The following is a 123,515-nucleotide window of genomic DNA, read 5'->3' as shown; positions in this document are numbered from 1 at the left end:
TTGGTCATTTTTGCACATTTGGTCATTTTTTACATCTGGGGGTCCCCCAGGGACCTGGGGGTCCCTGGAGCTCCGGGGGTCCTTGGAGGTTGTAGTTTGGCAGGCAAGGAACGTGTGTGCAAAATTTGGCATGGATCGGGGCAACGGTTGCGGAGATATGAGCAGGGCAAGAGTGTGACGTGTGAGGTGTGACAGACAGACGGAGGGACGGAGTTACTTACACTTTGTGGTGGTTTTGATAGTAAGTGCGACCTGACGGTCGCAATACCTGCAAAGTAACTAGTTACTAAAGTTTTCAAATAATTGTAGTGGAGTAAAAGTACAATATTTGGATCCAGGATGTAGTGGAGTAGAAGTAAAAGTATTGGAAATTGGAAATACTCAAGTAAAGTACAAATACCTAAAGAATTACAATACAGTACTTAAGTAAATCTACTTAGTTGCTTTACACAACTGGTTCCCACAAAGTTAGCAGTACAACACACATGCAGGCAGGAACACATGCATGCATGCACACACACATCCATACATTATGTTTTGAAGCCTTTTAAAGAGAAATGCATCTGATTATGTGTGACTAATGACATGTACTGTGTGTGTTATGTTGTTTGTGCAGAAGAATGGAGGCTGTAACACGATGACATGCTCTAATTGTGGAAATAGATTCTGCTGGGTATGTCTCGCCAGACTCACGGCAAACCAAAGTGCATACAATCACCTTCAATAACTGCAAATAATCTACACAGAAATAGCTTGATACTGTGTAAATTATTGTTTATTTAAGTCTCAAATTGTTTATTTATAAAATGCTTTTAACATAGCAGGCGTGTCACACCACACAAATACAAATAGAAACAAATACAGATAAAGAATAATATAATATATTTCAGAAATTTCAAATTTGATGGTAGGCCCTATTTGTGTAAAAATAAAAGGGAAAGGGGAGCACTTGGTTATAGAAGTCATTGGTACTGTACATTGACTCTAGTCCATTGGTTCTCAAACTGGGGTCCGGGGACCCCCAGTGGTCCTTGGGGGAGTTCCAGGGGTTCCACAACCAAATGATAGTTAGAAACCAAATGGACCCTTATGGGTCTGTAACATAGAGATTGTACAAATGTTATGGTCCGTTTGGTTCCATTCATTTTTACAATATAAATTGGGGTCTCAGTGATAGAAATGTCATTTAATGTCTTTAAATGACATTAAAATGGTTGAGAATTACCCCTAGAGCAGTAAAAATCCTCTCTTATGGTGTCCCCTGCCATATCTTTTAAAATGCGGGTCCACAGACTTGTAAGTGTCATTTGGGGGGTCTTTGACAAGAAAAAGTTTGAGAAGCACTGGTCTAGCCCAGTGTTTCTCAACCTTTTTTCTGCATAGGCACACTTTTCATGTCCCAAGAATCCATGGGCACACCAACATAATACGGGGGTGTGTAAATATCGTCACTGTCGGGAAGAAACCTTATATCTCCAAGTTTCAAATTTGTATGTTTCTTCGCAAAGTAAAGCCCTGCTTCATCATACAAGGCTGTCGCACAACAGTAGTGAAAACAGCAGATCTACAAGCACACAACGCCTCGCACCGCGAGGCATTGTGTGCTTGTAGATCGTCTGTTTTCACTAGTTTAAATCATTTTTAAAATGATAAATACAATACTGGCTTTCAAGCAGTTTCAAGGGGCACACTTGACCCTTCTCAGGGGCACACCAAAGGTCCCCAGGCACAGTGGTTGAGAAACACTGGTCTAGCCTACAGTGTCTGATATTCGATTAGCCTACTGGCGATTCTTACTGTTGCATCCATCTTCCATAGGTTTAGCATACCTTGTTGGAGGACGAGGATCGGATGCCACTTGCTGCGATGGATAGGCCTACTGACACATGGGCTGAACGTAGAGGATGTGTGGTGGTGGTGACAGACTGGTAGTTGAATAAAATCATGTGGTTAATATTAACTGATTTTGTAGATGGAATTTAATTCATTGCTATTAAAGTGCCAAAAAAGTGCCACAAAAACAATGTGAAATTTGAATCTATAATTGGCTAAATCTTGTCTGATTAATCACTTGAGCCCTGTTTTATGCTTTGTTGTACAACGGTGTCACACAAACATGGCACACTTAATTGTAAAGTTTCTGAGACTCTTTGGTGTGATAATGCATATGAAATAAATCATCTCCGTTGGGTGGAAACCTCATTATGTCCAAAACCGGTTTCAGGATTCATAAAAACATCAAAAGTAACAAAGCACGCCGCATTTCGAGCTTGCAGATCTCCTACTTTTGATCCTTTTGTGTGATGCTGATGTATGATCAAGTAGGGTGTTAGTTAACAAGAGGTTTCTGCCTGACAGCGACGAAATACATTACTTGTCTCATTCACATTATACATCTATATAAATATATACTTTATATATATCATGCATCATCACATCTCCTGTCATGCTGTCATTTGACCACTAGGGGAAGATAGATAACCAGGTGGAGATAAAAACAGCTCACATGATAGGCCCTGACTGTCCTGCAAGGTTTCCTGTTTAACATTCTCCTTCATATGAGTCCATGCCTCCCACCATTACACCAACAAAGAGCTCTTGTAGATCTTTAAGCCATCTGAGGCTTGTGAATTGAATACTACAGCTGTCTCTTATATTAAGCCAAGACATTCTGGGCTACCTCCATGGGCTCTCTCCCTCCCTGTGTGTGAGACAGTGTGCGTGCGCGTAGCGTAGCCTACTGTATGCGCGAGCGCTTCACCCTTAGGGAAATGAAATCCCAGTTTCATTACTGGGGTCATCACTTCCTTATGAATGTCTAAACATCTGTTCTCTTCCATGACCTAAGACTCTTGGCCTGTGGCCAAAAACAGAGGTTGTCAACCTTTTATGTGCCGCTGCCAACTTTGGCATAATAACATGCGATGACAAATATTTAGCATTTGAAAGCTCACGGAACACATAATATCATTCATAACACATTTGATCTATCTCTTTAACTCTTGCATCTGTCTGTCTGTCCATCTAGTTAAGTTTCGATAAATTGGTGTGAAAATCAAATCACTCAGTCAAGCCTCTTTACCATGACCACTTTCATCATTTGAACATAATGCTGTAACATAGATGACAAATAATCATCTGTTGATCTGGTGCAAGTGTGAGGAGGTGTAAATGGAGTGCTGTGCATAATGAGGTTGGCTAGCTAATGATGCCTGGAAATCTCTGTGTTCCAATAAGAGCATCTGCTAACAGAATGGTTATTTACCCTGGAGCGTTGGGTGTAGTAGAACATGCAACGACACACACAAGAATCATAAACTCAACACAGTTAATATCATGTGTTTATATTTAGCTGTCGGAAAACACACACAGCCTTGAAGTCAAGTCAGCCAATCAGTCAGCCAGGCATCCATTCAGTCAGTCAATATGGAGTATTGGCAACATTGTTCAGAGGCACTGCATATGTGGTTTTCACAGAGAAAACACAGGGGCACAACAAGGAATTTTGGGGGCCCCTCGCGATGTGGCATGGGTCTTGCTAGCTCTGGTCCATACCGTTCTCCTAACGCTATGTGGACCAGAGCTAGGGTCTGCCAGCCATCAGTGTACAAGGCAAATGATACATGGACATAATCTGAGGCAAGCAGAGTCTACTACAATGGTTTCCAAAGAGTCCAGGCGTACCTTTGGATTTTGTGATAACTACATCGCATCTCGCATCACAAATTATTATTGCAAATATATGCAGTACAACTAGTGCTTTGTGTGCACCCATTTCCCAATACAGAGGTATTAAATTTATACTTGGAACCTGCAAGTGGCAGTGTGCGGGTGTATTTTCTTCATTGAAGATTCATTCATTCCAATACAGAGGTAAATTCTATCCCCAAGAAAACAATATTTGAACTAGTACTTTCAACCTGGTTTCTCCCTGTTTTGGATATAGGATAAAGTTTTATTACAATTTCTCATTATCCTCACACATTTTCAAAAATAGTGAGAAAAGCCGATCTACAAGCTCACAACACGTCACATAGCAACTTCTCAGCTTGTATATATGGCATTTCAGCTATGCATGTACAGTTGTGCCGTGTGATTTTGACTTTGGACACAAGTTTGAAAACCACTGCATGGTCTACAGTACATAGATTTGCATTTAGATATTTAAATGCAGGTGAATGTCAGATACTGTAAGGTAGGCTACATTTCATTTCATGGTGAAATGGCAGGTAAATAAATGAAACTGCACATCTGTCACATCTGTGGTTTCAACAGAGGCAGATGGACAGAACCTGCTTTCATGCTACAGCTGTTTCTCAGTGTCTGGTGCTGGTCTTGCACTACTGTGCCTCAGTGAGATCCATGTATCATGTCCTGATTCATCCACAGGTAAATACACACAGCATTACCAGTGTGAGTCGTATCCCCTCGCTTTCTGTAAACATTTGATACGGTTTGTTGAGAGGCAAATACTGTACAATTGTGAGAAAGTTTCCTTTTTGATTAAATTATATTGTGCAATCTCTTTTGATATTCAGTGCAAAAAATACAATATACCACCATTCTCACACCCACAGTGTAGACTTGGGTTATACTGTAGAACTTTTGGATAGCTGAATCAGGATATTGACAACAGGCCCTGTTGTCAAAATGTCTGACCACAGTACTACAGCTGCAAACCTTATTATAATATGATATTACTCATCATGCAAACACAAATAAATCAGATACAATGATTTGTTGCAATAAAAATAAAAAAGAATCTTTTTCATCATCAACAATGAAATGTCGAAGCATGTTGGACTGGACTGGATACCACGCTATGCCGAACACATCATCTTATAACGGCTTTGATAACAGTATAGGAAACAAATTAGTAGTAGAACAAAACATGTAACAGTAATAGTATCTGAACAAATACCGGTATACTAGATAGAAAACAAGCAGAAACAGGCCGGGGCATTTAACCTTTCAAAATGTCCAGGCTGAACACAAAAACAGTGTTACATAACCATTAATGCATTAAATCCATTTCATAAAAGAAAAACCAGCCAAACAGTGGCCAGTAATGAAATGCCAAGCTTTTAATGCCTTCATGTTAGGGAGTGAAGATGCCATTATTCAGAAGAGTAGTTATCAGCCTTGTTGGCCTGAAACCCTTTAAATTAAAATGCCACTACAGATTCCCTGATACATAATGGTGAATTTTAACGGCAACAAACTTCCTTTTTTTATCTTATTTCTTTTTCTGGCCTATTCCAGGCTCTTTCACATGGCCAATAAGAGCAAGCATAGAAGTTATAAATATTCAGGATTAACAAGTCATTTGTCACAAAAAGTCTATTTCTATATCAGAAATATATACGAATTTATTTCTATAAATCATCTCATGAACCCTGGGAGGTCATAGATTTAGAACCACATTTTTCTCTAATAAATACACACCTGATATGTTGGCCATCACAGAAATGCCAGACTAAGAATGTTTATTTCTAGTCAATGTTTTGATGTAGACACTAGACAGTCATAATTCTTGAGTTAAGCTTGAGTTCTGATATAATTATTCTATTTAAAAGGAACATCTCCATGGGCTTTGTTGATCCCTTCTTTTGCAATTAATTAATCTATACTGTTGATGTTATTCACAGATGACTACTATTAGAGGCACACTCTCCCCTTTCAGCATAATGCATAATGGATTACTATGCTACTGATTGAGATAATTCAATCCACACTTACAATGTAGACAAACGATAGAAGTTCTACTTTAGGGGTGATAACTTCATCTTCATCAACTCTATTATTGTGTCTACAATAAGAAGGTCTTCCTCAAGGTCTTCACCTCCTACAGCTTTGGTTACAGCAGCTCTGCTTTCATCAGTCCGTCTTTGTTCTTTTCTGATTAAACTGCATGGCACAGTTGGCTTATGTAACAGCCTAGCCTTTTTCCTCTACTCTCCCTGTCGCGATCTCTCCCTGTCGCGCTCTCTCTCTCTCTCTCTCTCTCTCTCTCTCTCTCTCTCTCTCTCTCTCTCTCTCTATCGTTTAGTTGTTCTTTCTCTCAGTACTACTCTCTAGAGTTTCACTGTGAGACTGTTCATGTGTTGGTGCTCTAGAGCGAGGTGAAGCTGAGTTCTGAACAGCTGCCTCTCACCAGTCACCACAGCTAGTTAACACAACCAGAAACAGCTATGATGCCACCTTCAATTCGCAAACAAGCCGCAATTAACTACAGTACTGTACATACTCTTCAAGAACAGTCGTTGCCTGTTTTGATTTGATTGCTTGTGTGAGTGTGTTTGCTAGAGATATATATTAGGGGTAGCTGAATGACTTGAGAACTTGTACTCTTATTTTTCATAATGGGAAAACACAAGATATTATTGTAACAAATCAAGTGCTTCCCTTTTCCTTTTTTTTTTAAATATCAAATATTTCATGAAGTTTTCAGTTAATGATTTATCCAAGTCTGACCAGTGAATAGAACACTGTAGCAACATGGGAACTGTAAAATACTTGTTTTGGTATAATAATTCACAATGAAAGATTGTGGAGATTTTAGGTTCCACCTTTTCTTTTTCTAACTGCACAGTGTTTTTATGTGCCCCATGAGGATCTTTGTTTGGAAAACAAACACACAAAAAATAATTTTCTGTTGTCTGTTAAGAGGCTCAATAATTGAATCAGCAAGACCTTAATTATGTTACTGTACAGTATCTTCTTTGTACAGTATGTGTGGTAGGCAGCAATTGACCTACGTAAATAGTTTAAATCAGACTGTCGGGCAGAAATCTTCAACTTGTTGCATCCTGACCCCTGGAACCCCCCCTCAAGGACCCCTGGGGGTCCCTGGCTTATACTGTACCCGTCTGAAAAGGCTCTGTACATCTAATTTCAGGTGTAAACACTTTATGCAGCGTGGTGTTTCCTTAGAAGAACATGCATATTCAAGAGACACATCTGCTAAGGTCAGAGTGGTTGTGTTTGGAGGACAGCTATTGTGATACAAAAGGTTCAATAATATGAGGAGGAAAACGTTAGAACAAGTTTGAGAGGTCCAGTCACCTCCTGGATGTTGACAGTTGTTTCTTTTCTTTTTCTATAAATAAATATCTCAAAGTGATAGAGAAACCAGCATAATACCTTTTGTTCTGTACTGTCAAACCACCTCTAATTTGTCCAGGTTGGAGGATTTAGTGACAAAGAAAGGGTATCAAATACAGATGGAGACTCACCACACAAACATACAGTGCTTCTAGGTGGTTCATTCACATGGGGAAGACTGATTTTAAAAATCAAACAAATTATTAATAATTACATTATCATCTAACACGACCCAAATATTCAGTAGCATACTGCATATAATACTGACTGTACTTAAATTGATTTGAGGATATTTATATAGTATTATTATTGATATGGTAATTAACCCACCTATTAACCTGCGCTCTGTGAAAGGGCCAAATAGGGCTTGCCAGGGTTAATGTTTTATTAGGGTTCCCACTACAGTTCCAAGCCAGGTTAGCCAGTGCTTACGTGTTATCCTGTTTCCCACCACAGGGCCAAACGGAACACTTAAAGCTTTCTATTTACGTCGCCCTATTTCATGATAACTTGGTTGAGTTGGATTTTCAAATAAACATATGGTCTTTTCATTTTCATTATCTGTGTTACATCATGGGCATGCTGCTGGCTCTGGGTCTACTTGGCAGTGTGCTGGGTGGCTATTCACTCCCCATGCAATGCCTTTTTAAAACAGCTGTGAGTGTCTGCGGCATTTCTGCACTGCAGCTGTGGTCTCTTCCCACTTATCTCCACTCCATTCAATCAATTAGCTTCCTTTCTTCACCTGCCAGTCTCCCTCCATCGCTTACCAGAGCCTTAAGGTGCATTCACACCAGACCAAATAAATAAAAATATTCACGTCGCTAGAAATGCGGGAAATGCGCCGCTCTGTTGTGTGTACATAACCTTTTCGCTTGAAGTGATTATCCCCCCCACCCACACTCTGCTCTGAGCAAAAAAAAAGTGGTATTTCCTGAGTCGCGTCACTCCAACAATATTTGTGTCCTTTGTGAACGCACATTTAAGGCCTTTTCACATGGGAAGTGACCGACACACCTAGCAATTCATTTTCAACGAGAGGCGAGCGTTCAGGTACGGGGGGCGCGGGCAACCTGATAGGCTGTAAAATTGTTGCGTTTGTGCTCGTCTCACACGTGTGTCAAGAGTTGAATTTGATTGACTTTTCCACCCCCCACGCAATGTGTAAAGACGCATTCATCATATGAGGAGACCTGTGGGACCCAGATAACCCGAGCTGGTACATGGCCATATGTCATTCCCCTTATGAAAAGACCTTTAGAGTGTTCTCATCGAGTCATCGCTCCCAATGTCATCCACATACCAACCATGCAGGTTCCACAGCCTCTTTTCGGTTTTTGTTTTAAATACCGGTATATGTACCCACGGTAATCCAGGTCATTGTAGGGTGGTAGCCCTATGTACTGCCGGCCCACCCTTCTCTCTCCAACATCAGTTCCCTCTTGCCTCAAATTCTCATCTCTCTCATCTCTCTGAATACACCCCAGCTTCTCCACCACAGTGCAGTATTTGAACTCTTAATACTTTGGCCTTGTGCTATTCGCTTTCTGCCATGTCCTTCAGTAGCTGTTCTCTATTCATCCTCCACCGCTCTCTCTCTCTCTCTCTCTCTCTCTCTCTCTCTCTCTCTCTCTCTCTCTCTCTCTCTCTCTCTCTCTCCCCACTCCCACTCCACCATCACTCTCCTAACTGTAGCCCAGGTTCTCCATCTCGCTCCGGTATCTTAACTCTGACACTTTAGCTTTGTGCTGCTTGCTCTCCAGGTGCAATCTGAAGTCAGTCTCCTGTTCAGCTCCACAGTTGCACATGGAGCAATAGAATTGCCCGCTAGGCGTCACGCACATGGCCAGGTCCCTGGGGATCCGCTGCCTTGGTCTGGGGTTGTAGTAAGGCCCTAAGGGGAGAGGGGATGGAAGGGAGATGGGGGAGGGTGGGGTGAGAGAGAGAGAGAGAGAGGGAGAGAGAGAGAGAGAGAGAGAGAGAGAGAGAGAGAGAGAGAGAGAAATAAGAGAATAATGAGAGTCAGCAATGTTCTCAATAATGCCAGGTCAGTCTAAAAGCACCTCTAGCAGCCCCTAGAGGCTGTGCTGCCTCTTACAGGCCATGGGGTCAACAAAACCAGTAGGGTTCATCCTGCCACCTGCAGTAGTGCTTTCGAGGCCGGACTTGACCGGACGTCAGGCCAATATATTTCCCACATGCACGTGCAGGAACGTCACGGAACAGTGCATGCTAGAACCATAGAGTTATAGGCTATACGAGTGACGACGCGCCATAGCCTATCTAATCAAATGGCTATTTGCATAACAACTTAACCAGGTTTACCAGTGAGTGGTGGGCTTGCGCATCCCCCAGATTCACAAGCCCAAGAAGGCCACCCTATTCATATGGTTAGGCTACTTTAACACCTACTGTAGGTTTCCAGCAGTGACTGTATGTGCGTGCGTCCTCATAGGCTACATGGCTCCATTAGTGTGGTAGGTCCTGTTTGAGATTCGTTCAAAGCAAACTTTTAGTTTCTCTACTGCAGCACAGTATTTTCTATTTGCTCCATGCGCACATGTAGGCACACGACACACACACACATCTAAAGGCGCGCATGAACGTGACGTCAATAAATGACCCCCCTGAAAAGAAAACACCAAAGCACCACTGGCCACCTGTTTAATAAATTATGAGATATCTTGTTGCAATTTTAACCAGAGGGTGGCGCTAGATGAATAAGGTCATGGGGTCACTCAAAGGGTCAGGGGTCATCCTTCAGGGAGCATGAATGCACTCAGCTAAATCCATTGGCAATCCAGCCAGTAATTCTGAAAATAACTTGCTTGGGACCAGACAGCTGGACGAACTGACCCTGCTTCTAAAAATAAACACAATGAGAGAGGCAGGACTCTGATTTAGTGTTTTAATGTTGATGCAATAAGGAAATACCTTGCAGAATGTGTGTGTGTGTGTGTGTGTGTGTGTGTGTGTGTGTGTGTGTGTGTGTGTGTGTGTGTGTGTGTGTGTGTGTGTGTGTGTGTGTGTGTGTGTGTGTGTGTGTGTGTGTGTGTGACAGACAGACAGACAGATAGACAGACAGACAGAGATGTCATGGACGACGTACGTGACAGGCTGGTCACATGAAGTCCGAGATCAATATTGGAGCCAAGACCGCCACTAGTCATGGTCAGAATGATGATGGCTTCATACCTGGAGTCTCTGACCACCCACAGGCAGTGGTGTAAAGTAACTAAGTACATTTACTGTTCTTAAGTATGATTTTGAGGTATTTATACTTTACTTGAGTATTTTTACTTTTGGTACTTTAAGTACATTTTGATACCAATACTTTTGTAGCCTACTTTTACTCAAGTAAATTTTTAATTTCAGACTTTTACTTGTAACAGAGTATTTCTACATTGCAGTTTTGATATTTTTACTTAAAGGGAAGAACCACCTTTTTTCAACAATGTCATTAATATACCTTGGAGTTGTGTGTGTGTGTGTGTGTGTGTGGGGGGGGGGGGGGGTGCCTGACACCAATCTATGATCTCAGGCATTTATGATGTCATCTCCATAAATATTTTGGCAAATTTTAGCCCAATCCGATCAATACTGATTTCTAGTCTTGTTTGAGACTTAAATCCAACTCACTGGCGGTCAATCATGGAGGTTGAATGCACCTTGACTTTGACCTACAGTGATGGGCCCAAAGACATCATCTTGGCTCTGAACCCAGAATCTTGTTTGATTTCAGCAGAGCTCTTGTTTGATAATATTTGACGAGGCATGACATGCCCAACTTGGCCCAGCTAGAGAAGAGCGTTCCCCTCTGGTTGTTGTGCAGGTGATGATGGATTTGAATGTTGCTAGCATTAGCCTAATGAAGTGAGAGTGAAACATTAGACGAGGGCAAGGCTAGCATTAACTCTGAGCTTTTGTTTGTGTGCAGGGCTAGCCAAACTTTGTGCCACAACTTTGTCTGACTTCTGGGATTTACTCGTCATTACATGCACAAATGGTTCTGCAATGTGTAGGCAACCAAGTTATGCCACCAGAATATCATAATGCGTCCTATTGAAATGAACTACTCTACCAGGTGAAAACCATAAAGTCCACTTAATCCAGCTAGGGACGGGACGATAAGCGATATTATCGTTTATCGTGATAAAAAACACTCATGATAATCGTATCGTGGAGATTTTATTTTATTTGCCGAGCTGCATATCCGGTACCACTTAAACCCTCTATAATTGGTAAAAAGTTACTTATAATATACATACTTGATACAGGTTTTCTTTTCACTCTATCAAATGTCTTGTAGATCTGCACATTTTTAGCAAATGTTCCACCCCAGGATAATGGATCGTAAATCACGATTTCTTTGGTCACAATAATCATGATATGAAATTATCATATCGTCCCATCCCTAAATCCAGCAGGCCAAAACTTTTAAGAATGCTTAGGTGTGTGGGTGTGTGTGTGTGTGTGTGTGTGTGTGTGTGTGTGTGTGTGTGTGTGTGTGTGTGTGTGTGCGTGCGTGCGCTCGTGTGCGTGCGTGTGTGTGCGCGCGTGTGTGCGCAGGCATGTTAATTGATATAGTAACGTAGGATCTTATCCTACTGACAAGCATGCAAACGGACACACACACACACACACACACACACACACACACACACACACACACACACACACACACACACAGTACAAATTCAATGTATCAGAAAGTTGCAGAGGTGTCCATCAGTGTCTCTCTGCCCCGTTGATTCTGCGGGTCTCTCTCTCCTCAAGTGACTCTTTCTGTCTCTCGTTCCCTCAGGGATGTAGAGGTGTTGAAAGAGGAGCCAGCGCGCCTGTCTGTCAGTCTGCCTGTTACTGATGTTTCCACTGTCGTGCCACCATAGAACACAACATAGCACACAGCTGCTGTCAGAGTGGCTAAACACCTGGTTACATTACCAATGGAGACAGCGTGGCTGTGTGCCTGACTCACTGATTGGCTGGCTGAACAGCCTCCCTCTACTGTCATTGATATTGGAATCCCGCGCTACAGTAAACACCATAAGATTATGTAAAACCAATATGTACAAAGTAATTTCAGGATCAAAGGATCTTTAATTCAGACTTAAATGCTTCCGTGTGGTTAAGATACAGAATAGGAGCTTTTGGAGGGATTTAAACACAATTAATTATTAATATATATTTTTAAGGGTTACTTTTGGCAGTTTTTGCTTTAGTTGGATTCCCGTACAAACTGGCTGCGCACCCAGCACCTGTTGAGTTATTATTTTATTTCACTTTATTGCAGCTGTAATCCATAACTTAGTTTAATGAATACAACTTTATTTGAACCAACTTGTATGAGTATGTTAATACATTATAACTAGTACGTCTGCAGTGGCTGGAGGTGGTCTCCCTACTCTTACATTTTGACTCCTCATTGACAACTACTGTAGTACTGCCCAAAGTTCATGAAGAAATATCTTCCCTGAATAAGCGGGGAAACCTTATTGGTAGAGTGGTCGAACCTGGGTTTGAATCTCGGAGAGGACATGGAAGTTAAGATTTGCACCTTTAAATTGAATGCATTTCAGTTATTGCTTACCTGGCATAGCCACAGGCACCTGTGGGCTGCGGCGGTTTTTCACTAGCCTGTACTCACTGCCATCCTTCCTATTTCTTCGCTGGTTCGTCTCGCTGCCTTCCCTGAAACACGGACATGGCTCAATATTGATATACATGGTGTTTTCTTTTTTGTAATTTTTAGAAGAATATGCGAAAAACTAAAATATTTCTGAATCCAAGTACCCCCTTTAACCAACAAAAACATCAACTGTAAGAGAAAACCTCTAGTATGATGTCATGAATGAATGATAACCCACCTTGAAGAGTCTAAAGAAATGTAGTGAGAGATTTGCAATTAGTGCTTCCTGTGCAGATTTGTTTGAAACTGTGACCATATTATTTTAATAAATCCAGTCAATGAGTTCCAAATAGACCGTTGTGCAGTGCTTGTTAGACTTTTTTTACGCTTTACAGAACAGCTCGTTCACAAAGTATGTGTTTATCATTAAACATAACAGTATATTTTTTCTACTTCCCCATGTAGTGCATGTGCGTACCCTATACATACTCCTACCGTATTTGAGAAACACTGCCCTATTCAGCCATTATTGCAATGTTGTTTTATCCCACCTGAAAACATGTCCTTCTAATGCATGGCAGTATGAGAGGAGGGCTTTACAAACTGCAATTCAGCTTCTTTCCCCAAACTTACGTGTTATTAGTGTTGTGCTGAGCCTCGGCCAACCGTAACCTCTTAGCGTGGTTTTTGCCCTGGTAATGGGCCTGTGCTACTGCTGGCGAACTAAAGGAGGCATCACACAGCTTGCAGTAGTCATTCTCTGTGGCCAAAATAACTCTGGCAGCCCCTTTATAATGTGCCTACATGGAGAGAGAAAGAGAGAGAGGGGGGGGGGGAGATAGAGAGGTGTTAGGGAGGAGGCGATGAGAGGGAGTGGGGGAGAAGGGGATCAAATGTAATGAATGGAAGAGGGATCATTCTGGTGTTCCTTGAACTATGGTGTTCCTTGGATTATGGATCAGCTCACCCTTTCCTAAATAGCTGATCCACCATGTCCCAGGAATCATGCAATTACCTCTGCTTGGATGCAATGCCATCCTCCTTTTTTTGTGCAATTTCTTTGCCCCACTGTAGTGGAGTCAGTAAGCCCAAAATAGCCCACCTGAAAACATGTGCTTCTAATGTATGGCTCTATGTTGTAGGCTGTTAACTTCAAGTCATGATTCAAAGGTCTCTTTTGGTATGGAAGTACCTTTGGGCCATAGGAAACAATTTATCCAAAGAGACAAGCTAGATCACCCTTCATTTCTGAAATATACACATTTTAAAAAATGGACGCCACAATTCACAACAATACAGCATTAACTCTAAGCCTGGCCTTTCATCTCTGTGATTTTCTGAGTGGGTGTAACAGAATGGTTCTCTACTGAAAGGCTCCTCCTGGATGATGTCATCCAGGGGAGCTTGCTATTGGCTAGTTCAGACAGAGCCATCTGCGTTAGTTGCTTCTGCTTCCTCAAAGGGACGAGAGGCGGGCCGGGCCATATTCTAACGAGACTATGAGGTGGGCAGGGTAAAGTGGTGAGGGGGGTGGGGGAGGTGATGATTGACAGACAAACTCCTCTCAAGAGCGCCCCTGAACCAAAAAATTTTGGTATTGCAACTGAAAAGCCTTGGAATGAAAGAACAACTGACCATGAAAATTTATTATCTGAGTGGTTGTTGAGGCTTAAACCTGTCTAAGAGTGTATTTTGAGACAATATTTTTACAAAAAAATATAGTTTTATATGCATGGTGTGGCCCCTTTAAAGCTATAATAACAAGAAATGGTATAATCTTTTTATACCGGCTTGCGCCTTGTGGACTAGCCTTGTGGAGCAGTTTAGTGGCTTTGTGGTTAATGTTGAACAAATGATAAGTTGTCTGTAAATGGAAATGGCAACAATTCCAAGCAACTGCACAGAAATGTCATTTACAGGTTGGATTGCAATTAAGAAAATAGGTGCATCTGTGTCTGTCTTTTATCTGACACGAGTCGTGAGGAATCTACTGGGAATACTGAATTCCGTCGTACCATTTATATTATAACTAGAAAAGAGGTTCCTGCTGAAACGGCATGGGCTCGCTGAAGACAGTCACAATGTATGTACAGTAGAAAATGTACATATGCCTCCTCAGACAGACTTTTGATTCAGCTCAAGCCGAAGCAGTAAAATAAATGGTAAGACAGAATTAATTTCCCAGAGGAATCCATTGGGAAACTGTTTTGTTTTTCAAAAATCTCAAAACTTGTAATAATTTGTAAATAAAAAAGTATAATCAATAATAACTGCGTAAAGCTAAACTAGTTGAAGTTAAAGCAGAATAAAGAAGATACATATAAATTGGGGACAACTCGTGTGTGCTTGCTAAAGCGGCTATACTGGAATTGATGAATCCAGTATATCCAAGGATCGCCTAGAATAGCCGAAAACATCTAGCGCCCAAACCGTGTAAACACGTCCTGGACACTGAAAGTGTTAACAGGGTAATTTTCAAATTTCTCCCCTCTTTAAAGCGATATTCCACTTTAAAAAAAACGTTGGGTAATTTTATCGTCTAATCAGGCTTTTGTGAACACCCTGGACAGATTGTAATTTGCTTTAATATTTAGATATTTGATATTCATTTTACAGTTACAATGGGTTTGTATAGGAATGGGCCCTGGATGGGGAGTGTCTGATAAAATGAATATCAAATATCTAAATATTGAATCAAGCAAATTAAAAACTGTCCAGGGTGTTCACAAAAGCCTGATTAGATGAAAAAATGACCAAAAGCTTTTTTGAAAGTGGAATATATCTTTAATTTAGTTTTCCCTTTGGCATTGAAGTACCTTAAGGCTATAGGAAAGAAATTATCGAAAGACACTAAAATTTGACACCAATATTATTATTATGGCTCTAACTGAAACAAAGATATGGGGTCTGGTGTAATAGTGGTTTATTGACCTATCCACCGCAAATTTGAGGTGGAAAGCTTTCCACCTCAAGTCAGAAAATAAGTGCAGGCCATCATAGTCACGGCCCACGGTGAAGTCCTTTACCCCGTCTAGACCGGTTCAGGTCGACCAATCAGTGAACGGGGTGTAGAGCCTGCCTGTCTGATAGTAAAAACGAAGAGATGTGTTGGGACTCACGGTGGAAAGCTCTCCACCGTGAGGAATGATGTAACGTTGTAGTTTCATGACTCAAAAAGACTCGAAAAGACTACACCGCGGTGTAAAGCCTTCCACCGCGGACCCGACTATGATACGGGCTTTAGGGACCTCTAGTAGAAGAGCAGTGGAGGACCTAGGCGTTCTTGGTGGAACATAAAACTCGATAGAATCGCTAATATAAGAGGGTGCCAAGTTATTTAGTGCTTTGATGACCTGAAGTCAAATGTTGCTTACCGACTCCACTACTGCTCTGAGTTCTGGCCTCACCAGTCTGCTTGTGTCACTGTCATTGGGCCCTGCACTGAGGGCTGTCTGGCTGACTGTCTCCAGGACCTCTGGGATCCTGATGGCTGGTGGCTGCTGACTGCCTGCATAGAAATTTCTCAGCTTCTTACTGTGGTTCTTTCCCTAAAAAGAGAGTGAGAAAGACAGACAGACAGACAAGGAGAGGGGAGAAGAGCAGAGGAGAGAGGGAAGGACAGACGAGGAGAAGGGATGTGACTAGAGCAGGGGTCTTCAACAGGGGGTCCGGGACCCCTAGGGGGTCCTCAGAGTTACTACAGGGGGTCCTCCAAATCTTTGTGAGATAGAAACAATTTTTTCCTCCTTTTTTATATTAACCACTTTAGCCAAAAATAGCCGATCTACAAGCTCGATCGGCTATTTTTGGCAAATAGCTTTGGTGTAGAGGGGAAAAAGAGCAGCCAGACTAAGTACAGAGTGAAAGGTTTAAGTATTGACGGTTCAAGTGGTTAAATATCTGAAAACACAAATTGACATGAATCCAAAATACACTGATGATTGTGCTGTCAAACGATGAAACTACAGTATAATCTTTGATAAGGTTGTGGGGGTCCCTGCTTCATCTCTCTCTCAACTAAGGGGTCCTTGGCCTGAAAACATTGAAGACCCCTGGACTAGAGGAATAAAGAAAGCATGTGGCGAACCTTGCAGGTCACACATTGGCCTGCAAAGTCACATGCAATGGCACAAACAGAACCCTCCTCAATAACCCATTGTTGGAGCAAAGAAGAAAAGAAAAGAAAATGTAGGGAAGAGGGGAGTGAAGACGAAAAGTGACATAGTTAAAGAGGACTTTCTGTATTACATACAGTATGCACGGTTTCCTTCCATTTTAAAGGGGATATAATTTCAAAATAACCTTTCGTGTCATGGAAGCATCCTCTCAATATTACCAGAATTGCAATATTACTGAAACAATCATAACAATGAATATCCTCATAGCAATAGCATATGTACGGTAAATACCCTGTGCACTGTTGTGCTCCTTAGATGATAGTATTGGACTTTTATAAGTGAAGAATGCATTTTGCTACAAATAAAAGTCAATATAGTATAATCTGGTGTGTACTAGATAATTCACCTATCAACATATTTCATGACATTCAAAAAGTATTATGTTTGTTTGCATGCATGCAAAAATGTGCATGCTTGTGATGTGCTTGGCTGCTTACATGCGTGTGCGCGCGCGTGTGTGCGTGCTTATGTGCTTATATGTGCGTGTGTGTGCATGTGTGTTTCATCAGACCTGGTAGTGAGCTTGGGCCTGCTGAGCAGAGTTGAGGGTAACGTTGCAGAGTTTACAGTAGAGAGGTTTACACAGTTCTTCTAGCCCCAGAGAGCCTTCCTGCTCCTCCATGCCCAGGTTTGAGCCCTCATCCTGGGGCTGCTCACTAGATGGGGCCGCCTGAGCTGGTAGTGGACCAGCGAGAGGACCGGGCATGGGGCCAGAAATCAGGGCTTGGATGGAGGCTGGGATTGGTGGTCTCGGGGGCAGCTGTGAGAGGTCTGGGGTCGGGGGTGGGGGGGAGGACAGGGGGCTGGGAGGATGGGAGAATCGTCCGGGGACCGGGGCCAATACAGCTGGGGGCCCCAACGCTTGTGTGGGGTTCAGGGGTGGAGGAAGTCCCAGTGGTTGTGCAAGGTCCATGGACGGGCGTCCTAATGCCTGTGTGGGGTCTAGAGGTGGAGGCCCCAAGGTGTGTCCCATCGGTGGAGGTCCTAATGGCTGTGCAGGGGCCATTGGCGGGGGCCCTAAGCTATGTGCAGTGTTAATGGTTGGGGGCCCTAAGCTATGTGCAGTGTTAATGGTTGGGGGCCCTAAGCTATGTGCAGGGTTAATAGTTGGGGGTCCTAAGCTATGTGCTGGGTTAATGTTTGGGTGCCCTAAGTTATGTGCTGGACTAATGGGTGGAGGCCCTACACAATGTGCTGGGTTAATGGCTCGTGGCCCTAAGCTAGGAGCTGGGTTAATGGTTGGAGGCCCTAAAGTGTGTGAGGTAGGGATGTGAGGGGGCCCTAGAGACGGTGTTGTAGCCAGGGTTGGGGGTCCAATTCTCTGAGCAGGCGCCATGGCTGGGGGGCCGAGGGGCGGCTGTGTAGGGGCCATGGACAAGTGTCCCAGCTGATGCAGGGAGTCCATGTGTTGGAAGGGCTGATGAGGGTGACTGAACAAACTGAAGGTGGGCTTCAACATGGCCTCTGGACCTGGGAAGAGGAGAGGGCACCGATCAGGGCAAGAAACAATGCATACAATACATTCAAATACTGAAGGGCGACACGCAACAAAAGACCTAAAGGGCGAGGTCACACCATGTCTTGGCCATCTGGCCAGTGATGTATATCGGACCAGTTACCCATATATGGAGATTGGAGACCCATGGTACCCATATATGGACATCCATGTACTATATATGGAGATATGCTGTGAGACCCCAAACATGCTTACTCAGTTATTGAAAGTCCTATGACGTCTGTGACATCTGACATCATGCATAAATCCTTTTTATGCCCATACATGGAGATCCCTGTATGTAGAACCAGCCACACAGATATGGGCTGTCTTGGCCATATATGGATTCTGTTAGAGTGGTATGTGGCCAATGTGGCCTTATATGGGCATTCCCATATGAAGACCTGTTAGATATGGGCTTAATATTGATGACATCAGGGATCTCCATATTAGGGCATTCACCGAATATTCAAATATCAAAGTAACTCACTATTCGACATTGTTCACCGAAGTCGAATATTCGGTTATTTTTTTATCATAATTGTTTCTCTCTCTCTTTTTTTTAAATAAATATGATTTCTTCATGGTTTATACAGCTTGGCTAGATAGGAAGTCATAAGAACGAGTTGTCAATGCCCCTGGTGGATGAATTTGTTAATGCTCTATACTGATGTCATGCGCCACGTTTCGTCTCCCGGAACTAATTACCAGTGGGAAAAACAGCGGCCAGCCGGCAAAGCGCACACGGACAGACAGAGACATGATGTGCTGTTTCTCATACTAAACTACGACCTTTGGTCGCAACAAGTTTGCCTTAATGGGACCAGCGCGGACCCCAGTGTCTCCTCCCTGCCTCTGATAAGTACAAGTCTCAATAAGTGGTCCATTGCCACAATAAACAGGTATCACCCGATCCCTTACCCAGGGGCGTCACAAGGGGTAGGAAAGTGGGACTGAGTTACCAGGGCCCAAGGTGGAGGGGCCCTAGTAACTTTAGCTATTGAAAAATAGCAGATATACAAGCTCACAGAGCTTGTAGATCTGCTATTTTTGAAAAGTCGTGAAAATGTGCGCACATCTTTGAATATATGTACACAAATTTGTAACACAAATTTTGCTTCTGGGGGGATCCCTGGAACTAAATATTTTGAGATGGGGGGTCCTTCACATGAAAAAGTTTGAGCATCACTGACATGGAAACATAGGTTTCTTGGCACACATTTTCACGGTTTTTCAAAAATAGCAGATCTACAAGCTCGCAGCGCGGCACTCGGTGCCGCGCTGTGAGCTTGTATATCTGCTATTTTTCAATAGTTAAAATTCATGGGGGGCCCGCAGTGAATCCTTGTACCCAGGGCCCAGAATTTGGTGTGGCGCCCCTGCCCTTACCCGCCAGAATCTAGTAGTCTCACCATCGTGAGTCTGAACCTTGTCTCCAGTCTGACTAAACCTTCCTGCTAGCATCTGCACCATCTTCTCAGGAACACCATTGGCCCGGAAAATGTCCATGATTTTTCCACAGCATATGGTGTCAAAAGCTTTTTTTTTCAGGTCAGTTAAGGTGATTACTGATGACAGTTTCCACTGCTTAATGACACGTTGACAATGGTATTGTCTCGTTGGTTTCTATATAATTTAAAGAATACCAATAAAAACACTACGGGTTAACCCTTAACAAAGGAGAAAGAAAAGAAAAGATTATGAAATCTTCAAAATATGTGACCTGAATGAATCACTTTTGTATTGTGCTTTATATGGAATCTCTCTTGACAGGAACCTTCATTATTCTGAAATGACATTAAAAATAATATGAGTGAAAGAAACAAACAAAAATGCGCAAATGCTAGCAGAAAGCAGCACATTAGGGCCTGAGGCAGGAGGACAGACGAATGGAACACATCCAGAGACGCGCGGAGCTACACACTCCAATAGACATCTAAAAGATTAGGTCAGACAAGCCTGCAGCCATGCATACGGAGCACCACGCAACACACACACACACACACACACACACACACACACACACACCGAGCTTCTCTGATCAGAACGGATCGCTTTCTGAAGTCTGTCCGCTTGGCTTGTCTGATTTTAGTTACACATGGTGTGTGCGTAATGCTGTGTGTGTGTGTGTGTGTGTGTGTGTGTGTGTGTGTGTGTGTGTGTGTGTGTGTGTGTGTGTGTGTGTGTGTGTGTGTGTGTGTGTGTGTGTGTGAGAGAGAGAGAGAGAGAGAGAGAGAGAGAGAGAGAGAGAGAGAGAGAGAGAGAGAGTAAATTATCAAAATAGAGATAATTGTTATAAAAAATTGAGTAAAATACATTTCTCCATTATGAGACAAAAGGAATATCACCATATACTGTAGGTGTTCAGAGCTACTTCATACAAGTATTCTTGGGCCAGGACTATAGTAGTACAGCAGCTGTGGAACTCACTGTGCCGGAAGCTTCCATTGCATTGGGCATCTAATTGGACACCCTGCAGTAATGATTCATGGACCTAAAATAACACCCTTGGATGTTTGTGTTTCCGACTGCTGCTTGCTGTCAGTCAGTCTTCCACCTATGCCTGCCTGCCTGTGTTCTCTATTTGCCTATCTATCCTACCATACACATGCTTGTCTGTTTGCCCCGCTGTCCTTCTGTCTGCCTTATCAGCTGGTCTGGGTGACTTTAGACCGGTGGTTCTTTAGACCAGTGGTTCTTAAAGTGGTGTCAAGGGACCCTTAGTGGTCCTTGGGGTCAAATGGACCCTAATGGGTCCGTAAAGAGTCGTGGGGGTACTTGAAATTAAAGTACAGGGTAAACTGTTGCGCCCTTCTTTGTCCATTGTTCAGGGTTGACTGCAGGTGCAGTGCTTTCAAAAACATAAAGGAAAACTGGCAGAACAAGACTCGCTCTCTGCATAAACTATTAACATGCTTTTTAACGTGCTCATAAAGTGCTCTGTGCTCAAAGTGGGTTGCAATAAAGTAGCAAACATTTTGTCAGTGTTATATGAGTTGATCACAGACAGGTGCTGAGGATACTCAAGGACATCACCATGGCAATGGTGGGGCATGCCGTGGACACTGGAAAATACTTGAAATGAAAAAGTTTGTGAACCACTGATTTTGAATATACTGGTAAGTATGCTAAGTATGCTGAAGGCACTGACCTTACTACAGTAGGCAATCCCACTCCAATACAGAAATATAGAAGCCTATTCCAGCCATCTTCTTACAATAATTGCAGGGACTCTCTGTACGTACGCATGTCTGTAATCCATATATCTTCAAATTCGCTACACACGCCGCAGACGACCTGATGTAATGCAGTGCCCAGTGTTGAGTTGGGAGGATAGGCGGTTGTCCAGAACTCTCAGAAAAGGCTCTGGCCATAGCCCAAGACAGCCCATGGAACACCAGCCTAAGCTTGATTTGGAAAGTTCCCCACACCTGCCCTTTGATTACTTAATCAGTCCACAGTGAGTTTGCACTCTTCAGTAGCATCAAAACGTCAGTCTTGTATACTTTGCAGTTTGCACCTTAATAAAAGAGGCTACAATTGTCTGTGCTGTTCTTACACAGTATAAGCACAGCCACCTGAGAAGAAGGCACAGAGGGCATGGGGTCATCTCCTAGCTGATTTCTGTGCTTGGATGGTAACATATAATAAATCTAGTAATAAAGTAATAGTAATGATAAACAGTAATAAATCTGATCTTAGATGTATCTAGTTTGTACAGTATATTGTATTTCTCAGTAGGCCTACTGTACTTACATCCTATACTTGAAAAGCACTACAATTTCTTTTAGAATTATTATAATAAACTTGAACAAGTGTCTTGCCACATCTTCACATTCTAGCAATGCACTTTCAAATGTCTGTTTGTCTCTTTTCAAGTACAGTATACAGTATGTGTGCCGTACTGTATTATTGAAAACTGGGAAGTGGCGTGCTCACTGCTCAACTCAAAAGTATTCACAGTAGGATGAGTGTTGTGAACCCTCACACCCCCACATCATACTGTATTTCTCAGAAAATGCTGAGAAATGCATAGGGCTGAAATACATCTGTTTCCTTCTGCTGCTGCAATATTAAAAGTGTTACATACTTATTTGCGAGTGCTGAAGACTTAATTTGCTATTACAGAATATTACATACTATTATTACAAGTTTGCTGGTGACCAAAGCCTTCATGATTCCACAACTACATGCACTAGCCCTATATCTTTTTGGGCTCAATTTCCATGCAGCCACTATTGTTGCATCTCTAGAATTACATTAAAGTTGAAATCAAGCCCAGTCTTAAAGGGGAGAACCACCCATTTTCAAGGATTGATTGTGGGGTTTGGCTTGCAAAGTACACTGTGATGATGTCATCATGGTGTACTTTGCAAGCCAAACCCCAAAATCAATCCTCCAGTTCTAGGCAACACAAAAGGGGGGGAACCTTTTCTTATTTCCACATAACAACTCAAAGGTATATTAATTACATAGTTCAATGTTGAAAATGGATGGTTCTCCCCTTTAACCTCTGCACATTAACAAAATAAGTGTCAGCCCTGAGATAGGGAGGTCAGGGTTCAATACCCAACTGGATCTTACCAAAGACTCAATGGGACTCAATGCCTCCCTGCTTGGCACTCAGAATGAAGAGTGAGATTGAGGGTAAGTCCCTGCAACATACTAGCGTCCAGGGGAAGTAGTTGTATCATCAAGCTGTCTCACGCTACAGAAACAGTAGCTAGACACCTGCCCTATGGGCCTCATGGCTCGGCAAGGCTTATCTATCTATAAATGCGAGAAGTCTCTGCGTGTCTGTCTGTCTGTCTGTGTGTCTGTCTGTAATCCGCGTATCTCGAGAACCGTTCGTCCCACCGGCTTCAGATTCGGCACGCGCGTTCCCCGCCGCGGCACGGAGTGCAGTGCCGGGTCTCGACCCGACCCGACGCGCGGTTTTCCCGAACCGGCGCGAAACGTTCGGAATCTCCTTATGCGGGGTTGATTGTTGACATCAGGCTGTTCCGGAGGAAATCGGCGAAAGCTCTGACTCATTGTGACATCACTTCATAAAAGTCTCTGACATCACGTACGCCACATGAGTCAACAAAAAATCTCTGTGAGTGTGTATGTATGTATGTAATCCGCGTATCTCGAGAACCGTTCGTCCCACGGGCACGCGCGTTCTCCATATATGGGCATAAAATGAATGCCCCCATATATGGGCATAAAATGGATTGCAGACAGACAGATACAGATATCTCCATATATGGACATAAATGGACAGAGGCAAACAGATGGTCAAAGATCTCCATATATGGGCATAAAATGGACGCAGACAGACAGATACAGATATCTCCATATATGGGCATAAATGGACACAGGCAAACAGATGTTCAAAACGGGTCCTATGACAACAGGTATACTCCATATATGGGCATAAAATGGACGCAGATAGACAGATATCTCCATATATGGGCATAAAATGGACCCAGAACTATAATTGCAGTGATCTCCATATATGGACATAAAATGGACGCCGACAGACAGACAGACAGACAGATACAGATATCTCCATATATGGGCATAAATGGACACAGGCAGACAGATGGTCAAAACGGGTCCTATGAAAACAGGTATAATGGGGTTTGCATTAAAGGGCGGGGCATTCATTCCCTATTTACATTGTTCCGAGTTGGCCAGGTCGCCGACTATAAATGCGAGAAGTCTCTGCGTGTCTGTAATCCGCGTATCTCGAGAACCGTTCGTCCCACCGGCTTCAGATTCGGCACGCGCGTTCCCCGCCGCGACACGGAGTGCAGTGCCAGGCCTCGACCCGACCCGACGTGCGGTTTTCCCGAACCGGCGCGAAACGTTCGGAATCTCCTTATGCGGGCTGATTGTTGACATCAGGCTGTTCCGGAGGAAATCGGCGCAAGCGCTGACTCATTGTGACATCACTTCATAAAAGGCTCTGACATCACGTACGCCACATGAGTCAACAAAAAATCTCTGTGAGTGAGTGTGTATGTATGTAACCCGCGTATCTCGAGAACCGTTCGTCCCACCGGCACGCGTGTTTTCCATATATGGGAATAAAATGAATGCCTGTATGCGGAGCTGATGTCTGACATCAGAGTTTTCCGCAACCGGTACTGTGTGTGCAGAGATCTTCATATATGGGCATAAGTGGACAAAGACAAACAGATGGTCAAAACGGGTCCTATGACAACAGGTATATTGGGGTTTGCATTAAAGGGTGGGGCATTCATGGGGTTTGCATTAAAGGGTGGGGCATTCATTCCCTATTTCAAATTCGGCACGCGCGTTCCCCACCGCAGCAGGTAGTGCAGTGCTCGGCCTCGACCCGACCAGATAACGATTTTCTGGAACCAGCACGAAAGGTTCGGATTCTGATTCTGACATCAGGATTTTCCGGAACTGGCACTGTGTCTGCATAGATCCCCATATATGGGCATAAAATGGATGCAGACAGATAGATACAGATATCTCCATATATGGGCATAAATGGACACAGGCAAACAGATGGTCAAAGATCTCCATATATGGGCATAAAGTGGACGCAGACAGACAGATACAGATATCTCCATATATGGGCATAAATGGACACAGGCAAACAGATGGTCAAAACGGGTTCTATGACAACAGGTATAATGGGGTTTGCATTACGTTTGTCTCCTCCTCCATCTGTTTGTCTGTGTCCCTTTATTCCCATTATGGAGATCTCTGTATATCTGTCTGTGCCTCCGACTGTGTTGCAGACACAGTGCCGGTTCCCCCTTTAATGCAAACCCCATTATACCTGTTGTCATAGGACCCGTTTTGACCATCTGTTTAAAAAAGCGACAGAGATCTCATATATGGGCATAAAATGGACGCAGATAAACAGATATCTCCATATGGCATATATGGGCATACAATGGACGCAGAATCACAAAGATCTCCAAATATGGGCATAAAAGGGACACAGACAGACAGATACACAGATCTCCATATATGGGCATAAAATGGACGCAGATAGACAGATATCTCCATATATGGGCATACAGTATATGGGCATAAAATGGACCCAGAACTATAACTGCAGTGATCTCCATATATGGACATAAAATGGACACCGACAGACAGACAGACAGATACAGATATCTCCATATATGGGCATAAATGCACACAGGCAGACAGATGGTCCAAACGGGTCCCATGAAAACAGGTATAATGGGGTTTGCATTAAAGGGCGGGGCATTCATTCCCTATTTACATTGTTCCGAGTTGGCCAGGTCGCCGACTAGACGCTGGGCCGCCCGAAGGGCGCGGCCCAGCTTCTAGTATTGTAAATGGTAAAATATGTGCTGATAGGCAAATATGGCGCATAGGGTTACCGTTTACATGTGTATAAATGTGCGTTATATTCAGTCATTCACACACCAATAGCAGAGGAAACCACAAAAGCAACTCATGGGGAGCAGTGGAGCCGGCTATCGAACAGAGAACCTTCCAATTCCCGAGCGGCCACTCTCATGAGCCACAGTTGCCATTGTGCTCATGTGATGATGTATGTTATGTTCAAGAAGCCATATCTATCTATTGAGCTACTTTGCCTTGAAAATTCAGACTCCAGAGTGTCCAGTCGCATGCTGGAAGCTCTTGATCTCAGAGAGTTGGAGCAGGAATTATAAGATGTTGGTGGTTGGTTGACTATGGCTAATGCTGCTTACTCCGATCTTGCACTTTGTAAGCCACTCTGGATAAGAACCCTAGTTCTTGATAATCTAAGAACTAGGAAACCTGACCATGAAAGGTAATTGGCAAGCAATTCTTGTTTCTACAGTGCCTGACAGTGACACTGACAGGCATTGCTTTACAAGCAAGACAGTGACCTGCTACCACCTCTCTGGCGTTCAAACTCAATAATTAATGGGGAAAAACTCAAATAGCTTTTACAGTATTCCATGTTCCACTTGGTACAGTAAATGGATAGGTCAATCCAAAGAATTCTCCAGCTGGAGAAACAGCTACAACACTATGGTTATTTATTATTTAATTACCTTAAATTTGTTTCCATTTTTCAGTTGTTCCGTTGTATCAGAAAAACTGCCAAAAACTGCCAGTACTGGTTTCGGCATGCCATTCCGATACCAGGTAATTTATCACATGATGATATTTAATTTACAGTAATATTTGTAATGCTTCAGTTGATGTTGCACCACTGTTTTATACTTTTACAGTATTATTATAATCTTTTTGTTGGCCTTTATTGATAGGACAGTAGACTGACAGGAAATGGGGAGAGAGATGGGGAGTGACATGCAGCAAAGGTTGTCGGGAACGGGATTCGAACCCGCAGCACAAATAATGCTGTATTATTACTTGCGCCAGCAGAGTGCGCAAGTACTGCATTCGGCAGCGTATGTAGGTATGTATGTAGGTGTCTGTGTGTGTTTAAGCCCGTAGCCCTATCAGGGACCAGCATTTCTGGCAACATCATCATTAATAGCCAATGAGGGACCAGCATTCCTGGTGATGACACTGGCATCGCCTGATCACAAGTGGTGATGCCAGTGTTGAGCACACCTCATGGCGCGTTCTGCTGGCGCACAAGTAGGCCATTAATGGCATACATGTAAATCTATTTTTTTCCCCTCCATGCTCTCCCTCTACCTGCCTCCCCACCCTTTCTTTTCTTCTCCCTTTCTGGAAAACAGCAGAATGAAGCTTACGAGAAAAAAAAAGTTTTTTTTACACCTAATTTGACAAACTGAAAATAAAGTTGATTGTGATTCTATGACTTCTACAGTAGCTGCAAGGCATGCTCCCCCTACCCTGTGCATAAGATGATAACTCACCCATAGGCATTTGTTCATGGAGCATGTGTAGTGTAGTTATACATTTTGGTTCCACGCACAATCAACATTTTGTTGCATTGCAGTTAAAAACACAAAAAAGCATTCCCATTGGGATGACGTGTTCTTTAATTGCTTTGGGTGTAGGGGAGAAGCAGACCAATATTCTCCCACCACTGTGGGACTTTGATTCATCCTAGTTGCTCTTTGGTGATAAGCTATAGGACAACACAAGAACTCCATATTCTCACTAGAGAACCCCACAGCTGCTGCCAAATCCATTAATAGTTCTTCAGGGCATCGTATATGGTGGATAGATTCCACATAGGTCAGATAGCATACAGATACAGTTCCATAAACCAGAGTAAAAGAGCATTCACATTGTGTGCTCAGTTAACAGAAAGGCAGAGGTGCTCAATTTAGAACTTGTACACTAAAATGACTCGTATCCAGAAAGCATGAACCTTTGCTCATCCTTTTTTTAGTTACAGCGGAGGACAGAAATGTCAAATATAATTTTTATCTCCCATTTACTTTCTCTCTCTCTCTCTCTCTCTCTCTCTCTCTCTCTCTCTCTCTCTCTCTCTCTCTCTCTCTCTCTCTCTATTTGTTTATGTATATGTATATGTATATGTATATGTATATGTATAATTATGTATAATTATGTATATGTATATGTACAGTATATGTATATGTATATGTATATGTATATGTATATGTGTGTGTGTGTGTGTGTGTGTGTGTGTGTGTGTGTGTGTGTGTGTATATATATGTATATATATATATATATATATATATATATATATATATATATATATATATATATATATCGTCACTGTCCAGCGGAAACCTCGGATCTCCATGTTTCAAATGTGCATGTTTCTTTTTCCACTATTTTCACTAGTTTAAATCATTTTTAAAATGATAAATACAAAAGGAACGGTTTTGGACATACAAGGTTTCCACTCGACAACGACGATATACACATACACACACAGTATATATGGAATCCTGCTAATCCGATGTACTGCAGATAGGACAAGGTCAACACCATGTTCTCCTCCTCCTCCAATAAAACAGAACGTTCTCCTCAGAGACCTGCTCCGCGGGCTGGAGAGAGAGTTTACTCAAATTGGTCCTCATAATAGAGGAGCGAAAAAAAGTTGCATTAGAGGTCTCAGGGGATCCAATCCAATTTCAAATTACAAAGCCAGGCTTCTTCTGTGCTGCTCAGATACACAATGCTCCTTGTTATCAGCAGATTATTAATATCACATTACTTTTATTCACAATTTAAATCAGTGGTTCTCAACTTGTGGGCACATGATTTCGTTTGGTGGGGATGGGGAAGGGAAGGGGGGGAGGTCCCCATATGACAGTAAAGTGACACTTTAAGGACCTTTAAGACCTTTTTAATACCTAAAAGATGTAGATCAGCTTGCAGATCAGCTATTTAGTAGCTTGTAGAGCAGCTATTTTCATAATATTTATCTGTGGAACTGAGTCAAACTAAATGCAGTTCAAATATGATTATTTTGGGGGGTCTAAACTTGATGGACATTATAGGGGAAATATACATTATGGAAAGACTAAGATTCATACTCAGATTATTACAAGAGGACAAGTCACACACATATTGGGAAAAGTAGATTATTTTCCTTCAGCCCATGGTCAAATGTATAATATAAAAATCAAACCTCGGTTCGAAGTGGAGCGGTGAATCTGAGCAGCTATACCGTGTGTGTGTGTGTGTGTGTGTGTGTCTAGTCTGCACAATAGTGCCATAGAAGCTGTGTGTGTGTGTGTGCCTGCACAACAGCGCCCCTCCTTTAACTTGTGTGTTGTGTGTGGCCACTCAAGGTATTGCCAGGCTACAGACATAGCCAGCCACCCACCCACATAGCCAGCCACCCACCCACCCACAGACATACCTGTCTATTGGGAGCGCTTTCACCGCTCCAAAAACAAACTACTAAAGTAATAACTATACTATTGTATAATGCAGGCCTTTTTTGTTGTCTTGTCCTTTTTTGTTTCTATCCTTGTATGTTTGTGTGTCTCTTGAAACTTTCTTTTTTTCCCCATGCAGGGTAGGTTTTTCCCCAATAAGAAATGTGTTAAAAAAAGGGAAAACCGTTGGTACTTGAGTGAAAGCTAGAGACAACGTCCATAATCATGACAATAATTTAGCCTATGTAGTACGACTTTGTCGAAAGTAACTGATTTTAAGCTTGAAGAGGTGTTGTGTGATGGGGTGTAAATTAAGCTCATCTCATAGCGTCAACATCACTTCACTCCAACTAGTTTTTCTAATGCCTCATTGGAGACAGTGCTGTGCGACACATTGCTTTAAATCTTAAATTTAAAGCAATGCTAAATCTTAAATCAGGCTTTAGACCTGACTGCCCTGCAGCCCCGGTCTAGGGCCGAGAACATAAAACGCTCCATGTCCTGGAGTATGATTATTAGACTGCCTCCACTGAGAGCCTCTTCTTTTATTCAGTAAATAGGCCAAGTGTTCATTTTCTCCAGAGTTTCTCTTGGTGCACTACGTTGTGTCACATCAATTATGGAGTGATGAGAAGACTATGCCTCTTTCACCTTCTGCATCTGCTCCACTGGGCATTGGATGGGCCGGGGCAGAGATGGCCAAGATGCACCGCTTCCAGTACATTTAACATCTTCAGAACAGGTTGACGTCTTAGCTGTTCCTGTTCCTGTTTTTGACTTTGGTAGCCAAGTCAGAAATACTGATTGATACAGACTAAGACTATGATACTAATATAATAAGAATAGCATGAACTATAAATTATTCTATGATTTTGTACTTACACAGCAAAGGTATGGTAGCTATTTCATATCTTCTCCTAGTGGTATCTATAGCTACAGTAGTCGTGAACATGTTTTAAGCACTGTAAAACAATCATGGACCGAATCCATTTATTTGTGTCTATACTCGTTATGTTATAGTATTTGCTAGTAATGAACAATGTAAGAATACTTGTAAGTGAATAACAAACACTCTCTCAGTTTTAGCCTATAAGTGAGAAAAGTCAAAATCCTCATCAGGACAGGAGTAGCCTAATCAAACTGAACCATCATCCTCAATTTTCAACACTTGCACTGAATTTAAATAATTGAAATCTATTCAAAGATCACCACATGACTTCTTACAATAGCAGGGTTTCCCCACCCAAAGCTTTTAAGATACATGACAAATATCTTGGTCCCTAAAATCATCATGCATACATAATACTTAATATCAGTGCAGGTGTGAAGAAGACACTATTGCATGATGTCATGATCAGCTGTGAAGACAGTACAGAGCCAAGCAATCCAGATCACAATAGACAAGGACAGACTGGAGCGTACATTGTAATTTATTGTAATTATTATTTTAGTCTTCTATTCTGTAAACTATTTATTTATTTAACATTTAATTTCTTATTGTATTAATTGCTCAAGAGATTCCTGGATTGGTTATTTGTGTCATAAATCTAAGAATCACCCCCCACACCCTCGAGCACTGCCATGCTTATCAATAGAGAGGAGATCCTTTAGCTTCGATTATCGATAACCTCTGCATTTTGCATCTGCACATAAATTATGCTCTATAGCTATACTCTCACGGTCTCACCTGTAATAACTAAGCTATTATGTGGCGAGTGCACCTCTCTGGCTGTCATTATGATGATGACAGCATGAAACAATGCAGCCAGTTTGAACAGCCAGCTACCCCTGAGTAATCAGCATATTTCACTGGTTAGAATTGTCTCCATCCCTCCACACACACACACACACACACAGCGAACAGGACCGCTGACAGTCGGACAGTAGCACACACCCCGACGAGCATCTTCTTACCTGGCAACCGGGCAAGATAATGGCTGCTGTCATTGTAGCTGACAGGCGGCGAAGTGTAATTTCTGCAGTATTGTGCACTTTGGTAGTACGCTGCTCCATCGCCGTTCTTCATCTGCAACGCCATCATCACAGTCGCATCCCTTTCGCCAACTTCTCTCTCTCCCTCTCTCTCCAAAAATCAAGCGGCCAAAGCAGCAGCCTATGGTCCAAACCATTGGCCACGGATCCAAGGGTTTTCATCGCACGACGGGAGGAGGGGGGGGGATCCCCGGTGCAGGAAAAAACATAGGAGAGTCTGAAATAAACGTTACGTTACCGGCTTCTCTCAGACGGAACTTATGAAGGCAACGCCATTGTGTTTGCGCTAATAAAGTTGACGCACATCCCGTACAATGTTGAGCAATTGACGTTCTTATGATCAAGTAAATACAACAAGGCTTTTAGACGTTCTCGTGATGTTGGTACAGTCCAATTTCGATAGCACTGCTGCTTGCATAGGTGGTTGGTAATGCACACTGTACATTGTAGGTCTACAATGTACAAAGCACATTGTAATATGTTACACTTGCTCCTGCCCATAGGCTATAGTTATATCTGGACCAATGATATGCACCTATATTAAAGTCAAATGGAATTGAAATTGTAAATAAATTCAAATGTGGCAAGTGGGCAAATGTGCTCGGCATTTTCAAAAGGGTAATTACACGTGAATATGACAGCATTAGACAGAAGCTGCACTTGCAACAGAAAACTATAATGGATGAAATAAACATTGTGAGCGTCATACAGGTGCCGTGGTGCCTGCAAGGAGGGGGACATTATTATTGCTCTGATAGTCTACCTATTAATAGCACCCAGCATCATCATTGCATTTTGAGGGATCGTCCATCTGTATAAACATCTACAGAAGTATCGCCCCTGCTGCGCCTTCCCTTTCCCTTCCCTACACTGCGTGCGCTTGCGCGCGTGAGCGTGTGCGTGTGTGCGTGTGCGTGTGCGTGTGTGTGTGTGTGTGTGTGTGTGCGTGTGACTGTGTGCGCCAGAGGCGTCAATTGGGTATGGCAAGCTATGGCAGCATACCTTGGCTACAGGGGGAAATAATAAAATGTACTTTTCATCGCGCCTGTTGCTAAGGTATGGCAACATGACTGGTGTCTTGCACGCGCGCGAGGGTGCGCGTGCAAGACACCAGTCATGTTGCCATACCTTAGGTTTTGCTGAACTGACGCCACAGTCGCCACTGTGTGTGTGTGTGTGTGTGTGTGTGTGTGTGTGTGTGTGTGTGTGTGTGTGTGTGTGTGTGTGTGTGTGTGTGCGTGCGGGTTTGCGCGCGTGCGTGCGGGTTTGCGCGCCCGGAGCGCGCAGACAACAGCGTGGCTGCTGCCTATGCCTCTGCATTTGTCGCAAGAGGACAAGTTGTCCAGCCTGTCTGCTCTGCTCCCAGCACTGCCGCTGTCAACACACCCTCCTCCTCCCCGGGACGGACGGACGGACGGCCCGGCCCCCCCGCCGAATGGACGGCACACGCTCTATGGCTCGAGCCTCCGTTCCGTTAATCTGTCATTCATGATGACCATGCACGGGGCAGGAGGGACCGTCGTCGCCATGGAGTAGCGCTTATACACCCGGCACGGATCTATCCGGACAGCACGCAGCAGACACCGATCCGGGGCTGCCTGGCTGGTGCCGGGGGAATCAGCAGCAGCCCAACCGTGTATAGACAGTGTATAGCCGGGCTAGCTGTCGAAACCAACGGGCTTTTCAGACCATCTTGAGCCGTTCCCACTTAGTGGATGCCAGCCTAGAAGGTCAGCGTCTCTGTGAAATGATGATGATGGTGGTTCCCTCACTATAGCGCTGGGCTTGTTTGTTGTGGGTGAGGGAAGTGTGATTCCTTTTAAACGAGGATGGGGATGCCAAGGTAGCCGTTAGCTGTTGAGCTATATAGCAAGCTAGCCCCTATACCTGTTCTATCCGTTATATGTCTAAACATGTAAGCCCAGAAACTGTGGAATTGCAATATGTAAATGGTTGGGTTTCTTCTCTGTCGCTTAAGTTTCACTATAAGATAATTGGGAGTATAGTGTTGGAACCAAACCAGCTAGCTTGCTGCCTATAGTGTGAATAACTCCAAGTAAATATGCACTGTTTGTTTTAAATGTATGCGTTTTAATTTCTCGTCCTTTCTTTCAACATACGTCATTGCAGTGACAGGCTGCGTGGAGATGGATTGAAACATGAAGGGTGGAACTGTCACACCATCAAAGTAGGAGGTACAGTAATCACATACACACAGACAATTCCACTAACCATGCACACTTCCTTTCCCCATCACACAAACAAAACATTGAGTGTCTGCTCAGTGCTTGGCCTGCAAAAGTACTTTTTTTATCAAGCTGTTATTGAAAACGAACATCATTGAACCAATTTTCCTGACCAAGTAAAACAACAGTTTCTCATTTTGTTTAGACAAGATAGTTTTGTTGTTGAGTGTGAAACAACTGACCACATATTATGTGTTTACTTAGCTGAATCTTAGCTTCCTTTTGATGTGACAACTGACAACCTGCCAGCGCTTGCCTAGTTGCATTTCAGCATTGAAAGCGGACTCATGTCTAGGCCAGTGTTTCCTCAACCCCACATCCTGTGTTGTGGGGAAGCTTCCTCTTGGTCCCTTCGGGGTTTGCTGCATCCTGATCAGGGCCACAGATTAGGTCACTGCTCAGTGGGCGATTTGTTCAAACCCAGGGCTTGTTTGTCGCTTTCTATTTTGTTTATGTTCTTAAATACTCATTGATCCTGTTTTCCTGCGTAGTTACCCCTCTTTACTGTACATTTCTCCTCGCTCTTTCATCCTGGTCACAACCTCGCAATATTTAAAACATGGAAATGGGTGTGAGGAGGAATAAAGGAGCTGTTATTGTTTTCTGAGAAGAGTCGTAGATGGCCTATGCTCCACCAGAGATTAATGCTCCACTGGGAGCGATGGGCCTAAGTAAGTAAGTAAGTAGTGTTTTCTGTGCTGGACAACACATTTCAGCACTTGTATTACCAAAGAGATAAAACATCTCCCCCATTACCTCTGCTGTTGCTGTAGCAGCCTTCTTAAGACACTGTGAACCTTAAGTTAATTCATATTCATAATATGTGTTGTGGTTCAGGATTGACTGTTTTGCCAGGCCTGATTATTCTTACTGCCTTTCTCACCCCACTGTTTCCTCATTGTTTGAATGCAAGACAGCCACAGTGTTCACACAATTGGCTTCTGTATAACAAGGCAGCATTATAACACAAGCCCTCTGGAGACCAGTTGGTAAGGGAGCGGCTTAATTAATGGCAGAAACGTTGTGAATTTAGTAGACCCTCAATATGGCCTTAAGTGTTTACCTCTGATAAAGGTTGTTGGTGACGAGCGATGATTCAGTTGAGTAGCAAGCTCAGTGAACAGGTTGACACCATGCAGTAATACAACGAGTTCTGAAGTTTATGAAAGTGCGATTACACTTTGGTACAGGTTTGGGGCGTGTAGTTAGTTACCTGGCATGCAATCTGGGAACCCATCGTAAAAAAAAAAAAAAAGAGAGAAAGGAAAAACAGCGTCCTCTCTGTTTTGTTTCTTTTCTCTGCACAGCACAGAATCTGTCTTGAGAGATTACAGTACCTATGTAACTCCAAGTTGGCAAAATAAATAGGTGCTCCGTTGATTTGAAATTGATAATTTAAAATATTCTCGCACATTACATGATAAGGACTATTTTAATTTGCAACGATCTACTATATCGATATGCAAACAGCAAAATATCGCACAGTTTGGCTTTGTATCGTATCGTTTTATAATGCAAATAATCAGTATCGAATCATTTTGCAATGCAAATTATCAATTGTATGGAGTACTTGGGGGTCTAATTACTTTTCCATTCCATATAGATACTCTTGTTCTATCGATAAATGTGTGTAATTTCTGTGTTCATGTCAAGGTGCGGTTTGTCCATAATTATGTGTTTCACACAGATTTAATTTCTTTGCTAAATAGTTACTAATCACTTGAATCGAATCCTATCGCGCCAATTCTTGGCCATCTGGCCAGTGATGTATATTGGACCAGTTACCCATATAGGGAGACAAGACCCCTGGTACCCATATATGGAGATCCATGTACTGTATATGGAGATATGCTGTATCCTTTTATGCCCATACATGGAGATCCCTGTCTGTAGAACCAGCCGTTAGTGTCGTATATGGCCGTTGTGGCCTCCATATATGGACATTCCCATATGAAGTCCTGTTAGAAATAGGCTTAATATTGATGACATCAGGGAACTCCATATATGGGCATAAAGGGATTCTGTTAGTGTGACATCACAGTGAAGCCAGAGTGTGATGTCAGAGCAGCAAACCCATTCTGTTAAGAGTGGTTCCCCTGACATCACAGTGATGTCAGAGCGACAAACACATAGAACCACAGTGTCAGGCGCTATAGACAGAGATACGTGTACAATACATACGGACAAGCTGTGACCGTTCACATTCTAAACTGCGACCTATGGTCGCAATTATACCGTTATGAGTGGGCTTCTTTACTTATATTCTCTCTTTCATGTCTCGTGTCAGATACTTTGATGAGAAAACAACAGTGGACAATGGACTGGACACACGCTCACACACGCACGCACGCACACACACACACACACACACGTCACTACAGTACAGGGAGTAAGTTTATATTAAGACTATATTATTTGGTACAATGTGACTCACAATACAGTATAAACTAGCCTATTTGTCTGTGTCCAAGTTATGGACACAGGTGCAAAATAAATTGCACTCTGTCGAGGTGCCAACTTGCGCCTTTTAGCACTCGTGGCCATGTATGGTCTACTTGTGCGTCAGCAGAGCGCGCCTTGCTGCTCCTACAGATTTTGCCCTAAAATCACGCAACTTGGATGGCAAATCACAACCTCCGCCCCTGATTTCTCACATGCCCCTCTTCTAGCGCCACCATCAGGACGATTTTTGCAAAACACGTTTTTGAACACTGCTCCTTCATATTTTGGCCTAAAATCACGCAAATTGGATGGAAAATCACAACCTCCGTCCCAGATTTCTCACATTCCCCTCTTCTAGCGCCACCATCAGGACGATTTTTGCAAAACACATTTTTGGACACTGCTCCAACAGATTTTGCCCTAAAATCACACAAAGCGGTACATAGTATCTCTTAAGTTATATCATCAACATGGAACTGTCACATTTCCCATATTCCCTCCTGATTGGCTACGATTGCCTTCTAAAGTTTGTGTATGCGACCTGACGGCCGCTTATCTCCCGATTAGGGAGTCTTACTGGTATATCAAGTCGCACTTGTTGTTGGTGACGTCACCAGGAATGCTGGTCCCTCATTGACTGTTGATGGCAAACAGATACGCGACAGATACATGAAGGTTACACTTTCAAGCAGGCTATATTCAACCTTTGAGTCACTATTCAGCAGCTTGAGTCAGTTAATCCTGGCTAGATAATTCCCTTCCCATCCTTTATCTAGACTGCCTTAGTGGGGGGTTTATTCTATTTCAAATACCATAGTGATTAATAAATCTCTGGGCACAAGATGAGAGCTCCAAGTAAATCAGTGAGAGAATGACTAGATTTGTAATTCTCATTCCTGTGTTCTTCTTAATATTGTGACATTCATCAGCATTGTTTATGGCTGAGATTCAAGTCAAAACATGGTGTTGTAATGTTCTGAGTCAGTTCACTCACACGCTTTGTGTCATGATAATGACTCAAAGCGTGTCATAATCTGTCATTGAGTAACTGTGGTGTTGTTGTGGTCATAGTCAGTGATGAGTCTGAACTGGGTATCTAAAAGAGTTGAACCACTGTCTGATGTCCCCAGACACCCAGATATTTTCCTAGTGCCTGGCAGAAAGTTCAATGACCTTGGTGACCAAAAACAGGGGTAGAATGTTTTTTTGTTTTTCCAGGCAGCATTTCTGGCAAGTGTTGCTTCACAATGATGAACTTGAGATCCAGGAACAAGCACACTGGGTTTCTGAAGGTGTAGAAGTACTCCATCTCATACAATATTGCAATTCATAGATCTAGAAGGCTCTGGGGTGGGTATTTTGGGGGGAGAGTCCTAGTGTGATAGTAGTAGTGTCGTTGCTAAAGTAGGTTCTCATTAGCAAGGTTTGTTTTTGTTTAGTTCTTTCTTAATTTTCTTTTTTGGTCAAATGTAATATCTACTAGTATGTGCCAGATTTGAAGCCACTATTTCCGCTTTAGTATATGTTATATTACATACATTGGATATAGCTCAGTAACTAGCTCAGTGGCTTTGTGGTTTGAGTCACGTGAGATTGGGAGATTAGGGTTCAATCCCCCAGCTGGGTCATACCTAACCAAAAACTATTAAAAAGGTACCTTACGCTTCCCTGGCCTGCTTGGCATCCTACATCAAGAGTTGGATTGGCGTTAACTCCCAGCGACATAGCATCATATCCAGGGGGTGTACTTGTACATCATGGCTAGGGGATGTACTTGTACGGTACATCCAGCCGAGCCACGTCACTCTACAGAAACAGGAGATAGGCTCCTGCTCCGCCTTGTGAGAAAAAAAAAAGACTGCATCAAGTACGTTATTTACAGGTCCGTTTACTAATTATAGAGGGACTAAATGGTAGCGTATATGCAGCTCAGCAAATAAACGGCGAATTGATCCCAGTGCATGGCGCAGGATAATTTCACAATAAATAAAAATAAAAATCTCCAACTGGGGGTCCGTGGCCAAATACATATCATTTTGGAGGTCCTTGACATGAAAAGGGTTGAGCACCACTGACCTTAGAAAGTTTCAGAAGACATTTACAGAATCGGGTCAAAAATACTAAAAATGTTCAAGATTAAAAAAAAGCAGATCTACAAGTTCGCAGCACGGCACTCGGTGCCGCGCTGTGAGCTTGTATATCTGCTATTCACTCACCTCTCAGCTAAGCACTTGTTTCATGCTTGTGCAACAGTTTTTTTGTAAATTACATATTTGTTTTAGTTAATAAGCTGCAAAGCACACAGACAGGTTCATTATGTACTTACAGGATGTGTACAGCCCCTAGTTTCCACTGTGAACCTCAACACACAAACGCTGTGACAGTGTGTCTCTTGTCTATTCAGGTTCTGCTCTGTGTGTGTGAGCTGAGGGACAGACAAAGATGCCTCCCCGGCCATCCTCAGGGGAGCTATGGGGCATCCACCTGATGCCTCCCAGGTAGAGCTCACTACATTCATTGACATGCAAATGTCCTGTGGTGTCCTGTTGCCATGTTGTACCTACCATGCATTTGATTACGAGATTTGTTTGGCTTAATTAGAAGGATCGCCGTCACCTGTGTTTTATAATGACACCATGTGTGATTGTACTGTATATGATCTATGAGAGTCTTATTTTATGGAAGGAAACACCCATCTCCAATGATGATGTGCCACTGTTGAACTACCGTATCTTTCCAAATAGTAGCCCGGGCGCTTAATTCGCAAAATCGGCGTGGGCGGCTATTTGCGCTATACTTATTTGCATCCATTTGAATGGGCAGTTGATGCGTAAAACGGTCTTCGGTGTCTTTTTGCCCCTGGGCGATTATTTGGAAATATACGGTAATTAACTGCCGTTGTATCGCTATAATGGCTCTTAAAACTTGATGAAACGCTAAAAATGGAAATGAGAAATGGCCTTTGTCAAACAAGTTTCTCTTAATTTTGGTGGTAGCAAATACGTTTTTGGACTATTGTTGGAAGGTCGTTGGTGTCTTTAACACTTATGTTGCAATAATTTTTTCTCTTCAATGTCCCGCGATGCCATGATCTCCATAGACCTCCATGTAATTTATAGTGCACGGATCGTGCACGCCCATGCCTAGATGATGCACCACGTGTGTGCACACTGTTCACAGCTTTCAAAAAAAAAATCGGCTTGGAAATCCGTTCAGGCATTCATGATTTAGCAGCCATTATGTTTTCTTCAGATGTAAACAAACATGGCTGCCATGTTTGAAAGAATGGGTTGGTATGGGGGTTAAACATGAAATTTCGCGATCGCGATCATGCCTAATACTTTTCTGGAGGTCCAAAAAAAAAAATTGAAAAAAAAAAAGAAAGAAATCTTCAAAAACGGCCCAAACTCGGGAAACTCAGGGTTGGCACCAGATGTGTTAAGATATATCTTCTTTTTTTGTTCATCATATTATCATAACAACAATAATGTGATGACTGAGAATGAGAAAATAAGATAGTTCGGTGTTCTATGGCCAGCCATTAAAGTTCTTTTCTGCTATGTTGCTTCCCTGTAGGATCCTGGTTGACTGCCTGCTGCCCAACGGCATGATCCTGACACTGGAGTGTCTCCGTGAGGCCACGCTCATAACCATCAAACATGACCTGTTCAAGGAGGCCAGAAAATACCCTCTCCACCACCTCCTCCAGGAGGAGACCTCCTACATCTTTGTCAGTGTTACACAGGTAGGGAGTTTTAGCACTACATTCATTTATTCAGCGGTGGTAAACCACTCCTAAGAGTGGCTGTGCGTGTGTCTTTAGCCACTTTTACTCAGCGTTTTGCCATAGCAATGTGTTTTCCACAGCGTTTTGCCATAGCAATATGTGTGTGTGTGTAGCCATATTACATCATATTACATCACCAATTATCTGTAGCCACTATCTGTAGCCACTTTTCCTCAGCGTTTTGCCATAGTAATGCATTTTCCTCAGCGTTTTGCCATAGCAATGTGTGTGTGTGTGTGTGTGTAGCCATATTACATCACCAATTATCTGTAGCCACTATCTGTAGCCACTTTTCCTCAGTGTTTTGCCATACAGTAGCAATGTGTTTTCCTCAGCGTTTTGCCATAGCAATATGTGTGTGTAGCCATATTACATCACCAATTACATCCTAGACTTATATCCTAGTCTTTTTCCTCAGCGTTTTGCCATAGCAATGTGTTTTCCTCAGCGTTTTGCCATAGCAATGTGTGTGTGTGTGTGTAGCCTGTATTACATCACCAATTACCAATTGAAGACGTTATGCAAGCACGACCACCGCTCACTTCACATTGGGTGTGATTTTTACAATATACATGTCAATTAATCTAGACATTGTTTTGTTTAAAAACGTTCTTGTTTTTCGTTGCTGCAGGAAGCAGAACGAGAGGAGTTCTATGATGAGACCAGAAGGCTGTGTGACCTTCGACTCTTCCAGCCCTTTCTCAAGGTCATCGAACCTGTTGGCAACCGGGAGGAGAAGATCCTCAACAGAGAGATTGGTAAGACGCGTCCCTCTGTTAATATTAAGCCCCATTCTCACATGGAAGCCATTTCAAAGAACAGACACCCGCACACCATCTTCACTAGCTCAATAAAGAAGAAAACGTTTTTAAAAAACGCGACTTTGAGTAGTTTGTCTATTCACGTCACAGTGTCTTTTGTTGTAATGTTTTGTTTCTTGATAGTACGGTATACCGGACTGGTATGTTTATCTCATTGTTTTTAAGAAAGGAAAAAAAAGTATACAATTGCAAAATATGATGAGTTGCCGGATGATTGACAATAATAATGCGACTCCTCAGCCATCCTAGTTCTTGGTACCAAAACGTTGCATTTTTAAATGAAAGTTTCTTCACATTGAGCAAGTGAAGGTGGGTGGTGTGCAGGGTTCTGTTTGCGGCTACTCCACCAACGTCACATGGATTCCATAACTTTGCTGGATAAAAAATATCAGGTCAAGCTTGTGCTGTGCACATCTGACCATGTGGACTTGGTAGAGGTGAATCAGTATTCTCTTTTGTGCGCCTTTGCAGTGACTGGCAGTGGCAACCAGGAACAATATATTTCCCATTGCTTAATTTACTTTTCATTTTATGCTAACTCACTTAAATTCAAGTTGTGTATTGTCTCATGCACACACAATACAGCCAGTAGCAACATTGGGGCAACCATAGCTGAATGGTTAGTGAGCCTGCCTAGGACTTCGGAGGTCCCAGGTATGATTGTGTCCCTGAGCAAGACACGTAAAGCAGTAGTTCACCCCCAAAATGACTTTTTACTTCAATAATATTTTTCGTTTTTTGTCGCATTCCTAAGACAAAAAATGTATTATTGTAAACGTACCCTGACGGTTTCCCCATCCAGTGCCATGCATTTGGGTCCCCATTCAGGGCCATGCATGTGGGTCCCCATCCGGAATCAATGGGGGTACATTTACTATAATCACATTTTTGTCTTAGGAATTTGACAAATACAAAAAAATATTATTGAACTCAAGTCTTTATGGCATGAGAAAGCAATAGAAAAAAGTAAAGTTTGGGGGGTGAACTACTCCTTAAACCCCTAATTGCTCCCCCCTCCTCCCTTCTCTGTGGGCATCACTCAGCAGGGTAAAGCTGAAACTGAAGTTCCCCAGTGGTATAAGCTATGTATGTTAAAAAAACAAAACAAAACATTGACAGTCCAATTATTGCGACCGTAGGTCGCAGTTTAGTATGTGAATGGTCACAGCTTGTCCGTATCTCTGTCTATAACGCCTGACACTGTGGTTCGCCTGACGCCTGATTATGGATCCCACTGGGAAAGATGGATGGAACTGTGGTTCGCCTGACGCCTGATTATGGATCCCACTGGGAAAGATGGATGGAAACGGCATAGAGCGCTCGTTTTCACAGTTATTGTCCACGACATTGCAAGCGGCGCGAAGGCCAGCGGACCTTGGTCCTGCTCTTCGCGCCCGAGCGCTGCAGGCGCGAGTGCCCGCGAAGAGCGCCGCGCGAGTTACGAAGCCGTGGTGAATGCAATCGTTCTATTTAAGCGCACGATAAACGCAATGATAATTGGGTTTTGGTGCACCTTGCGCGGTCCAAGTGACTACAACGGAGCGCTCCCTACGTCCGGTTCAGCCAATCACAAGCTTCAAAAATGAGTCCGGGGCGTGGTTATACATCTTTCCCAGTGGGATCCATAATCACGCTGCCCTGACACATCACTGTGACATCACAGGTGAACTCCAAGGCGGGTTTTTCGTTGACGCATCGATTTCTGCCATTGTCGTCCACGTCATGTTCAGGCGCGATCCCCTCCATATATGGAGATCCCTGATGTCATCGATATACTGTATATCACTGTACACCACACATATATTATATGGGCCATGGCCAAGACATGGTGTGGCTGGTTCAGATAGGGATCTCCATGTATGGGCATAAAAGGTATTGTATGTTGTGATGTCATGGGAACCACAACAGATCCCTTTTATGCCCATATATGGAGATCCCTGATGTCATCAATACTTCATATGGGAATGCCCGTATATGGAGGAAGACAGCCCATATCTGTGTGGCTGGTTCAGACAGGGATCTCCATGTATGGGCATATAAGGGATTGTATGTACCAGTAAGACTCCCTAATCGGGAGATAAGCGCCCGCCACGTCACATACACATACTTTAGAAGGCAATCGTAGCCAATCAGGAGGGAATATGTGAAATGGGACAGATCCATGTTGATGACATGACTTAAGAGATACTGTGTACTGCAATTTTTGCTTGATTTTAGGCCAAAATCCATAGGAGCAGAGTCTAAAGATGTGTTTTGCAAAAATTGGCCTGATGGTGGCGCTAGAAGAGGGGCATGTGAGAAATGAGGGGTGGAGGTTGTGGTTTGGCAGCCAAGGAGTGTGTGTGCAAAACATAACGAATAATTGAGTCATGTTTGGGGTCTCACAGCATATCTCCATGGATCTCCATATATGGGTACCAGGGGTCTCTATATACTGTATGGGTAACTGGTCCGATATACATCACTGGCCAGATGGCCAAGACATGGCGCGCCCTCGCCCTCGCATGTCGCCCTGAGGCGTCTTACTAGTATTACTCCATGCTTACTCCAAGCTTCTCAACAGTGTGAACTCTCTAGTTCTAATGTGGCCTCAAATTCTCTGTTATATTTATCTGGCTCCTAGCAGTAGCTGTAGCTGGGCAGCTTACCAATGATAATGACATTGTAACAGGGTGTAATCCTAAAGGCTTCTAAAACAGGGAGGATTTTCTTGTGCAGCTGAACTGGAAAAATAGCATTAGTAAGAGATTTCACATTTTCAGTGTTTAATATCTTCCAAAAAACAATGTAAAACACAGAAGAATAATCACACCAGTGTGAACTGAGCGGTGGTGTCCATTAATTTCAAGTGTGTGTGTGTGTGTGTGTGTGTGTGTGTGTGTGTGTGTGTGTGTGTGTGTGTGTGTGTGTGTGTGTGTGTGTGTGTGCGTGCGTGCGTGCACGCGCGTGCATTAGGGTTGTTCGATGTGGCCTAAAAATAAAATCTCGATTTATTTCTCAGAAAAGTCGATTTTCGATTACGATTTCGATTTTTTGGTAAAAGAATAATACATTGTTTCAACTATGTTAAAAAATATGTAAAAAATGCAAGGAAATATATTTTTTTTAATTATTGTTTTATTGTTATTATTTTTGTATATAGCCAAATAGCAAAATGTAATAAAACAATAAGGGTAATACTAATAATAATAACTTTAGTTGCGCAACAATCACATACAGAAGTTAACTTAGCGTCCTTAGTGTTTCATTATCAATAGTGAGTGACAAAACAGCCAAAACAAGCCAGCTCTTGGAGGCTGGTGAAACGGGTGAAAAAATAGCTAAGGCCGCCCCTGCACTGCTCATGCACGGAGATGTTGATTGATTGTAAACGGAGGCGAAGCGCTTTGCTTCCTGAGTCTCCCGACGCTAAATTAACACAGTGACAGGGACAGTAGGACTACAGTAGGTGGGTAACACAGAATTAATAAGCTTCTTTCAAACTACAACAACAAGTAGGGTCTAAGTTTACCAGCTCAGCAGCGTTTGTTCTGTTAGCTGCCTGTACCAGCGCGAGTGAGCGCTGTGCTGTGGTGAGCTCTGCCACAGCACACAGTCTGACGTGCGCTGCATGTGCATCAAAGAAATGACACATCAGAGAGAAATTTGTATTAATTTGGTGTCGGACCTTGTCGTCCTGCTTTAGGAGGACCGGGCTGTGTACGTTTTGCCCCTTGCAAGGCTCCAATGAGTAAGAATTACCCTAATTAAAGTGAAACTCGATTTGACGATTTCTTATTTTTTAAATCGTCCAAAGGAAGAAATCCCGATTTCGATTAAAAATCGATTAATCGAAAAACCCTAGCGTGCATGCATGTACATTTCAAGGCTGCTCAACAGCACCTCTCTGGTCACTCAACGGTATTGCAGGCCTGGCTCAGGCTACATACAGACAGACAGACAGACACACACGGACGGATACACACATACGCACACGGCCACGCTATGGAGACGGTGTGACCTCCGCTCAAAAACACATTTTGACCACAATGAATAAGGCCTGAACGTAAGAGCAATTGCGCTGGCCGTGTTCTTACCGAGTGCTCCAAGTTCTTTGGCGAATTCATGTTGACTTTGTTGTTTAGCATTGTTTTTGCTGTACTGCGAACATCACTATTTCTATGCATTTGATGTATTACCTTGTGTTGTCCTTGTTTGCTGCAAATCGCTCTGGATTAAGAGCGTCTGCTAAATGCCTAAATTGAAAATTGAAGACAACTGTAGTACTATTTCAATGAGTTTCATATTATTTAGTTCTATATGTTAAACACACCCTGGCGTGTACTGTGTGTTGTGTAAGGTTTCGCCATTGGAATGCCAGTGTGTGAGTTTGACCTGGTGAAGGACCCTGAGGTTCAGGACTTCAGGAGAAACATCCTAAACGTGTGCAAAGACTCAGTGGAGCTGAGAGATGCCAACGGTCCCCACAGCAGAGCCATCTACGTCTACCCACCCAACATAGAGTCAGGCCAGGAACTGCCCAAACACATCTACAGCAAACTGGACAAAGGTACTGTAGACCAGTTGTTCTCAACCTGTGGGTCGGGATCCCCAAATTATTTTGGGGGGGTCCCCAGATGTTTAGCTAAATGTAAACGTTGTTTTCTCACTCAACAGTAAACAGACCAACATGCAGTATAAGTGTTTACAGGCTTCTAAAGTGACAATTTAAGGACTTTAAATACCTTTTTAGTACCTCTGGTCAAACATTGGTAAAATTGTCAAATATTAGAGGCAGAAATAGCAGATCTACATGCTCACAATGCCTCGCACAATGGAATAGATCGAGTCAAACTAAATGTAATGCCAACAATTCCAAGTGTTTGTGCAGGGTGGGGGGGGTCCCCAGTTAAAATATGATTATTTTGGCGGTCGCAGCCTGAAAAGGTTGAGAACCACTGCTGTAGACCACAGCTGCACTGCCACTCTCTGGTTCTAATGCTGGTACAATGTGAGATCCAAGATTGGCACGTCTTTGATTTGAATGTGTGTCATATTTCTGGTGTTTTTATTAGGTGTATTCTTATGTTGGACATATGGCGCCCACTTATTTCACATAAAAATCCCTGCTCTTACACAATATACTGTAGATGTGGGCCTGCACCAGGGCATACGAGCGGAGTGGAGCGCGAGTGGTGCTGGGAGCGGAGCGAGCCGTTTTTTAGTTGAGCGTGAGCGAGCGACTTTTATAATGTGTCTGTGCACCGACCCTCCTCCGCTCCGAGCCGATCCTGTTGGGGCCATGCGCCGCATGTTTCCAACAAAACAGTGCTGAGTGAACAGCTCTCCAAGTCGCCATCAAAGCCGAGGCTCACGTTACCGCAGGCATTTGTGTTGGGAACACACTGGCAAAGGAGAAAGTGTTTCGGACATGGTAGCAAACTACTTTTTTGACTCTGATTGACGACCCTGAGCGGAGCGTGGAGCGAGCGCGGAGCGAGAGATACGAAAATCAAGTTGAGCTACGGAGCGGCGGGTAGCGGCCCGGTGGCCGACCAGAGTGACGAGCGAGTGGGACAAGAGCCCTCTGGAGCGCGGAGCTCGTGTGCCCTGGCCTGCACCAGTTTCTACCTTTCATGAACCTTGATTGTTACTTAGGAAAAGTACAAGCAAAACAAAGACAAGGAGAGCAGAAGGAAATGTAAACAAGAAGCAGGCACTCCTGGACATTCTTTGAATCAGTTAATCAATGTATTGAGCCACTTGTTATTGTCATTTTAAGACAATACTCCTTAATGAGCTCTGGATGTTAATGGAGTCTGCAGCTGTCATTCCTTTGAAATAGCTGCTCGTTTTGTTTCTTTTTATTTTACGACTTGAAGCGTATTTAGGAAAAGTGTTACAGGTATGCTATTAATCTAATTACTTTTCACCTGTTTTCTCCTCTCCGATGTGTCTGTCTCTGTAGGTCAGATTATAGTAGTGATCTGGGTGATTGTTTCTCCAAACAACGACAAACAGAAGTACACTCTGAAGATCAACCATGACTGTGTGCCTGAACAGGTCTGGAAGAGTTAACACTGATAATAACACGTGTTAGAATGTTTCTAATAATATATAAAATATATTAACGTTATCTGCTTTAACCAGTGAAAAATAGCAGATATACAAGCTCACAGCCGCGCTGCGAGCTTGTAGATCTGCTATTTTTGAAAGATTTTGCTTCTGGGTGGTCCCTGGAATTAAATATTTTGAGATGGGGGCCCGTGGACAAATTCATATCATTTTGGGGGTCCTTCACATGAAAAGGTTTGAGAACCACTGACATAGTAGTCTCTCAAGAACAGACCAACTGAGCTCCAGTTAAGTGAAACGGACCTTGACGATGGCTATAGCCAGATTGCTGACACACAAACATAGGTTTTTCAAAAAGTCTTATAAGGATTCAAAAGACACTTGTAGAATCACTTATAGATCTTTCAAAAATAGCAGATCTACAAGCTCGCAGCGCGGCACTCGGTGCAGCGCTGTGAGCTTGTATATCTGCTATTTTTTAACACATTGACCGCCATTTTAACATACCTCCGTACTCCCACCTGCCATTCGTCTCCATAGACTTCCATGTAATTGGGTGTGCACGGATCATGCACACCCATGCCTAGATAATGCACCACGTGTGTCCACATTGCTCACAGCTTTCAAACAAAAAAATCCGAATGGAAATCCGTTCAGGCATTCATGAGATAACAGCCACTATGTTTAACAAAGATGGCTGCCAAAATGGCTGCCATGCTTGAAAGATGGGGTTGCTATGGGGGTTAAACATGCAATTTCGCGATTGCTATCATGCCTACTCCATTTTTGGTTTGAAATTTTTATTTTATTTTTATTTTTATTTTTTTTAATTCTCGGGACTATCGGGCCTGGCGGGGAAAGACATTGGAATAATCTCGGGACTATCGGGCCTGGCAGGGAATGAGTTAATAGCTAAAGCATAAAATAATAATATTCAGTAATATGTACCCGTTCTGAATCAAATCGTAGTGTTTTTCATATCATGTGGGGGTCCTCGCGGCCCAGAGAGAGAACGCTGTTTCAAGCGGTATGTTATGTGTCCCGTACTGTAGGTGATCGCCGAGGCCATCCGTAAGAAGACACGAAGCATGTTGCTCTCCCCAGAGCAGCTGAAGATGTGTGTTCAGGAGTACCAGGGCAAATACATCCTCAAAGTCTGTGGCTGTGACGAGTACCTGCTGGAGAAATACCCCATCAGCCAGTACAAGGTAGGGTAGGAGGCGCTGACTGACGGGACACCGGTACACACCGACACGTTCCACATCGCCATGCGACCCGTTGTGAGCTTGTAGATCGGCTATCTTTAAAATAGCCAAAGAGCTGAACTGGTTAATTTATGTTTTGTAATAATAATTCAAATAATTTGAAAGTAAAAGCATTACAGATTGCAAACCCAAGTACAGAGCTGTACTTGGGTAAATGCAATTAGTTACTTTCCACCACTGAAAAACCCCCACTTAATCCCTAGATCTAGATAGATAGATAGATACCTTTATTATCCCAAGGGGGAAATTCAGTACTAGCAGCCAGTCCACGGTAAACATACACACGGTATCACTGTTTCCTCTGCATTCATTTCAGTCAGCAGTAGAGACCCCCCCCCCCCACACACACACACACACACACACACACACCATCCATTGTCAGATTGCATTACACACACACACACACACACACACACACACACACACGCACACAGACACTCTCTCTGACACAAACATTGGCACATACACACAGTGCAAAGCTCCAGTATCGCTGATCGACCCCTTTTTCCTAACACTTTGGGTCATTTCACATCCTCCCTGTGTAATAGCTCTTTCTCTGAATTTGTCTCTTCCTCCAGTATAGTAGTTGCATCACATCACAGCACACCACACACACTCCCGTCCCAAAATATATGAAATACAAACAACACATGCACACATTCGCTCTAATTATAAAGTCACTGGCTGCACAGTGTGATCCTCATATGTTGACCACATGCACCCTAGTGTCCGTGTTCTTGGCATGTGATAATAGGCAAACATCAAAGGAACATAGGTGAGCATTCTGCTAAAATAGCAGAGGCAGAAATAGCATCTATTTTCCCTCCAGATTTGGCCTAGAGGCGGAAAAAAAGGGGGGAAAAAATGACCAAGTATAGATTTAGTTAGACAACACGGTGGATCTCAGTCCATGAAGCATTTAGGGTTAATTCTCAATTAACACTCAGGATTGTTCTCACTCACACACGCACACACACACACACACACACACACACACACACACACACACACACACACACACACACACACACACACACACACACACACACACACACTGCTTTCCAAAACCTTTTCGAAACTATCTTTTGTACCCGGCTTCCTTGAATGGCTTCAATCTCTCTCTCCCGACCTCCCTCTGTCTCTCTCTCCCCCCTCCCCAGTATATCCGTAGTTGCATCATGTTGGGCAGGATGCCCAACCTGATGCTAATGGCTAAGGACAGCCTGTACACCCAGTTGCCCATGGACACGTTTGTCATGCCGTCCTACTCCCGTCGCATCTCCACAGCGACGGCCTACATGAACGGCGAGGCCACCGCCAAGTCGCTGTGGACCATCAACGGAACCCTGCGAATACGAGTGCTCTGTGCCACATATGTCAACGTCAACATACGGGACATAGACAAGGTGACAACTAGAGCTGCAACTATCCATCACTTCTTGAGCGGTGCAAACCCCTCCTACGTCTCCCTCTGTCTGTTTTAGTACGAACCGTATTAGTACAAGGTGCTGCTCGTACACATAAAGTAACTGACGTCACGGACAGAAAGGCCCATACAAGGAGATATACACGTGTGTTCGTATTTGCAACGCTCACTTCGCACTGGTGCGATTTTTCAAATAACGAAGCATTTATAAAATATATTTTGTATATGCGAAGATTAGATTTATCAGCATATGGAACTTCACGGTCCATTTATGCTACTGTATTTAAAGACACATACAAACAACGTACTGAAGGATATCTTTTATGTATGTGAATTCTATTAGTCTACATTAGTAGATATCACTAATATTCAAGCCTAGAAATAATCCTTAGTATTAATTCACCAAACCTGTGTTTGTTTGACTGGAAGCAGGCATAACTAAAAAAAAAATAAGGTCTGGTAATTTAAGTACTTTTGAGACCTTTTAATACCTCCCCAAAAAAGGCCATTACGGCATCAAAGGTAATCAACAAACTATACTATAAAAACTGGTCAAACATTGGCCAAATTGTCAAATATTATAAGAAAGAGACTTACGAGCTAGTAGATGAGCTGTTTTCACAATATTTATCTGTGAATCTGAGTCAGACTAAATGTAAGGCCTCAACTCCTCCCAAGTTCAAATACTGTATTGTGAGTGAGTAGGCTAACTAACTAATTAACTAAACTAACTCAATAATTTTGTTTATATGATAAGCTTGCATTTCACATCAAACCATATACAATCCTTTAACTTTAACATTTTTATTTACTAAATCAATTATTTTACTAAAAACTATTATTTCATAATCAATTACATCGGTTAAATTAGTATTAGTATTAGTAGCAGTATTACAGTAGTAGTAGCAGCAGCAGCAGTAGCAATACACATAAAGCAAGTGTTAATACACTGGATTTGACTGTGTAGTAATTCTATTATAGTCCTTCTCATTGTCTCTGTTCTCTGCTTGTAGATCTATGTGAGGACAGGAATCTACCATGGAGGAGAGCAGATGTGTGACAACGTCAACACGCAGCGAGTCCCTTGTTCCAACCCCAGGTAAATCCTTCAGCACAACTGCCATTAGGTCACCGCTTTTATCCACTTAAACCCTATACACGTTCAGGGGTCTATAATGTCTCCCTTCCTTTCTCCCTTTACACCACATCTCTTCACTTTGTTGTGAGCTTGTTGACCTTAGTTATTAGATAGTAGAGCTATTTCTGCTAAATGTTCACACCAGAATAGCGACACTAGGGTTCATGTGGTTAATTTTAGCAGGCAAGCAGTGCTACTGCTACAAGTTGGGAGTTAACAGATTAGTGCTCTGGATTCCCATGCATTTAAGTCACGAGGAACCAGATATCTTTGCTTTGTAATAGTCACATCAATGGCATGTCGGTCCGTGGACAGACACCCAGGGGTCCTCGAGGGGCTTCCAGGGGGGTCCCCCGAGAAATTATTGATAGTTACGAACCAAATGGACCCTTACAGATCTGTAAAGGGCCATTCGCACTGAGCTATAAATATTTAACTAAAACATATCGTTTTAAATTTGTTCTAACTTCTAAGCCAAGTCGATGGCAGTGTTAACACCAACTATAAAAAAAATCACACTCGTGTGAACTGAGCGGTGGTGTGTGTGTGTGTGTGTGTGTGTGTGTGTGTGTGTGTGTGTGTGTGTGTGTGTGTGTGTGTGTGTGTGTGTGTGTGTGTGTGTGTGTGTGTGCAACAGCGCCCCTCCCTTAACATGTGTGGTCAGAAAAGGTTACTGCAGGCTACAGACAGACAGACACGGAGACACGGAGACAGACAGACCCACACACACGGCCACGTATAGGAGCGTTGTGACCACCGCTCAAAAGATATAGTATAGTTATAGTTATCTTAACAGTTATCATGCCCAGTGGGAATGGCGCTTATCTCAGAGAGTGCACAAATAGACCTTATTCACATCGCGGCCATCTTGGATCACATGGGGTGGCAGCCTGCATCACAAACCATTGTAAACAATGGAGCTATGGTCCCAAAATATTCTGTTCTCTTCCACCGATTTCTTTTGACCAAATCGACAAATGGGCAGATGACAAAGTCAGCATCCCCAAAAGGATTAAATAGAATGGTACATGCACAATATTCATGGCAGTTAGGTTGAAATGTTACTCTGTACAAAGACTTGCTACAGTATCTGTGCAGACTAGTGCTTGCTCTGCCATCATATTAACTTACGGTATCGTGATTTTTGCATATTAATCAGGAACAATCTAACAACAAATAGTTAATATGATGGCGGAGCAAGAACTGCACAGATAGCAAGTCTTTGTACACATTAAGGTTGCAACCTAACTTGAATATTGTTACCGTGGATGTAATCAATCCAGTTACTGTAGTGTAGCCCTTCTATTTCATCCTTTTGGAGATGTAGAAGTTTTCATCTGCCCATGTGTCACTTTGGTCAAAAGAAATTGGTTGAACAGAACTCATATTTTGGGACCATCGCTCCATTGTTTACGATGGTTTGTAATGCAGGCTGCCACCCCATGTGGTCATGTGATCCAAGATGGCCGCGGTGTGAATAAGGTCTATGGACCCCTGACCCTTCAGTTCCATTTGCACACTCTCAGAGTTCTATTAACAGTTGAGGCCTCTAATGCATATCAAACTGGGGGTCCTTGAAATTGAGAACCACTGATCCTAGCAATGGTTTCACCTCGTTGTACTCATGTTTATTCTTCTCTCTCTCTGTCTGTGCAGGTGGAATGAGTGGCTGACATATGACATGTATATCCCAGACATCCCCCGCGCTGCCAGACTCTGTCTCTCCATCTGCTCTGTCAAGGGCAGGAAGGGGGCTAAGGAGGTACGATACGTCCAGCAGGAGTCTTAGAACTAGACTGCACTCTGTCCAGGTGTCAACTTGCGCCTTGTGCACTTATGGCCATAGTATATGGCCTACTTGTACGCCAGCAGCAAATGGGCCCACACAGCAATGAAACAATGAGATAGTAGTGTAAATCTAAAACGTATTAAGTTTACTACCGTAATGTGTGAGCACTTTGTGTGCAGAAATTTAGTTTGAGAATTGTTGGCAGTAATTTAGTTTTAAGTAATAATATAATTTTTGTTTGTTTTTTTTAGTTTTTATTTATCCTTTTAGCTTTTGTGTAGCATCGTTTTAGCCACTAACATTTTATTTATAAATACATAGGCACACTTATTTGTGTGCCTACAATGTATTTTAATTTGATCTGAAATCTCATAAGATTGAGGCTCTCGTCTAGTGCTGCCTTCAACATTGACGTAATGACGTAGACAGGCGGTAAAATACTATTGAATGAATGCATAATAGGCTGCAGTCTGGATAACAACGCAAGAACAGCAGTGTTGTTGAGTCTCATCTCTATTAACAAAGAAATCAAAGGCCATAAGAGTCAACAACCATCAATCCAAAAATCACTATGGACAGGAGCCTCGGCCGTGGCTATTCCCCTATTTTACAAAGTAGTGCAGGGGTCTTCAACGTTTTCAGGCCAATGACCCCTTTGTTGAGAGAGAGAGATGAAGCAGGGACCCCCCACAACCTTTTTATACATTCAATATAGTTTAATCGTTTGACAGCACAATCCTCAGTGTATTTTGGATTCATGTCAATTTGTATTTTCAGATATTTAACCACTTGAACCTTCAATACGTAATAAACTTGACCTTTCACTCTGTACTTAGTGTGCTCTTTCCCCCCTCTATACCAAAATAGCCGATTTACAAGCTCACTACACCTCGCAGCGTGAGGCGTTGTGAGCTTGTAGATCTGCTATTTTTGGCTAAAGTTCTCAGAAAATGGACACAGGGTTCAAGTTGTTAATAATTATTAAAAGGATTGGAAGATTTGGAGGACCCCCTGTAGTAACTCTGAGGACCCCCTGTTGAAGACCCCTGAAGTAGTGTGTTTGCCTGTCACTCACAAAGCAAGAGCTTTTAAGCGTCTTGTTCAGGTCCAGCTCATCAATAAACCATTTGTGGTTGTGCAAGAAAAGCAGGTTTAATGATGGTGGGTTGATCACGTTAGCGATTGGCTTTATAATGATGTACGGCCACTTACTGATGAATTTAGGTGAAACCGTCTACAATTGCATAGTCTTTCCCCCAAGTGGTTTAAAGGCTACCCGTGGCCACCTTGACAGTGAGTAATGACATTCAAGCCTAGTGTCAGTTTTGACCACTGAGTCTAGGATGCGTTGTTCATCCTAGATTGCCTCTATTAAGTTAATTATTAGGTACGCTGGTGCGTTGCAAGAGAGAAGGACATGTGCCTGTCTACCAGAGAACAAAGGTGCATTGCATTTAGAATTAGGATATTTAGGCTTCTCACGTCACAGACAGACAAACGGTTGGTATCGTGCGGTTTAACGTGGTGGTAAATGAAGTAAACTAAGACAGCATCAAGTTGCCTCATAACGGATCACCTTCACAGTGCTATTTTAAATTCAACACCGACACGGTAACCCATCCACTGCACCTCGTACTCGCGCACACGCATCCCTGTCTGTGTATGTGTGTGTGTCTGCGTGTGCACATGCGTCTGCATGTGCACGTGTGTCTGTGTCCTTATGTGTCTGGTGTGTCCTTGTAGAATGGGTGCCATGGTATCATCTTTGGTTCTGTTTAATTACTAATCGGTCAGGGGCGCTGGTGTCAGACTGCCTAGAAACACAATCGACAGAAAGGACTTTTTCCATTCAAGTGCGAAGGAACTAAATCCCTTTAACTTGTATAAGACCAGAGCCATGTGACACTGTGTCTATTGGTGTGTATATACGTAGGTGTATATATGTCTATACTCTAGGAATTATTCTCTCTAGCTTTACACCATCACTAGAACAAAAATATCCTGAAAACATTTAAACGTGCTGATAAAGTACAATAACCACATTTTCTTTAAAGCTGTATTTCATAACTCATATCAAGAAAATGTAACCTGTCACATTCCAGGAGGATCTAAGAAACTAACAAAGTGCTTAGTCACACGTTTCACACAGATGGTCACATAATACACAATTATGACTAAGCTTCTCTAGATCACTTATTCTGTGTCTGCAAGAAGGCGTGTGTGTGTGTGTGTGTGTGTGTGTGTGTGTGTGTGTGTGTGTGTGTGTGTGTGTGTGTGTGTGTGTGTGTGTGTGTGTGTGTGTGTGTGTGTGTGTGTGTGTGTGTGTGTGTGTGTGTGTGTGTGTGTGTGTGTGTGTGTGTGTGTGTGTGTGTGTGTGTGTGTGTGTGTGTGTGTGTGTGTGTGTGTGTGTGTACACAGTATTGTATGTTTGTTGTCTCTTTGTCTGCCTTTGTCTTATGTGAGAATGTGTGTGTGCATGCGTGTACAGTACAGTATTTCTGCATGTGGGCCTCTGTGTCTATCGGATACTGTTAGCAGAGATCATGACTGATTGATCTGCCCTCCTCTTTGGCAGGGAAAACCTAGCCAGGGAAGGTGTGTTTATCTGTCTGTGTGTATGTGTTTTATCTATCTATGCTGGACATGGATACTGTAACAGACACCAATCTGGTTTGACCTACTGGGGTGAGCTTGGGTTGGCGGATGATCTTTCATGCCTCACCATAAATTAAAGATAAACACTTCTACCAGCCTTGGTTCCAGTACCTGCTATAAGTAGGTGCTTTTTGACTGGCTGTCGTCATGTAACTCTGTCTCAGTGATTTACACGGCTGCCTCTTAGTGAAGACTCAGCCCAAAGATTTACAGTAGATGTTATCTTAAACGTAAATTAATAGGGGTTGTTCAGTCAGTCAAATTCTACTGTAGGGAAGTGGATTGACACGGTTGGTTTCCTCATTGGGTCTTGTGAGCGGAAGGGGGTATTAAGAGAATGTTCATGTAAACGCAGATCTCCTCCATTCCCCTCTGCCACCCTCTCCTCCCCACAGGAGCATTGTCCCCTGGCCTGGGGGAATGTCAACCTGTTTGACTACACCCACACCCTGGTTGCACACAAGATGGCCCTCAACTTATGGCCGGTTCCCCATGGCCTTGAAGACCTGCTCAATGCCATAGGGGTCACTGGATCAAACCCCAACAAGGTACACATTCACAAGTTCATAATCCCATGTTGCTTTAGAACCTTTTAGTACCATGAGGTTCTTGCATAAGCCCGCCTAGGGTTTCTTACCTCACCGGAACAACAACTAACTGTCAACTTTCCCATGGAAATAACTAACATATTATGCATATTATGTATATACATAACTGTTGTGCAAATCAAATCAATAAATAAAAAATCAGTAGTGAGTTAAATATTCACTGAGTTCAGTTATATTAAATAGATGGTTGTCTCTTCCAAGCACATGATTATATTATATTATTACACGGCTTGTTTGAATGCTTGATTCTGATTGGTCAATCGCTGAAATCAGCTGTGAATTATTTCTGTATAATGCTGCACTACGTGAATTGTATTCCGTATCCAACATGACAGCCATGTAAACAAAGACACAGTGTCATTTACAACTAAATGTTGCTCTTAAGAATTTTTTTAAAAATATTTGAAGCGATAAATAGACAATGCAGTAACAGAAAAGGGATTCTATTTGACCAACACTTCCTTGTTTTCCCAGGCGACTGTGTTGCACTGAGGGGACGCCCAGGGCAATACTTTCATTACTGTAAATAAGGAAATACTTTGTTTTGTTTTTAGTTTTGAATAAAATTATCAATTTTATTGAATAAGCGGGATAACGTCTTGCTGAGCGATCGTTATCGAGAAATACAATTCAGGCTGATAATCCCAGAGGCGAAGCAAACAAACAGACATTTTGAATCAAAATCAGCAAAATATAAATGAGACTCTTTGCCATTTGTTATTTTCATGTTTTCTTTGTGTAGGAAACCCCATGTTTGGAGTTGGAGTTTGACCACTTCAGCAGCCCAGTGAAATACCCAGACATGACCTCTGTGGAGGACCACGCTAACTGGACCATCTCTAGGGAACTGGGATTTAACTACAATCTCTCTGGACAGGTAACTAACCACCACTGAGCACTGTTCAGCCTCTAACTTCTCTACTGGGCAGGTAAGAGGTGCCAAGCGATTGGGCTGCAGATAATGAACTCACTCGCTCACTCATCCCATTACGCCGGCTGGGGCGTAGGGAAGCAGCAAAGTCCCTCCAGCTCTTTCTGTCTGGCCATCCTCTGCACCAGCTCTGATGGTGGTGTTGAAGTTCCTTCTTGATCGTCCTTGACTTGCCCTCTGGGCAAGGAGGTGAACAGAGCACGCTAACTGGGTCAGCTCTGGGGAACTGATCCTTGGCAGCAATGTCTCTTGTCAGGTGACCAGCCACCACTAATCAGTTACTTACAGGCAAAGTGACAGACCCTATGGATTACGTTAGGCAACGAACTGGTAAAATGTTCTAAGGACTTACTGCAGTGTCAATTACCATTTCAAGAGGCCTTCGGGCTCCCTTCTCTGGACAGGTAAATTGCTAGTTGTATAATCACCTATAGTCAACACTTGGTAAGAAACTGTATGGGTTCTGTCAGATAACAACTTAATAACTTGCACCAGGGAGTTCCAAAAGAGCCAGCAGCCGGCTAAATAGCCGACTGTTGCACTGGTATTGGCCGGGTGTTTTTGTATTAAACAAAAAAACAACTATCAGCTCAATATAATACAATACCAGTAAGACTCCCTAATCGGGAGATAAGCGACCGTCAGGTTGATGTATTACAAATTGGTCTGTCCATGTTGATGACATGACTTTAGAGATACTGTGAACCGCTTTGCGTGATTTTAAGGCAAAATCTGTTGGAGCAGTGTCCAAAAATGTGTCTTGCAAGAATCGGCCTCATGGTGGCGCTAGAAGAGGGCCATGAGAGAAATGAGGGGTGACCAACGTCATGTACTTGAGAGGAAGTTGATTTAAACAACTTAGGGTGGCGGTTCTTCCTTGACCTACTGGAGTTTTTATGATTTGACATTTTGTGTAAAACTTCTCGCAAACTTTTAAATAGTAGCCAATCGGAATGGAATCTGAAAAATCCGACAGATACATCTTGATCACGCGGCGGAAAATGTTGTCAGGCAGAAATGGGCATCCAGTATCCAGTTCACACCAGTTGGTCCAGCAGTGCCGGAGATTAGCTCGAGCTGCTCACAGGTAGCCTGGCTCCAGCCCATATAGACCCGCCCACTCTCTGAGCGGACTGCTTCTCTGGTCTGGTGTTGTGTTCAAAATCTGCAGTTTATCCTGTCCGAAATGGCATTGCTCCAATGAGCGCAGGGGTTGGGGGTGGGTTTAACGAACAACCAATCCGCGGCAAGCAATTGAAATGATTACATTTTAAGACACGCACTGATTTCACCTAGCTGATTACATGTTTCTGATCGCAGTTCTGTGTGGAAGCAGTCGCTCACACACACATGCGCACGTGCATGACCGCTCGCACACAGACACACGCACACACACACAAATGCAATGTTTGTTGCCATTGAGTGACCTAATAGCCAAGCAGCCCGGATGAAGGAGACGTTAAAGCGCTGTATCGGGTGAAAAAGACGTTACAAGTTAGTAGGCGGATCCGCTGATCTCTAGTGGTTTTAGGGCAAGTCAAAGTCCCTCCCCCCGTAAATCGCACAGACAGGGGCCAATGTCAGACTCAAGCTTCAGCTGAGTCTGAAATCAAGCTAGCTCACAGGCACAGAGAAACACAGACGGACGGACAGGAGCAGAAACATAGCCTTCGACCCTTGGCCCTTCGGCTGTCCGGCCTGGCGGAGACAAGTACTTTTCCGTTGTCCTAAGCTGACTACTTCAAAACCTAGGCAACTTCTTGCTGAGCTAAACATCAGTTACTGGAGCATTACTGCTTGTAGGATCTCACTTATTCTAGTTAATTCTGAGCTGACCGGTTTGCGGTTTTGACCATTTTTGGGGGTATAAAGGTTAAGCTTATAATAATGTACTTAATGTACAGATCACTATCTGTGCATAAACATCACAATGCATCATTATGTACTTACACCAAATAATTTTGCGTGTTTTTACATAATTAAAGTACTAAATATTTCACTCACCCAAATGACCTTCAAGATGAGTAAGACTTCTCTGTAGAGAATGGACAGCATGAACACCTCGTGTCCACTTTTGAAAAAAGATGGACAATATCTTCCGTTTCCTCTGACAAACCACTTGTTCTTCCACTTGTCCTTGACCGTAAATCCTTCATTGTCAGCATCTTGGGCCCTGTGTCTACCTAGCCACAGTGTAGTCCTATGACTCACTCTCGCTGGGTAAAATGAGACCCAACTAGACAGGGTGACGTGTATTGCGGTGTGTGCAGATTTATAGTCCTTGTAACAAGATGTCTCTTTACATCTCTGTATGTATTCAGACAATGGAGCCATGATTTCTCGTTCCTTAAAGTATGTCTACACATACTGTACCGGTATGTTGCACACAAGAAATGGTGTGCTGTTCTGAACGGCGATCAATAGCAGTGGTGGAAAAAGTAAAGGTACAATATTTGGATCCGAGATGTAGTGGAGTAGAGGTAAAACTATTGGAAATTGGAATTACTCAAGTAAAGTACACATACTTCAAAGTTGTAAATCTACTTAGTTACTTTACACCACTGGTCAATAGAGTGCCTGGGGAGCGGTTAGGGGTTAAATATCTTGCTCGGAGACACATACAGTAGACAGTATTCCATTATGAATGGACCTTCACTACTTCACTAATTGGATAGAGTCTCATTATGAATGGACTTTCACTACTTCACTAATTAGGAAAAAGAGCTTGAGCCACACCACCACCACCACCACCACCCCCCCCTTTGCATCATTGTGCCAGTGCATCTCTATTGAACTGGGATTCTCAACCGTTATAATGTCAAGGACAAACATTTTGATACGGCTTTAGGGCACGTATCCCCGTTTGATATGATTTTCTTATCTCTGGGACCCCGACTGTACAGTGTAAATTCCTAAGTGTTAATTTAACACTGCGACGGAACTGTTTGTACACTGACTGTTGAAGTTACAGACCAGTTGACCGTTTCATCCTAGTTCTATGGCTATATGTTCTATGACTATCAATCCTTTAGCTGGGGACCGCCTGGAGCCCCCTCAAGGACCCCCGGGGGTCCCTGTCCCCCGCGTTGTTGATCAGTGCCGTAGGGAATGAACTGGAGATTAAAGGTGTGTTAAACATTTGAGACCATACTGTAAAACCACCGCTTGAGACAATCTGATCAAATATTGATGCTGTTTTTTGCAATAGGTGTGTGGTTACATGGCTGTGTAATGCGGGAGCCAGGAAAATGTGGCGGCGGGACAATGGCCAACACAAAATCCGATCACGATTTATGTTGTTTCAATGTGTGACGACGAGGTCAGATATCTATCAGAACAGTGTGATGATGGGTGACAACTGTCCCGTGCAGTGTTTATTTATTTACGACGTTAACTCAATACAGTGTATTAAGTTAGACCATTTTCTGTAACTTGAGTATTTGGACTGTCTAGTGGTAACAGTAAATGGTGCTTAATGGGTCGCTAGTCGCTACTAAAGCAGTGATTCTCAACCTTTTTCATTTCAAGGGCCCCCAGTTTGATACTGTATGCATGGATGTGCAATTGTGCATGGATGCATGCATTGACCCTTAACCCCATATAAGAGTCTGTAACTCCAGACCCTTACAGGTCTTGTAAGGGCTCCAAATGGACCCTTTATTTATTTATTGTACCAAGGGTGCATAGCTATTATGCCAGAGGGAAGATACTAATAATAGCTGTTTTCAGTGGTCGCATAGACATTTATCATGTTCTTTTCATGAAAACACCTAACCAATCAGAAAACATGAACAAATTCATTGCGTGTCTGAATTCAACACTGAGGCTGTTTGTCAATCACTCACTGCCTGCATGCAACCCTGCGGTGCGTATGTGCGCGTGCATGAACGTTAGAGAATGGGCATGCGTGTGCGCGGTAACGTGCGCATTGCTTTGAGGGTCCCGGTTCTAGGCAACAGTGGTTCGCGTCCCGGTTTGAGCGGCTGAAAATATGGTCACCCTACTGTAATAGGCTGATCTAAATCGACATTAAGTGTGTCATATTGAGATGTTTGGCATAACTATTATTGAGTAGTGAAATGTTGTCCACATCGTGCAGCCCCTGTGTGTGAGCAGGCACACATGCGCTCCCCTCCAGTGTCACCCCTAGACTACGTTTAGACCCTGTAATATATTCTATTAGCCTACAGTATGCATTGTTACTCAGCTGTAGCCATGCATGCAGAGACCACGTGCCAGCAGAGTGAGTGAGTGACATGTCTAATATTGCATCAGGTGTAGTTAATAATGCAGTGTTTGTTCATACTGTATTGCAGAGTAACCGTGTGGCCAGAGACCATGCCCTGACCGAGAGTGACATAGAGCAACTGAGACAGCTGAGTAACAGAGACCCGCTGTCTGAGATCACTGAGCAGGAAAAAGACTTCCTCTGGAGGCACAGGTAAACATGCATGATGTTATTATAACATGCAGTTAGGAAGGGGACCATATGAAAATGTAATATCACGATTGTTGTGACCAATCCAGAATCCATTATCCTGGGGCGGGACATTTGCCAAAAAAAATAGACACAACACGTCGTTGTGACGCGTTGTGAGCTTGTAGATCGGCTATTTTTTGATAGAGTTTAAAAAAAGACTGTATCAAGTACGTATATTTATTATAAGTACCTTTTACCAATTATAGAGGGTTTAAGTGGTACTGGATATGCAGCTTGGCAAATAAAAGGTGAATTGATCACAGTGCATGACGGAGGACGATATCACGATAAATTAAAGAGTTCAAGTTTTTTATCACGATAAACGATAATATCGCGTATCGTCCCATCCCTACATGCATGATGCAGTGCCATGTAAAATCCTCAATTTAAGGCCCTGTCCAGACGACAACAGATTTTTAATCCCCGGGGAGGTAAAGCCACGAACGCCCATGGGTGTCCACATGCAAACGCATGCAAACGGATGACTAGACGAATAGTTTCCAAAACTCCGGCTGCAGTGCATTTTTGTTACCCGGGCGTATTTCTTTTGCCTTGTGGACACCGTAAACGGAGAAGTTCTTTGCTTGCATGCTTGCATCTCCTCCTCCTTGCTATGAGAGAATCCCGTGGCGGTCTCCGTAGAATATCCATATTTATGAGCGCATTCACGACATGTTAACATTAGAGAGCTCAGCTGTCTTGTTTAGGGATGGAGCCCTAATGAATGATTGTTTTAATGATATTTGTTACTCTTGTCAAATGTCATCTTCATATGGTGGTCACTGGTCAGCCTTGCAAAAGATACCAGTTATGTTCTGAATTTGTTGTCTCACATAGCTTTGCACCGGCTCAATAAGCCGGATCGATAAGGTGCTCATTATCAATAACGAGATACAGCCCTCGTCTTGTTAACGGAGCATATCTGACGCGACGCGCCTGCCTCTTCTCTTTGTCAAAGTTTGTATATCAAATGCCAATATCAAATGATTTCAAGCATAATGGAGACATACGCACGCATGCAGGCATTATTACAGCCCAGTCACCAGTTGTCTGACGCTTTGAAGGTGAGAATATGTTGATTATTCACGGCATGTGCTGCCTTTTAAATTATTTCCACGATCAGCACAAGCACAAAAAAGTAAGTCTGTAGCCTAGTTGCTTCTTCCTCTCTCTCTCTTTGATTGATAGAGTTACATTCGTTTAATGCTGAGAGAGAGAGAGAGCGCACCACACTCTCGACGATTCCTCTCCCGCTCTAGAAATAGTTAGCGAATTTATATTAAATGAATGTTTAAATAGCAATTGTGCATGTTAAAGTGTGAAGATTGTGAAACTTGGACGATGCATAGCCCCTAGAGGGTCGGAGTGGAGAGATGCACCCCCTATAGATAGCTGCTGCAATGATTGCATGGGACGGGAGCAGAGGGACGCGGCCACCCGCTTCGCTGACGCGCAGACAGGGATTTATAGCGTTTTGATAATACCGTGTGGACACACATATTTTTCTACACGGGCCCGTGTGGAGGCGTAGAGGTTTCAAAACGAAGTCAGAAACCCCCGGGGATTTTTTAGGTATAGACAGGGCCTAACTCCAGACATTTGTACATTTATTTGTAACACATATGTACATTTATTTGTACAACAAATGTACATTTATTTGTACAACAAATGTACATTTATTTGTACAACAAATGTACATTTTGTACATTCTCAAGAGTTACAAATAAAAGAACACTGGGTAGATTCTGCTTCATGACTTACTCCGGAATGGCGACAAATATCACATTGTGTGTACTACTGTGTAGATATAAATAATATATATAATCACATTCCCCAAATGGTCATGAGCTTGCAATGATTGCTCTGCTACCATATCAGCCCTAGTCATGTGCAGTATACAAAGTAACATTAAAACATTATAGTACATCTCTGTCTCTCCCAAGCCATCTGGTCCAAACGACCACATGGCGATCCTTACACGTTGGGTCTTTTTGAAGTTATATCATTATAACTAGTGCTAATTTTTTGTAAAGAATCCTGTATACATGGATCTTGGGAAGTGGGATATGAAGACAGCCATTGATGATATACATCCATGTGTTTAACATGTGTTCTCTGTCTCTACCAGACACTATTGTATGAACGTACCAGAGATCCTTCCTAAGATTCTGCTGGCCGTCAAGTGGAACTCCAGAGACGAAGTAGCACAGGTACAACAACGCCATCTCAACTCTCACACACATTGTACCCGAATGAGTCAAACATCGTACAAAATACATTCAGTTGTATGTTTCTTTATACACAAGTTAAACTATCATCATTTAACTCTGAGAATGTACAAATAGAACCAAATGGACCCTTTTGAGCCAAGGGTTAGGCGGGCTTTCTTAAATAAATACGAAATAATAACATTACCCATTATGTCCGGGAAAGCCTCTGTGTCATTTTAGATTTTTGGGTTGGCTATTCAAAAATAGTACCGGTATATCTTGGCGTCACTTGGTGCAGCGCTGCGAGCTTGTATGTGCTATCTTTGGGGGAAAAAAAGTATATCTTGAAAGTGTGAGAACTACAGTACTGGTTTAGAAGGCATTTGTAGAATCGGCCTCAGGTCTTGAACAAATCAAATCAAATACTAATTCTGATAAGGAATGATTAGTATTGTTTTTCCTCAGATGTACTGCCTGCTTAAGGAGTGGCCGTCTATCCGTCCTGAGCAGGCCATGGAGCTGCTGGACTGTAACTACCCAGATCCCATGGTCAGACACTTTGCGGTGCGCTGCCTCGACAAATTCCTGACCGACGACAAACTGTCCCAATACCTCATTCAGCTAGTGCAGGTAGGACCGTGTTCATTTAACTCTGAGAGTGGAACCAAATGGACCCGATTTGGTGTCATCAGAGTTACAAAGGGATAGAGCTGGTTAACACTGAGGATGTTAGTTGGTACAACATGGACTATAAATAACGCAAAATGGCTATCACACTGACAGAACCACGTTGATGCTCTTTGACTTGGATGCAAAAATATTTATTTTTTAAATTACAATGTGAAAAAGGTGACATATTGACGTTTCGGTCCTCAGACCATCATCATGATGATGGTCTGAGGACACTTTACTAAATTTCCCCCTTGGGATAATAAAGGTATCTATCTACACTTCTTTTGACATCTGAAGCCTTTTCTGTTATTTGTGGACTTTTCTGTTATGCTGGCCTCTCGCATATGGCTCTAGCTTTGGTAAGCCTTGAGTTTAGAGCGCAAACTTTTCTAATTTTCTGGCTCATCTATAGTCTCTGAAATGACTCGGCGTCTCTCCTCTTGTCTCCTAGGTGTTAAAGTATGAGCAGTACCTTGACAATCCTCTTGTCCGATTCCTGCTCAAGAAAGCCTTAACCAATCAAAGGATAGGACACTTCTTCTTTTGGCATCTGAAGTGAGTTTGTGGCTGACGCCTGCAAGTCTCTGCCCACTTCCCTTTTTATCTGCTCCTTAACAGTGAAGCGTCGTCATGATGTCTCTCACATAACCCTTTCCTCTGTCCACGTCTGTCTTATTGCAACGGTTCTCAAGTCTATTGGGGTGCTTATTGTCTCCAGCAGCCGAAGGCATGGGGGAGAGTATGTTTTCGCCCCTGTCCGTCCGTCCGTCCGTCCGTGCGTGCGTGCATCCGTCTGTGCGTGCGTCCGTGTGTCCTCCAGTTTGTTACCAGCTAATCTCAATTCAGAACCTCTGCCCCACATTATTCAAATGGCCCTGTTCTAGCACCACCATGAGGCCGATGTTTACAAAACACATTTCTGTACACTACTCTTAGAGATTTTGTCCACAAATCCTACAAATCGGTTGACAGTATCTCTACAGTCATGTGATCATCATGGATACATCCGATTTTCCATATTCCATCCTGATTGGCTACAATTGGCTTCCAGAGTTTGCAGGATTGGTCAGTTTTGAACAAAATGCCTCAAATCACGAACACAGCGTGCAATGTTTGTGAAATTGTGCACGCGCATTCCCACTAGGCAGAGGAAGAAATGCCACTTCAAACTTTTCAAATCAGCCTCATGGTGGCGCTATAACAGGCCGCCTGGCCTGGTGGAGACCTGTGCTTGGAAGAGCACTGCTTCTAGTTCAAAATGTAACTTTTCTTTCAGGATTTTTAAGAAAATATTATTTTAAAAAAAGGGGAAAAAAATCAAATAGCCAATGTATATAGGGTTAAAGTGGTTGACCCGCTAGCTAGATCCCCCCAGATCCCACTTTGAGAAAAACTGGTCTAATCGCACCGTTCTCCCTTCCTCGTTTGTTCTCCTCCGTGGCCTGTCCTCCTCCTCCTCCTCCTCTCTCTCTCTCCCTCCCTCTCTCTCTCCCTCTCCTCTCTCTCTCTCTCTCTCTCTCTCTCTCTCTCTCTCTCTCTCTCTCTCTCTCTCTCTCTCTCTCTCTCTCTCTCTCTCTCTCTCTCCCCTCCCTCCCTGCCAGATCTGAGATGCACAATAAGACAGTGAGCCAGCGCTTCGGCCTGCTGCTGGAGGCGTACTGCAGGGCCTGTGGCATGTACCTCAAACACTTGAGCAGACAGGTGGAGGCCATGGAGAAGCTCATCAACCTCACCGACATCCTCAAACAGGAGAAGAAAGATGAGACGCAGAAGGTAGGGAGAGTGGACGGCGGCATGTGCACAGATTGTACACACACACACACACACGCACGCACGCACGCACACACACACACACACACACACACACGTTTGTATTTGAGGACGGCTTTGAAAATAGCTGAAGCTGTGAACGTGTAGCTCGGCAATTGTTTGCATAAAGTAGGAATAGGTAAATGGTGCATTATCCAAAGCTCTTTACAATGATTGTGCATTACATTCACTCATTCACTCACACATGGAGGAGGCAACAATGCAAGGCACCATCTTGCTCATCAGGAGCAATTAGGGGTTCAGTATCTTGCTCAAGTACACTTCAACAGCAACTCTGGACCCCCCCTTAAGGACCCCCGGGGGTACCCGGACCCCACTTTGAGAATCACAAAAAAAAAGCACTAAAGAAGGCCCCACAAATTGATACTTACTAGCCCGTGGACCCCCATTTGAAAAGATACGCCAGGGACCCATATAAGAGAAGATTTATTTTACGGCTCAGTGATTCTCAAACACTTTAATTTCAAGTATCCCCAGTTTGACATGCATTAGGCTATGGACCCCCAATCTACACCATGACATCAGTGTTAATTTAACTTTGAGGGTGTACAAATGGAACACTTTCAAAGTTACAGACACATAAGGGTCCATTTGGTTCCTATCTACGGTATCTATCATTTAGCTGGGGACCCCCTGGAACCGGAATACATAGAGACAAATGAATGCTTCCAATGTGAACAAGTGGCCCACGTTACTGCATGTCAGAGACACCAGCATCAGTGACACTTGCAGTGTGCCAGGGCCTTAATTCATTATCTAAGGTCTAACATGCATAATTCATGATTTAACCTTTCACACACTTACTATGCTCAAGCTCCCTCAGCCCTATGTTCCCTCAGCCCTATGTTCCCTCAGCCTTATGTTCCCTCAGCCTTATGTTCCCTCAACCCTATGTTCCCTCAGCCTTATGTTCCCTCAGCCCTATGTTCCCTCAGCCCTATGTTCCCTCATCCCAAAATAGGACCCTATGTTGCCTCAACCCTATGTTCCCTCAGACCAAAAATCTCAGTCCCCCATGGCATTGTTTCCGACGTCTCATTGTTCTGACGCCCCATTCGTCCGATGCTGGTGAATGCTAACCTGGTGAATGCTAACCTGCCGACGCTGTTGAATGCTAACCTGGTGAATACTAACCTGGTGAATGCTGACCTGCCAACGCTGGTGTATGCTAACCTGTGAATGCGGACCTGCCATCACTGGTGAATGCTAACCTTTTGAATGCTGGCGAATGCTAACCTTGTGAATGCTGACCTGCCGATGCTGGTGAATGCTAACCTGGTGAATGTTAACCTGAAGAATGCTAACTCTTTATATGCCCATATATAGAGATCCCTGATGTCATCATTATTAAGGCCATATCTGTGAATGCATGGGTAACAGGGATCTCCATATATGGGTAACTGGTCCGATATTATATTAATAAAGGATAACATAAATTAAAAGTTCACATATGGGTATTCTCAGGTGATGCCCTGTTAGGGGAACCACACCATCAGAATCCATATATGGCCAAGACTGGTGGCCAAGACAGATGGCGTGACCTTGCCCAGTAAGACGCCCTTAATGGGATATCGGAACAATTAGATGTCGGACCAATGCCATGGCACCGTCTATTTTGGGCTGAGGGAACATAGGGTCTATTTTTGGGTTGAGGGAACATAGGGCTGAGGGAACATAGGGTCTATTTTGGAATTGAGGGAACACAGGGCTGGGGGAAACATAGGGTTGAGGGAACATAGGGTATAATAAATTGTTAGGGAGTGAGGGAACATAGGGCTGAGGGAACATAGGGCTGAGGGAACATAGGGCTGAGGGAGCTTGAGCATGACCCCTTTGAGGGTCACTTTTTGTAGGGCTGGGCAACTGACTTGACTTCAACTAATTATCACGATTATTTCAAACTTTTGTCTCGTTTACAATAATTAACAGATTTACAAGCATATCTACAAGCTCACAATGAGCTTTTATTTATTTACAACACCATTGTACAACACATTATTAATAAGCTGGTTCAAGTGGTTAATCGATTTAGTCAATTATAAATAAATAACAATTCTGGGAGTTATTCGTAGACAAGCACAGGAAAGTACAGTACAATACAAGGTCTGCTAATAGGATTTTAAAACCAAGAAGGCCTATGGCTGTCATTGGCTTGTTTCCATTGGGGTCCACATTTGGGTCCATTGGGGTCCACATTTAACGACAGGAGAAACCCTTGCTTCTCGATTATTTAAGATTAAGTTGGTTTTTGCTTCTAAATGTTTCGGTACAGTGCCCAGCGATAGCTTCTGGTCATTTGTGCACATGTTGTGTATACTGTATGTCTGCTATCATGCACATACGTATAAATGACAATGCTTGTATGTGTGTGTGTTGTGGAGGTCCAGATGAAGTTTCTAGTGGACCAGATGAAGAGACCAGATTACATGGACGCTTTACAGAACTTCACGTCTCCCCTCAACCCAGCACACCAACTAGGAAACCTACGGTTAGTAGGATTCTTGCCTTTTCTTTCTTTTATCATCTGTGCCAGTGGTGCCTCAAGATAATATTCTTGTCAAGGACCCCCCAAATTGATATGTAGTTGCCCGCAGACCCCCATTTGGCAAAAGTTTGTGCCAAGAGAAGATTAAAAAAACGAAACATTATAAACAAGATTATTCTAAAAAATATATAATAATAAATAAATCCTACTAGCCAATAGTGCATCTACAAGCTCACAACACGTTGCATCACTACCCGTTGTCTCTCTTTCATGTTATAATTTTGACCCAGAAGAGGTATGATGATGTGTATAAGGTACATGCGGGTCACGGTGTCTCTCTCTCCATATAAATAGTCTGTGCAAATGTGGGGGTATGGGGATGTGGATAAGAGACTTTGTCCTAGGAAACCACTGGAACTATACGTATATATTCTATGTCAAATGCAATGAAATGAAAAGAAAATTTTCCTACTCTATTTTAAGGAAGAAAAAAAGTTGGTCAAAAAAAGAAAATCACTACCCATTGTGAGCTTATAGATCGGCTATTGTCGAATAGCTGAAGTATAAAATAGGGTTAAGGTGGTTAAACAAACTGTTCCTCAATTTACTATGGTCCCTCTGGAACCTCTTCAAGGACCCCTGGGGGATCTCCAGACCCCACTGTGAGAAACAGTGATCTATGCTTTTTATTGAAATGGGACGGTGATGAGATTGAGACTGTATGACATCAATTACAACTTCAAATCTGTTATATCTGTTATTACTGTAGTAGTACAGTGTTACATAAAGTATGGGCTGACGTGCCCCCTAGGGTGGTGCAAAGGTACTGCAAGGTGAGCTGAGGTCGATAAAAAAGGAAACAAAACGAATGATATTATATTGGGGAATTTTTTTTAATAATGGAATTTAAACCTCTCACTGATACTATTCACTTGTGGTGTGTGGACTGGTATTGGCTCAAATTACAGGTGCTTGCTGAGTGCATCAAATGTTCATGGTTATCAATACAATACGTGTTATATAATGCTCTACTGTACATATTCTTGGGGTTATTCACTACCACAATTGGGAGGACAAAAACTAACCGAGCATTCAGTGTATGAGGGCAATTTACATACATAATACACAATACATTTTAATCTCTGTGATCTGATTTCTGTGTGCGCTTTTTTTATGATCTCTACTTGCCATCAGGCTGTGTTTGATGACTGATGTGAACTGTAGGCCATCTTGTACATGCCACAGCGATCTCTGTTAACAACTGTCCACCCCCCCCTTTTCTTTTTTTCTTTTTGGCGGATCTACACTGATCTCATATCGACGTGGTGACTGAGACTTTAATCCACACTTCTGTCACTCTTGGTAAAGCTATCCCTGTCAGTTGTTCAGTGAGGGACTCAGGAAGGGTATTTGGATGCATTTGTGCCATAGTCGTAAATCCCCAGACCTGTCCTGTCCTGTCCTGTCCTGTCCTGTCCCACATATGAGCTGTCACCAACTACTTTCTGAAGTGTTCAGGGAGTGGGAAGGCCGCTCAATAAATAAATAATTCATAGAGTTATTTTGGGAGCTGTTGGCCCGAATCGATCATCCACACTGTCTGCAAGTATGCGGCTGTCTCTGTGATTGCATGTTTTCTATAATGTTTTCTATTTACGTTGGGCTTAATGTTGGCTGGCTGGATTTCATTTCACCTACAAGAGCCACTGTACTGTCTACATATAATACATTACTTTATATACTTGTATTCTGTTTTCATCTAGAAACCACTCTTACTGCCCATTATATTTAACTCGGCTGCTTCTGTTGCAGTCAGCAGGCTTACATTATAATCTCTCAAGACATATTCTGCTAGCACCACTGCCTTAAGGCAGGATTACACTGTACGATATGGACGTGGTCGGGGACTCATCGGATCGTTAAAAATATTTCACACTATATGAGTCTTTCTTGAAATCGGCTGTCATAATATCTTTGACACGATTGATCGCCGAGTAGATCATACGCTGTAGGGCATTTCACAGAACTCATAGCCGAGTTGTAGCCGAGCTTCTGGCCAGTGAGAGGAAGTGTTGTTGTGGAATCGACATTAGCAGCATGAAGCTCAGGGATTGGTCGGGAGGGAGGGATGTTTTGGTGTGTGGCTGCTGCTGTGAGTTGGTGTGAGATAAAGTTGAAACCAGTCAACCAGTCGATCCTTCTTTTCCTGGGTTTCTTTGGAGGCATGCTGTTATCATCTCCTCTGTTTGTTGTGGTTTGATGCACTGCACAACACTTCATGTACCCAAGGAAAGGAGGAGCGCCTGCCGGCTGGTACTGTTCTCTCACTGGTTGAAACTGATGCTTCTCACAGTGCTTATCGCAGCCGAGTCGGCCATATAGAGCCAAATATCTAACCTGCCAGATATTCAGAAATGCTCTGGAAGTTTTCATTTTAAATTCGGACAACCGGCCTCCTGGTTCCCAAAGTCACTTAGCGTTGAACGTCATATCATTGAGCTTGGGGAACACAGTTCTGTCAGTTTCATTCATGTGTGTAACACGTCATGTTTTTGTTAACTGTGTGTGTGTGTGTGTGTGTGTGTGTGTGTGTGTGTGTGTGTGTGTGTGTGTGTGTGTGTGTGTGTGTGTGTGTGTGTGTGTGTGTGTGTGTGTGTGTGTGTGTGTGTGTGTAGGTTAGATGAATGTAGGATCATGTCGTCAGCCAAGCGGCCACTGTGGCTGAACTGGGAGAACCCTGACATCATGTCTGAGCTGCTGTTTCAGAACAACGAGATCATCTTCAAGAATGGAGATGGTAATACACGCACGCACACACACACACACACACACACACACACACACACACGCTCTCACACACACACACACACACACACACACACACACACACACACACACACACACACACACAAACCTACCCATCACACACATACAATAAGCTACTGCTCACACAGTGTGTGTGTGTGTGTGTGTGTGTGTGTGTGTGTGTGTGTGTGTGTGTGTGTGTGTGTGTGTGTGTGTGTGTGTGTGTGTGTGTGTGTGTGTGTGTGTGTGTGGTAGACCTGCGTCAGGATATGCTGACTCTGCAGATCATCAGAATCATGGAGAACATTTGGCAGAACCAAGGACTTGACCTACGGTACGGTATATACAGTATAGAATGGTTAAAGAACCACTTCAGCACTTTTCAACCTATCTTCATATAATTGGTCCTCACTAATGTTCATGCACAGGATTTAGCACAGTTTCTGTCTACTCTGTCTGTGCCTCAGAGGAGGGCTGCAGGCAGTTCAGAAACCTGTCTACCAGTGGCATCATCAGTGTAGAAACTGCAGGCTTTCTATTTCTGAAAGGTTACCAGGCTACAATGGAAGCCATTGTTCTTGTGATAATAAAAATCTTAAAAAAAAAAAGCCCACAGCCCTCCTAAGAGACACAGAGCGAGTAGATTTCTTTTTTTGCTATTTTATTGTGAGGACCAATTATATGAAGATAGGTTGAAAAGTGGTGAATTTGTCCTTTAAAGTGGTTAAAATGATTGTAATGCTATATTAACTACTTGACACAAAATGACACGGATGCTTTCCCTGTTTGAATGGGTCACTGTGTGTCCTCTCAGGATGCTGCCCTATGGCTGCCTGTCCCTGGGAGACTGTGTGGGTCTCATTGAGGTGGTCAGGAGCTCCCACACCATCATGCAGATCCAGTGCAAGGGTGGCCTCAAGGGGGCGCTGCAGTTCAACTCCAACACCCTGCACCAGTGGCTCAAAGACAAGAACAAAGGAGAGATGTGAGTCTGGTGTTCTCTTTGTTTGTTGTTTTATTACATTTTTACAGCATCTCTGATTTTTGAGGTGTTACGTTGAAGTAGGGCCGGGGCGATGTTACTTAAAATCAACTGCACGATTATTTCTGTGCCTCAATTAGTTGGTTAATTGACGACTATTCGTTTTTTTTATATGCAGGTTTGTTGATCGGATATTTTCACTATTTTCGTGTTCCACAATTGTACAATAAAGTATAAATTAAGGTTATGTGTGGATTAATTGATTTAGTTGATTATAAAAAATTAAAAAACTTGTTACAAATCACTAGCATCATATCATCAGGGTCATCTCCTGCAGGAATATTACCAACACTGAACGTTTACCTGTAGTCAACTTTGCCATCAATGCGGTTACATTTTTAGAAGCTTCTGTCTGCTTCTCTGAAGTCCATTGTTACTATGCCTGCCCAGTATGAGAACATGTCCATGTGTGTTTGTGCAGGTATGACATGGCAGTTGATCTGTTTACAAGGTCATGCGCTGGCTACTGTGTAGCTACATTTATCTTGGGCATAGGAGACAGACACAACAGTAACATCATGGTCAAGGATGATGGACAGGTTTGTCTCTTGTCTCTTGATGTCAAGCATTTCAGTTGATTCATCTAGTTTAGATGTACTGTATACCTGGGACCTTAATAGAATTCAGGATCAGTAGTTGTTTGCTTGCGTGTTACACACCCCTGCAGTCTGTGGCAGGGCAGATCAAAATGTATTTTCTGTTTACTGAAAGTGTGTGTGATGAAAGAACTCTGCAGAACAAATTGTGAATGTACTTTGCAACTTTTCCATTTACTCCCCTATGGATGGAGCGTACACATTATTTTGTGGAGTTATACTATGCATGTTATTTAGCAATGTTCTAGTGAATTGGCACCCTAACAGCTAACTTTTGAGCCTGAATTAATAATATAAGTAATAATGGTATAAAGAGGCATATCATAAGTTAGTCAAGTTATCCATTAATGTTGCAGTCTTTGGAATAATGGTCTGTATTCTATAGGCAATTTGCACCCTGTGGATTAAAATGACAATTGTATTTTTTTGTACTGAGTATGGCTTCATTCCTCTCCTCTCCTCCAGTTGTTCCATATAGACTTTGGTCATTTTCTGGACCATAAGAAGAAGAAGTTTGGCTACAAGAGAGAGAGAGTTCCCTTTGTATTAACACAAGACTTCCTCATTGTCATCAGCAAGGGCACCCAAGAGTGCACAAAGACCAGAGAGTTTGAGAGGTACATTACTCTGTGCCCATATGAAGCTGACTGATTTGTTTGACTGATGCCAGGACGACACATTGAGGTTTTACAACACACTCCATATTTGGGCATAGTTGCATTGGAAACCCCTTATATGGTTATGGCCGGTTATGAGTGTGACGATGTGGTCCGCCAGCCGGACTGCATATCTTCCTGTATGGAGATTCAGGAAGGAGTAGGGATGGGACGATAATCGTTATCGTTTATCACTCACAATAATCGTATCGTGGAGATTTCAATTTATTGTGAAATTATCCTCAGTCATGCTCTGGGATCAATTCACCTTTTATTTGCCGAGCTGCATATCCGGTACCATTTAAACCCTCTATAATTGGTCAAACGGACATGGAAATAACGTACTTGATACTTGATACAGTATTCTTTTCACTCTCAAATCTCTCGCCAAAAACAATGCGTTGCGAGCTTGTAGATCTGCTATTTTTGGCAAATGTTCCGCCCCAGGATAATGGATGCTGGGGATATTTTGATTATCGCGATAATATTGTAAATCGCGATTTCTCTGGTCAAAATAATCGTGACATTTTCATATGGTCCCATCCCTATTCAGGAGAGAAGGTTCCGGTTAGGTTGGATTTGGAAGTGATCTGGTCTACAAACATTTTGACTGTGAAAACTGTGGGGGAGGTTCCTTCCAATAACGGGGTGTGCACTTCATTTCTATTCCCACCGGTGAAAGGGGGGCTTTGCTATGTGAGCATGAGCCCTGACAGAGGACAGGCCAGAGGGTGCTAGATTCTTTTCAACACCACTAGATAGAGGCAGCGGGCCTTGTGGATCTGAGTATGCAGCACACATGTTGTTTCACAATCATACTTGACATCTATGTCATATTTTTGAGCGGTGCAAACCGCTCCTATAAGTGGCTGTGCGTCTGTCCGTAGCCTTTTTCCTCAGCGTTTTGCTATAGTAAAATGTGTGTGCGTTGCATCATGTTTGTCTAGTGATGTCATATGTCGTATGTCTGTAGCCTTTTTCCTCAGCGTTTTGCCATAGTAAAATGTGTGTACGTAGCATCATGTTTGTCTAGTGAAGTCATATGTCGTATGTCTATAGCCTTTTTCCTCAGCGTTTTGCCATAGCAAAACGTGTGTGTGTAGCATAGCCTGTACATCCTAGACTCAAATCCTAGTCTGAAGATGTTATGCAAGCACGACCACCGCTCACTTCACATTGGGTGTGATTTTTTTTCTTGTTTTTCTCACATTGTCATATTCTTTCATTTTCTCATATCCCCTCATATTCCTCCATCCCCTGTTATCTGTCTCTCTCTCTAGGTTTCAGGAGATGTGTTATAAAGCCTATCTGGCCATCCGGCAGCATGCTAACCTGTTCATTAACCTCTTCTCCATGATGTTGGGCTCCGGGATGCCTGAGCTGCAGTCGTTCGATGACATCGCCTACATTAGGAAAACTCTGGCCCTGGAGAAGACAGAGCAGGTGCACTGGGGTTTTACTCTCTGCTCTATTAGTTAATGGAAGAAGTAATCACATGTTTTACTTAAGTAAAAGTACAAATACCACGAAATACTCAGTTACAAGTAAAAAGTCCGGTATTCAAGATTTACTTGAGTAAAAGTACACAAAATACACTTAAAGTAGATTTTAAATTTACTTAAAGTAAAAGTGCTCATTATGCAGAATGTCCCATTTCACAAGTTCAATATGTATGAAAATCTTTTGAAAATAGCTATTTTCAAATAGCCAAATGGCTGAAATGGTTAATGTTTGTTTTGTAATACCAATCAAAATCTGCAGAGTAACTAGTAACTAACGTTTTCAAATAATTGTAGTGGAGTAAATGCACTATATTAGCCTCTGAGAGTAAAATAAAAAGGTGGAAATAGTGCAGTAAAGTAAAACTACTTCAAAATTATACTTAAGTACAGTACATGTGCTTGGTTACTGTCAACCACTGGTTCTACATATTGCCAAACCTGATCCTCCTCGCATGTTGGGTTCTGCTGGACGCGTACTAATCCGCTGTTCTTTTCTTTTTGTTGTTTCTCTCTATATTGTGTTCTGTTCTAGTCTTGTGAGCCAGACTGTTGCCTCCAACAATTTTCAAATGCTTCTGGTCATACAGTCTGGAGCATGGAAGCTCTGAAAATGTTCAAGCGATAAAGCGGATGTGAAGCCTCCTCCCCACCTCCGCTTCGCCTTTACAGTTGCACAAATGCATCCTAATATAAATAAAAATCAACTAAGCATAATATTTAGCTTGCTGCTTAGTAGAAATGGGTATTAAAGCATAGTATTCTGAGATTGTGGAATAGTATCTGGCTACGCGAGACTAACTCTGTTCTGTTCTTCTCTGTCCTCTCGTGTTCATGCAGGAAGCGCTGGACTATTTTATGAAGCAGATGAACGATGCTCACCATGGAGGATGGACTACCAAGATGGACTGGATATTCCACACCATCAGGCAACACGCACTGAACTAACATACGCCATACGCACTTAGGCAGTCAAATTCAACTCAGAAGTGCATACTAAGAATTTTTACTGTGTAGGCACACATATGCACCAAACAACATCACACACACGCACACACACGCACACGCACACACACACACACACACACACACACACACACACACACACACACACACACACACACACACACACACACACACACACACACGCACACACACACACACCAATTCCACCGCTTGTAGTGGTCTTGGCTACTACCAACCACTGAACATTAATCCTCTCCATGGATTCTTCAGTTTTCCTCTTCTTCTAATCCCAGGACCTGGCAACCCAGCAAGTTCGTCTTTGACAAAAGATCTTTTTCTCATTTTATTTTTCCTTTCTTTTTACACAGCAGCTGTATTGGTTTAGAACAGTGGTTTTCAAACGTTTTAATTTCAAGTACCATAACTGGTGAGAGTGTACAAATGGAAACACATGCATTTGGTTCCATGTGTACACTCTCAGGGTTACTGACCTGTACTGACCCCACTTTGAGAACCACTGGTTTAGAACAAAGATGATCATTTCCGTGCAATTCCTGCCGCTATCAACCGACCCCTTTGTGTTTGTAGGGCTTCCGTTTTTTAGTTTTTTTTTTCTTGATACAAACCCAGGCTCCATTTCCTGTTCTAGTCCTGCTGTGTCCTATGCCCTCGGCTGCGACCATTGTTCAACGTATCACCGCTTGTCACGTACATCATGCTGGCCCCGTCTCTTTTGAACCATTCAAAGAATTGGAAAGACTGAGATGTTAAAACATGATATTTTTTTTAACCCTCCACTTTGCTGCTAACTGGGGAGAAAGTGAGATGAACTGAACTGATGCAGTGTGTGAAGAAGTCCGACCTGCCTGGCTCACCTTTCACTGCACACTTTGCTGCACTTCTTGCTGCACTATCACTGCACTGGGGCTCCACTCCGGAGGGGAAGCGCATGGATAATTAATTTGTGCTTCTCTGCTCAGCCCTCTGAGAATCAAGATCTGAACTAGTTCCACAAAATACAGATTTTTTTTTTGTGGCTTTTTGCGGCCGGCCCGACTAATTACCATACATTTTATCGGGATCGGGTCGGATTTGGCCAGAGTTTGAGAACTTTATCGAGGAAGACTTCGATACTTCCCCCCCATCTCCCTTGTTAACTCCAACTATTTCTGGAGAAACTGAAAACCCCATGTCAGTGTCTCTGGCATGTCTCCTCTGTCAGCACTGCCCCTGCAGGGACATGTTGGTGGTGCAGTTTTAAGCTCTTATAGTATTATGAACTTGTGGGTGATGAACCCAACAGCACTTACAAATGCAGATTTATTATGTTTTTTATAATTTTATTTTCTTTAAAGAGGTGTATTTATTTATGTATTTAGTTTGAGTTTGTACCGGGACAAGACCGTAACTCACCTCCTCCTCTTCTGCCTAGCCATCAGTACAACCTTACTCGTTACTTGTTATTTCATTTCGTTTTTTGTGTTCATAAAATAGGAGTGTTGGGCTGATAGCATTATGGCCTCTTGGTTATGCACAGTAAAATCCTGAGGGTTAACCACTTTAACACTAGCTTCCCCATTATGAGCGTGAAAATTAGGAGGACATTAAGATTAGCTTCCCCATTATGAGTGTGAAAATTAGGAGGAAATTAAGTGAAAATAGCTGATCTATAAGCTCACAGTGCATCGCAACGTAACACCTTGTGAGTTTGTAGATTTCGGGATCTTTTTAGTGAAAAAAGAGATTAGGTGTAGAGGCAAACAATCAGGGGACCAAGTATGGATCCCTGAGGGACCCCGATCAACAATGTACAGTATATGTTTTAAGTGGCTTAAATTTACACTAAGGATTTTTACTGTAGTCACCCTTCAGTTCAGCATGACCAAGGGGATTGGTGGCTTGTCTAAGATCACTACCCCTGTCTTTTAATGTCCCTTGATTTATGGGCTGGAAAAATGACACAAGTGAACATACTATTTTTTAGATATTTGGTGAGTAATGGGACCTGTGTTCTTAAGCCTCTGTCTGTCAGCATGCTGAGGGCCAGAGGAACGTCACGCCTTCCTGTCAATGAAATGCCTTGGTAAAACAACACAACTCTCCATTTACACTCTGAAATTCATTGCAGCACTCCGTAGGACTCTACGTCTACAATACTCCACAATACGTGGTTCTATCAACTTTGCTTCACTAACTACACGTTGCAGCGTGTCAACCATGACATGCATGGCCATGGTGACACTTAAAGATGACCTTTCCCAAACTAAATGGCAGAGAGCAGCAACTGCTGCTGAGCTTCTGCCATGTTAATCTGTTCGCATGTGACACTGGCAGTGCATGCTGCGAAGTGAAACATCCCAGATGCAGCGCTGTATGCTACACCATATTATTATTTTTTTATTATTATTTATTGTGGCATGCATTGCCTTGCAAACCAGCAGGGTGACTAGCAGCACATCCACTGCCTCATTGGAAAAAGAGGATGTCTGATGGTGCAGCATCACCTGTGAAACTAAAGCATTCTTCAGCGTGTCGCTTCAGGGTTAATTACAGTACTGTATTTCTGTCCATATTCAGTTCATGTTATTGGACAGAATGACTTCTTAAATGGCGATACATGAAGCTCAATGTTACATAATTATGAACATAACATATGCCTCTTCGTTGGCAGTTTTATCCAAACTTTTCACTCTGAGCCTGAAAGCCTAGTAGAATTGGAAACACATTGTTGCCATCAAACTACATTGGAGCTAAAATAGAACCCTTAACCATATCAGTCCAAAGGCTGCAGCATACTCCAACCGACATACAAACTTTGTTTGACTAGGTTAGGCAATAAGAATTCGTTCAGAACTTTGCCAGAGCCTGTCAGAACTTTGTTTGCTAGTTCTTGCACCTACAGGATTTTCTAACTAGCCGAACAATATTCTGACAGAGCATTGTGTGTTAGTGCTCGTTCATTTCCGCAGTCTGTTAGTAACGTAACCATGGACTGTTTTGAAGAAAGGTTGGCGGCGGCGGCTAATCCGTCACTGTGCAGCTAGTACAAATGTAATGTATTCTTGCTTCGCCTTTTCTATAGAGCCGCCTTTTCTATAGAGCCTCCAAACTGGCACCTCGGGTAGAAAATAAACAGCCTATAATAATAGTCTCGTCTTTGTCATTACACATAAATACATTACAACAAAACAGCAATTAATGAATGAAGAGAGATAGCACACACTTTGTCTGTTGTGTGGCAAAATCTCCTAGACAAAATAATGTCAAAGCACGTTGGAGATTGATCAAAAAGAAATGTTGGAGATCCAGCTAGAATACTATGGGGGCGGGGTCTAGCATTCAGATATAAAGCACTTTAGTCCTCGCCAAACTTCCTTCCCCTGGACAAGTGCTTCCGAAGCCAAACAAAGTTTCTGTTTGTTTGTAGTATGTTGCAGCTTTAAGTGCCATGTTCTACCTACTGTAGCCAACAGGGTGTTTTAATTGCTGAATCTTCCCTATTGTAAACATTAGTATGTGTGTGTGTTTCATTCATCCTTTTCCTTTTTGGAGCTGTGTGAAGCACAGGCTCCCTATACGTGGCCGTGTGGGTCTGTCTGTCTGTGTGTCTGTCTGTGTGTGTGTCTGTATGTAGCCTGAACTTCCTAAACTTCGGCACGCCACTAGTCCCACAGTTTTGCCACCACACACTCGCGCCATATGTCAAATCGAACGGCTTACTCGGGAATCGTGGGCTATTACTTTTCTAAGAGAAAGGTTCTATAGTTTAATTGATATTAATGTATTAGTGAATTAATTTTCCCCATTGACTTATAATGGGAATCGCAAAAACTCACATTCAATTATTTGTCTCTCGCAAACCATAGGGGCTAGAGTTTCAAGACTTGGAGAGGAGGTTCATAATGATTTCAAGGATTAAATAAAAAATAATTGTGTCATTTGGCCGCATGGTGGCGCCATAACACCCCACTTTACGTTTTGGCCTGTAACTCTTGAACCGTAGGTCGGAAAATTAAAAATATTTTTTCCCTGGATTCCTTGGGTCATGACGCATCTCCCCATATAGGCCACGCCCATTTGCGCCATGATAGATTTTCCGCCATCTTGAATTTTTTCCAAAACACACTTTTTGCTCCTTTTCCTACATATTTTCTTCAAATGTCACAAAAATCGGTACACATGATCCACACACACACACACACACACACACACACACACACACACACACACACACACACACACACACACACACAGCTCCACTTCACACGGGTGTGATTTTTTCTTTTTCTATTTATTTTTTTACATGTGGGCTAACTATTTAAATTCTTGCAAAACTGCCCCGCAAATTCCCCTCAGAAGTATTTCCCCCCCAGAGTAATCAGGCATAGCTAATGTTTTGTCTTTTAAGTCGAGCACAGCACCTTTTGAATAGCATTTGAATAGCAATTGCAGTAAGAGTAAGGATTAAATCAAATGTTTTTGATCCACAGGATCAAAGTAAATGTGTAGGACTGTTGGCATGGATAGATGTCACAGTGTGCCTAAGCCTTTACCTTGTGTCCTGCATTGACCATATTCACATAGCTCTTCAGTCAAATGAGCCTCCACATGGTCAATAGAGCCAAGACGTGAATGTTCCTATAGCTATATGACTTAACTGTGAAACCAGGGGGTGGGGGGATCTGTGAAGTGAAAAGAAAACGGGCTTGTACTGAAAAGCCAAAGCCATGTTCGTTATCACCCCAGCAGTGTTGTTGTCATTAGCAGACAGTTGTATGGTGTCTTGTCGTTGCGGTTGGACAGAAACCTCTTATCTCCAGATCTAATTCCTGAAAAGTAACGGTTTTAGACATAATGAGGTTTCCAACCCGACAGCAACGATATTATGGCAGTATTAGAGTACAGTAAGAACTCTGGCTTAACTGAGAACGTGGTCCTCATGAGCACTATACTCCCTTATGTATGCGTTTTGAGAGTGCAATTTGTTTTTTTATTGTTGTCAAATGCAGTGTTATTTTTTTTTTAAGAACCGTGACTCCATCCACTTTGCCATTGTGTACTGTGAACAGACGATGCTGAGCTCACGTTATGCAGTACTGTCTTTTCAGTTGCAAAGTAGCTCCTGATCATGAATATAGGGTTTACACTTAGTAGTTTCTAGTTCTCCAGGCCTTCTTGTCCGAAGTCACACAATGGGAAGAGTGTTAGCCTAGCTTGCATGTTTCTCAAGCAGCATAATGACCAGTAGACCTATGTATTGAAGCAGCGTTGACCCTGAAAGTACATTTACAGTCTTCTTACCTCTTTTTTTAGGCCTTCTTGTATCATCATTAGCCTTATTCATTTCACGAACACCCTTCTTGCCCATGGAATGTTCATTTAGGTTTTGTGTGTTGTGTACTATAATGTCAGTGGTTCTCAACCTTTTCTGAATCAGGGCCCACTACTTGAACAAGTGTTCACAGGCTGATGGGTGGGCCGCCTGCCTTTTCAGAGTATGTTTATTTTAATGATCAATTCAATCCATTGTGTTCTGGCTCGGATCAGTGAAACTAACGTGGTATAATTTAAGTTGCTATTTATCGGAATCACAATGTGCATTTTTCAATGTTTTTTTTTTTCATGTTTTTCTTTTTTCTTTTTACATATTTTTTTTACGAAATATTGTTGTTCCATCATTAGAATCGCAGCGTTCGCTAATTATTTGGGGGCCCACTTGCAATACCCTCGCTGGCCGCCAGGGGGCCATAGCCCACAGGTTGAGAATTGCTGGCGTGTGTGTGTGTGTGTGTGTGTGTTGGGATGGGACGATATGAACATTTCATGTCACGATTATTGTGACCAAAGAAATAGCGATTTACAATATTATCGATTTACGATATTATCGCGCTAGTTTAAATATCCCCAACATCCATTATCCTGGGGGCGGAACATTTGCCCAAAAATTGCAGATCCACAAGCTCACAACGCATTGCATTGCGACGCGTTGTGAGCTTGTAGATCTGCAATTTTTTGGCAAAGTGATTTGGTAAAGAGTGATGAAAAATGCATCAAGTACGTTATTTACAAGTCCGTTTTACTAATTATAGAGGGTTTAAGTGGTGATATGCTGCTTGGCAAATAAAAGGTGAATTGATCCCAGTGCATGACGGCGACAATTTCAACAATAAATTAAATCTCCACAATACGATTATTGTGAGTGTTTTTTATCACGATAAACGATAATAACGGTTACCGTCCCATCCCTAGTGTGTGTGTGTGTGTGTATGTGTGTTGTCTTTGGTCTTTCTGTGCAGGTTGCAGTCAGAGTGTAACTACGGGCAGGTCCCACTGAAATCCACACATGTACGTATGACTCTGTGCCCATGTGTGTGTCTGTGCGTGATGACTCTAAATGTTTTGTAAAACTTTTCCACTCGCTGGTCTGTGCCACAGAAGAAGAAGAAAAAAGATGCTGAATCTTTTCCATCATTTGTAACCGAGAGAAAAAAAAGAGGAAACTTTTTTTTCATACTGTACTTTACGTTGTAAATGTTTTACTTGAATTATGCCATGAATGTCAGTTGTATGTTGGGGAATTGTGTGTGTGTGTGTGTGTGTGTGTGTGTGTGTGTGTGTGTGTGTACGTGTGTGTGTACGTGTGCGCGTGTGTGTGTGCAGTGCTGTATGTAAGCACTGAACAATGGAGCATGGTATTAGATGCCAATAGTGAATGTTTTTGACTTCAGAGGACTACATTTCAGGGAGGTTTGGCAGTATAAAGATTTCTGGAGCTAATCAAGGACCAAAGTTTGCATTGAAGCCAAATTTACAAGATCAGGTTCGATGGGAAGTTTGTCAAAGGCTCTAATTTGTGTAAGACGGCTTGCTTTGGATCGATTTGGTAAAAACAAAAAACATTGACTTTGGTCAATTACGGCACCCCGTACAAATGTTTATCAAGATGGGCATTGAAAAACGTGCCATGGTTACATGTTCCGGAGTGCAGGCTTAGATTTAAAAGTTGCCTGTGTCATCAACTTGAATTAATCATGTTTCAATTCAAGATCTAAACCCGGGACATCTGCAATAAAGTCTTGCCTGTGTTTCTCCTCCCTCAATTGAAGGCCTCTGACATTTGGTGAAGTTCATTGTTTGTCCATGAAGTCCCAATAAACTATCAGAAGACTGTCAGAAAGGCTCAGCATATTTTGAAGAAACAAAACACCATGTGTCCATATTAACAAACCTTCTCATCACAGGATGGGAAAAGCCATGAGTTATATTTGTCATTATTAATTAACAGACTATATGTGAAGCCTGTATGTGAAGACTCCAGCCTGTAGGCTACAGTATAGTGCATCAAAAGGAGATGGAGCCCTCTAGTGCAGTGGTTCTCAACCTGTGGATCGGGACCCCCAGGGGGGTCCCCACATGATTTTGCAGGGGGGGGGGGGGGTCCCCAGATGTCAGTAAAGAGGGCAATTGTAGGATTTTTAAGACCTTTTTAATAAATAAAAATAAATAAAAAGATGATTACTGCATCAAAATCAACAAAGTATACTTTAAAACATTGACAAATTGTCAAATAATCTAAGAAAGAGGCAACAATAAATGGCGTTGTGAGCTTGTAGATCTGCTATTTTCACAATATTTATCGGTGGAATCGAGTCATACAAAATAGGGGGGGTCCCCACTTCAAATATGATTATTTTGGAGGGTCAAGACCTACAAAGGTTGAGAAACACTGCTCTAGTGAAGGTTATTGCAGGGTAATCCATGTACAATCCATGTACAGCTTGTATCAAGGCGGCTATGACCTGGTAGAGAATATTGAGGAGAATAGAGACGAGATTCACACTGTGAAAAGTACTCTAAAGTAACAGGATTTTACTGAGAATTCCCACTCTTGACCTGCAAAGAGAAGGCTAGAAAACAAAACGCACATGCTTGTTTGGCTTTATTCGCTATTCTGCAGTGCTACTGCCGCAGAACTACAGTAGCCTACATACCGGTATCTTTAATGTTTTTCTATAGTTGCCATTCTGTCATAACCATAATCTACTTCTATGAATGTACAATGGGCCAGCATATTTCACTTTGCCAACCTGCATGAGTTTGGATAAAGATAATACATATTCCTCTTACAGTTACCTGCTAAGCAGTCATACAGTATGAATGTTTATTAATGAATGCCTTAAGTTTGCTCCTTGTAATAACAGTTGCAGGGAAAATCCAAACCCACAATAACCTGTTTTTATTTTATTTTATTTTATTCATGATGTACATTGTTTCGTTTGGCACCTTTTGTTACAAAGTAAAGCTTAGTACCCTGATACCCTGACAGACTTACTGATAGTTATCTGAGTGTTTTGTGAAGATGTACAAATAAAACTCTGTTAAACATTTACCACACTGTGTTTGCACTGACCCTGTGCCCCATGCCTCAGACAACACACAGCTGGACTAAAACATCTGTCTGAAAATCTTTTTATTCACTGCCACAGTGTTGAAATTACAGCACACATTTACAATAACGTAATAAGCTGTTAACTCCTTTGTGTCAAATAGATAATGGATTTAATGCCAGGGTGTTGGTGGAGGAAAACGAAGACAATGTTAGACCAATGAAGTTCTCACTCGTAATTGTAATGGGTTGCAATTTGTGCGGCTGTTTGGGGTTCATTTTGTGCAAGTGAGCATTGTTTAACAAAAACTACAATGAAACAATTCTGCATATACTGTAGGCTGCACGGTTTACCGTGGCTTTCTACTTCATGACCAAGATAATTTGACTGCTCTCCCGTTCAAATGGACTTTTTCCCTTCAATGTTGACTTGATCACATCCCACAGCTCTTCATTAATCATTAGCTTGATCTCAGAAGCAAGAAAATCTGATTTCTAGTGTGACGCATACAGTATATACTGTATAAATACCGTGTGTCACAGAAGCTTAGCCAGCAGTGATTCGTGAACATATCTAAAGAAAACAAAACAATGTAATGTAATGATACACGTATATTTATTTCAGTTAAAGTCAAACAGGGCTCTAGGAGTATTGTTTTATTATTTGCATCTCTCAAAGATTGGATCAATATTGGTTTGCTGGAAAATGTTGCTATTGTGCTTTTAGTATCCATTGATGCAAGTAACTATAATGTCATAATTCTGTGTGAAGCTTCTGTGAATTATTGTCACACCCATACAGTTCTCACTATCTTATCTAAAATAGAATATGCTACACTAACATGCTATTATCTTACAAAAAAAAGGGGGGGTGTACATCTTGTTTAGTAGATCAGCCTGGAAATTCTATGTTTTTCAGGAAAATATATATACGTACATATAGAAAATATTGTGGGTTCCCTATAAAGAGCAACAACGACCACCACCAGCACATGGCTCTATCCCAGCAGGTCCAGATCACTGAGGGCCCCCTCCAGTACTGTGGAGGCTGGCTCTGCGGCCGGAGGAGCTGCTGTCACCGGGCTGAACACTTTCCAAGGCTTGGAGGGGCAGTGGAACGGGGCATCTGCAGGGCCCGCCTTAGCGGAGGCTGGGTCTTCTTCCTCAGAGGACTCCTTGACAGGAGCAGCAGCATCGGCGGTCTTTTCGAAGTCGACAACGTTCCTGAGGGGAGACCAGCCTGGGGGACGGCGCCTGGTAAAGGTTTGCTAAGAGCAGGAAATGAGAAACATTACCTATGGGGAAATGACACAGTGCTCGGACTGTTAAAGTTAGGCCTAATCTATGCGGAGGCAATGGCACTTCAACCAGCTTCTAAAGAATTCCAGGGCTCACAGTACATTCAATGTTACACTGAAGAAGCAGTTGTGCTCAAACATTGTTTAATGTGCTTGTTTGCACCTTGAACCTCTTTAAAAATGTGTTTGATTCCCTGGCCTGAATTAGACTTCTGTGATGTTACTCCAAGATTCTTGATAAATGACAGTTTCTTCACTTTAACACTTCAGATTTCACTTTCAAAGTTTAATTAACACTTCAAAAGCCTTTATCATTTATTTTTAAACAATCCATATTCTATTGCTACCTATGGTTCGTATACGTGTTCAGCAGGTTTTATCAACTGTGATCTGTCTAATCTTGTAGATATTTTTCCCTGCTTTAATATTAAAGCCTATATCTCTATATACAACTACAACCTGGCATAGTTTCCCAAATTAAACATTGACATTTGTGTGATGCGGGTGACGGGTCTTACAAAGTCAAGTATTGGGCCTGGTCCACACTCTATATTGGCCTCGGGAATCTCGTGTCTCCATGGCGCTACGTCCACTGTAGAATTACAGTTAGCCAGCGCCTACACACACACACACACACACACACACACACACACAATGTCACAGCATTGTACTTACTGTAAGTGTCAAATTAATTAATTGAAGTGTGTGTGTGTGTGTGTGTGTGTGTGTGTGTGTGTGTGTGTGTGTGTGTTTTCCCCTTCTTTTCTTGGGGCTCAGGCTTACCACATCATCTTTATTGGGGACACAGAGATCATTAACGTCTTTGTGTTCAGACTTGGGACATGTGCTCTTCCTCATATCAAAGTACAGCTTGTACCTGAAACCAGCCACCACCTGGAGAGGACAGAGACACAGGCAGCTAGAGAGAATGGAAAGAAAAATAACTGCCACCACTCACAAACAGGTAATTCTGGTATTTTAATTAAGTAGACAGTAGATGCAAAAATGCTGTCTCCTCAGGCCCGCCCGTTCTTTTAGATCTTTCGATTCTCTGGATCCGTAAGCCGTTTTGCACGTTCCATCAAGACACAGTCATCTGAAGCTCACGCCCCAAATATCGGACCATTTGGTCTATCGCTCGACCATATGAAAACCTACAGATCATGTGTGTCTGTGTTTCCGTACCTCTTGTCACGCTCTATATGGCCAAGACGTCTCCATATATGGAGCTGTCCAATACCTCTACATCTGACCTCACGGATGCCTCATGTCACGCTCCATATATGGCCAAGACATCTCCATGTATGGAGCTGGCCAATACCTCTACATCTGACCTCACAGACTCCAGATATGGATATAGCTGACCTGTTCTGACATCACAATGATGACTCGGCCAGACAGATTAATTGCGACTGAAGGTCGCATATACTCTGAAGAACCGTGTCGCTTGAGTGACCTTCCTTCCGTATCCTCGTGACCTTCCTTCCGTATCCTCTGTGATGTCAGTGTGATGTCAGCGAGTTGTGACATCACTTCCTGTACAGGGCGGCTACACGAAATGTGGATAACACTATATATGGAGATAGTCCAGTCCATCATGTCATATGGGACTACCGTCATAGAAAGTAGCCATTGTTAGGCCGGATTCAATGGCTGTCTAAACATGGAGATGTGCATAACACTATATATGGAGATAGTCTAGTCCAATATGTCATATGGGACTACCGCCATAGACAGTAGCCATTGTTAATCCGGAGTCAATGGCTGACTGTCTGTACAGGAAGTGATGTCACATGACATACTTTTTATACCCATATATGAGTCCTAACATGGAGATGTGGATAACACTATATATGGAGATAGTCTAGTCCAATATGTCATATGGAACTACCGTCATAGACAGTAGCCATTGTTAGGTCGGAGTCACTGGCTGTCTGTCTGACTGTCTGTACAGGAAGTGATGTCACATGACACATACTTTTTATGCCCATATATGAGTCCTTCTGTACCACATCTCCATGTTTAGGCAAACTCCACACAGAAAGGCCCTATCGCCAACCCAACCTAGGGTGTGAGCGATAGGGCCTTTCTGTGTGGAGTGTGCATGTTCTCCCCGTGTCTCCTAGGGTTGATACCCTCACAAAAACATGAACAAACTCCCCCCAGAATGACAACAACTAGAATCGTCAGAGAAACGCTGTGGTTGGCCAGATGGTCAAGAATTGGCGCAACCTCGCCCTTTAGGGCGAAGTTGCATGTCACCCTGAGGTCGCATTCCACCCTCAGGTGTCTTACTAGTAGTTTAACTCCTGCTTCTTAACTGTGCCGTATTAAGAAACTCTGATGTTTCAGCGCAGGCGCCAGGCGAGGTCGCTTCTCGTCCTTAAGTGGTCTTACTGGTATACTGTAGCGGTGGTTCTCAACCTTTTCAGGCCGTGACCCCCCCTATTTGAACTGGGGACCCCCCACCCTGATAATCACTTGGAATGTAGGAGTTGAGGCATTACGTTTTGTTTGACTCGATTCCACAGATAAATATTGTGAAATAAAATAGCCTTAGGTCTGCGAAGCCTTGTGAGCTTGTAGATCGAACATTTTCAAATTGTTTGCCTCTTTCTTATATTATTTGACAATTTGACCAATGTTTGAAGTGAAGTACAGTATGTCAATCCCCTCAAAGGTAGACCAGTCACTGGCTCACCCCTGTGGATTCCTTCCTGATGCCACTGGTATGGCTGTATTCATGGTTGGGAAGCCAATAACGGCTCACAACGCTATGTGCATGTGTACCTCCTCTGGCCATAAACAAAATGCAACATGAACTAAACAACCAGGAGTCAAAGTGAACCAAAGTCAAAGTGAAAGTGTAATCATAATTATTGTTGGCATGTAAAGCGCTATAAATAAGCCATATAAAAGCATAGCGTATTTCTGCTAATTGTAGTATGAAGAATTGTCGTATAAAGGGCCTAAGTGGTTAGGAAAATGCCCTCCCCTCGGCTTCGCTCTCTCTTTCTCTCTCTACAGTGCAGTAAGCTGGTGCGGTGCACTCTGCCTACAGCTACTGAGCACAGTGTTTTGTCAGAGTTCCATGCAGGGGCTATAGAAATCTCGCTTCAATGTCCAGATAGTGTGCCGAAGCGGTCACCGTGGGTCCTGATGTGGGTTATGTCAGCAATATTCTAATGAAAATATGCAAGTTTGACTCATACTATTATACAATTACTTCGATCTTCAACTGTATTTGGAGTACTACATATAGGCTGCAAAAACCCAAAGTAAAATATTGATATGAAATGAAATGCAATACAAGCCAGTGGTGGGTTGTCCCTTTTCATTAAAGCCACATTGTTGTTAGTTAAGGCCAATTAGCATTGCTGTGTGTGTCTGTCAATACATAATTGCATTGCCGATACATGAACACTTACTGCCTTCAAACTAGCTGTCTTTTTCTCGGGCTGGTTCTGTAACCTCTAGTTTTATAGGCCACCTCTTTGGTACTAATGGGACACTTGTTTTTGTCATTATTATTATTCCTCTTTCTTCTTCATCCTCCTCTCTCCCCTCTCCCAGTCCTTACCTGTCTGGTGGCGTAGGCCACACTCTGGAGCATGAACAGGTGCGTGGAATCGGAAATAGAGTTATACTTTGAGATGGAGACAGACAGAGGGACTTTGAGGTCCTCGGAGTCCACAGAGATCTCCGTGGGACAGCCGAGACATTGAGAACGCTCTGGGATTATGACATGATCTGGAGGGAGTGTAAAAGTTGAATGGGGAGAGGAAGGGACAGTGAGAAGGAGAACATTAGTATGTTTGTTAGCTAGCTCTAAAGGGTCTTTGGTTTTATTGATAACAGTTGTTGAACCTTAGTGGTTCAAAAGCTACTTCAACGGGGGGTGACTGGGTCACTTGGAGGCTTTTTGAACACACAGTTATTTACTTATTTACTTTGGTTGAATACTTGGGATAAAGTGAACAACATTCGTTCAATACTGTTTGTATATTTTCCCCCTACATTTTAAAGATTAGCTAAATGTAGTATTTCAACACCAGTCTTACAAAATAAACCTCCTGACCTTCCTCAGCATGCCAGCTCTCCAGTGCAATGTTAATGTATTTTGAACTTTCAACCCTTACCCTTTTTTGAAAACAGGACAGACAACACGTCCATATTTAATTCAGCCCATTATTTAGACATCAAGTGAGCGGAATAATATAGTCTGAGAGTCTGGATTAAAGCAGTCTTTTAAGGTTGGATAAATTCAGGTTGTGATAGTGTTGGTAATTGGTATATTACACCAGGGGTCTTCAACAGGGGGTCCGCGACCCCTAGGGGGTCTGCGGTGGTACTGCAGGGGCTCCAAATTATTGCTAAAAAGAGAAAAAAAAAGATTTCAAAAAATGTTTTTATTTTTTTTTATTTTTCACATTTATGTTAAAATATAAATCATGATTCTATCCATTTTGAATAGCTTGAATACATGATTACTATGCAATTGACAGATTGTTGATATTATTGACATTGATTCTAAGTTAATAAGTAGTATGTTTAGAAATGGTAGTGGTACGGCCCACCCTGCTCGCTGTAACCTGTACATGTTTAAAATAAAAAAATATGTCGTAGCCCCGACCCCCCCACCCTACGAGGTGGTAGGGGGTCCCTGCTCCATCTCCCCATCAGTTTGGGGGTCCCCGGCCTGAAAACGTTGAAGACCCCTGTATTACACAATCCAATGCGCCTTCGCCCACCAGTGTACTTTTTTGTCAATGAGTCACTGTTTTCTTAATGAGAAATATGTTTTCTGCTTAAACACTTTTCTACACGCTATACATTCCCATGAGTCATGGGTCACGCTATTGACCCAAGTAAACAAACAAGCTATGGTTCTATCTCGATCCAAACAAACAGGGTTTTTGCTGGGGGAGGGGATCCATACCTCTACTTTTGATACCCCCAAACGGTCATTAATTTTTTATAGTTGGTGGGCAGACCTGGAATTCCATCTTTCAAGGGCTAGACCAGTTGGCCTTTGGTGTTGTCAAAAAACTATGATTTTAAGTCCACTGAAATTATGGATGACGATTTTGTATTTAATACGTAATATAAATATCATTAAAATAATTCAATTATTGGTATTTACAAATTACCAATATTTGAGTCGGTGGACTTGAAGATGGGGATGTTGAAAATGGGAAGTTAAGAATTCAGAATCTCAAGAAAAGACTGCCTAGTAAAAAAACATTTTGACAGGAACGAGGCAGAGGAGAAAACGGTTCAAGCTGGGTCAGTGTGGGTGGAGCAGCAAGGCCACATTACAGGCCTGGGGACATGTCTTATCCCTGCTTCTGAGGCCTCGCTTGTTTGGAGGCCGTCCAAAGTTTTCAACTTGCTGCTCAAAATCATTACTTACAATAATTAATATCCACTGTACTCAATCTGATATCAGTCCAACTTTGGCTATTTTCACAATGTTCGCCTCTTGCTTACATAATATTTGACAGTTTGGCCAGTCCTGTCGAATATTCGGCTATTCGAATACTTTGAGGTTGAATTCGAATACTAAAAATCACTATTCGTGAATGCCCTAGCGTGCACACGTGTGGGGGTCTCAGCTTTTGTCAGATGTAAGAAGGGCCACAATGAAAAAAGGTAGCTAGGAAACCACACATTTTATTGACCTGTCTGAATACTTACCTAGCTTGCACTCCACCCCTTTGGTCTCTATGTCGGTCCCTGTCACGCACACTACCGCACTGCATAGCCTGGGCTCCTGTTAGAACAACGCATAAGAGAGCCGAGGACAGGCGGAGTTAGATAGCCATTGGTTGGGTAACTAGATGCCATTCTATTATTATATTATTAGTATTATCAATACTATTATGATTATTATTACTAGGAGCACTACCTTGGGGCCGCTAGGCAGATAGTCACACTCTGACCAGAGCTTAGCCTCCTGTACTGGACAGTCACTTCTCCTGCTACTGAACTGGATGGAATACACATAGCTGGAACCATTCTCTGACTGGAGAGAGAGAGAGAGAGAGAGAGAGAGAGCAAGGCAGAGAAGGAGGGACGAGGGGGGGAGAAAGCAGGGGCGTCAATTGGGCATGGCAGGGATATGCAGCTGCCATACCCAGGGTATGGCAGCTGCATATCCCTGCCATGAAAAGTTACCTTTAAATATGAATGTCTCTTTGACTATCTGTATTATGTGGTTAAATTACAGTAAAATAACTACAAAATGTAACAAAATGGTCACTTTAACAAGGTATTGTGGCACGTTTACTAACATGCCAAGTGTAGCTGCACTTGAACAACCATTCCAGGCTGCCATATCCAGCCCAAGAAACCGTAGAAACGGGAAATATAGAATGTACTTCTTAAGGTATGGCAACATGACTGGTGTCTTGCACGCGCGCAAGACACCAGCCATGTTGCCATACCTTAGCTTTTTCTGAACAGACGCCACTGGGAGAAAGAGTGAGAGACATCATGCAGACAAACACACACACACACACACACACACACACACACACACACACACACACACACACACACACACAGAGACACGCATGGTGCACTTGAGGACAAAGTATCTACGCCTCCCTCTGGTATCCCTAATGCAAATCTCCTTGTTTATTTGGCTTGTCTCTGTTAACATGTTTCTGTGCTTGTGTTGTTTACCTTGGTAGCCGACAGTATCCGATAGAGTGCCAGCTTGTTGCCAGACGGTGCCTGCTTGTTGAATGTTGTTAGAGCGTCGCTCACTGCCGTTTCTACAGCAGGATCATCACAGAACACCAAAACCCCCGGTTGGACCTCAGCCACATCCTTCTCCCCATGAGAACCATGACCCAAATAGAAGAGGACACGTACACAAAGGGAAATACAGACTAACCATTTTGAAAAAGACATAGACATACTGTGACGCGATAGTCACTGTACCACTGTGGGGTCAAATAAGGCTCGTCAGGCACAGCTCAATACATTTTTCAATACGGGACACAAAGGTATTGCATCGACTCAGTCCATAGATATTCGAGAGATAGGCTTGTTTTGTTTCTCCATACCTTTCCCAAGACCCAGCCATGGAGATACAGTAGTCCCAACACACACAGGCCCGCTCCACGCCTCATTGTCCAATGCTCCTGGCTGGTCTCTCAGTGCTGCATGTACAGATACATGGAAGCATCAAATGCAAGGCCTCATGGCATAATGGACAAGTTCAATGGCAGCATGTTCCAATATGAGGGCTGCATAAATTATACGGTAGGCAGGCTGCAGTCAGAACAGAGTCAGTATTCCTGGTAAGGTGAGTATGGAGCTCCACTCACTCATCCGCAGTTGCCATGTACAGTAATTCCAAATGCTGACTTTTTGTTAGTATTCAGCTCTATCCTTTAACTAGAACTAGTGCCACTGTAGGCTTTATTCTTGATCATGATGGTTTGATTAAATTAACTCTGCTTTCTTTCAGACTGACAGCCTGCCTTGTGAGCACCTGTCGGCCTCTTTTGAACAACAGAGAAGCTATGCTTTCATGATCCTTGATTGACCACTTGAACTCTAGCATCCATCAGTTGCTGGCCCCATTATAACTAACCCTATCCCTAACCTCACACTAACCTAACAGTCGGAATTATGGGATGTCGGAATTATGAGCGGACCCCGCATCCATTATGGGGGGAACATTCTCCTAAAGGCCTTTAACAGGGTCCGATTTACACAGAAAAAACAGACAATATTGTCAGAATGTGGACAATTTCTGACCTGGTGTGCATGGGGTCATGGAGACACCATGTGTTCATTTATTGTCCATTTTCTCACTGCGGAAAATCGGACCATGTGTACAAAAGCCTTCAGAATAGCAGATCTACAACTTGATGTGTTGTGGGCTTTTAGATCGGCTGTTTCTGGCAAGAGATTTGCTGTAGATGGAAAAAAGCACAGAGGCAACTCAGGTGCAGTTTTCTAAGTCTAGACTAGGGTTTAAGTATAGTTAAGACAAGACATATCATATCTCGCGCCATGCACTCTGGTTCTATGGCTGATCTTAACCCTAACCCTAACCCATTGTAATGTTTTTTTTTTTTTTGGGATACAGAGACAGAGGTACTCACATGTTTCAGTGGAGGTCGCCTGGTTTAGCGTCTCGGAGCTACTGGGTTCTGAGGAAAAATGGACTCCTGTGATTGACAGCCGAGTAAGAACAGACTGACTAAACAGAGCAGAGGTTCAATCTATTGGTGGGGACACAGATAAACAAATACGGTGAGGACAGGAGGGCGCGCGCACACACACACACACACACACACACACACACACACACACACACACACACACGGTAGAAACAGAGTAAATGTTTGCTCTGCTGTTTGGTCTCCTCTCCTGCCTCAGAAATCAATACACTAGTTTGTATTAAGGGCAGCGGAAGGGGGATGTAAGGCTATGTAGGAGCATGGCTCCATTATGCTAAAGACTTTGACTCTTATCAGCAAACACTGTCTGACCCGAGCGCTCGCGCCCACACGCACGCAACCACACACTTGCACGTAATTCACACCGAGGGACCTTGATGTTATGTTACATACATAATACTTTATATCTCTGCTGTCGGAAAGAAACCATAAAATAATTCAAAAATTTTAACTTTACTGAAATTCAAAAAAAAAAAACAATACTGCCTAATCAAAGTTGGTATAGTGGTATAGCTTATACATTGTCATACTTGAATGTGTCCCTATTATCATCACTTTCCCTAAGCTCAAGTTAGGATGTTTTTGACCATTAATCTCTCTGTCTTTTCCGTCTGACAATCTCCAAAATTGGAATTAGGTCCTCTTAGCAGATTGTATTGTTCTTTACCTGTGCTTGTTTCCACAAACTGCTAATAAAGTATTCAATCAATTAATCAAGGTGGTTTGACTGGATCCAATGGAATTATAGTAAGGGGATTTTATAAGATATTTGACCAATCTGCGAAGTAAATCGTTACCAAGAAATTTCTTCACCAATGTGTTTCTAAAGGTGTGTAATAATATGTACTAAAAGGTTGAAATTCAACTCCCAGGGGAAACCTCATAAAAAAACTGATTTGTGTTTGTGTCCCATCAATTTACTATACAGGATAAAAATACAAAAAATAAATCTGCTTTAAGTAGCATGTGAGGGGTCAAACTAGGGGTTTTTCATGATGCTGAATCCATTGCAAGCATTTGTTTTGCACGAAAAACATTCCTTGGGTTAAAATTGGACCCACAAAACGATGGTTTAGTGATGAATCATCACTTTTCACCGTTTTGTGGGGGCCATTTGTCGCCCATGGAATGTTTTTCTTTTTTTTTTTAAACTTTGTTTATTTAATAATATATAATAAGAGTAGCAGCTTCTTTTTGTACAAACATCAAATATACAACAGTGGCCCATGGAATGTTTTTCGTGCAAAACAAATGCTTGCAATGGATTCAACATCATGAAAAACCACTAGTTTGACCCCTCACATGTTACTTAAAGCAGATTTATTTTGTGTAGTTTTTCCTGTATAGTAAAGTTAATGGGACACAAACATGAATCATTTTTTTTTATGAGGTTTCCCCCGGGAGTTGAATTTCAACCTTTTAGTACATATTATTACACACCTTTAGAAACACATTGGTGAAGAAAGTTCTTGGTAACGATTTACTTCGCAGATTTTCTTATGTTCCCCTTACTATTAGGAGGTTTAGTCAAATTAACTTTTTAATACTTTTCATTGGTTCAATACCCACACACAGATGTAAAGGGTGTTCAATAGCACTGATTTATTTAAAATAAAATACAACATTTAAATAATAAAAAATTGTTTCTGCCCGACAAGCGACAATACCGAAGACACGGTAAAATCCATTTACCTCTGAGAGTGAACAAATGTAACCAAATGGACCCAAGCTAAATGAACAGCTGTGGGTTTCTTGTGTAGCTGAAACTTTGTACCTGAAGACCTTTAGCCTACATAACCGCTGATCACACACATGACATTCGCCCGTCTGAAGCCTAATTTATACTTTGCTCGCCGAAAATAACTGATTTTCATTGTGTGACAGTAAAGTAAGTGTGATATGATCAAGTAGGGTGTTCATTTATGATAAAACAATATGGAGATGAGAGGTTTCTGCCCGACAGCAACGAAATGCAATGTATGCAGCTGTATGAACATCATGTGAATGAGGTTGACACTATTATGACTAGCAGGAGGAGGTGTGGCTTCTGATGTATGACTAAAATTACATTGTAGGTCTAATTAGTACAAAGCAGCTGCCTGAGCAGCATTCTTTTTACACACACACACACACACACACACACACACACACACACACACACACACACAATTAACACCCAACTTGATCAGACTACAGCTGTACAGCATCACGCAAAAAACATCAAAACGCGGTTAGAGCATGCATTCCCAACGAGCATCTGTCCCGAATTGTGTGTTCCCTGACTAGGCCGTGCCCTTCAGTAGAAGTAAATATAAAATAAGGAATAAGGAATAAAAAAGGAATATGGTCAGAGCATGTGTGAGCAGCATTGGATGTGTATGCTGTGATGAGACAAGGCATGTCATGACATGTACTGTATCATGTAATATGGCAAAGACCAGGTCGAAATAGAGCAATAACAGGCTTACAGTATACTAACAAAGTTGCCTACTGTATGTGTGTAGCCTGTATAAATGTTAATGTCCAAATGTGGGGCCTGTACTGCCCCCTTGTGGTTACTTGTAGTCAAACACATGGCACCATTTGGGCTGCTTGAAGTAGTCAGTGGAATGTACAGACAAAACCCTCTCACCATTATATTTCTCAACCAAGTGCTGAATCACATTGCTTTCATGTGAATGGGGTTCATTTGTACACCATTCAGAGTGTATCTCATAACAAAGAGAGAACATAGTTTATACATAGTTTATACATAATTTATGCTCTGTCGCAGGACGGTGTATGAATCGGGCTTAAGACAAAAAGGCTGAATAAAATGAGAAGAGGGGAGGGAAGTAGAATTCAGTAGATTAGGATGGGGAAAGCATTTGGGTCTCCATCCGGAATCAATGGGCCTACAAAGAGTCTCCTCAAATTATTTGTTTAGGAATGCGACAAAAACTAAAAAAACATTATTGAACTCAAGTCTCCATGGGGTGAGTAATCACCAGAAAAAAAGTCATTTTGGGGGGAACTACTCCTTTAAGTACATTTTGATACCAATTCTTTTGTACTTTTACTCAAGTACATTTTTAATTCCGGACTTTTACTTGTAATGGAGTATTTCTATGTTGCAATATTGATAGTTTTACTTACAGTAAGTAAAACTGTGAGAACTTTTTCCACCTCCACGGTAGTGGGCACTGGGCAGGCACTTAACGACCACCCGAGCTTGTACCTCCTACTGCATGTACAATAATTTAGGTACAGTAGGAACAGTCAAGCATTAAGGTGCATAAAAATGCACTTATTTTGTAAGCAAAACGAGAAGACTCTGGTGTAACAGTCACATTCTTTTTTAGCTGAAGAGGTTTTTATGCTTTCTCTACCAGTATATTTTAGTGCAGTTTTGCAGTGAGGTGTTATTTCCATATTGTCTCTTTTCTACTGTACAGTAGGTACAACCTGTAACTGAAGCAAAGCAGGGCAGTTTTATCTGCCCATTGTATGATTTTGTCACTGTCTAGACCTAAGATTTTGATCCTACATTCTGATAAACGCATTTCTGATAGAAATACATGGAAAGGATGCTGGGCTGCAAGGAGATACAGGACAAATGATCTGCCACAGACAATGTATTATAGTATAGGAGTCATAGTCATTTCTCCTCTCTTTCTTCAGAAGCATTGACTTCTGACCCTAAAGTGTCCTGATGACATCCTCAACAGTTATCAAGCCTGAGAGAGGCAGAGCTCTCTTCCACTGAACTTCCTCTGCATGACACACTTATAAAGTAGAGAGTGAGACAAACTGAGCTTCACATCACCAGCCTCAACGCTCAGGCCAACAAGCCTCATCTTCAACTGCCACAGCGCCATTCTATTCTAGGGCCACGATGGCACAGAGTGCCAGAGGTGGATGGTCTCTCATCTTCATGGCAACTTTTATGCTTGGTAAGTTGAACCTTATTACAATATTCAAAACACAGTTGATCTCAGATTATGTGTTGTTCTTTTAGAGAGCAATTATGGCCAACGTTAGGAACTTTGTCAGCACACAGTTAATGTACGGTATAAAATGTACTGTAAGTATAGAAGTTTAATTAGCACACAAAAGATGCCTGAGACCATGCTTTATTTAGTTTTATTTCTTTGAATATCTTTGCTGTCGGACAGAAACCAGTCCATGTCCAAAATATTGACTTTTCATGAAAAAGAAAAACATATTTTTAGAACATAATGCTGCCTCATGAAAGTTGGTACGGTGACTTTATACATTGTCAGATACTTGAATGTGTCCTTACTCCTTATATTATCATCACTTTACCCAAATACAGTTGATTAATGTGGGGATAGATTTTCTTCCTGTCTGACCTTGTTATTCTAATCAATGATGGAAATAAACAGCTTTCTCTGTTGGAGTTGTTGTTAGGTGGTTTGACTGACAGTTTGAGGATCAAATGGAGTTAGGATGTTAAGTCAGAAGCGCTTTTTTAATACTTTTCATTGGTTCAATATTTGTAAAACCCACACACATACTGTAGATGCAAAGGGTATTATTGGGAAAAGATGCCTCACAATATATATATATATATATATATATATATATATATATATATTAGAGATGTGCGGGTCAGGTTTTTTTTCCATAACCCACAATGCCTGCAGCCTGCACAGAACTTAACCCGCCCGCCCACCCCGCAGAACAATATACAAATCAACGAACCTGCCCACCCGTTGGCCCGCAGTTTAAAAAAAGATGATAATCATCTCCACAATAGCTCATCTTTATATACCGCTCTCCTAAGTACTCAAAGTCGCTTTACAGAAACGTCTACAGCAGCACAATATTGTCATAGGCTAAATAAACAAACATGTTGTTCAAAATCAGGTTCTTTACTATTATTTGACAGCAAAGACATGTTCATTCTCTCTAAATCAGGAGCATCGTCGGGAATACCGTTTCAAGTTTTATATCAATCATATTTATACAGCTCCTCGCACTTCAAACAGACAGCAAAAGACGGATAATATTAAATCCTGTTGGTTATTGATTAATCACCAGATGGAGGCGACTTGAGGTAAGTGTGGCTCATTCAGTCAAAAATCTGTCTCACTTGCGAAAGTTGCGTTTCAAATCGTCTCCGTTGACTGGCTGGTGATATAACTTAACTGACACAAAGTATTTATAAACAGACTTGTGTGGATGTTATAATACCCATATATATATATATATATATATATATATATATATATTAGGGCTGGGATGCGATTAAAATTTTTAATCTAATTAATTACAGGCTCTGTGATTAATTAATCGCAATTAATCGCATTTTAATCGCACATCGATATTTGACCTGAGAAGCATTTTTTTCAAGTAAAACACAATTTTGTTGTACGAGTGAATCAACGAGTGAGTTTTTTAAATCTAAATTTCGCATCCACTGGGCCAAGCAAAGCGCTCTGATCGGCTACTTCTCCCGTTGCGTTTGTTGTCTCTTCTTGGTTGGTGCATCGCTATGATCGGTATGCCCGAAACTGAAGGTTATGTGGTGCAAAAACTAAGTGTGATTAAAATGCGTTAATTTTTTTAATCGCATTAATTTTCTGTAATTAATTAATCGCAATTAATCAGTTAAAGTCCCAGCCTTAATATATAACCTTCAGTTTCGGGCATACCGATCATAGCGATGCACCAACCATGAAGAGACAACAAACGCAAAGGGAGAAGTAGCCGATCAAAGCGCTTTGCTTGGCCCAGTGGAAGCGAAATTTAGATTTAAAAAACTCACTTGTTGATTCACTCGTACAACAAAATGTGTTTTACTTGAAAAATAAATGCTTCTCAGGTCAAATATCAATGTGCGATTAAAATGCGATTAATTGCGATTAATTAATCACAGAGCCTGTAATTAATTAGATTAAAAATTGTAATCGCATCCCAGCCCTAATATATATTGAAACAAAGATACATGTGTGTCTTGGGAAACCACACAAATGTTCTCAGTGTTAATTTAACTCTGAGAGTGAGACAATGTACCCTTCAGAGTTACAAACGGATACATTGTTTTATTTAATGGATAACGTATTTTAATTTCATTCTAAAAGACATCTTTTTAATTTGTAATGAAGTTGTGTAATATCCCTGAAAAAGTTATATATATCACTGAAAGTATTTGAAGTTAAAGAGATTCATGAGCATTTTGATGGGAACCTTGGCCAGACTCACCTCACCGCTACTCACCAGTTAAGAGTGGGGTGGCTCAGAGTAGATGACAGAGTACAGCAACTTGCAATGGGCCTGGTGTACAAGATACACTACACCACTATGATACCCAAGTACCTGTCAAAATACTTTATAAACATTAAGGATGTCCATAATTACAACACCAGAGGCAGCGCCACAGATCACTTTCAACCCAGAGTCAAAACCAACAAAGGGTCAAACTCTTTTTTCTGCTATACCACCAAAATGCGGAAAGCCTTACCGAAGGTCATAAAGGAGTGTGGATCACTAGCATCCTTTAAAATTGCCCTGAAAAACCACTTACAGGCAGCAGCCGTTCGCAACTGGTAAAAAAAAATCAAACCTCGGTTCGAAGTGGAGCGGTGAATTTGAGCAGCTGTACCCTATGTGAGTGAGTGAGTGAGTGTAAACTGTGCCTGTGAGTGAGTGGTGAGTGTGCCTGGCCTGCACAAAACAGCGCCCCTCCTTTAACTAGTGTGTTGTGTGTGGCCACTCAAGGTATTGCCCAGGCTACGGACAGGGCCAGCCAGCCAGCCAGCCAGCCAGCCACATACCCACGGATATACCTGTTCATTGGGAGCGCTTTCACCGCTCCAAAAATCAAACCTCGGTTCGAAGTGGAGCGGTGAATTTGAGCAGCTGTACCCTATGTGAGTGAGTGAGTGAGTGAGTGTAAACTGTGCCTGTGAGTGAGTGGTGAGTGTGCCTGGCCTGCACAAAACAGCGCCCCTCCTTTAACTAGTGTGTTGTGTGTGGCCACTCAAGCTATTGCCCAGGCTACGGACAGGGCCAGCCAGCCAGCCAGCCAGCCAGCCACATACCCACGGATATACCTGTTCATTGGGAGCGCTTTCACCGCTCCAAAAACTAACCTAGCCCAACCCTACCCTTCCCTGCCCCTTCTTTGTATATACTGTTTGTTTAGACCTCCTGGTTTCTTGTCTGAAGAACAAACAAAGCCCACCCGTCGTGTGTGTGTGTGTGTGTGTGTGTGTGTGTGTGTGTGTGTGTGTGTGTGTGTGTGTGTGTGTGTGTGTGTGTGTGTGTGTGTGTGTGTGTGTGTGTGTGTGTGTGCGCGCGCGTGCGTGCGTGCGTGAGTGCGTGCGTGCGTGAGAAAAAGGATGTCTGTTGAACAAGGGCTAATGCTTCTGTTCAAACCATCGTCGACCTACTTAGTGTATACATTTAGGGCTCCAGTTCTTAAATGTTCAGTGGTGTTATGTGCTCTAACAGATCACAGAAAGAAGCAGGGGTGGAAAAAGTACACACATTTTGTACTTAAGTAAAAGTATCAATACTGCACTGTAGATGTACTCCGTTACAAGTAAAAGTCGAGAATTCAAAATGTACTTGAGTAAAAGTATGAAAGTGTTGGCATCAAAATATACTTAAAGTACTAAAAGTAAAAGTACAAAATGTTTGAAAATAGCAGATCTATAAGCTCACAACGCATCGCGGTTGCGAGCTTGTAGATCGGCTATTTTCAAACAGCCTAGGTATAAAATAAGGCTAAAGTGGTTTATGTATGTTTTATAATATTATAATAATATAATGTATATCTGCAAAGTAACTAGTAACTAAAGTTTTCAAATAAATGTAGTGGAGTAAAAGTACAATATTTGGATCTGAGATGTAGTGGAGTAGAAGTAAAAGTATTGGAAATTGGAAATACTCAAGTAAAGTACAGATACCTCCAAACTGTACTTAAGTACAGTATTTAAGTAAATGTACTTTGTTACTTTACACCACTGGAAAGAAGGCAGTAGATATGGGACTAAGTGTGGTGTGACGTTATTCTGTTGTGGCTTCATCCTACTCAGTGATACCTAAAGTATTTAACTGACACCCCTCCCCCAGCAACGTGGCAGTCACAGACACAAACTAATATTAAACCTTCTTCCTCTACAGGCAACATGACAGTGATGAGAGCTTCCATCCCAGCCAGCAACACCAGCATGAATGCACAGGGTGCTTCTTCCTCTCCATCAGGTTCCATCTCCACTGAGCCCAGTGATGACAGCCCCATTCACCTTGATCCAGACTCTGACCAGGCCAGTGATGGTCAGAGCTTCCAGCCTGTCCTGCAGCCCTCTAAAGCAACTCCTCTCATAGGTACAGATACAAACCAACCACAGCATGGCTATAGGCCGCTCTTTGTGTTCTCAACTCATTATCACAGGACCCCTCGAAAACTAGATGATTCATCTCAAGGGGTTTATCCTTCCAGTAAGTAAGGTGCATAATCATCAACTGAACATAGACCTGTAGCTATACAACGAAGATGTTCTGATGTGGGGAAATGAGTGACAAGAATAAATATAGCTGCAAGCGCAGCGATAAAGTGGCCAAGCCAGGAAAAAGTATAGGAAAGGAAAAAAGCAGCGGAAAAAAGCAGGAAAATCAAGAAAAGTGGGAACAGAAATCAAAGAAAAACTAGAAGCAGGGTTCTTCCGAGAACAGGTCTCCGGCAGGTCAGGTAGGTTTTTTTGGCCTCCTGGTGGCGCTATAATAGGCCAAGGTGAAAAGGGTGCCACGTGTTCTTGGGCCTCTCACAGCAATCGAACGCTGCATGCGTGATTTAAGGCATTTTGTTCCAAAAAGGTGTTATGCAAAAGTTGACCCACTGGTGGCGATATAACATGTGAGAAGGGTGGACTGTTCCTTGGCCTAGTGGGAATGTGTGTCAGTGCGTGCAAAATTTCATGCACATCGCAGGCTGTGTTCATGATTTGAGGCGTTTTTGGCCACTGTATCGCTGCTTGCAGCTATATTTATAATAATTATTATAATAATTTTGTGTGCACTTCATAGGCATGTTAGATAAAGGTGCCTCCCACCCCTCCCCCAGCAGCGTGGCAGTCACAGACACAAACTAATATTAAACCTTCTTCTCTCTACAGGCAACATGACAGTGATGAGAGCTTCCATCCCAGCCAGCAACACCAGCATGAATGCACAGGGTGCTTCTTCCTCTCCATCAGGTTCCATCTACACTGAGCCCAGTGATGACACCAGTGATGACAGCCCCATTCACCTTGATCCAGACTCTGACCAGGCCAGTGATGGTCAGAGCTTCCAGCCTGTCCTGCAGCCCTCTAAAGCAACTCCTCTCATAGGTACAGATACAAACCAGCCACTGCATGGCTATAGGCCTGCTCTTTGTGTTCACAACTCATTATCACAAAAAAATTATATAAAAAAACTAGATGATTCATCTCAAGGGGTTTATCCTTCCAGTAAGTAAGGTGCATGCATAATCATCAACAGAACATAGACCTGTAGCTATCCAACGAAGATGTTCTGATCATGTAGGGAAATTGAGTGACAAGAATAAATATAGCTGCAAGCAGCGATAAAGTGGCCAAGCCAGGAAAAAGTAGGAAAGGAAAAAAGCAGGAAAATCAAGAAAAGTGGGAAAAGAAATCAAAGAAAAGCTAGAAGCAGTGTTCTTCAGAGAACAGGTCTCCGGCAGGTCAGGTAGGTTTTTTTGGCCTCCTGGTGGCGCTATAATAGGCCAATGTGAAAAGGGTGCCACGTGTTCTGGGGCCACAGCAATCGGACGCTGCATGCGTGATTTGAGGCATTTTGTTCCAAAAAGGTGTTATGCAAAAGTTGACCTGCTGGTGGCGCTATAACAGGCCAATGTGAGAAGGGTGGAATCTGTTCCTTGACCTAGTGGGAATGTGCGTGCAAAATGTCACGCTCATCGCAGGCTGTGTTCATGATTTGAGGTGTTTTTGGCCACTTTATCTCTGCTTGCAGCTATATTTATAATAATTATTACCGGTATTATTATTTTGTGGGCACTTCATAGGCAGGTTAGATAAAGGTCCTTAGATTGTGTGTAGAATGTTTCATGCAAATTGCTAAAAAAAATCCCTGGATAAAAACTGGTTTAAGCGTTTTACAAACTGCTCAAAATGATATAGTGCCCCCCTTTGGCCAATTGGGTTAAGATTGGTTTCAGTGATATTTGGACTAACCCTCTACAGTATTTCATCTTGAAAATGTGACTTTGCATGTATAATATTCATTGAATTATTAAAAAAGAATGTTTCAATTAAAAAAAATATCCCATCAGACAGATCTTTAGATATGGTCCGAAGTTCATGTAAAAAAGGTTCTGTGCACGTGACTCGAAAATCCCAGGATAAAAATGGGTTTAAGCGTTTTACAAACTGCTCAAAATGGTGGAAAATCTAAGGGCGCGCCGTGGATTACTTGACAAAGACACAGATGTGTTCCTCTTGAGTCAAGGCACGCGTGTAAGCAAGTTGCATGTCTTCAAGCCAAACGAGGCATGTTTGGCTTGAACGGACTTATGCCTGTTTAAAGTTTGAATTTTCAAACTTCTCACCCCTTAGCCTGAGTAGGTATTGGTCCAAATGTCATGTAAAAAAGGTTCTGTGCGTGTGACGCGAAAATCTCAGGAGGAGATAGATTATTTACTGTTTTTCATATAATTCAAAATGGTGAGACATCTAAAGGTCAAAGGTCAAAAGTCAGAGTGTCAAAGTTGTTGAGAAGACGCATATGGCCTCCGCCACTCCATGGCTTGACCACTAATTACAGTAACTAGAAATTCGCGGCCCCCCAACGGGCGCTCATATTAAAAAAAAAAAAAAAAAAGTTGATGGTCAGCAAGGAACATGCGTTGTTGATTTTTGTATTATGTTTTTGAGACAATTGAACAACTGCTGAACGTGGAGTTGCAGATGCAAGACATTGGGACATACAGACAGACATACACACTACCCCATTCTGATTAGGTTGTGAGATAAACACTCACAGTTAGTGCTCAAAATGCTTTGTAACAATAACCAAGTTTCATAATAACGTCATAATTATTCAAATTAACAATGAATTAAATGTCGTTTCAGATGCAGTGGGAGGTGAGGATCGCCTGCTCTTTGAGCGAGGGAAGGGTGCTCACATCATTAACAACGGTCTCCTCAAAGTCTACAGGAAAGTCATGGAGCATGTTTTAGTAACATATAGGAAGGATACAACTGACTTTAAGAAGCATCTGGAGGCGGCTAAGATTCTCACCCTCTACCAACATGCCATAACAGATAAGGAAATCCGTGAAAACATAGAGCGTTTTCAGACAGCTAAGAAATCAGACCGCGATGATCCCAACTCAGAACTATTTTCAGTTCTATTCAAACCACTTGTTGCGGCATCTGTAAATTATGCTGAAGCATTGGTTTATTACCAGATAGAACACAAACTGACAGTGGCAGACCTGGCTAAAGCATACATCCGTAGGGACAAAAAATCACAAAAGCTTGGTTTTGTACGAAGCAAGGTAATTCGCGCTGCAAAAAAACTTATCAATTGCAAAGACGCACGTTTTGACAAGGATGCCTACAAAACTTATTTGGAAGAGAAACCTAAAGAGAAAAAGAAACTAGATGCTGACCTTGAGGCGGCTAATACTGAAGTAATAGCAATGCTGAAAGATATTGTTAATCAGCTGCCCAAAATGGCTTATTATGCCGAGAAATGTAAAACAATAAAAAATAAAAATAACAAATAATTTCCTGCACTCAAGGGCATAATTTTAGGGCCTACCCAATAAAACCCTGTTTTTGTTGTTTTTTTGTAAAGTTCGTTTGATATATCCATGTTTTAGTCCAACCCGTAGTGACTGGCAAGACTATACTTCTCGAGCATTTTTCGTAAATACGCGTTGGGGAAACAAACCGGTTTAGGCCATGTTGCCGGTTTAGGCCATGCCTAGACCGGCTCACACGGCCGTTTAAAACAAATACCAGACTTTCCTTTCGTGGAAAGCCTGGTGACAAGGTTATTATGGGCCAGCAATGTTTGAAATTCAGTCATTATAGAGGTGAGTGGAATCAGTTGAAGTTTGGGGGATTAATAAAGTTATTGACACAATAACTTTATGGACTCTAAAAATGTGGACAGATTATTATTATTAACATTATTTATAACGCGCTTTTCGAAAACATCCATAGGGACATAAACGTATGTACAGTTGTACGCATATACATATATTGAAGGTAACACAATTGAGAAAACAAATGTGGAAGGTACAGTATGGGTACTAAAATGTAAGGAAAGGCCATGGTATAAATAGGTTTTAGGAGCGATTATACAGTGAGTGCATTGTCAAAAAGCTCAAGGAATAGGGTTGAACCTGTGATTTTCTGCCGTACTTTTTATTTCTGTTTTATCTGTTAGTTTGGTCATTAAGGTCCACAGAATGAGAGGCCTGCTCTGCTGGAAACATCGTGAAAAAAAGTTATGGCCATTTGTATATTCACTGTCCCATTGACTCCACTAGAAATATAAAAAAAGACAAAAAAATCTGCTTTAAAGGAGCTAAAGTCAACTTTTTCTTGAAAAACGGATGCTAAAATAAAAATAATGTTTCGAAAATATTTTATAAAAAAATAAGCTTCATATATGTGTTTCTATTCAAAAATGACCACAAAAAGCGTAAAATAATGATAAAATAATCATTTTGGCCATTGTCAGACCGACACTTTGTTTACATTCTAGTCTATCCTGCTCTTAAGCCGTGGCGTAATTTTGTAGTCAGAGTCAGACCCGCCACTTCCGGGTGGGGGCAGCAGTTGTATTGTTAATATGCGCAGTGCTGTGTCCCTCGCTATTTTCAATGGATCCGCCCGTGGGAGAACAATTACATGAATAAAATATTCTAGTTTGAAGCATTATGACTCCTTTTAACTCCCAATGGTTCCTTTCTGAAAAATAAGCGTATAGTAAAAAAGATTCACGGGTTCCAAGTTTGTTGTTTTGAATGGTGAAAGATAGGGACTGGAGACGCTCAGCCCCCACGTGTCTCCGCCTACAAAACAACGTCACACTTAAGACCAGGATAGACTAGGATGTAAACAAAGTGTCGGCCCTACAATGAAAAAGTTGACTATAGCTCCTTTAAGTAGCATGTGAAGGGTCAAACTAGGGGTTCTTCATGATTCTGAATCCATTGCAAAAAATCTATTTGGCACACTTTGGGCACATAGGCTATCCAAATGGCTAAATTTAAAGGTCTGTCTAGTACAACTCTAACTAAAATGGCTGTACAATAGTTGTGCTTCAGTTCTGTTACACCAAATTTGGAGGACTTGCATTTCATAAGTTGTAGAACACATCTGTGCATCCTTGGCCTGCTGGTAATTGGTATAGTGATGTTATTCTCATTCAAATTCAAGTTTTGTTTAGGCGGAGGTAAAGAATTATCATTTCTGCTGTACTATATCTGCTGTCACTCTTTCCTGGTGGAGGCTAAAAACTAAACTAAAATTCCAATTGATATACATTTTTCAAGGTGTCACCTATCCATAGACAACAAGATTGTGCAACTGGGCCCTGTAGTTCTTAAGTTATAACAGATTTAATTAGGGCATGTAATATTAGGAGAAAATTAAAAAAAATGACTCTGGGGTTTAAGTGGTACATACATTCATTCACACCGGTGTGAATAATATTGCAGCTGTAATTCAGTGGGCTTTTAGGGAAGGCTGAGGCTGGGAGAGGAAGGATGGTTGTTATGAAGCTATATAGCTGTGTAGATTGTCTAAAATGCTTCACTTGTCTTGCTGTATTTTCTTATGCATTTCAATAAAAAATAAACCAATTTATAAAACAGATTGTATTTATCCTCCATTATTACTCTTATACCATATAAGCTACAGTTCAATTAAGAAATGCTCCTTAAGGTATAGGAAACTATACCGAGGGGTAAATGTACTGTAGGCAACCTCATGGCAGAAATGAAAGTAATTAAAATTCCAGATATCATTACACACGAGGAATTTGTCTTGGTTCTCCAATGACCCTGAAAAACATAAAGGTAAAGATAAGGATAAAAGATAGAAATGACATACAATATGCAGTATCAAATATGTAGTATAACATTTTATTGCACTTGTTGAATTGTGTACAGTACACTGAACAGTACATGCCACATTGCACTTGTATTGTATTATTAGAACAAGAGTGTGCGTGCGTGCGTGTGTGTAAAAGAGAAACTGTAAGTGTAGTCTAACTTTTGTGTCTATGTGAGGGGCAGGATAATGGTAGTGTGGTAGACCTCAGTAAACTGCTATAATGTTTCTCAGACTCTCAAACACCAGACCCTTCACACGCATTGAAAGAGAGGAAACCAACCTCAAGTTCACAGCTAAACTGAGGTGCTCAAACACCAGAGTAGAAAAAGGTAACACTAAAGGACGTTGCACACTGCTGCGTTTTTCGGGCCGAATATCGGAGTGAATTTCGGAGCGTGCAAATAAAAAAAATCAACCTCACGTTATGACAATCACGTTTGCACACTGCCGCCCGTTTCGTATTTATTTTCGGACAAGGGTTGATTTTTTTCAGATTTTCGCAACTGTCTCCACTGGGTCCCTTGCTCTCTCTCTCTTCTCTCTCTCCCCTTGACCTGAAAAATGCTTTCGAGGATTTCGGATTTCCAAAACGCAACGAAAGAATGCAGTGCAGTGTGCAACCAGCTTCAAGATCTTTGCACACTGCTGCGTTTTTTGGGTCGAATATCGGAGTGAATTTCGGAGCGCGTGAATAAAAAAAATCAACCTCACGTTATGTCAATCATGTTTGCACACTGGCGCCCGTTTCGTATTCATTTTCAGACCAGGGTTGTTTTTTTCCGATGTTCGCAACAGTCGCCACTGGGTCCTTTGCTCTCTCTCTCTCTCCTCTCTCTCTTTCCTTGGCCTGAAAAATGCTTTCGAGGATTTTGGATTTCCAAAACAACGAAAAAACGCAGTGCAGTTTGCAACCAGCTTAAAGGGCTTTGCACACAGGACTGTTCTGTTTGCTGCATGATTAAAACGCATTGGATTTGGATTTGCAAGGCTGTGCGGAATCCACTGCGGATCCGAAAAAGGAGTCATAAAAGGAGTCAATGAGTGTTTACGGCATGCGACAAGACGCACAAATCGAATTGGGTACAATCGGGAAAAGAACACACTGCCGAAGCCACCTGCTGCATGGCAAATTCGGAGCCGGTGTGCATGAGGTCATAGAGAATCATTGTTTTCTTTAAAAAATTAAATTGTGCAAAGCCCTCAATTTTTTAGTTTTTTTTTTTTTGCATAAATCAGGGCTATTGAACACCCTTTACATCTGAGTGTTGGTTAAAATAATATTGAACCAATGGAAAGTAGTAAAAAGTGCTTGGGACAAAAACTCCTAACTCCACACGTTCTGCCAAACCAGGTAACTCCACCCGATTGGCCCTCTCTTTTCTCATAAATATGTGCTATTGAAACCCTTTACGTCTGTGTGTTGTTTAAAATAATATTGAACCAATGAAAAGTAGTAAAAGTCCCTTCGGTCAAAACCTCCTAACTCCACTTGAGCTCATTTTCCCCGAAAATGAACATTTTGGAGGTTTCGGCCCGACAGCAGAGATATACTGTATGTACAGTATGTACAGTATGCAAGTACAGTACACACACACACACACACACACACACACACACACACACACACTGTATGTATGTTTACAGGTACAGGTACTTCCCATTTTAAAATGGTGTTCTTCTGACTAAGTGGCATTTGGGGTCCATATACAGTCCATAAATGTATTTACTATTTATTACTTGCGCCAGCAGAGCGTGCAAGTACTGCGTTCGGCTGTGTATGTATGTCCGTGTCTGCCCATGTTTAAGCCCGTAGCCCAATCAGGGACCAGCATTTCTGTCAACAGCATCATTAACATCCAATGAGGGACCAGCATTCCTGGTGATGCCAGTGTACTGTATCATGTAATATGGCAAAGACCAGTTGGAAATAGAGCAATAACAGGCTATACTTGTAATATATATTGTGTATTTCAAATATTGTACTGTGATCAAACGTTGCTTTAATAAATCATCCTACTTGTACCTTGCAAGTGGCAGTGTGCAGGTAATCTGTTGTTGAAGATATTGTACAGTACAACATCATCACTGTTAGCCTAAACCAAAAGCTATGTCTAGAGAACAAATTACTGTACTGTATGTGTGTAGCCTTAAAAAATTGAATGTCCAAATGTGGGGCCTGTACTGCCCCCTTGTGGTTACTTGTAGTCAAACATGGCACCATTTGGGCTGCTTGAAGTAGTCAGTGGAATGTACAGACAAAACCCTCTCACCATTATATTTCTCAACCAAGAAATATAATGGTGAATCACATCATTGCTTTCATGTGAATGGGGTTCATTTGTACACCATTCAGAGTGTATCTCTAGAGAACATGTACAGTATAGGGAATAAAGCTTAGTTGCGACCGTAGGGAGCTACTTACTGTAGAAACCTCCACGGGCTGTCTGTGAGTGAGTGAGTCCGTCACACTTTTGCCCTGCTCATATCTCCACAACCGTTGCCCCCATCCATGCCAAATTTTGCACACACACTCCTTACCTGCCAAACTACAACCTCCAAGGACCCCCGGAGCTCCAGGTCCCTGGGGGACCCCCAGGTGTAAAAAATGACCAAATGTGCAAAAATGACCAAATGACCACCCCCACGGAGCTGCTCACGGGGAATTCCTGGGGACCACCCACTCCTGGTGCTCCAGAACGGATGCAAAAGTGGTGGCGCCCCCAGTGGAGGACCCCCTGCCACTGCAGCGCACATAAAATGCCGTAATTCGGGCTAGGAGCGTCCGGGAGAGCCGGGGCCGGTACCTATTCGTCCGCCAAGGCAACGCGGAGACCCCACCCCTCATTTCTCACATGGCCCTATTGTAGCGCCACCTTCAGGCCGATTTTTAAAACACATTTTTGGACACTGCTCCTACAGTTTTTGCCCTAAAATCACGAATATCACTACACAGCATGTCTACACTCATGTCATCAACATGGATCAGGAAGATTTTGGAAAAACACATTTTTGCCCTATTTGTGGAGATTGCCCTATCTCCCGATTAGGGAGTCTTACTGGTAATTTATGCTCCGTTGTACGACGGTGTATGAATCAGGGTTAAGACAAAACGTAGAGGTGTGCTGAGTAAAATGGGAAGAGGGGAGGGAAGTAGAATTGAGTAAGGATGGGAAATGAAAGATGCCTGAGATTACCTAATGTTCAGATTTACAGGCACGGAGCGGAGCCAGATCTCCAAACCAAACCTTTTCAAATCAGGGAAATTCACATCTGAGGTCAGGGTTTAACGGTCAGAATACCAGACATTAATAATCAGACAAACATTACAGCCTCATCGTTTCCTGGTGTCAGAGATTACCCACCGCGTAGTGTCCATATTCTGGGGCAAACATCTGGTGAAAATAGCAGATACAAGCTCACATATATTGTTTTGGGAGCTCATTTCCATTGTGGTCTTTTGAGCAGGTTATAGTATTGGTATAACATTTTCAGGTGAGGTTCAATGATAGGATATTAGATTTGATATTTTATTGCGATAAAAAAACTTCCATGATCAGCATAATTGTGAATAGGCCATTAGGCCTACTGAATACCCTCACAGTGAGCATGAATAGGCTATACTCATGAGTGGCTTGAACGTGTTCCTTCTGAGAAAGTGTTTAGTGCCACTCTGCACATTCTCTCACCTATGACTCTGAGAACAATTAAAGCCGGAAAAAGTGAATATGCTGTCGTTATTGCACTTGAATCTATCTTGAAATGGACCAAGATTTGGCCTGTCTCGTTCTCTAGGCCAAGAGTCTAGCGGTACTGTTGGACAGAAAAGTGCTGTTGTGTTCTGTGATCTAAAGACAAAACAAGTTACTATTTTACTGTACATGTATGGAACAATGTAAATGCTTGGATAGGTTCATTGGTAGATTATTGTTTAATAACTGACTTTTTTCCCCCTCTCATTTTGACTACCTGCTGGGTGCTGGTGACAGTATTTGTCCTTGTTTGCTTTTCATACAAATGGATGTTCACAAAAAATATGTGATGCAATATAAAAAAGGGTAAAGCGATTCCAAGGTTCTCTGACATGTCGGAAAGGAGACATGTCAGAGTGGCGGGTGTACCCGATGTGTTCCCACTTTAGAATAGGTGGCTTTAAATTGCCTAATAAAGTGTTAATAAAGGCTTAATTAATGACTTGTTGTTGTTTATACTGTTATAATAAAGATTTTATTAAGGATTTGTTAGTGTTAATTGATCTCATAATAAGTGCATAGTAAAGGGTTTCTAAATGCACAATTAGGACTCAACCGACATGTCAGAGTGGCGGGTGTACCCGATGTGTTCCCACTTTAGAATAGGTGGCTTTAAATTGCCTAATAAAGTGTTAATAAAGGCTTAATTAATTGTTTATACTGTTATAATAAAGATTTTATTAAGGATTTGTTAGTGTTAATTGATCTCATAATAAGTGCATAGTAAAGGGTTTATAAATGCACTATTAGGACTTAATGTGCCTTATTAGCTGTTAATTCATTGTTAATAAGTGCCTTATTAGCTGTTAATTAGCCTTTATTGAGGTACTTCATTATAAAGTGCTACCGTATGATGTTGTTACTGTCTAGACCTAAGATCTTAATCCTACATTCTGATAAACACATTTCTGATAGAAATAAATGGAAAGGATGCTGGGCTGCAAGGAGGTACAGGACAAATGATCTGCCACAGACAATGTAAGTATAGGAGTTATAAATGTTTCCCTCTTTTTCATCAGAAGCATCGACTTCTGACCCTAAAGTGTCCTGATGACATCCTCAACAGTTGTCAAGCCTGAGAGAGGCAGAGATCTCTGCCTCTTCCGCTGAACTTCCTCTGCATGACACATTTATATAGTAGAGACAAACTGAGCTTCACATCACCAGCCTCAACGCTCAGGCTAACAAGCCTCATCTTCAACTGCCACAGCGCCATTCTATTCTAGGGCCACGATGGCACAGAGTGCCAGAGGTGGATGGTCTCTCATCTTCATGGCAACTATTATGCTTGGTAAGTTGAACCTGATTACAATATTCAAAACACAGTTGATCTCAGATTATGTGTTGTTTATTTAGAGAGCAATTATGGCCAACGTTAGGAACTTCATCAGCACTAATGTACGGTATAACATGTACTGTAAGTTTAGAAGTTTAATTAGCACACAAAAGATGCCTGAGACCATGCTTTATTTAGTTTTATTTCTTTGAATATCTCTGCTGTCGGGTAGAAACCAGTCCATGGCCAAAATATTAACTTTTCAGGAAATGAAAAAGAAAATATCTTTTTAGAACACAAGACTGCCTCATCAAAGTTTCCTAAACCCACCAGGCTTGAGTTAAGATCCGCCTCGCGGGTGGCTGAAATCCTTGCCGGACACATGGAGGGTGGATAAAGTCAGTAAAGGCATGAAGACAATCTTAAAACTTGTACTGAGAAAAGTCTGCATTTGCACAATGCACAGCTATTAATTTGTCACTACAGTGCTCAAAATAAACTGTGCTAAACAAAAAAAATGAAACTTACTGTGTAGGCTACTGTGCTTAAAAAAGGAAAATTTTGTAACTTTGCAAAAGAGAAAAACGTACTGAGAAAGTTAATTTGTCACTACTGTGCTCAAAATAAAAACTCTTACTGCTTATCAGTTACATTGATTGTTATAGTTTGGATATGGCTTTGGGCGTATTATGCTGCGTGTATTATTGTAATGGATCGGTAGGTAGTAGGTACAGAGGACGACCGAGAAAGAGACAGAGTAGGCCTACAGAGTTTATTTATGCACTTTCATACTTTTTTATGATTTAAGGAAACACACAGTGTCAGATACTTGAATGTGTCCTTACTCCTTATATTATCATCACTTCACCCAAATACAGCTCAAGTGTAGTTCCTGTCTGACTTTGTCATTCTAATCAGTTATGGAAATAAACAGCTTTCTCTGTTGGAGTTGTTGTTAGGTGGTTTGACTGAAAGTTTGAGGATCAAATGGAGTTAGAAGCGCTTTTTTAACACTTTTCATTGTTTCAATATTTGTAAAACCCACACACAGATACTGTAGATGCAAAGGGTATTATTGGGGAAAAGATGCCTCACAAGATGAGATGAGTCCGTGGTCTGGGATGTTATTCTCATTTCATCAACTATAGCTATTTTATATACCTATATATAGGCCTATATATATGTATATATATATATATATATATATATATATATATATATATATATATATACACAGTATATATATTTTTTTATATATTTAGAGCTAGCTATTAACTGAAACAAAGATACATGTGTGTCTTGGGAAACCACACAAAAGTCCTCAGTGTTCATTTAACTCTGAAAGCGTGATGATGTATCATTCAGAGTTACAAATGGATACATTATTCTATTTAATGGATAACGTATTTTACTTTGTACGGGCTTCATTCTAAAATACATCCTTTTAATTTGTAATGAAGTTGTATATATCCCTGAGAAAGTTATATATATCGCTGAAAGTATTTGAAGTTAAAGAGATTCATGAGCATTTTGATGGGAACCTTGGCCTCACTCCACACTCCCTCTGCTCTGCTCTGCTGTGCTGCGACACGCACACTGAGTTTGAAGTCCATCAGTCAGATGGTTAAGAGATACGCAAAGGACAAATACGCAGATACACACACAGAGATTGCACACATTTATAGTAGTTGACCTTATGTCATTATAAAATGCTGCATAATGTGTTCTGAATATTGTTATAAAGTTATGAGTGTATGTACTTCATAGACATGGGTTTCATAGGAAACGCATGTCCTGTGTGCGTGGTGCGTGCTTGCATGTGTGTACATGTGTGTGAGTGCATGCCTGCGCGTGTGTGTGGGAGGTGGGGTCTGGGGTGGATTCATCATGCAGAGCTGCGGTAGAAGTGAGAAAACGGATATTGTCTGAAGAACAAACAAAGCCCACCCGTCCTGTGTGTGTGTGTGTGTGTGTGTGTGTGTGTGTGTGTGTGTGTGTGTGTGTGTGTGTGTGTGTGTGTGTGTGTGTGTGTGTGTGTGTGTGTGTGTGTGTGTGTGTGTGTGTGTGTGTGTGTGTGTGTGTGTTGGTGGTGGTGAATGCTGCATCAGGAAGAGCTGCTGTACAACAGAGAAAAAGGATGTCTGTTGAACAAGGGTTAACTAATGCTTCTATTCAAACCATCATTGACCTACTTACATTTAAGGCTCCAGTTCTTAAATGTTCAGTGGTGTTATGTGCTCTAACAGATCACAGAAAGAAGGCAGTAGATATGTAGATATAGGACTAAGTGTGTTGTGGCTTCATCCTACTCAGTGATACCTAAAGTATTTAACTGACATCATAATGCCCCCCACCCCTCCCCCAGCAACGTGGCAGTCACAGACACAAACTAATATTAAACCTTCTTCCTCTACAGGCAACATGACAGTGATGAGAGCTTCCATCCCAGCCAGCAACACCAGCATGAATGCACAGGATGACAGCCCCATTCACCTTGATCCAGACTCTGACCAGGCCAGTGATGCTCAGAGCTTCCAGCCTGTCCTGCAGCCCTCTAAAGCAACTCCTCTCATAGGTACAGAACTACAGATACAAACCAACCACAGCATGGCTATAGGCCTGCTCTTTGTGTTCACAACTCATTATCACAGGACCCCTCGAAAACTAGATGATTCATCTCAAGGGTTTTATCCTTCCAGTAAGTAAGGTGCATAATCTTAAACAGAACATAGACCTGTAGCTATCCAACGAAGACGTTCTGATGTGGGACATTGAGTGACAAGAATAATATGTTCTGAGGTGGTATGGATGACAAAAACATTGGGATAAAAGATACATATATTTGTATAAATCAACTGTACTCTACAGTCAACTTCAATAGATTTAATTGAGCAATTTATGACTTACAGTTACATACTAATTCGTTTTTTAATTGGTGCTTTATACAATGTTTTATATACATGCTTAATGAATAATAAATATATATTTATATATTGATCTATTTGACTGTTGTGTTTGAAGGGACCTACCGGTATGCCATGGGCAACAAAGCTGGTAAACCCTGTGTGGAAGCTACCATGGGGATAGAGTACATCGTCATTGAGAACAAGGTTAGAGGCTATGGCTGCCTGAACTGTGAGTGTGTGTGTGTGTGTGTGTGTGTGTGTGTGTGTGTGTGTGTGTGTGTGTGTGTGTGTGTTTGTGTGTGTGTGTGTGTGTGTGTGTGTGTGTGTGTGTGTGCGGTGCGTGCGTGCGTGCGTGCGTGCGTGCGTGCGTGCGTGCGTGCGTGCGTGCGTGCGTGCGTGCGTGCGTGCGTGCGTGCGTGCGTGCGTGCGTGCGTGCGTGCGTGCGTGCGTGCGTGCGTGCGTGCGTGCGTGCGTGTCTAAATGTTCATATAAGTCTCAAAAGAGATATAAGTCCAGCCTTCATGGGTAACTAATAGTCAGAACAACAGAGGTCCCTGTCTTTGAGATCAATTCCATTTATTTAATAAGAATATTTAATATTCTAGTGTAGCAGGATGGCCATAATTATGTGGATAGTAAATTACCACAGCAGTGAATCTCAGGCACAGACTATAGATGCTCATGAAGAGTTTAGTCAAGCAAACATATTAGCCTATACAATACTTATACTGTACTTTGCTGTTTATTTTGCTGAATTGTTTAGCTGTTTTGTACATAGTTAACAAAACCAGGAAAATCTCTATTAACACTAATATTCTATTCTATGTGCTTTTAGAAGTCCTTGTACTACAATGTGGACCCTACAAATGTCACAACCAGTGGCAAATGTAGCAATGACACGGCAGTCCTTCGTCTCACCTTGCCAAACAACGCGGCCAGCTTGATGTTCACCTTCAAGAAGGTTTACCAACAGTTTACTAATAATAATACTGTATGTCAAACTAGACAGGTGCAATTCTGGGAAACTGCAAGTGTGGTTGCCTATATATTATGATGTCATGTGAAGCTTGACAAATCCTGTCAGAAAGGACAGAAAAAGTCCATTCAACTGGACTTTTGGGGTTTTGGGGTTACAGAAAAGGTTACAGAAAAAGGTTACTCAATATGAAATAAAGCTGGACAATAGTCTGAATACCTTAGTTAACCACACTAATTATGTCTTTCCTCATAAGCAACTACAACTCTAGTTGCTTATGAGGATGGAAAATGCATGGAAAATAAAGGACAATGGTAAATCACTGAGTCATGTGACCAATTGTGATGTGGAACATAAACCATCATTTTATCCATAGGAGGGGAATGTTTCCTATGTAACCACGGTGAATGCTCACATCAAGCCTCAACCTGCCTGCAAAGAATGTACAAGTAAGAAGGAGATGAATGAAGGATCTGCTAGAAAAAAAACTGCGTCATAACCTAATTTATAGATCCATAGTAACATGGTAGACCTTTTATGTGAAAATTGTAAGAAACCAGGGACTAAAGAAGATGGACTTTAAAATTCCTTCTCTTTGTTTTTCCTCTACTGTAGCCAGGGATTATGCAGGTGTGATGGACCATGAAACGCTGTTCAAGACCTCCTGTGGGCTGAGCTTCAAGTGCAACTCACAGCTTGACTTTGACATGTCTTCAAGTTTGAGGATCAACCTAGTTCCTCTCCAGATCCAGGCCTTCGACATCCCAGAGGAAAATTATGGACCAGGTGAGAATATGAGCAAGATGAGCTGACTGCTCTCTTGGCTGTGGTGAGCTCTGTCCCTACCCTAGCCACCAAGAGAGTGTATTATTGCTGTTATAACATGATTGGCAAAAAATAAGAAAGAACACCCTTGCTCGGCTTGTTTGAGGCTTAGCTGAGATGTTGGAATTAAACTTTAATTCCAACATCTCAATTTAATTATTAAAGTATTATTATAAAAAAAGATATACCTATATACCGGTATATATATATATATATATATATATATATATATATATATATATATATATATATATATATATACCCTCCCAAATATCTCTCTCTCCGACCTTCCTCTTCCTCTCATCAGAAGTGGAGTGCTGGGCTGACTTCAACAAGCGTGTCATTCCCATCGTTGTGGGGGCAGCGGTGGCCGGCATCTTCCTGATCGCTCTGCTGACCTATCTCACGGTCAGGCACCGCAGACGAGGCTACAGCCAGATCTGACAGAGGCCAGGACAGGACTAGCACCTGCACACAGGAATATATGTCTTTACATTTAGCTCTGTCTATCAAATAGATCAGTGGTTCTCAACCTTTTCAGGCCACGACCCCCCCAAAACAATCATATTTGAACTGGGGACCCCCCACCCTAACAAGCACGTGGAATTGTAGGAGTATTACAATGTTTGCCTCTTTTTTATATTATTTGTATTTGTATCTTTATAGTAGGCCTATATTTCTTTGATCACGTTTGATGCAGTAATTAACTTTGTTATTTTCTTTCTTTCTTTTTAAGTATTAAAAAGGTTACAAAAAAGTACTTAAATTGTCACTTCACTGTCATCTGGTTACTCCCCTTGACTTTATTAGTTGTAGTAGTAGTTGTGGTGGTAATAATAATTTTAATAATAATATTTGATAAAGGTCTCTGTATTTTATAATTTACACACTGTCTTAACTCACATATTGTATGTGGGTGCTCCATTTGCTTAATACATTCATTCTGAATAATATTGAAGCTGTAGTTCAGTGGGGTTCTAGGAAAGGTAGTATGCTGTGTAGATTGTCTAAAATGCTTCACTTGTCTTGCTGTATTTTCTTATGCATTTCAATAAAAAAATAAACCAATTTTTAAATATCCAAGAGATTTTATTTATCCTCCATTCTTATAATACCGGTATATAAGCTACAGTTCAACTAAGAACTGCTCCTTAAGGTATAGGAAACTACCGAGGGGTAAATGTACTGTAGGCAACCTCATGGCAGAAATGAAAGTAATTAAAATGGCAGATTTGTCTTGGTTCTCCAATGACCCTGAAACACATAAAGTTAAAGATGGGGATACATATAAAAGATAGAAATGACATACTGTACAATATGCAGTATCAAATATGTAGTATAACATTTTATTGCACTTGTTGAATTGTGTACAGTACACTGAACAGTACATGCAAGATTGCACTTGCATTGTATTGTATTATAACAACGTGTGTGTGTGTGTGTGTGTGCGTGCGTGCGTGTGCGTAAAAGAGAAACTGTAAGTGTAACTTTTGTTTCTATGTGAGGGGCAGGATAATGGTAGTGTGGTAGACCTCAGTAAACTGCTATAAAGTTTCTCAGACTTTTTAATGATGCATTTCCCCCTTCACACGCATTGAAAGAAAGGAAACCAACCTCAAGTTCACAGCTAAACTGAGGTGCTCAAACACAAGAGTAAAAAAACGGAAACACTTTAAGTGCTCAACAACCTTTAATCATGAAAGAAACACAATTCAGCTGACAAAGCCTTATCAGGGTTACCAAAAATAAAGACAGAATTTAAATACATTTATGGACTGTATCTATATGGACCCCCATACAGTATATGTACAATATATACCGGTATACAGTATAGTGTGTGTGTGTGTGTGTGTGTGTGTGTGTGTGCGTGCGTGCGTGCGTGCGTGCGTGCGTGCGTGCGTGCGTGCGTGCGTGCGTGCGTGCTGCATGCATGTATGTATGCATACGCCACTGTCTGGCCAAAACCTCTTAACTCCAACTTTGAGGTTTTAGATTTTTTGGCATAAATCAGGGCTATTGAACACCCTTTGAGTGTTGGTCCACACTTTATGCAAAACCAGCTAGCTACACCCGAGTGGTTTCATACATATGTGCTATTGAAACCCTTTACGTCTGTGTGTTGGTTAAAATAATATTGAACCAATGAAAAGTAGTAAAAATCCCCCAAAAATGAACATTTTGGAGGTTTCGGCCCGACAGCAGAGATATACTGTATGTATGTAAGTACAGTATACACACACACACACACACACACACACACACACACACACACACACACACACACACACACACTGTATGTATGTTTACAGGTACAGTAGTACTTCCCATTTTAAAATGGAGTTCTTCTGACTAAGTGGCCTTTGGGGGCCATATGCAGTCCATAAATGTATTTATTACTTGCGCCAGCAGAGCGTGCAAGTACTGCTTCGGCTGTGTATGTATTTCGGTGTCTGGCCGTGTTTAAGCCTGTAGCCCAATCAGGGACCAGCTTTTCTGGCAACAGCATCATTAACAGCCAATGAGGGACCAGCATTCCTGGTGATGCCAGTGGTGATGCCAGTCGAGCACACCTCATGGTGCGCTCTGCTGGCGCACAAGTAGGCCATACATGGCCTACTTGTGCACAAGACGCAAGTTGGCACCTCGACAGAGCGCAGTTCTAGTTAATTTCCGCCTTTCTTTATTTTTGGTAACCCTGATGAAGGTTTTGTCAGCTGAATTGTGTTTGTTTCATGATTAAAGGTTTTTGAGCACTTGAAGTGTTTCCTTTTTCTACTCTGGTGTTTGAGCACCTCGGTAGCTGTGAACTTGAGGTTGGTTTCCTTTTTTTCAATGCGTGTGATGCATCAGTAAAAAGTCTGAGAAACGTACCTCCCCGTTGACCTCCAGTATAAACTTAAACTTTTAAAAGTTAAACATTTCAAAAAATAAAACATTTCAATCGTCCCCACGATTCCCGAAGAAGCCGAACATTTAAAAGTTTGAATTGAGGCGAGCCATGTGAGTGAATGTTATGTTTATTTATTTGACATGGACATCACAATCATATGCAATTGCTAACGTGTTATATCACATCAGCTAATTTCCAAAGACAAGAGGATTTTCTAAACAGAATAAAAAAATATATATTTCTATATAATCTAAAAGTCACACCCAGAGTTAATTTCATTAAGTGTCACGCGAAGCTTGGCCAATGAGCCAAGTGTGGGACACACATACGTACATACAGACAAAGCCAGATGTACAGTAGGAGCAGTTACAGGGATTAAAATCACTAGTCAAAATCTATTCATGTAAGCATTGTTCATAATTTTATAATATTTTTAAGTTAATTATAAGTCCTCTGTTAAAAGCATTGACATCAGTGATCAGTCTTTAGTTTTAGATCAGTGGGCATAGAGATCCAGAGGTTTTCCCCCTTCATTGAAAAGGCAGACCGTATAACGTCTTGTGCTCGGGACAAAACAATCAAGCATTGGTGGAAGTGTGTGTAGTTTCTCCACTAGAGTTCTGAGTGACCCATCAGTGTCTAACCAGTCCAGAAAACAGAAGAGAAACATGATTATGAATATGTTTAAAAACCAGTCTGATATCATAAAATCACAAAATGTTCTTCATCTTCAACTGTCTCCTATGTCTTTAAGGCGCAGCTTTAATGACTGAAGCTTTGTACTTTCTGGTCACCAAGCAGCATCAGCAGGTCGTCCTTCTCCTTCTTGGACTCCTGCACCTCCATCTGCAGCTTGGACTTCTCCGTCTGTAGGATGGCGATAGACATTGTGGCCGAGGTCAGCTGCTTCTCCAGCCCCGCCCTGTCCTCTGAGAGGCATCTCACCTCCACTTTAAGTTTCTCTGTCTCTCTGATAAGCTCTTCGTAATGCACCAACGTCTTCTTCACCTGGACCTCCTTCTCCTCCTCCTCACTGGACTTGAGGACTGCTTTCATTATTACATCCTCCAGTTCTCTGATCAGCTTGATGAACTCGTGGTCAAATAGCAGCTGTTCTGGAGGAGAGGGGAGGACAGGCTGTGGTTTCTGGGTTGCTCTTGAGAACAGTTCGTGTTTGGTGACGAAGCCAAGCTTCTCCACAAAATGATCCTTCCCAATGCGCATCTCAATGAGCTGCTTCAGCTTCTTCTTGGTGTAATTCTCCACTGAGTTGTCATTGTAGTAAATACAGATGCCCAGCAGCAGTGCACACAGGCCCTCCACCAGCCTCTCATTCTCTCCCAAGTTTTCTGAGATCTGACACAGCATGAAGGGGACATTTACCGGGTTTTGCAGGAAGTGTTTGACAGCAATTGGACAGTTGCTGACCCATGTACACAGCAGCATGAGGACGCCCACCCTGGTCTGCACTTTACTGCCCTGAGAGAGGATATTAGTGCACTGTTGCAGGAGGCATACTGGCTTGCCCAGGCTGGTGGCCAGCTGCACCCGGAGCAGCTGTTCCTTCTGGGTGAGATTGTCCTGCAGGGTGTGCGCCAGGGCCACGGCAGCACACCAATTAGACAGGGAATCAGCCGATAACAGGCCCGCGTACAGCAGCCAGCCTGCAGGGATGTTGGCATCGGTGGTGGCGGAGGGTTGCAGCAGTGTGGCCACGATCTCCCCCTGGCCTTTCTGGTTCTTGTACAAGAAACACTGGAAGCAGTAAAGAGCAGCACAACGCAGCTCAAGTGGCTCCTGTTCGTTCAGCATGGGCGTGAGCAGCACTACAATGGCCGGTCTTGGTGCGTTAGATGGAATAGGAACATTGACAGAAGCAAAGTAGTCCTGGTTGATATGTGACCCACGGATGACCTCTGACACAGTGTTGATGGTCTGTGTGCGGATGTCGATTGGTACACCAGTAGTGGCCATGATAATGGTGCAGAGCTGCTGCAGTAAGCCACACTGGTACATTGACTTCTGACAGCTGGCCGTGGCTCCTGGATAGCTTACTGGAGATACCATGACTCGTACCAACTGCAGCATGAGGTGGAGGATAGTGACCTTCTGGACAGACCAACCTGAGTAATCTTCACCGACCTCGAACCATGGAGTCATCCTCTGGATGTAGTAGCCCTCCTTGAAGAAGTTCTGGTTGGAACTGTTGTTCTTGAGCAGGTTGAGGAGGAGCTGCAGGCAGTCCTCCACTATGATACCTCCATCACTGCTGCCTTCTTCTGTGATGATGTCTAGAAGGTGTTCAAAAGCGTTCTGAAATGCGACAATCTTCTGAATGGTAGTGTTCCCTTTGGTCAGCTGCTGAAGCAACAGCAAGACATCGTTGCGGATGACTTCCCTGGAGTCTTGCAATAAATCCATTAACCTGGAAACACCCAAGTGGCTGACCAGGATAATGCCTTGCACCTGAGCACATTGGTACTTGAGGAGGGCTGTCAACAGCTTCACACCTGGCCACCTCACGTGGAAGTCAAACCCCTCCAACAGCGTCAGCACCAGGGTCACATTCTTAGAGTCCTTGATGAACCTCATCACCAGGTCTTCTCTCTGCTTCTGAGTGTTCTCATCTGCCTCTTCCTCCTCATCGTTGCACATGATGTTCTGTAATGTGGCCAAGACATAGCCAATGATCTCAGAATCAGACTGTTCAGTTTCCATTATATGGACCAGGTGAGCCATTGCCTGTTTGCCGACCTCTATCCCATATGTCTTTGAGAGGGACCTGAGGGCTCTGACTGCATCCCTTCTGTCCTGCAGGAGCATAGAAGAGGCCACCCGATCACACAGCTTCTGGATCGTCTCTTCTGCTTCTGATGGCTGTGGCCCCTCTGGTTGCCCTCCCAATAGTGCTCCGAAGAAATTCATCAGTCTGGACATCCTATCGATGCTTTCATCTGAGATTTAGTCACAAAGAAAATGTGAAGCGTGGAAACCGACGCAATTGTGGCTTTATAATGCACGACTGTGACAGTGTTGTATACTATAAATAATAACTGCCTGACACTGGTTCTATGGGTTTGCTGCTCTGACATCACGCTCTGGCTTCACTGTGATGTCACACTAACAGAATCACTTTTATGCCCATATATGGAGTTCCCTGATGTCATCAATATTAAGCCCATATCAAACAGGACTTCATATGGGAATGCCCATATATGGAGGCCACATCGGCTACATACCATACTAACAGAATCCATATATGGCCAAGACAGATGGCCAAGACAGCCCATATCTTTGTGGCTGGTTCTA

The 123,515-nt window shown here is 42.3% G+C and overlaps 6 protein-coding genes across 8 annotated transcripts; 3 read left to right on the top strand and 3 right to left on the bottom strand.

Moving 5' to 3' along the window:
* Nucleotides 1–8,789: 8,789 nt before the first annotated feature.
* zmat3 (zinc finger, matrin-type 3) lies at nt 8,790–31,237 on the bottom strand (the record flags this gene model as incomplete). The annotated part of the gene is made up of 7 exons (XM_080742339.1): nt 8,790–8,998; nt 12,695–12,795; nt 13,367–13,533; nt 16,141–16,281; nt 17,423–17,933; nt 18,201–18,381; nt 31,111–31,237. The coding sequence occupies 7 exons, from the start codon at nt 31,235–31,237 to the stop codon at nt 8,790–8,792; spliced, it is 1,437 nt and encodes a 478-aa protein (XP_080598465.1).
* Nucleotides 31,238–38,313: 7,076 nt separating this feature from the next.
* Nucleotides 38,314–75,573, top strand: LOC308285097 (phosphatidylinositol 4,5-bisphosphate 3-kinase catalytic subunit alpha isoform-like; the record flags this gene model as incomplete). Its single annotated transcript, XM_080725816.1, has 24 exons — nt 38,314–38,374; nt 39,453–39,621; nt 40,295–40,421; nt 44,824–45,033; nt 46,432–46,526; nt 47,591–47,746; nt 48,964–49,209; nt 50,243–50,328; nt 52,024–52,129; nt 55,207–55,359; nt 56,162–56,296; nt 60,667–60,791; nt 62,959–63,040; nt 63,506–63,670; nt 64,164–64,267; nt 65,314–65,485; nt 67,924–68,030; nt 70,703–70,824; nt 71,088–71,166; nt 71,647–71,817; nt 72,296–72,413; nt 72,936–73,087; nt 74,407–74,569; nt 75,466–75,573. Exons 1-24 carry the CDS (start codon nt 38,319–38,321, stop codon nt 75,571–75,573), a joined length of 3,207 nt encoding a protein of 1,068 aa, XP_080581942.1. The 5' UTR covers nt 38,314–38,318.
* Nucleotides 75,574–84,044: 8,471 nt separating this feature from the next.
* kng1 (kininogen 1) lies at nt 84,045–93,527 on the bottom strand. Of its 3 annotated transcripts, none has more exons than XM_080734529.1 (9): nt 93,399–93,527; nt 92,349–92,444; nt 91,963–92,112; nt 91,184–91,300; nt 90,973–91,048; nt 88,856–89,025; nt 86,059–86,169; nt 85,794–85,892; nt 84,045–85,245 (listed from the first exon to the last, which is right to left on the bottom strand). In XM_080734529.1, the coding sequence occupies exons 2-9, from the start codon at nt 92,412–92,414 to the stop codon at nt 84,976–84,978; spliced, it is 1,059 nt and encodes a 352-aa protein (XP_080590655.1). In that variant the 5' UTR covers nt 92,415–92,444; nt 93,399–93,527; the 3' UTR covers nt 84,045–84,975. The 3 variants fall into 3 exon arrangements, with proteins under 3 accessions (XP_080590655.1, XP_080590656.1, XP_080590657.1); XM_080734530.1 differs by having other exon boundaries at nt 91,963–92,109; XM_080734531.1 differs by having other exon boundaries at nt 91,963–92,109; nt 93,395–93,416.
* Nucleotides 93,528–97,294: 3,767 nt separating this feature from the next.
* Nucleotides 97,295–107,771, top strand: LOC308286384 (uncharacterized protein; the record flags this gene model as incomplete). The annotated part of the gene is made up of 5 exons (XM_080727381.1): nt 97,295–97,408; nt 101,610–101,813; nt 102,602–102,817; nt 104,582–104,965; nt 107,767–107,771. The coding sequence occupies exons 1-5, from the start codon at nt 97,351–97,353 to the stop codon at nt 107,769–107,771; spliced, it is 867 nt and encodes a 288-aa protein (XP_080583507.1). The 5' UTR covers nt 97,295–97,350.
* A 4,733-nt stretch (nt 107,772–112,504) lies between these two features.
* Nucleotides 112,505–118,127, top strand: lamp3 (lysosomal associated membrane protein 3). Its single transcript, XM_080724212.1, has 7 exons — nt 112,505–112,624; nt 115,026–115,184; nt 115,631–115,719; nt 116,351–116,476; nt 116,868–116,940; nt 117,107–117,277; nt 117,624–118,127. The coding sequence occupies exons 1-7, from the start codon at nt 112,567–112,569 to the stop codon at nt 117,758–117,760; spliced, it is 813 nt and encodes a 270-aa protein (XP_080580338.1). The 5' UTR covers nt 112,505–112,566; the 3' UTR covers nt 117,761–118,127.
* A 2,841-nt stretch (nt 118,128–120,968) lies between these two features.
* On the bottom strand, nt 120,969–123,131 carry LOC308286374 (general vesicular transport factor p115-like; the record flags this gene model as incomplete). The annotated part of the gene is made up of 1 exon (XM_080727370.1): nt 120,969–123,131. One exon carries the CDS (start codon nt 123,129–123,131, stop codon nt 120,969–120,971), a length of 2,163 nt encoding a protein of 720 aa, XP_080583496.1.
* Nucleotides 123,132–123,515: the final 384 nt, after the last annotated feature.

This window comes from Nannobrachium achirus (genome assembly GCF_963921795.1).
Source record: "Nannobrachium achirus genome assembly, chromosome: 1".
Classification (NCBI taxonomy): Eukaryota; Metazoa; Chordata; class Actinopteri; order Myctophiformes; family Myctophidae; genus Nannobrachium; species Nannobrachium achirus.
The sequence above is the reverse complement of the archived record's forward strand: the minus strand, read 5'-3'. Positions and strand labels throughout refer to the sequence as shown.

Bases quoted from the DNA above. Each gene is read 5' to 3' on its own strand.
- kng1 (XM_080734529.1), bottom strand. From the start codon at position 92,414: ATGAGGCGTGGAGCGGGCCTGTGTGTGTTGGGACTACTGTATCTCCAT. The intron at 91,049-91,183 runs GTAGTGCTCCTA...TTGTTCTAACAG, and splicing joins ATCTGCCTAGCGGCCCCAAG to GAGCCCAGGCTATGCAGTGC. The intron at 85,246-85,793 runs GTAAGACCCGTC...TCCTGCTCTTAG, and splicing joins CAGGCCCAATACTTGACTTT to CAAACCTTTACCAGGCGCCG.
- lamp3 (XM_080724212.1), top strand. From the start codon at position 112,567: ATGGCACAGAGTGCCAGAGGTGGATGGTCTCTCATCTTCATGGCAACT. The intron at 115,720-116,350 runs GTTAGAGGCTAT...ATGTGCTTTTAG, and splicing joins ACATCGTCATTGAGAACAAG to AAGTCCTTGTACTACAATGT. The intron at 116,477-116,867 runs GTTTACCAACAG...TTTTATCCATAG, and splicing joins TGATGTTCACCTTCAAGAAG to GAGGGGAATGTTTCCTATGT.